This window comes from Chiloscyllium punctatum, chromosome 14, assembly GCF_047496795.1.
Source record: "Chiloscyllium punctatum isolate Juve2018m chromosome 14, sChiPun1.3, whole genome shotgun sequence".
In the NCBI taxonomy this organism is placed as follows: domain Eukaryota; kingdom Metazoa; phylum Chordata; class Chondrichthyes; order Orectolobiformes; family Hemiscylliidae; genus Chiloscyllium; species Chiloscyllium punctatum.
In genome coordinates this window covers 26,056,147-26,200,325 of record NC_092752.1, presented here as the reverse complement: position 1 = coordinate 26,200,325, position 144,179 = coordinate 26,056,147, and the positions used below count along the sequence as shown (strand labels likewise).

At 40.9% G+C, this 144,179-nt stretch overlaps 1 protein-coding gene across 2 annotated transcripts; it reads left to right on the top strand.

The window, feature by feature from the left end:
* Nucleotides 1-75,257: 75,257 nt before the first annotated feature.
* On the top strand, nucleotides 75,258-131,319 carry pcdh10a (protocadherin 10a). 2 transcript variants are annotated; one of them, XM_072584077.1, is made up of 5 exons: nucleotides 75,258-78,233; nucleotides 78,968-79,026; nucleotides 79,123-79,229; nucleotides 91,153-91,277; nucleotides 100,105-100,263. In XM_072584077.1, exons 1-4 carry the CDS (start codon nucleotides 75,759-75,761, stop codon nucleotides 91,245-91,247), a joined length of 2,736 nt encoding a protein of 911 aa, XP_072440178.1. In that variant the 5' UTR covers nucleotides 75,258-75,758; the 3' UTR covers nucleotides 91,248-91,277; nucleotides 100,105-100,263. The 2 variants fall into 2 exon arrangements, with proteins under 2 accessions (XP_072440178.1, XP_072440177.1); XM_072584076.1 differs by lacking the exon at nucleotides 91,153-91,277 and adding an exon at nucleotides 129,653-131,319 and having other exon boundaries at nucleotides 75,316-78,233; nucleotides 100,105-100,404.
* Nucleotides 131,320-144,179: the final 12,860 nt, after the last annotated feature.

The following is a 144,179-nucleotide window of genomic DNA, read 5'->3' as shown; positions in this document are numbered from 1 at the left end:
AGCTCACAGCTAGTCACAAAGATCATAGGACGTCCCAAAGATACCCAGAATGTCTACTTGAAAAAGGTCAGCTTTGATCTCAGTAGCAGGAAAGGTAGTGCACTGCATCACTGAGTGGACAGCCCTGCAAAACAATGGGGTAGCTAGTACTAAAGCAAGGCAAATGATGTAGACAGAACCTCCAGGGCAAGAAGTAAGCTGACAAAGTTGCACAACAGTTCATTGACCATAGACTGACCGAGTGACTGATTTGTGCCTGCATTTTTATTTGTTCCTGTTAATGTTGTTTAAACCTTATTCTTTTACCTTTTTATTCTAACTCTTTTTGACAGATTTTATCTATATTTCTTAAATCATTTCCCTCTTTCTCACCCCCTTTCTTTTTTCTCCCCCCTACTCTAGTGTTTTATGGCAAGCATCCTCCTCGCTGCAAGGGACAATTATTATTGTTCTTAATTTGCTGTAAAGACAATAACTTTGGTCTGTGCACATTGGGAGGATGGCCCTGGTGTAAACAGAGCCACCTAAGCCTTCAAACTCTGAGGGATACCAAGGGGATTTCCTATCATTAGCTTTTTTAAGATAAGGGGCTGAAGAGAAATGATTTTTCACCCAGACAGCATGGGGAATCTGGAACTCACTGCCTGTAAAGATGGTAGAGGCAGAAACCTTCATTATATTTCAGAAGTATTTAGATGCCAAGGCATACAATGCTATGGAATGGGTGCCTGGAAAATGGGATTAGATTAGTTCAGTGTTTTTATTTGACAAGCACAGACTTGATGAGCCAAAGAGCCTTCTTCATTGCTGTAGATCTCTATGACTATATGACTATGACTTTCAAATCACTCCAACCATAAATGCTGCTTCCAAAACAAAGAATCTAGCAAGATCTTAAAACAGGAGATGAAAACAAAAAGGCAAATAATCAAGAAAACAGTGGGATTGAAAGTAATCTAGAAGCAAGACTGATAATGGCCTAAAGTGCTAGGATGTACAGTCATTTTATGAGAGCTTAGAAAGTGGACAGGTCATACATGTCAGGCAAGCTTGGAATTTGTACCTTGCAGTTATTTTAATTCACTTGCATAACTCTTATTCCTTAAAGAGGTTTCTGCAATGTGAAAAAAAAACATTCTTAAGGCTCAAATCCTGCCAACCAGAAAATTGTGCAATGTTAGAATTAGGCCTCAGGGCTGTTTGCCTTATTTCCTGAGTCTCGCTTGCTTGAACTGATGCTGACACAACTGGTAAAGCTAATTGGAAAACTGTCCCTTAAATCTTCATTCTAATCTGTTCAAGGATTTTACGCCTTCATTTCACTTCAAATTAATCTATGGAACAAAGATGACATTGTCACATCAGCCAATCAGTGGCTCTTCTGAATGAGATTGCCACGACTGGAGTGCCAAATTAGGGACAGATTTATGATCCTGGATCTAAGTTAAATATTATAAAATATAACAGACATATATGGATCCATCAACCAATCAGTCTGGTTTAAAATCCATTGCTCCAATGAAGATAAAGGTCCAATATATGGGCTACACTTTTGCAAAGGAAAGACAAAAAAAAGGAATCGATTATATCTGCTGAGTCTTAGTCTTAATTTATTAACAAATTAACACAAATACATAAACATGGTTGATACAGTTACTATAGCTTTTGATAACATTCCTGATGAGGAGCCAAATTATGAATACAATCATTTACTTTTATGTGGAGTTAATTGCAATATTTTGAACTAACAAGCTACTCACAGTGATAATTCCAGATTACATGACATTTCTGGGCAAATTTTGAGATTAGAATCATCTAAAAAAGAGGGTTCTATTTTAAGCAGTAGTTGGGTTTTGTCCTCTCTTCCGCTGCCCAGAAAGAAAGTCAGCTAGTCAAATTGTCTGGAAGAAGCCGACGGCCCAAATCCACTGGACCAGGCCAAGTTGCTAGGCGAAAGTGAGGACTGCACATGCTGGAGATCAGAGTCAAGCTTTGAGTAGTGCTGGAAAAGCACAGCAGGTCAGGCAACACCCAAGGAGCAGGGAAAATCGACGTTCCTGATGAAGGGCTAATTCCCGAAATGTCAATTTTCCTCCTCCTCAGATGCTGCCTGACCTGCTGTGCTTTTCCAGCACCAGGCCAAGTTGCTGGAGAGTGGGACTTCTGCCTCTCGGTAAAAGGCCATCTGTGCTTACAGGATGCCAAACAATCTGGAGGACAAGGAGGGGGTGAAATCTTTGGAGCACAGGGTGCCTGCTGTGTGAGGGGCACATCCCCAAATGAGGCAATACCTTTGTAAGCAATATCATAAAAATGGTCTGCCCACTTCCACTCAGCAACTCATGCTTATGTTTACGTGGAACAAACAGGCAGCAGATTCCAGTTCCTGATCAGCAACGTGTATCATGGGGGATCGATGGGAAAATGGCTGGCTTGCCACCTGAGTAACTTTACATGACCAACGCCCACTTCCACCACAAAATTTGGCCAGTGAGGTCACATTCAATCCAACACGTAGAACAATTTCCTGTGTAGGATGCCATGCCAGCTGAAAAATTTTTTTTTCTTTCAAACCTCATTTTCTAGCTCTCAGACCATTGACCTATAGGTTATGCACGTCCAAAGAATTTTCAAGTGTGAAAGTCCTGTGACCAGGCCAATTAATGTTCTCCAAAGTTTTCAATAATTGTGGGGCTGCTGTGCTCCCTGAGGATGCATTCTTTGATGACTCTTCAGACTTTCTGCATGAAAACCCATCATTCAGAAAATGTTTGCCCTTTGTTTTGAAGACTTAAAAAGCTGCAGCACATTAATTGGTGAGAACTGCCCTACACATTGGTTAAACCTTTCAGACCAAGCTATCCAATAAAGGTCATTCCTCATTCTCTTAAATGCTTTTTGCCTTTTCCTGAAGACCGTTGTTGACCCATTTCATCTTCACATAGTTGGATATTTCTAGATACACTTTAAATTATATCGCATTTCCAAGCATGTATTTATTATACTTCCACATAGAAAATGTATAGAAACACGTGAAAGTTATCAAACATCAGACATGTAATGATTGAAGTGAAGTCAGTCAGGTGAACTTCATCAAATATGAGTTCCCTGATTGGGGCTGTGGACCAATCAGGGAGCCCTGGTTGACAGAGATAAACAGGAGTGACAGGATTCTGTTCACTCAGAGCTGGATCTGAGGGAGCTGGATCAGTGTCAAGGATTCTCCACGTGTAAGTAAATGGTGACGGGATACCAGCCTCTGAGGAAGTATTTCAAGACATTTGCAAACTGAAGGGAAATTTTGGCCCGCAAAATGTTAAGCATGTGAATTCTAATCCCACCTGACCTCCAATTTATACGCTTCCATTTTTAACAGGAATGGAGGAATGGATAAACAATCATTCCTAAAAGATGGGTTGACAATTTAGATACTTCGCATAATGATGTGAGAGCCATGGTTGCAATGGATATATCTCATCCCCAGTAAAGAGGCTTGCCAGACACCTGGGCCATCAAATGTACGAGCATACCCAGGACCTGCAAAGTTTGGCGACTATGTGGAGAAGAGGACTCTTGAGCCAAGATGTACCTGCTTTTTCACATTCTTGTTAGATCCACTTTACCTGCTACACCTCTTTTGGTCAGATAACAATGATCTTTTGCCCAGTTCGAATGAAAATACATCAAACAAAACATTAGTTCTGTTTCTCTCCAGAGATGAATCTCACCTGCTGAGTATTTCTAGCTCTCTTCTGTTTTATTCACAATCTACAGTAATCACTGTATTTTGTTTTGTAGCAAAGTAAGGTACAGTGTGCAATAGGTCTATGTTGTAAAAGAGGATCACCTTAGTCCTGGAGGTAATTACTGCATTGCAGACCTATTACCAGTATGAACAGCATGTAGCAGAAGTACAATTCTAGTTTTAAAAGTATAGGAGCCACCAATGATTCTTAGTAAGTCATAATGCATTCAAATTGATCAAGGCATTTAAAATCTATTCACCATTTCAGTGGTATCCTCACCTGTTACTCTGGTCTGTGAACAGTCCTCATTATTTTAGTGTTCAGATCATTCCCTGGAAAACCACACAGTTATCATGAGCTATGATTATAGAGAACAGTCTAATGATACTGAGTTTGTATGAGAGAAATCTGACTGGAGGTGCACCCACCAGTTTGATTGACGGAAGCAGTAAATTCTAAAAATGGAAAAATTGGCCTTTGAGTGGAAGGTTAGGGCTGGTAAATAATTCAATAATGCCTTGTTAAATTCCAGCTATCCTTTCAACCCATCAATAAAAAGTGGTAGTTCAAGGTAGTTTTCATGTCATTGTCACTAGTCTTTAACTTGGAGCACTATAAAAACCACACTATGATTTTAATAATAAATGTGATAATGCATTCATATAAAATTATTTCAGTCCCCATTTTCACAAAAAGTGAAATAGGTTAATATCATCATTAATATGGCTATAGAGGAATTTTATAATAATGAGTTCTCACATTTTATTTATACTATGATGCTGCACATTATATCCTATTTGGAGCATGGAAGCAACATATGAAATAAGGCCCATGATCTATGGGTGTAGTGGTGTATTTGCTGCAGACAGTGTTGTAGACATCAAAAAGAATTATGTTCTGAACCTATGGACAATGAAGTTAGAGAGTCAGGTTCATTTGTACAGGAAAATTAATGAACCTGCAAGGCTTATTTGTGGCAGAACTAATAGTTGGATAGATCATCTACAAGAATTGGCCATGCTAAATTGCCCATAGTCTTAGGCGCATTAGTCAGAGGGAAATGAGTCTGGGTGGTTTACTCTTCGGAGGGTCAGTGTGGACTTGGTGGGCTGAATGGCCTGTTGATAATCTAATCTAATTTCTGAGGGGAAAGAACAGGCAGTCGAGCAGTTGGTGTGTAGCTGTAAGGTAAAAGGTAGATGTCATAAATGTAAGATAATCACTAATAAATCCATCAAAGAATTCAGGAGAAACATCTTTTTCCAGAGAGTGGTTAAAATCATGAAATTATAACCATGTTGAAGATGCTGAAGCATGTAATACAGTTTCAATGAAGAGTAAGCTTGAAAAGTACATGAGGAAAAAAGATAGAGGCTTGTGCTAACAGATTTACATGAATTAGGGTGGCAGAAGGCTCATGTGAATCAAAAGCCTGAATATACATCAATTGGGCTGAATGGCCTGATAGGTACTGTAACTGTAATAATTCTACTAATGTTGTAGTTAAACAGGATCTGAAAGTATCAAACAGAATTCTGATACTATCTTACATATTATTGAGCTGAACCTTATGCTTTTTAATAGCAAAGTAACAGTTTTGTTGGATTTCATGGACAATTTCACTCCATAAGGCCCACTGAGATCTCTTGCCATATCTTAACAATCTTGTCTTATTCACTATCTGCCCTGCCTCAATGGTGCCACGCTCACTCAATTCTAGCTGCATCCTTTGACATGTCATTCCTTGAACAACTTATCACTGACTGTATATCTGCCAAAAGACCAGCATACCTATGCTATCTTTGAAAGGCCATTTTCATGTGGACAATTGTTGTTAATCTAGCCTTGTCCCTCACTGACAACATAATGACACAAGAACCACAAACCCAAGCTGGCGATGATACAAATCTGCCATGGTTGATAATCTGTCATCCTATTGTCTCTCCTTTGTTGATATTTAGTTAAAAATCACACAACACCAGGTTATAGTCCAACAGGTTTAATTGGAAGCACATTAGCTTTCGGAACGCCATTCCTTCATCAATTGGTTGAAGGAGCAGTGTTCCAAAATCTAGTGTGCTTCCAATTAAACCTGTTGACCATAACCTGGTGTTATGTGATTTTTAACTTTGTACACCCTGGTCCAGCACCGGCATCTCCAAATCATAAGTTGATATTTAATCACCAGGCCATACACTTTACATGTTCTCAGCTACATCTAAATTACTGCTGCTCTGTCAACCACTGCTTACTGTGGACTCACCTCTTGACATTGTCCATAGGGGAACATCATACAGGACAAAAATCAGACTGTTTCAAAGGTGACCTTCTATTTACAAGCAGCAAAAGCAAGCACAAACAAAATGAACAGAAGCTGTAGTCTGCTCACACACAATGTAAGCCATTGACCATGGCTGTTTTACAGTCCTTGCTGGTCTTCTGCACCCAGTTGATGTCTACTGGATGAAAGTGAGGACTGCAGATGCTGGAGATCAGAGTCAAGATTAGAGTGGTGCTGGAAAAGCACAGCATTCACGGAGCAGGAAAATCAATGTTCCAAGCAAAAGCCCTTCATCGGGAATGACGGGCTTTTGTCCAAAACGTTGATTTTCCTGCTCCTCAGACCTGCCTGACCTGCTGTGCTTTTCCAGCACACTCTAATCTTGACTCTGATCTCCAGCATCTGCAATCCTCACTTTCGCCTAGTTGATTTTAACCTTACTGCGAATCGTCTTCCAAGGATGCCTACCTTGAAGAAGTTCTCCTCCTCTCTCCACAAAGATCTCAGTGAGTCTCTCTCTCACTGCAACCTCTAGGCCATCTCCTCTGCCCTGAAGCTTTTCAACCATGTCCTGAAACAGCCATATCTGCTTCCTCAGTGCTTGCCTCTGCAACCAACTGATCCCACATGGCCTCATTCCTGAAGAAGGGCTTTTGCCGGAAACATCAATTTTCCTGCTCCTTGGATGCTGCCTGACCTGCTGTGCTTTTCCAGCACCACTCTAATCTTGACTCTGATGTCTACTGGAATCAGGTAACACTTGGTTCTGTCTGGCTTTTAGCACTTGAAGCACCTGAGCTGTCATTGCAAAAGGAGAGCTTCTGCCTCTTCAATGTCCTTATCCTTTTCCTTGAATCACCCGGTTCCTCAGCATCCATTACATGGCTTCACTGCCTGTTCCAATTGCATAGAACACAGCATGTCATGTTGATGCAGCATGCTCTGCGTCTTATATTTTGGACGTTCAGCCCCACACTGGTCCAAGCAACAGAAATATATCTTCACCAGCTTTTTTGCCTGCCCCACCATGGCCCTAATAGAAGAATAGATGGTATTGCATCTGCAATCTGCATTTAGAGAGTTGCATAAAAGTGTCATGAGCCATGGTTGCAGTGGGAAACCCTTGTCCCCCAGTAACCAGCCTTGGCAGGCATCTGGACCTGCAAATGCTTCAGGTAAATGAGATTGTTCCAGAACCTGATGAAGGAGTATTGCTTTGAAAGCTTGTGATTTCAAATAAACCTTTTGGACTATAATACGGTGTTGTGTAATTTTTGACCTCAGCACGTCGGAGTTGCTGCAGCTGCAGGGTAGTGGATGCATTCCTCCAAGATGTGATAGCGGCAATCTCAGAACAGCTGGATATTAACTGAATGGAACCACTTCCTATTGAAGATTTCCATGGTGTTGTGATAATGCCTTCTCAGTGCCACTTGTGACCTGCCGAGCACCCTATATCTGGGGAAGCCAGCTATATTATCAAATCCTACTGCCCGGCTGCAGCACTGACCTTGTCATCAGGCAAGTTAATGAATCATTGTGATCTTGCAACAATGGCATCGGGGACTTTCTAGATGCACAACTGAGAGTTCCCAAACAGGTCACTTGTTGCTCTCGAGAAGAAGCCAGTTGCACTGAAGTTAAATGCGGCTATCACCTTCAGCCATCTGGCGAGGATAACCTCCCACACTTGTAGGTTTCAGGTCCCAGGATAATTCCATTGGGGTGACTCAAGAAATACAGAGCCTGCATTGATAGTGTGTCTTGTTCACCCCCAGGAAATGGAACTGGAATGAAAAACTCTGGTCCTCCTGTATATTTGAAGGCTGTGCAGCTGCAACCTCTGTCTGAGCTGGGCACTCTTGGTCATTGTGGCAGCCTTCTGCCACTCCTGAGCTTGCCATCAGCCCCAGTGCTGCTTCACATTCTTAGGAAGGGAGCCACAGTAATCGCCATCCCGTTAGCAGGCACCAATAACACAGGTGCATGAGTCTTGCTGGGAATGACGTGTTGGAAAGGTGAGGAGAAAAACAGGTTGAGTGCTTTTGGGAACAGTCAATGCAGGCATGACCTGCAGATGAGGGCTGCACGCACTCCTATATGGAGTGAGACATACTGCACCCTGACAATGACCATATCTCTATCATTCATTCAGCTTCAATTTCGGCATGTCATCACCTTGGTGAACTTGCCATATCAACTGATTGAGCAATGCATTACATCCAAAAAGCATCTTCACCATTTTCCTTCCCACTCATGCCCCATACTAACCTTAAAACTTATCACTGAATTCAATAGAGTCCATCATAACATTTATGAAAGATGATGAAACAACCATTTTAACACCCTACAGCACAAATTATTGGCTGTTTTTGGCCAGTTTACATCCATTTATAAGTTCTTGCTACTTTCTTCTGCATCATTGAGGATGAATAACATGGTGCAAATTGCCTTTGTCCTTAAATTGAACCCATGTACATTCAGTCAGCATGAAATACAAAGGATGTGGGAAAGACCATCACTAGTGAGGAGAGAGGGAGGACCTTTCCCCCTTGATGGAAGGAACAATGATTAGGAGGCATTTATATAAGAGAAGTGGCAGAAGATTTAAAGGGGATGCTAAGAAAATGTTTTCATCCAGAGAGTAGTGGGAACCTGGAACTCGCTGCCTGAAACTGTGACAGAGACAGAATCCCCAGAACATTTAAGAAGTATTTAGGCATGCAGTTGTGATGTCAAGGCATACAAGGCAATGGATCAAGCCAGGAAAATGGGATTAGAATAGTTAAGTGCTTGTTTTTGACTGGCAGAGAGCTGAAGAGCCTTTTTTCTGTGCTGTAAGACCTCTATGATTCTATGAAATAGTGAAGAAAGGGGAATAAGGAACAAAAAAGTAATGTGTAACAGGAGTTTGGTTGGTGGAACACTGGGGCATTCCTTTCAGCTGTGAACAATCAGGCTAAAAGCTGAGAATATCAAGGGGAGTCTGGTCAGGTTAGTGATGCTCAAAAGTTCATTTAGCAGCCACTGACACATATGTTGGAAAAATCTTGAGTTATGAGATTACATCCTAAATAACGTCAATAGAATACAAGAAAACTAAGGAAATGAAACGACCTTCAATATATCAAAGATTTACATCTACAATATTAACTATCCTATCATTTCACTTAATTTTGAATAATTTCAACTTTTTTACTTCTATTCCTAACATCTGTTGAAAATTGAGTACTCACCAATTTTTGTGTCTGTAGATACTATTCTTGCCAGAGTTTGAAGTAACTTAGTTCAGACATTTAAGATAATATAAATTAGAGCTTTCATGGATTCTAAATCTTCTTCTTAAATCTTTCCATGCTGCTCACTGTGAAAGTAATTCACCTAAAACATTAACCTGTCAGTTTTTTTTGCAGGTGCTGGCATACCTGCTGTGTGCCTCTCGCTTTTCCTTCTAATCACTTTTCAGAGTTCTCCCATCTGTGATTTTATTTTCCTTTCTTTCACCTTCTTTACATGTGGACCCATTCTTTCTGTTTCTTTAATGTTCGCCCCACCTCTTCAGCTTCTTGTTGCATATCTGATGGCAAGGGTTTTCCCTTCATGATGGTGATAGTGTACAACAAGCAGCAGACTAGCACAAATCTAGATACCTGCTCCTCCACAGAAGTCAGACACTGGAAATACTGTTTCAGCATGTCAGTAATCTGCATGATCACATTGCATGTGATATCATAGATTTCACTGTATGCGTGCTGAGCATGTGTGCATAGGTTATGTAACAGAGTCACCAGCCATGTCAGCAAATATCCCTTCTTGCAGAATAATTATCCTTTGGATTGCTATGGTGGCTGATACACAGCTGGCACAGTGCATTACTGCAGAATGAACACATCATGACAACTACTACAAAGTCAGGTATTGACCTGAATGATGTGCTGTCTATCATGACACAAAAGTTGGTCATTGAAGGAGTGGAATCCCTTTTAGTTCCAGTATAGGGTAGAGTTCACAAAATGTGCCTTCAATGTGATGTGTGTGCAGTCAATGTAATAGCCTGAATATGGTATGCCTTACTGCTCCATTAAGTTCAGTGATCAGTTATGGCAGAATCCACAGGGCTGCTAATTGTATGCCTGTATAAAGTGGTAGACTCTATTTTTTATGATGAAAACCTGGCCACTATTCGATACTTAGGTCTCTGATTGCCATTTTAAGGTAGAAATGATTAGAGTGTCGCTCAGCCAGGTTCAAAATGCTCAGCATAGTTGACATACTATAGAAATCAGAGCTCGTCAATGTTTTTGAAAATTACTATGCATAACACCTTCACTGTTCTCATTTAAGACTTTGTTTTCATCTTTAATGTTGTTTTTAAATTGGTGCAACAACATCTTGTTTGCTGCTTAGAGTTCTTGCCCATCCTTTTGCATTGTGGACTTAACACCGATTTTTATTCGGTGCAAGTTGACTTTTCATTACTTTTGAAAGAATATTTTTGTCATACATTTATTTATGTTGCCTACTGTCTGATTGAAATTTGAAAACCCAATAGCCATTGAAACATAAATGCACACACTGGGTCTTCCAAAGGCATACACATGAAGGAACTGACAAGTGAGTGATTATTATGTGTTTTCATTTTTATACAATGAAGCTGTCAGCCTTGGTACAGTATAGCATAACAAGAATGAAACAAGAAGTGACCATTGTTGTGAATGTTGCTCTTTGCAAAAGCAAATTAGCAACCTGCTTTTCACAAAGTCCGATTTTCAATGGAACAGAAAATTGGCTGACTATGAAATAAGTTGTCAATTTGCTATCCATCCTTTTATGCTCTGGTCCAAGACCAATTTTATCCCCCATTTATTTCATTGGTTCTGTCCCTTCCATAAATTGCCCATTGTCTGTGATATCATGTGCTTGAGCTGATGCATTTAATCTCCTAAGGACACTGAATATAACCAGGCAAAACGTTTTAAAGTATATCTATGCGGAATTTCTCTTAAGTCTTTTCAGAGCATTTGACAAAATCTGAAGATGCAAATGAAATGTTATAAATGTCCATTACCTGACAGTTGAAGTGATCTTGACTGATTTTTTTGCTCCCATTCACAGTACATTGAGGAAGAAATATCTACCCATTACATCCCAGACATATAAGTAAGAATTTTGAAAATTGATCTATTTCTGATCTATGTTCTTAGATTCTACATTTGAAAATTAGCATGCCAGTGAGTAAAAGCTGTAATTTCTTTTTTTCTGGAACAACTCAGAAAGATTTGTATATCATATCCATAAGACCTTGATTTCCAACCAGAGCCTCGGGGACTCATAATAGAATGCCATCCGAATTATGAGTTCAGCCAATTTGTATCAGTGACTTCAGGATTTAATAAAGCCATCCAGGTTTTATGAATTATTGTAGAGTTTTACAGCTTTGAACTCCCTCAGGTAGACAGGATATGAAAGTTTGTTAACGCTACAAAATGCATTTAAAGAGAGAACATACATTTATGTAGTACCTTTTCGCAACCTCAGAAGCAGCTAAAGAAACTCCAAGGCAGTGAAGTACTCAAGGTTTGCAAGAAGATTTGTAGCTCGGGTGCTCGTTGTTGTGGTTCTGTTCACCGAGATGGGAATTTGTGTTACAGATGTTTCGTCCCCTTTCTAGGTGACACCCTCAGTGCTTGGGAGCCTCCTGTAAAGCGCTTCTGTGATGTTTCCACCGGCATTTATAGTGGTTTGTCTCTGCTGCTTCTGGTTGTCAGTTCCAGCTGTCCACTGCAGTGGCCGGTATATTGGGTCCAGGTCGATGTGTTTGTTGATAGAATCTGTGGATGAGTGCCATGCCTCTAGGGATTCCCTAGCTGTTCTCTGTTTGGCTTGTCCTATAATAGTAGTGTTGTCCCAGTTGCTTGTCATCTGCGTGTGTGGCTACTAAGGATAGCTGGTCGTGTCGTTTCGTGGCTAGTTGGTGTTTATGGATACGGATTGTTAGCTGTCTTCCTGTTTGTCCTATGTAGTGTTTTGTGCAGTCCTTCCATGGGATATTGTACACCGTGTTGGTTTTGCTCATGCTGGGTATCGGGTCCTTTGACCTGGTGAGTTGTTGTCTGTGAGTGGCTGTTGGTTTGTGTGCTGTTATGAGTCCTAGTGGTCATAGTAGTCTGGCTGTCAGTTCAGAAATGTTCTTGATGTATGGTAGTGTGGCTAGTCCTTTGGGTTGTGGCATGTCCTCATTCCATTGTCTTTCCCTTAGGCATCTGTTGATGAAATTGCGGGGGCATCCGTTTTTGGCAAATACATTGTAGAGGTGTTCTTCTTCCTCTTTTTGCAGTTCTGGCGTGCTGCAGTGTGTTGTGGCCCTTTTGAACAGTGTCTTCATGCAACTTCTTTTGTGTGTGTTGGTGTGGTTGCTTTCGTAGTTCAGGACTTGGTCTGTGTGTGTGGCTTTCCTGTATACCTTTGTGGTGAATTCTCCGTTCGGTGTTCTCTGTACCATTACGTCCAGGAATGGGAGCTGGTTGTCCTTTTCTTCCTCTCTAGTGAATCAGATGCCTGTGAGTGTGGCGTTGATGATCCGGTGTGTGTTCTCTATTTCTGTGTTTTTAATTATTACAAAGGTGTCATCTACATATCTGACCCAGAGTTTGGGTTGAATTTGCGGTAAGACTGTTTGTACTAATCTTTGCATTACCGCTTCTGCTATGAGTCCAGAGATGGGTGAGCCCATGGGTGTGCCGTTGATTTGAAGTAAATGTGAAGTGTGTTGTGAGGCACAGGTCCAGTAGTTTGAGTATGCAGTCTTTGTTGATAGGTTCCCCATCTTGTTGTCTGTTTTGTATGTCCAGCAGGTTGGCTATTGTTTCTCTGGCTAGGGTTTTGTTGTTAGAGGTGAACAGTGCCATTACATCGAATGAGACCATAGTTTCTTCCTTGTCTATATGTATATTTCTGATGATGTTCGAGAATTCCTGTGTTGATTGTATAGAGTGTCTGGATCTGCTGATCAGGAGTTTCAGTTTCTGTTTAGCCAGTTTGTGTGATGGTGTCCCTGGTAGCGATACGATGGGTCTGAGTGGGATGTCTGGTTTGTGCACTTTAGGTAGTCCATAGAATCTGGGGTGGTGTTGCTTTCAGGTTTCATTCTCTGTAGAAGAAAGTGAGGACTGCAGATGCTAGGGATCAGAGCTTAAAAATGTGTTGCTGGAAAAGCACAGCAGGTCAGGCAGCGTCAAAGGAGAAGGAGAATCGACACTTCTGTCATAAGCCCTTCTTCAGGAATGAGGAAGAAGGGCTTATGCCCAAAACATCGAGTCTTCTTCTCCTTTGATGCTGCCTGACCTGCTGCGCTTTTCCAGCAACACATTTTTAAGCTTCATTCTCTGTAGGTCAAACCTGGTTATCTGTCCGTTTTTTTGCAGGTTCCTCAGTGTGTTGTTTATAAGACCACAAGATATAAGAGTGGAAGTAAGGCCATTCAGCCCATCGAGAACTCTCTGCCATTCAGTCGTGGCTGATGGGTGTTTCAACTCCACTTACCTATTGATGAGCTGTGGGGTGGGGTCAAACTCCCTCTTTTGGTAGGTGTTGGTATCTGCAAGTAGCTGTTGCGCTTTCTGGATGTACTCTGCTTTGTCCAGGATGACCGTCATTCTACCTTTGTCTTATGTTCTTATCATTTCTTAGTGTTTTTAGTGCTTCCCTCTCCTCGGTGTTGGGGTTGTGTGTTTGCCTTTTCCTTGTTGTAAGGGGTATGATACTTTGTCTCACTGTTTGTTGTGTCTCTTCTGTCAGTCCATTATTTCTGAGTGTACATTCTAGTGCTAGAGAGAAGAAAAGGACAACCAGCTCCCATTCCTGGACGTGATGGTACAGAGAACACCGAACGGAGAATTCACCAAAAAGGTATACAGGAAAGCCACACACACAGACCAAGTTCTGAACTACGAAAGCAACCACACCAACACACACAAAAGAAGTTGCATGAAGACACTGTTCAAAAGAGCCACAACACACTGCAGCACACCAGAACTGCAAAAAGAGGAAGAAGAACACCTCTACAATGTATTCGCCAAAAACGGATGCCCCCGCAATTTCATCAACAGATGCTTAAGGGAAAGACAATGGAATGGGGACATGCCACAACCCAAAGGACTAGCCACACTACCATACATCAAGAATATTTCTGAACTGACAGCCAGACTACTACGACCACTAGGACTCATAACAGCACACAAACCAACAGCCACTCTCAGACAACAACTCACCAGGACAAAGGACCCGATACCCAGCATGAGCAAAACCAAAGTAGTGTACAATATCCCATGCAAGGACTGCACAAAACACTACATAGGATAAACAGGAAGACAACTAACGATCCGTATCCATGAACACCAACTAGCCACGAAACGACACGACCAGCTATCCTTAGTAGCCACACACACGGATGACAAGCAACATGAGTTCAACTGGGACAACACTACTATTATAGGACAAGCCAAACAGAGAACAGCCAGGGAATTCCTAGAGGCATGGCACTCATCCAAAGATTCTATCAACAAACACATCGACCTGGACCCAATATACTGGCCACTGCAGTGGACAGCTGGAACTGACAACCGGAAGCGGCAGAGACAAACCACTGTAAATGCTGGGGGAAACATCACGGAAGCGCTTCACAGGAGGCTCCCAAGCACTGAGGATGTTACCTAGACAGGGGACGAAACGTCTGCAACACAAATTCCCAGCTCGGCGAACAGAACCGCAACAGCAGTGAAGTACTGTTGAGGGTTCCTCAAGGTCTCAACGTAGGCAAATGTGGCACCCAATTTACACATAAGTTACAAATATTACACATTATAAACCAAGAATCTGTCTTAGTGAGTGCAGACTGAGGTAGACATTTTGGCTTGAATACCAGAATTCCCCTGCACTTCTTCGAATAATGGCACAGTATCTTTTGTGTCCATCTGGGAGGGCAAAGAGAGCTGATTAAAATCATATCAAAAACATAGTTATAAACCGTGCTACCTTGCTTCCATAGTGCTTTGATGTGCTAGCTCGGATTATGTAAACAAGTGACAGGAATAGGTTTGATCCATTAAAGGCTTGCATTCATTTCTTCCTTCCAACAGTAAAAGAGAGATAGAGAAGCACATATGGAAGTAAAATCATGGAAAGCTGTGAGAGAAACAAGCCTATAGTTGTAGAGAACTTCAACTTTCCTCACATTAACTGGGATCACCTTCATGTGAAAGGATTAGACAGGGTGGATTTTTAAAGTAAATTGCGGAGAGCTTTCTCTGTCAATATGTAGATAGGATATTGCTAGACCTAATCCTGTGGAATGAAGCCAGTCAAGTGTTTGAAATTTCAGTGGGCGAGCATTTTGGGGATAGTGATCATAACTCATAGAAAAGGGATAAGAACACTGCAGGAGTTAAGTGTCCAAATTGGGGGAAGGCCGATTTGAATATCATTAGACAGGATTTGGCAAACAAAAAGTGGGAGGTGCTACTTATTGGTAAATTTACATTTGGAAAGACAGAGTTTTTTAAAAGTAACATAGTGAGAATGCACAGCCAGTGTATCCCTGTAAGAGTGAAGGGCAAGGATAACAGGTCCAGGAAACCCTGGATATCAAGGGATATTGAGAGTTCGGTAAAGATGAAGAAGAAATGTCAGGTGCAGTGCATCAAAAACAGGGGATTGCAGTTCTAAAGTATGAAGAGTGTACAAGATTGCTTAAAAAGGAAATTCTGAGAACAAGGAGGGGCCATGAAATATCAATGTAAAACGGGATCAAGAGAAAACACCAAGGCTCTTTTAAAAGTATATTAAAAGAAAGAAACTTAGCATAGAAGAAGTGGGGCTTAATAGATATCAAAGGGACAATCTGTGTGTGGAAGCAGTAGGTATTAATAAGATCGAATATGTATTCACAGAGGAGAAGAACATTGTAAATGGGGATGTTGAGGCTGTAGGACACGTTAAGATAAACAAGGAAGAGGTATTAACTCTTTTAACATGCATACAGGTGCACAAATCCCCACGACCTGATGAAATGTATACCAGACTTGTATGGGATGCAAGGGATGAGATTGCTGTCTTGGTGAATATATTTAATACCTTGCTGGCCACAGATGAAGTGCTAGATGATGGAACAATAGCTAATGTGGTCCCCAGAAGTGAGCCATGAGACTTGCATTTGGGATATTATCGGCCTGTTCACTTTATTCAAGAAGATCAACAGGGATAGGCCAGGTAATTACAGACCAATTAGTCTGGCATCAGTGGTAGGGAAATTATTAGAAAAAATTCTGAAAGACTGGATTAACGAATACTTAGAAAGGCATAGATAAATTCGGAATACTCAGCATGGATCTGTGACTAGGGGGACCTTGTCTGACTAATTTAATTGAGTTTTTGAAAAGATGTATAGATATATTGATGAGGGCAGTGCACTTGCTGTGGTTTATATTGGCTTCAGACAAGGTCCCACACAGAAGGCTGGTCACAAACATTAGAGCCCAGGGCATCCAAGGCAAGTTGTCAGGCTGGATCCAAAAGTCACTTACAAACAGGAGACAAAGAGTGATGGTGGACATGGTGGAGGGTCATTTTTTGTAAATGGAAACCTATGATCAGTGGTGTACCATTGGGATAAATGTTGGGATTCTTGCTTTTTGTTATTTAAGTGAATGACTTGGATGTGAACGTAGAATATTTAATTTGTAAATTTGAAGATGACACAAAAATTGGTGGTGGTGTTGTTATTGAGGAGAACAGTCTCAGGCTACTGTCTGATTTTGATCAGCTGATTAATTAGACAGAGCAATGGCAAGTGGAAGTTAATCCCAATATGTTAAAAGTGATGCAATTTGTGAGGTGTAATAGGAGAAGGATATACGCAATGAATGGTATGGCCCAAGGGTGCAATGAGTAACAAAGCAACCTTTGTATATATGTCCATAGATCCCTGAAGGTGTCAGCACAGGTAAACAGGGTGGTGAAGAATGCAAATGCAATATTTTCCTTCATTAGGCAGGACATTGAATATAAGAGTTAGGATGTCTTGTTACAACATGTTGAAAAATTGGTTAGGCTTCAGATGTAATACAGGGTGCAATTCTGATTGCCACACTAGTGGAGGGTGCAAGAGGAAATTCAAAAACCTTTCAAGAGTTGATGGACTTAGTTAAGCAATATTATGACCCTAAGCCTCCACTTTTTGAGACACTTTCTTTTTTACTCAGCAAATCAAGAACCAGGTGAATCCGTATCAGGATTTTTGACTAGGTTAAGATGACTGGCAGATGCATATGACCTTGGTTTATCCTGTAATGAGATGCTTAGATACCGGTCAGTATGTGGGATTATGGATGTAACCATGCAAAGGCAGCTATTAGCTGAAGCCCAATTGGACTTCAAATAGGCACTACAACTGGCTTTGTCATTAGAAGATGTGGCAAGTGGAGCATATAAGTTGCAGGATATTCCAATGGAAGTTGCCACCCTTGCCAGTCTGACTGAGCTTGGGGAGCACCACTTGAGTGCAGAACCACTAATGCCATGGCATCATTCATGACATTTCCTAAACAGAGTGACCCTAAGTTGGCCCACAGTAAAACCCAAAAACAAAGCCAAGCCTTGGCCAAATGCTTAAAATTTTCTTCAGGATCTGGGCCAGCAAGTGATTGTAGTTGCTGCCAGTATACGGATTCAAGAGTCCTACTCGACCTAAACTATGGGATAACATAGGTCGGCACACCCTGGAAAGTCCACTTACACCTAGGATTTGGAACAGTTAAATTGCTTACCAAATCAGAACCAACCAAATTAAGTGTCTGGTTAAATGGTCACCCAGTTTTAATGGAGGCCAATACCGGCACGGTCAAATCAGTGATTGCAGAACCAATCTTTAACAAGATTCACTCTGAACTCCAGCTCTTAAGTTTTCACAAGATCTTAGCAAAGCTGAGAATCTATTTTGGGAAACCTTTACAGATTAAGGGTATAACTTCAGTTCCAGTCTCTTATGAAAATCAATTGGTTCACTTAGCACTGATTGGAGTAAAAGACTCCGGTCCAAGCTTGATGGAGTATAATTGGTTGAGAAAGATTCACCTCAATTTACTTAATATTTTTCAATTAGAAAAGGGATGCCTGAATGAAGCCCTAATGAACTACCCAGACGTCTTCCAGGAAAGTCTAGAGACTATCAGAGGAGTCAAGGCCACCTTGCATTTGACCAGGAAGCAATTCCATGACTCTGCAAGGCCCGCAGGCAAATGTAGAGGAAGAAATTAGAGAGCTGGAAAGTGAAGAAATCATCAGAACAGTCCAATTTGCGGGATAGGCATCACTTGTCATTTGGTCAGTTCACCATTGTGGGGATTTTAAACAAACAAAAAATTGCTTTTTGCAACTGGATAAGAATCCAATCCCTCAGATAAAGGAATTATATGCAAAGCTGGTGGGGGTTGGGGTTGGGGAGTGGGGGGAGTGCTATCTTTCATAAAGTTGGACATGAACCAAGCCTATTTGCAATTGCATTTCAATGAGGATTCCCAGAGGTAAGCCATGGGACTTGCATTTGGGATATTATCAGCCTGTTCACTTTTTCAGTGGATGATGGAGAACATTTTTTATGGTCTACCTCAGGCTGCCATTTATTTAAATGACATCCAGAGGTGCTTGGGTCATTTCTTGGGCTGGTAAATTATTACAGAAAGTTCATACACAAGCTGGCCTCCATTCAGGGACTTTTGCAACAAGTCTTTTAAAAAGTTTTAGCCTTGGAAATGATTTCATTGCTAAGCCAAAGCTTTCAGTGAAGTGAAAAAACAGCTCTCAACATCTCCCAAGTGAGGTCTGTAATGCCTCCCCATAAGACATTCGGGTGATATTAGCTCATAGGTAGCTCAATGGAAAGGAAGGCTTGTGGCATATGCATCCTAGACTTTGTCTAATGCAAAGTATAAATACTCCTAGACAGAGAAACAAGGATTGACAGTCATATTTGGAGTCAGGAAGTTCCACCAATACCTATGAAGACCACAAACCCCGACCAGATCAACTTAAAGAGAACAAGGCAGTGCCATCCATAGCTTCAGGTTGAATTAAGTGGTTGGCTCTAATACTCAGTATAATTTGGAACACTGTCTGGCAGGCTAAGTAGCAAATGTGGATGCATAGAACTACTACCCACTGGCAGACACACCACCAATATTGCCCCCAGTGGAAGAATCTGTAATGGTTTTAAATTTTCTGAACACACTTACTGTCAGCTGATGACATCAGACTTTGGACAGAGAAAGATCCAGTCCTGTCAAAAGCGAAACAACTGGTGGTGATGGGAAAATCCGAAGGGCCGTCACAACCAGAATGGAAACCTTTTTTGGATCCAGAGGCACCAGCTCCCAGTAGAGCACAGCATATTATTATTCAGGGCATGACAGGTTGTCCTGAGCAAAGGTTGCCAACAGAGCTAGCTGAACCCCATCAGGATTATCCAGGTCTCCAAAATGAAGATGCTGGTGAGAGGTTAGATCTGATGGCCAGGCTTGGTTGCAGTCATAACTGCACAGGTGAGGTAGTGCCCATAATGCCAATAAGGCCAAACATTAATACGAGCAGTGCCCCAGATCCTGACAAAAGCCAGATAAACCTTCAACTTGGTTGCATGTTGACTATTGTAGACTCCCACTCAAAGTGGTTGGATGTGCATAGAGTTAGTGAGTCAAACTCAATAGAAAAACTGTATCCATCTTTTTCAACACAAACTCCCAGAAGTTTTGGTCTCAGATAATGAACCATTGTTTACCAGCAGGGAATCTGAGTATTTTCTAAAGTCCATTGGGATTCATCAAATAAGGACAACTCCATACCATGCATAATCCAATGGCCGGGCAGAAACAGCAGTTCAAACCAAGCTGGATACCAAGCTGTCCAGTTCTTCTTTGATTATAGGACCATCCCAAAAGCAACTATAGGGGTAGCACCAGTAGAATTGCTATTGAGAGGAAGACTCCACATCAGGTTATATCTGATCCTCCCAGATGTGGGGAAGAGGGTGAAATGGAATGAGGAATGCCAGTATTGAACTAAAGACTCCATTAACCAGTTTACTACTGTGGATGAGGTTCAGCATAAGAACCACAGAGATGGCCATCCACAGGTAGGAGGCATAGTTGATGGAAGGTCAGGATCAGTGACGTATAATGTTCGGGTCTGTGCAATGACTCTGAACAAGCATGTGGACCATTTGAAAGCCGTGAACACACAAACGATATCAGAGCAAAATGTTCCCTACTCCTCAGAGCAGTCAGAAAGGCTGCTGGAACCCGTAGATTCACCCTATCCATCAGGCATTGATGAGACTTCTGAATCTGAGGTGGACATGATGGTTATAGCTGCATTGATGCCTTTGCCAGCAGAAGAAGAAAATGAATTTCTACTGAGGCACTCCTGGCACAAAAGGTGAGGTCCCCTGTGTTATACACCATCTGTATCAGATGGTGAGTCAGACGATTCTGATCCAGTGCTAAAATGCCCCCAGGAGGCTCTCCAAGAATAAAAGACTGGCCTATGTCCTCAGATTCAGCGGGGTAGGGATGTAGTGCTGTTAATGAAGTCAGTCAGGTGGACCTATATAATATAAGTTCCCTTATTGGGGCTGTAAACGCAGTTCCATCAGGGAGCCCTGGCTGACAGATAAAAAGTGGAGCATCAAAGCGTGCTGACTCTGATGAAGTAGTGCCAGAATCAAGGTCTTTCCACATGTAAATAAAGGGCGACTTGGTGATGGAATACTGGCTTCTGTGGAGCTATTTTAAACTGGATAAGCTGGGTTTGGTTTTCTTGGAGCAGAAGCTGAGGGGGAATCTGATTGAAGTGTACAAAATGATTGAGAGGTACAGACAGAGTAGATCATGAGCAGCTCTTCCCCATGGTAACATGTCTCAGAGCAGAGGGCATAAGTTTAAGGTGAGGAGAAAGTGGTTTCTGAGAGAGTGGGCAAAGTAGATACTCTCACAAGAAGCATCTGGATGAATACTTGAAATGCCAAGGCATAGTCAGCTCTGCATCAAGTTCAGGTAAATTGGGTTAGTGTAGTTTGGTGTTTGTTGATCATTATAGACATAGAGATAGGAGGAACTGTTTGAATGCTGTATAGCTTTATGCCCAACCGAGAAAATGCACAAAACATTAACCAACAACAGAAACGAATCAATCATAAATTTCAAAATGTTTATGATCAAAGGATAGATATCAGCAAATCACTGTCACCACTAAAGAGCGAAAGGAAGACAAGAATGCTGTACATTTGCAAAATTGAAAATCATTTTAATTACCACCTTGCTTTCTCTATTGAGTTGAGGTTGAACAAAGAAATTTTTGAAAAAATGCAAAATGTACAAAACACCAGTTAAAAAGATTTATACAATAGCATCTTCTTTAAATTAACTCCATCAACATTTTTGAATGAAGACTTCTATTGTATAAATTAGGTCCTGAAAGGGTTAACAGAAACCACAACATAAGCTCCACCAATAAAGAATGTTGCTGGTAGTAACTAACCAGTTGTCCGAGTGTCCTAACCAGTTCCTGAGGTGTTATCCTTAGTGTTAACAGCATGTAGCTGGAGTGGCAATTTTTATTTAGTCTTAAGTTTCATTCATCCAAAGACAGTTGTACATTTTAAACGTAATGTAACTAGCTATTACGTAATATGGTATAAGACTGATTTATTGTTTTTTTAAAAAAAGCTTTTTCTATCTAAAATGTTTTGTGGGCATCTTTCCCCATATGATATCAGTATTCCAGACTAACAGCTGTTCAAAGGTTTGTCAGTGGCAAATCTACTCAAAGCATCCCAAATGTTCTGGTGGATGGAACGTTACAGTAACCATATCTATCTTTCTGAGATGTCTGAGGCTTGGATTGATGAAACCATGCAAGACCATTCCAAGCAAATAAAAAAAATATCAAGCTTCTACTTTATGAGATCGGCTACTTTCTAACTTATTTCTTTAACTGTTAAATACAACACTGTCTTTCCTTAGATTGTATCAAACCTGTTGTTTGTAAACCTATCCTATCCTTCCAACAATGCAGAATTGCTAAACATTGGGATGATTTTGAATGTGATACTTTAGTAAACATTATTTCGTATAAAACATCAAAAAAGGAAAATTGATAAAGTCTTCAATAATTTCAGCTATTGAAATAAGGGCAGTGGTCTACGCTTCCTGCTATCAATCAACAAGCATCACCTACCATGAATACTACAGCAAAATACTGCACACTCTGGAAGTCTGAAACAAAAAAAAACCCAAAAAATGCTGGAAATATTCAGCAAGTCAGTAGCATATTTGGGGCAAAAGATCATTTTTTTCTCTCCACAGATGTTACCTGACTTGCTGAGTATTTCTAACATTTTCTGTATTTATAAGCAGCTGTCATTTATTGCTTCTGCATTTGATTTTTTAATCACCATGATAATTCATACAGCATGTTACGAAACTGCAACATAGAACGTGCAATGTGCCTACAAGCGATAGCTGAGTGAGAAAAGCTAAGCAAATGCATACCCAATTAATGAATCAGTTGGAAGGATTACAAAATGACCACCTGTGTGAATATGGGAGTACAAGCTAAAGTGACTGAATTCCACATCAAATCAGACACACAAAAAAAGTTTGAATTAACGAGAGAGAGAAAAAGGCAGAAGTATAATGTTAAACGTCATCACTGTAATTTTTAAAAATATCTCCAATCACAATTAAACCTGAAGAAATCAGACTCCATACATATAATAGCTAACTTGCAGTGCAGGGAGGTTGATTGGCAGTAATGAGCACTTATTACATTGTTAAACTGGTACTTATGCTTTAAATGACTTAACTTTTTGTTGTGAGTTCATTTAAACACAGTGTAAGTACGGGACCTTTATGCTGCCCATGCATTTGACTGGGGAGTCAGGTACAAAGATGCTACCTTCATGAAACTAGCAACAGAATGGCCCAATTCCATCAGCAACTTCTTGATTTCCAGGTTTAATTGCTCATCCATCTTTGCCGTTATTGGGGCCAATGTCAAAGTTCTGATTTGAGCAAATAAAGCAGTTTTTTTCCCTGTGCGTAGAGCCTTTCCTGCGCCTCTTGCGGAGGAGGTCGTCGGGGCTGGTTCTGCGCGGCGCGGGCACGGGGGTGGTCCTCTCAGCCTATGCCGACGACGTGCTCCTCACTTTCACCGACCCGGCTGACCTGGGGAGGATGCGCGAGTGCCGGGCCGTGTACTCGGCAGCTTCTTCCGCCAGGATCAACTGGGTCAAATGTTCCGGACTACTGGTCGGTCTGTGGCGGGTGGACTCTCTGCCGGAGGAGTTACGGGGGTTCAGCTGGAGTACCACCCATCTCCTCTACCTGGGGGTCTACCTCAGCCCGGCTGAGGAATCCTGGCCGGCCAACTGGCAGGAGCTGGAGGCCAAAGTCTCGGCTCGCCTAGGCCGCTGGACAGGACTGCTCCGAGTGCTATCTTACAGGAGTCGAGTGCTGGTCATAAACCAGCTGGTGGCCGCCATGCTGTGGTACCGGCTGGTCACTTTGGTCCCTCCTCCTGGCTTTGTCGCTGACATCCAGAGAACGTTGGTCGACTTCTTCTGGGACAAAAAGATGCACTGGGTCGCCGCGCAGGTTCTGAGTCTCCCTATCGAGGAGGGCGGTCAGTCGCTGGCGTGCGTCCGCACCCAGGTCGCGACGTTCCTCCTTCAGACCTTGCGGCGATACCTTTACGTCGAGCCTCCTCCTAGGTGGTGCGCCCTGGCGACGTATTTTTTCCGCCAGGTGCGTAACCTCAACTACGACACGCAGCTCCTGTTCGTCGACCGTGACGGTTTGGAGGTCGCCCTCAAGGTGCTGCCTGTCTTTTACCAGGACCTGATCACTGTCTGGAACATGGTCGAATCGCGTCGCGCCTACCCTCCGGCTGGAGTAGCGGCTGTCGTCAGGGAGCCGTTGCTCAGGAATCCGCACCTCCGTACTCGTGGGTTCGAGTGGCTGTCGGAGGGGAGGGCCGTGGCAGCGAGGGCGACCAGGGTCGGGGACGTGCTGGGTGCCGGGGGCCTGGGCTGGACGCTGCCGCAGGACATAGCTAGCAGGGCAGCGGTAGACGTCCGGTACGTGGCCACCGCCATCCGACGCCTTAAAACGGCGGTGCTCGGACCCGACGTAGTGCACCAGTTGGAGGACGCTCAGGTGTGCGGTGGGATCCCGTCCGCGCTCACCCCGGCCCGGACGGAATTTCACATTGGCCCCAAGGTCCCGTACTTCCCGCGGGAGCCTGTGCCCCACAACCTGAGCCGCCTCCGGAATTTTAATTTTGTTGCTTTTAGGGACATAAAAAGGAGGGCCCTGTATCGACTGCTGCTGCACACCGTCCACCTCTTCTCCCTCATCCACCGTCCGGACACGCCTTGGCGTGCCCATTTGCCACCGGGCGGCGGAGATCCCCAGTGGAGGGCTCTCTACGCGGGAGTCCTCCCCCTTTCTCTCGGGGATCTGGGGTGGAGGGTGTTGCACGCAGCAGTCCCCTGCAACCGCAGATTGCGGTGGTTCACGGACTCCCAGCCCAACTGCTTGTTCTGTGGCGCTGTGGAGTCCGTGGACCATGTATATATTGGGTGTGGGCGTTTGCACTCCCTTTTTGATTTTCTTAAAAACCTTCTCCTCTGTTTCTGGCTGCACTTCAGTCCCACGCTCCTGATCTTCGGGCACCCGGTACGGAGGAGGGAGGGCAGGTCCGAGGACCTCCTCGTGGGTCTGCTCCTGGGCCTGGCCAAACCGGCCATCAACAGGTCCAGGCAGCGGGCCGTGGAGGGGGTCGTTAGGGCCGACTGCCTGCCCCTCTTCCGGGGTTACGTTAGAGCCCGGGTGTCCTTGGAGAAGGAGCATGCGGTGTCCACCAACACCCTGGAGTCGTTCAGGGAGAGGTGGGCGCCGCAGGGAGTGGAGTGCATCATTTCTCCCTCCAACTCTATTTTGATTTAGTCCCTACCCTCCCCTTCACTGTTTTGCTCACACAGCATTGCCCTGTGGGCAGTGCTTGTCACTGGCCACTCGGGTGTCTTTCCTATCTTCCTGGTGGTAGAAATTGAATAAAAAAAATAAAAAAAAAAATAACCAGGAGATTTGATTGCCAAAAGAAAAAAAAAATACTTTGGCCCCGCCCTTTGATGGGAAGGGCAGTGCTTGTCACTGGCCACTCGGGTGTTTTTCATATCTTCCTGGTGGTGGAAATTGAATAAAGATTTGTGCACTTTGTGTCTTTCACTGTGTAAAAAAAAGAAAAGAAAAAAAAGAAAAGAAAAAAGAAAAAAAATGTAAACACAGTGTAAGTACGGGACCTTTATGCTGCCCATGCATTTGACTGGGGAGTCAGGTACAAAGATGCTACCTTCATGAAACTAGCAACAGAATGGCCCAATTCCATCAGCAACTTCTTGATTTCCAGGTTTAATTGCTCATCCATCTTTGCCGTTATTGGGGCCAATGTCAAAGTTCTGATTTGAGCAAATAAAGCAGTTTTTTTCCCTGTGCGTAGAGCCTTTCCTGCGCCTCTTGCGGAGGAGGTCGTCGGGGCTGGTTCTGCGCGGCGCGGGCACGGGGGTGGTCCTCTCAGCCTATGCCGACGACGTGCTCCTCACTTTCACCGACCCGGCTGACCTGGGGAGGATGCGCGAGTGCCGGGCCGTGTACTCGGCAGCTTCTTCCGCCAGGATCAACTGGGTCAAATGTTCCGGACTACTGGTCGGTCTGTGGCGGGTGGACTCTCTGCCGGAGGAGTTACGGGGGTTCAGCTGGAGTACCACCCATCTCCTCTACCTGGGGGTCTACCTCAGCCCGGCTGAGGAATCCTGGCCGGCCAACTGGCAGGAGCTGGAGGCCAAAGTCTCGGCTCGCCTAGGCCGCTGGACAGGACTGCTCCGAGTGCTATCTAACAGGAGTCGAGTGCTGGTCATAAACCAGCTGGTGGCCGCCATGCTGTGGTACTGGCTGGTCACTTTGGTCCCTCCTCCTGGCTTTGTCGCTGACATCCAGAGAACGTTGTTCGACTTCTTCTAGGACAAAAAGATGCACTGGGTCGCCGCACAGGTTTTGAGTCTTCCTATTGAGGTGGGCGGTCAGTTGCTGACGTGCGTCCGCACCCAGGTCGCAACGTTCCGCCTTCAGACCTTGCGGCAATACCTTTACGTCGAGCCTTCTCCTAGGTTGTGCGCCCTGGCGACGTATTTTTTCCGCCAGGTGCGTAACCTCAACTACGACACGCAACTCCTGTTCGTTGACCGTGACAGTTTGGAGGTTGCCCTCAAGACGCTGCCTGTCTTTTACCAGGACCTGATCACTTTCTGGAACATGGTCGAATCGCGCCACGCCTACCTTCCAGCTGGAGTAGCGGCTGTCGTCAGGGAGCCATTGCTCAGGAATCCGTACCTCCGTACTCGCGGGTTCGAGTGGCTGTCGGAGGGGAGAGCCATGGCGGCGAGGGCGACCAAGGTCGGGGATGTGCTGGGTGCCGGGGGCCTGGGCTGGATGCTGCCGCAGGACATAGCGAGCAGGGCAGCGTTAGACGTCCAGTACGTGGCCACCGCCATCCAACGCCTTAAAACGGCGGTGCTCGGACCCAACGTAGTGCACCAGTTGGAGGACGCTCAGGTGTGCGGTGGGATCCCGTCTGCACTCACCCCAGCCCGGACGGAATTTCACATTGGCCCCAAGGTCCCGTACTTCCCGCGGGAGCCTGTGCCCCACAACCTGAGCCGCCTCTGGAATTTTAATTTTGTTCCCTTCCGGGGGTAAAAAGGCGGGCCTTGTATAGACTGCTGCTGCACACAGTCCACCTCTTCTCCCTCATCCACCGTCCGGACACGCCTTGGCGTTCTCTCGGGGATCCGGGGTGGAGGGTACTGCACGCAGCAGTCCCCTGCAACCGCAGATTGCGGTGGTTCACGGACTCCCAACCTAACTGCTTGTTCTGTGGCGCCGTGGAGTCCGTGGACCACGTGTATATTGGGTGTGGGCGTTTGCACTCCCTTTTTGATTTTCTTAAAAACCTCCTCCTCTGGTTTTGGTTGCACTTCAGTCCCACGCTCCTGATCTTCGGGCACTCGGTACTGAGGAGGGAGGGCAGGTCTGAAGACCTCCTCGTGGGTCTGCTCCTGGGCCTGGCCAAACTGGCCACCAACATGTCCAGGCAGCGGGCCATGGAGGGGGTCGTTAGGGCCGACTGCCTGCCCCTCTTCCGCGGTTACGTTAGAGCCCGGGTGTCCTTGGAGAAGGAGCACGCGGTGTCCACCAACACCCTGGAGTTGTTCAGGGAAAGATGGGCGCCGCAGGGAGTGGAGTGCATCATTTCCCCCTCCAACTCTATTTTGATTTAGTCCCTACCCTCCCCTTCACTGTTTTGATCACACAGCATCGCCCTTTGATGTAAAGGGCACTGCGTGTCACTGGTCACTCGGGTGTTTTCCTATCTTCCTGGTAGTGGAAATTGAATAAAGATTTGTGCACTTTGTATCTTTCACTGTGTCTCACACCTGCACACCCACACCATGGGTGCGGGGGGAAAAAATAATCTCTACCGCAGTTAGGCGGTAGTGTGGGGGTTAAATTTTTAAAAAATAAAGCAGTTTTTTGCATAACTGATTAACATGTTCAATTTAAAACCTCAGTTATCTTCTCTGGTGCATTCTAGATTCATTTGTGATTGTATTTTACACAAGGCAATGGGGGAAAACAATCTCTGAGGATAGATAAATAAATTCTGTGATGATTACCCTTATTTAAGTTTGGAGACAGGTTTAAGTGGTCTCTTTTTTAGTGTGAAATATTGTTACAGAGATGTTTTGCCAACTATATAAGAAAAAATATCACTAAACAAATGGGCAAGTGTACCCATTTGACAGACTAGATCAATAACTGTCACTTCCCAAGAGAGAGTTCAGGTTTATTTATTTGGTAACTGTGGTATGTGAGTGAATGTGCATTGGAGAACAACTTTTTTTTTAAAAAGCCTATCAGAAGATCTTTATACATCCTTGCTTCCAAACACACTCAAACAAATAGTTTACACAATTCTTTCAGGACTAGGTTTGTCACATCTGCCCCATTCTCCGCAGTCCCCCCACCCCTACAGCAATATAGCCTCTTGGTTCCCATGAACAATGACACAGGAGATCCTCCACAACACTATAGGTTTCCAGTGGTATTGCTCATTGCAAAATGATTAATGATAGCAGCATTGTACAAGGAAACACATTATTACCCTGGAATACCATAAGCATGTGATCCAAGCAAAACATATCCTCCTGTAGGAAAATCCATTGGTGATTCCAGCAAACTTTCCAGGGACAGGAACTATTCCCAAGTTTGCAGCATCGTGTCTCCAAGATGGATTCATCTCATGTACTGATCTCTTTCCAGAGGCTGGAATATGTGGTCACATTGGGAATTGTCAGTTTTCCCTCCTCCAGACAAAGGCAGGCATACTCATACATTCTCTAGTCATTATTTTTAATCAGCATTATTCTTCTTTGCAGATCTAGCCCATAATCAACTCTTTCATGGGCTGGGAAGATGAAAATAAAATCTCCCAGAAAAGTTGATTTCCCACTCCTTATCTATCATTGGTTTTATAAAGCTACATGGAGCCAGCCATATAAAAGCTGGGTTCAAGCTAGAAAAGTGACTTCATTTCCAGCACTTTTGGAACGTGCTTGCCAGAGTTGTGGTGGGGATGTGCTACATGGGTTGAGGAACATCAGCTCACTGTGTTATTTGAGGTGCAGTGCTATTTAAACAGTACTAAGGTCACAAGGTATGGTTGCTTTAAGGAAGCTCAGCCTGAGATTAAACAGAGTTAAAAGCTGTGAGATGAGGGAATTTGCAGTTTGGAAGGTAGTTTCACATATTTGGCTGCAACACAGAAGAAAACAGCATGAAATAACAGCTTATCTTTTATTTTCTATCATACTGATGATATGCAAATTTTGGAAATTTGCAATCTCAAAGCAAAACTTCATATGGCAAAAGGAGCTGCAGATATGTGGGAACAGTGCATCTCTAACTTCTTTCCTATCTTACACACCATCCTGACATGACCTTTATTATCCTTTGGACCAAATATCTATGAACACTGTGGGAACACTCACAGTCTGCAGTCCTTTAAGAAGATAACCTAATACCATATTCTGAAGTGTAAATAGAGACTAGCAATAAATGTTAGTCTTGTTAACACCATGCCCAAAGAATGAAATGTTTAAAAGCACATACAAGGAATTTGGTCAGTAGATCAATTCTCCTTAATTCATCATTAATTCATAAAATCTGCAATTTTAAAATATTACAGGTGCTGTGAGCAGTTTATATGTAACAAGCAGAAATATAGACAATCATGGAAGGCAATTATTTATTAAAACAATTAGTAATTGATGTTGATGTTGTCCTCATGTATTCCTCATTGAATTCAAGCTCAGAAACAATAATTAGTTACATGAATTTGTATTTGCTCAATGTCAGATTGAAACTAAGTTTCATCAAATGTGCACCCACAAAACAAATATGTATTGAAGTATTTTTGGATTGTATTTCTGTTTAATTTGTTTTTTGCTTCATCTGTGCTCCTACTTCAAACATCAACAGATTGTGCTTACAGAGCACCAGGAACATCTCAAATGAAGCAAGGGTGATGTGAGAAAAAAAACTTTTTCACACAGTGAGTTGTTAGGGGATGGAATGCACTGCTTGGAAATATAATGGAGCCAGGTTCAATATGAAGCATTCATGATGGTTACTTGGATAATACTGGTGTGCAAGGATATGGAGGAAATGCAGGAGAATGGCACCAGGTAACAAAACTGATGCATTTTTCTTCTGCACTATAACAATTCAATAATCCTGTGAGCCAGTACTGCACAGAGCAATAATCCAGGTAAAATAATGAAATTTGTGAAGAAGTTATCAACAGTTTAATCAAAAAGGTATACTGTATGGATGACTTTAAAGAAAAGGGAGGGGGACGAGTTTAGGGAAGGAGGTCCTACAAGCAGAATTTAAGGAGTTAGGAGCCAAGTTAAAAAGTAGGACCTCAGAGGTAGTACAGAGGAACCTTGATTATCCGAATATCAATTCTCCGAATATTGGATTATCGGAAGGAGATCTCAAGGCCCTGATAGAAACATTACATCAAAGATGTGTTTCCATCACTGATCGCATCTTTTGTTTACAGTGATTTAAAGTGAACTCCGCTTACTGAAATGCTGCCGAGAACAGTCCGGGACTGATGGGAGCCCAGGCACCGTCTCCAGATGACTGACCACCCGCTCTCTGTCTCCTCACACGTTCCCTGGAGTTCTACAGAGGGGTGTACCCTAAACTCCCCTTCCCTAGATAATCTCTCCAACATTGGCAAAGGTGGAACCTGTCAAAAAGTTAGAACAAAAAGGTGCATGTGCGCGTGATGGAGAGACTCACCCCCAAAAGGCAGCAGCAGCAGCAGTCTTGTTGGTGTCCAGTTCGGCCGCCCAGGAGAGGTCAGGGGTTCGGGGGTGGGTGGGGGGTTAGAGGGGGCAGAGGGCAGGGGGCAGAGGGGGTGGTGTTGGAAGAGGGTGGGGGCAGGCGGGGGTGTGGTATTGTATGGGGTTGGGGCCTGGCGGGGGTGGTGTTGAATGGGGTGGGGGCTGGTGGGTATGAGGGGCAGTGTTAGACAGGGTTGGGGCGCAGGGGCCGTGTTGGGGAAGCAGGCGGGGGCCAGAGCCGGAGGAGATGGTGTCGGATAGAACTGGGGGCAGGCAGGGGCTGGGGGTGGGTCGGGGTGGGGGGCAGTGTTGGATGGGTTGGAGGTGGTCGGGGTATGATGTGCGTCTCCTGAAGGGGAGCGGACTTGACAGAAAACTCCGAGCCCCAGAGGAAAGACATTGAATCAATTAACTGAATAATCAATTATCTGAATGAAATAGTGCCCGTCCACCTCCTTTGGATAATCGACGTTCCTCTGTATTCTCAGGATTGCTACTAGTGCCATGTGCTAGCCAGAGTAGAAATGAAATAATAGGCAGGATGAATGCGTGGTTTGAGAGATTGTGCAGGAGGGAGAGGTTCAGATGTTTGAGACATTGGGACCAGTTCTGGGGGAGGTGAGACTGTTACAAATTGGATGGTCTACACCTGGGCCAGAATGTCCTTGGGAATGCTTTTGCTAACGCTGGTAGGGAGAGTTTAAACTAATGTCAGAGGGATGGGAACCAAATGAGGAGGTTAGTGGACAGTAAGGAGGTAGTAACTAAAGCCTGTAAGTAACTAGACAATGAAGTTATCATGACTAAGGGGATGAGAGGCAGGGAGCAGATGATGAATGCTAAGGAAAAGATGGTCCGAGTGGGACACGATAGCGTCATTTAAGATGTATCAAGACAGATACATGAATGGGCAGGGAGCAGAGGGATACAGATCCTTAGAAAATAGGCAATAGGTTGAGGTAGAGGATGTGTATTGGTGCAGGCTTGGAGGGCCAGAGGGCTTGTTCCTGTACTGTAATTTTCCTTGTTCTTTGTTCCAGAACACTGCACTTGTGAAGCTAAAATCTTAGCAACCAATAATCACATGAAGCGAGATGGGAATGCCCAAGAAAGCAGAGTTGGAAGAACTGAAAGACTGTTTTTGATTTGCAGCCCTGATAGAAAGTCAGTGAAAGCAGACTGGTTGCTCATCACGTCTGCTACCTAATATTTCTTTGCATTGAAATCAATAGACAAGAAAATAGGAGGAGGTGTAAATCAGGCAGCAATCCACAACTGCCAATTCTTCTTATTTACATACTATATTAGGATGGTGGCCTTATTTTTGTATTACACTCAGACTGAGAACAATCTATTCTCCCAATTCTTTGCTATTTACATATTGTGCTGAATGACTTCACCTGATTTTGAAAACAGACTTCATTACTTGTTATAGACAGCAGATGGGAGCAATGTTGATTTTATCTGTTTTTTCCTCCAGCATCCCACCCATTTATAGAGTGAAGAAATCAGAACCATCTTGAAATCTAAGCTGCATTTCAGTGCAACCAGAAAGTTTAGTTGCTAAACAAGTTTTATGTACAGATTGCTGGATTCAGATTGATTCAAGATTGGACAGCTCAGAGGTAACGGGAATGGCAAAAAGATAAATCTTATAGGGAGGGTGGCAGTTTTGTAATCAAAGACAGAAGCAGCCCAGGACAGTAGCATCATTAGTGGAGCACTGATACCTCTCCTTGCTCTACATCAACAATAAACAATCAACATTCTCTTAATCATCTTGGTTATGCAACCAGTAAAACGCTTGGAGGGAGTACAGACCGCGCACTGACCAGTTCTCATCTAAAATGGCAATTGTGGTGCATTGCATATCACAAGATCTGTATTTGCACATTTAAAGAGGTGAGCTGTCTGAAGGAGGCTGGTATTTTGGCTTTCCCCTACAATACTGCCCATTAGCCAATCATTGTGCAGTAAGAACTTCCTGAATTCCAGACAGTGCCGGTGTTGCGAATGGGTTCCAATCTGGAGTCTGTTTGCAACTCATTTTGTATTCTAGTTGGGAAACAATGCAGAATAATATAAAGGAGCCATCCATAAGTACAGGAAATATTCATATGTTTGGTCTTTACAATTACACCCCTTTATGAGATTGTGTTTGTAAATGCAAGCATTTTTAAGTCAGATATTCATAAACTAGGGGCCCCTAAACTGATAGAAGATAGTCCACACCATTATCAGCAAACACCAACAAGCTTTGTTAAGTATAAACTATATATCCAAAGAGATCTTTGGATCCCTGCACATTCAAGTCCCAACTCTATGTATTGTGATATCATCATGACCTAACTCCATACATACATTTAGTAATTAATATTCACATAAAAGTAGATAACACTTTACACATCAGTGGTTAAGCATTCCTATTTTGAAGTTGTTCCTGCTCTAATCATGCCAATTTCAATCAATTAAAATTGTCTCCTGACTTTCCAGTTTAGTGCAATACCTCTATTTATTCTGCGTATCAAACCATAGCTTAAGCCTGTACTTAATTCAGTATTGTTGATTTAAAGTTTTAATTTTTTGCTTGATATAATGTACAGGTATAAAACATATTACTCAGTAGCAGCACTGTGTACTATCTACAAACGCACCTCAGAAGTGCCCCAAAGATCCTTAGACAACACCTTCCAATCCCACAGCGTTTCCATTTAGATGGACAAGGGCAGCAGATACGAGGGAATACCACCACCTGCAAGTTTCCCTCCAAGCCATTCACCATCCTGACCTGGAAATATATCATCATTCCTTCACTGTCTCTGGGTCAAATACTATCAGGTTCAATCATAAAAGCATTAATTTTGTCGCATTCCCAGGTGCTGTGAGTCTTCATTGTGATGTTTCCCTTTTGAAACACCACTTACATTTGGATCCACCTCAGCAACACTGCTCTGCTCACACTGCAACCTTTAGCCTAGACTTTTCCAAATAACTTGTAGATGGGCTCTTGTTCTCCATGAACTTCTCCTTATATAAATATCTGTTGCATTTAAATGTCCCATATGTTCATTATCCCTTGTCGTCACTGATCTATATTGCCTCCATTTTCAACAGATTCAATTCAATTGCCTCATTCTTTTTTTTAATTCCTCTACTTCCTTATCTCACTATATGTCTGAAACCTCCCAGAGGATTACACAACCCCTTCCTGTTACTCATTTCATTCCAAATATTTATCTCCCTTTTCTTCAGCTGCCTTAGCATTACCCAGTGCAGTTTATTATATAAAACTCTTTCAACTTCTGTTTCTCCTTCTACAAATCAAACCTTTTTCAAAGCTTATTTTCTTGCCAACCAATCAGGTTGATGTCCAATCCCTTATCCCTCATATCTATTTACTTTTTAACTCTGTGTATTTGTTTGTTTTGCACTCCAAACTCACACAGAGAACTCTGAAGTATTTTTAAGGTTGCAAAATCTCTAGAATATTTACAATGAGGATGTTAACAATACCGGTATGAACTATGATAGTTGCACAGCAAAGACCTGAGGGGAGCAAGATTTACAAAAGTGTGTTTAGGGGAATTATTTTTTTCATCATTATGCTTTCAGGACAATGTGGAAGGACACATTTCTGAATCTCACTTTCTGAAATGAGGTGAGTCAGATTGATCAAATGTCAGTCAAGGAACATTTAGGGAACTGTAGTCAATTTATCATAAGATTTTGATTCCCAATGGAAAAGAGAGGATTCATAAGTTCACAGAATTCCTTTGAACAATGAGCAATCCAAAAAAAATACTAAATTAGAAGAGGTTAAATTTCAGTGGGGCAAAACAGACCTGCCCAGGTAAATTGGAATCAAAGTTTGGCAGGGAAAATCTAACAAAACAATGGGTTGCCCTTTGAAAGACAATAGTGCAACTGAGTTACTTTCTCAGGAAGAACAAGATAGGGTAACCAAAGCTAGCTCTCCCTGGCTGATGAAAGCAATAGGCTATAAGACGAAGCAGTAAAACACTGACGATACTCAATCGAACAAAACTGAAAATAAAAGTTTCAGGAGAAAATGGTAAATGAAAATCAGAGAGGAAAAGAGAGTGTATGAGAAATACTGACTTCTAAAATAAATGGGAATTCAAAATGAGTGAAACAACAATAAATTGAGAAGTGAGTAAAATTTCTGACCAAAAGAAAGATCTGGACATAGAGATGGATGATAAGTCAAAGGGACAAAGCTCACATTTTTCACCTGTCTTTATCATGGCTGAAAATACTGACAAAGCTCTAGTAAAAGTGAAGAAATTGTAGATTTTTTAACAATGAATAAAGAGAGAAATAAGTTAGGAAAGTGACAGAGTTTCTCTTGAAGAGACCCAGCATGACCAGGACAATGTGGAAGGACGCATTTCTGAATCTCACTTTCTGAAATGAGGTGAGTCAGATTGATCTAATGTCAGTCAAGGAACATTTAGGGAACTGCAGTCAATTTATCATAAGATTTTGATTCCCAATGGAAAAGAGAGGATTTATAAGTTCACAGAATTCCTTTGAACAATGAGCAATCTAAAAAAAATACTAAATTAGAAGAGGGCAAATTTCAGTGGGGCAAAACAGACCTGCCCAGTTGGGCTGAATGATCTCATTCAGTGCTGTACCATTTTCTGATTCTATAATATTGTTTTCATTGCAATTATGGAGAAGGTATGCATTACAACTCAAAATGATAGTACTTAATAAAGGCAAACCGGTAAGCGGGAATTTACTTTAACATCCCTGCAAAGATAGTTATTGGAAGGATGTCTCACAATTGATGAAGATAAAAGAAAAAGCCATCAGCCCTCTGGTCCTCTGATGGGAAAACAGTTAAGTGCACCACGTGGTGTGTTACAAAGCAGTGCAGAGTATTATTAAGCAAAAGCTTCCCACATTCAATTCCCGCTTTGTGCTGAACTAGCTGATCACAGCAATGTAGGCTGTTGCAATTTGACTTCACTGCTACTAGATTATGGAGGAGAAAATTGACTAAGGGTACTGCTTGTGATCACTACCTTTTCAAATTTGCTGAAAGGAAAAACAGGTAAACTGTGGTGGAGTACCAGATCAGTCTCAGCTGTAAGACTTGTTTCTTTAGTGTTAGGCTTACAACTGAACAAAGAAAAAGACAGACTTGGATTTATGTGACTTATTTCATGACCTGAAGCCACTCTAAAGCACTTTGCTGTCAATGATGTACAGTCACTGTTGAAATGTGGAAGTCATGGCAACCAATTTGCAGGTCCTACAATCAACATTAAGTTAATAACCAGATTATCTATGTTAGGCATATTGATTGAGTTATAAATAATAGTCAGAATTCCAATGCAAATCCCCTGTAATTTTGATAATTAGAGACAGAGATCTATACAAAAGGGTAGTCAGCCAATACAACACAGGGATATTAGCCTGTACTTTGCATTCAATTCACTAGACTGAGCTTTTGGCCTATAGCTTTTCTGACCCAGAGGCAAGAATGCTGCCACTGAGCCACAATTTGCATATAAATTAAGTCACTGGAGGAATTTCATTGCCTGTGACAACATATCAGCACTTTCAAGACAGGAAGGAAGCTTTTTCCTTTAAAGGTGACGAATTTGTTGAGAAATTAACTGTAAAGGCTGCTTCATCTGATAGGGGGCGACAGATTTAAGTTCATACAGTTAACAAGGAGGCTGCTGAGTTCCAGTCTGTCTTTCAGTGAGCATTTCTAACAATCTATACAAAACTCAAAGGGTGGCATGATCATTAGTAAATATTAGAAGTTGTATTTATGTATACATACATGTGATATATACACAAAATGCAAGCACTTTTCTGATAAAAATGTTCTGTCAGGGCAATGTGGAAGACTTTGGCAGCACACTTCCATGGAAAGCATTGTAAAAATGATCTCAGGCTCTGTTGACTCCAGGTTGCAATGCAAACAGGAAAATAAAAACACATATTAACCTAAATTCTGACCTACCTTAAACATGACAGGTTTATTTTTTTCCCGTGAACTAACAGCATTACTTAACATGCGTGTACATAAGGGTGAGGTCAGCAACAATTAAATTAAATCTTATTACAAATTTCAATAAGTTACATTGACTATTGCATCAGGCTCCATTTGGATCATAGTACACCAATAGCATCTCAGTAAATCCAATATAATTCAACTCATCTAATTAATATCTCTGACAATTTACAGCAAAAAGTCTGTGTGTAGCATATTAATGAATATAGAGGTATCTTGAATTTAATACTGATGAAATGTGCTAGTGTTGATGTGTGGGACAACAACACTTCCTTGAATGATGTTACACTGGTATATTTTAACAAATGTGCAGATTGAACTGGATGCAAGTTCAAACTTTCTGAGGAGAAAATATCTTATCTGTTTGGACCAGCACAAATCAAAGCAAGTTCTGCACAAAACTGTTAACAGCAAAGTGTTGCAAATGACTTTTTAATTCAAGAAAAAGGAACAGTTGCACCCAGGAGGATGAACAAGCAACGAACAACAGACTTCAAAATCTGTATACATCAAGAAGCTGAAGGACTGAAATAGGAATGAATAGAAAAAAGGCAAAGACAAAAATGGGAAAACTATGATGTTTTTCATTTCAAAATCAGGTTCATGCTAATTAAATTCTCACTTTTGCTCTCAGGAATTTGCTTATTTGTGTAGTTACTCTTCTTATCTACTTGCCAATAATTTGTTGAAAGAAATAGAAATTGTAAGTTAAAATTGATTTTTCTGTACAATGTTTATAATGAAGGACACATTTTTGCCTTGCAAAAATTATCACACAATCATACAGCACAGACACAGACCTTTCGGGTTCAACCTGTTAACCAGGTATCCTAAAGTGAACTAATCCCATTTGCCTGTGTTTAGCCCATATCCTTCCAAATCTCATCCAAAATGCCTTTCAAGTATTGCAATTGTACCTACCTCGACCACTTTCTCTGGCAGTTTGTTCCATGCATGCACCACCCTCTGTGTGAAAAATTGTCCTTCAGGTTCTTTTTAAATCTTTCCGCTTTCACCTTGAACCAAGCCTTCTAATTTTGGACTCCCCTATCCTGGTGAAAAGTCCTTAGTTAGTCACCTCCTCTATGCCCCTCATGATTTTATAAACCTGAGAGTTACCCCTTAGCCTCGGATGCCCCAAGGATAAAAGTCCCAGACTATCAAGCCTCTCCTTATAACTCAAATCTTCTAGTCATGGCAACATCCTTGTAAATCTTTCCTGCACGCTTTCCTGTTTAACAACATCTTTCCTATAGCAGGGTGACTAGAACTGTGTGCACTATTCCAAAAGTGGCCTCACCAATGTCGAATGCAGCCACAAAATGACATCCCAACTCCTTTTTTTCAATGCTCTGACCATTGAAAGTAAGTGTGCTAAATGCTTTCTTCACCACCCTGTCTACCTGCATCACCACTTTCAAGGAACTGTGTCCCTGCATCTCTAGATCTTTTTGTTTGACAACCTTCCCCAGGGACCTATCATTAATTGTATAAGACCTGGCCTGGTTTGTCTTACCAAAATGCAACATCTCTAATGTATCTAAATTAAACTCCATCTGCCGCTCCTCGGACCTCTGACCCAGCTTATCAAGATCTCATTGTACTCTTAAATAACCTCTTCACTGTCCATTATACCACAAACTTTGGCATCATCCATAAATATACGAATCATGCATCCTATATTTTCACCCAATTTGCTTGTATAAATGATGAACAACAGTGGACCGAGAACCAATCTTTGCTGCACACTGCTGGTCATAAGCCTTCAGGCTGAATACAACCCTCTACCACCAGACTCTGTCTCCTACTATCAAGCCAATTTTGTATCCAGTTGTCCAGCTTTCTCTGGATCCCATGTGAACAACCTTACTGACCAGTCTACCATGCAGAACCACGTTGAAGGTCCATGTCGACAATGCCTTCCAATCTGCCTTCATCTATCTTGTTGGTCACCTCTTCAAATAATTTAATTAAGTTTGTGAGACATGATTTCCCACGCACAAAGCCATGCTGGCTAGCCATAATCAGTCCTTGTTTTACCAAATGCATGTAAATCTTGTCCCTCAAAATAACCCTTTACCACTTATCCACCACTAACATCAGGCTCACCAGTCTAAAGTTCCTTGGCCTCTCCTTGCAGCCTTTATTAAATAATGGCACAACATTATCCATCCTCCAGTCTTCCAGCACCTCAACCTTGGTTGTCAATGATACAAATATCTCAGCAAGAGGCCTTGCAATCTCTTCCCTAGCTTCCCACAATGTTCTGGGATACATCTGATCAGGTCCCAGGGATTTATCTACCTTTATGAGTTTTAAGGTCTCCAGCACCTCTTCTTCTGTAATGTGAACTCATCTCAAAACATTATTATTTATTTGTCCAAGGTGCCTAGCCACCATGTCTTTCTCCATAGTAAATACTGATGTGAAATATTTGTTTAGTATTTCACCATCTCCTGTGATTCCTCAACCTTAATGATTTTTAAGGGGCCTTATTCTCTCTCTAGTTACTCTTTTGCCCTTTATGTACTTGCAGAATCTCTTTGGATTCTCCTTAACCTTATTTGCCAAAGCCTTTTCCCTTTTTGCTTCCCTGATTTCCTGCTTAATTTTACTCCTACTCTCCCGTATTTCTCCAGGGAGTCACTTGATTCCAGCTTTCTGTACCCGACATATGCCTCCCTCATTTTCTTGACCAGAGCTGCAAAATTTCTAGTCATCCATTGTACACTACACCTACTAGCCCAGCCCTTCAAACTAAAATGAACATACTGTCCTGAACTCTCATTATCTCATTTATGAATGACTCCCATTTGCCAGCTGTCCCTTTACCTGCGAACTGCCTTCCCCAAGCAACTTTTGAAAATTTCTGCCTAATATTGTCAAAATTGGCCTTGCTCCAATTTACAATTTAACTTTTAGATCAGGCCTATCCTTTCTCCATAACTATTTAAAAATTAAGAGAATTATGATCACTGGTCCCAAAGTGCCCCCCTCACAAACATTTCAGTGACTTGTCCTACCTTATTTCCTAAGAGGAAGTTGAGTTTTGCTCCTTCTCTGGTAGGGGTATCAAGTTATTGAATAAGAAAAATTTCTTAAACACACTTAACAAATTACTCCCCATCCAAGCTCTTCACACTTGGCAGTCCCAGTGAATGTTTGGAAAATTAAAGTCCCCTACACATTATAACCTTGTTATAATGTCAGATACCTGAGATCTTCCTACATCTTTTCTCCTCAATGTCCCGCTGACATATTGGGTGCCTACAGACAATCCTATCAAAGTGATCACTCCTTTCTTATTTCTCAGACCCACCCATTCAGCCTCACTGGACAACTCTCCAGGAATGATCTCTCCCAGTACAATCATAATGTTTTCCCTAAACAAAAATGCCACTCCCCTCTTCTCTTGCCTCACATTCTATCCTTCCTGTAATGGCTACATCCTGACTTAAGCAGCCAGTCCTGTCCCTCCCTCAGCCATGTTTCTGTCATAGCTATGATATCCCAGTCCCATGTTCTCATCGATGACATGAGTTCAGCTCTGCTACAGTTGGCTCTTTACAATGGACAAAACGAGGTGATTCACATAACTGTGCAGAGAATACAGAAAACAAGCTGGATAAAGGGAGAATTAGAGTCAAAACCGGCAGATTTTCAAAATAATCTTGATTTGGGAGAATGGGTTTCCAGGTTGAATAAATATGGGAGGAGGTATCAAAGATAGTGTGGGTGACCCATTAGGGAACAAAGACCCGAAATTTCATTTGAAAATGTTCAGGAATGAGCACCTAATATATATTAACAAGTAGAGGAATGATTGGAAAATAAGATTCACTGCAGATTTAAAAGCATTTATGCCACTGGCATGTTTAGCAACCATGTCTAATTAATTAGGATGATATATATGTTGAACACGTACTGTTCACAGATTTAACAAACATTGGCCACCAAGTGTTAGATGCTGCAACACTCAAGACTGGCTCCATAGGATAGCTATTTGGAATATGCCAGGTGCATGAAAACTGGTCCCTAGCCAAAATCCTCCAGCAAAAGTCTTCTGAGGAAGATTTTAAAATGAAAGCCCAGCATTAATGCTGTGTCTTTCACAATCTCCCAATGTCCCTAAGCACTTTATAGCCAACTACGTTCTTTTGAAGTACAGTCACAAATTGTAATGTAAACAAAATTGCAGCTATAGAAAGCAAGGACCACAGTGATATAATGCTTACCTGATAATTTGGGTATTTTTAATGAAATCTGTTGAAAGATAAATTTTGATCATGACACTATGAAGAATTCTCTTTTTCTTCTTAAAGTAATACTAATAAAACATTCACATTCATTCAAGTGGGCAGATGTGACCTTGGTTTAACATTACAGCTGAGAGACAGCACCTCCGATAGTAAAGTACGGTACTCTGTCAGCCCAGCATCTGGACTCGATGGAATTGAGCAGCAGTAGGTTGGTGGAGCAACTGGGGAAGAAGCCTTAATTGTTATTTTCATCCATTTGGATCATTTTACTGCCAGTTCTGGCAAATGCATGCTGAACTTGGAACGACTTTCATAATAACTCAAAAGCTGACAAGCTTAAATTATTTCCATGCCCTGTCATTCATGGCCTTCTGCAACACAGGTTGCTGGACACCCATTTACAATGAGAACTGCTTTTTAAAAAAATATTCTGACACCCTTTTGCTGTTTTTCTTCAGTCTGGCTCTCCTTGCTCTGCTACACAGTGTCATTCCTATTGTCCTCAGTGTGCCCCTGAAACTGCAGACAGTACTAATGCTGAGCATGTCACCAGGCTTAGACAATGAGTTGGAAGAGGAAAAACCAGTTGAACTGCCAAGGGAGCCTTTTGTCATCCACCCATAGCTGACTCAGGAGTTATATATGCAAGACAGTTACTGGGGTATGTTAATACAGATCTGCCTCCAGTGTCTATACTTCTGCATGAGCTGTGTTCTACTCTGCTACCAGCATGTTTTTTGCTACTAGATGTTTTCAAGATACTGCCAGCAGTATCTATTAGATAACTCGATTGTCCATACACATGTCCATTAAACAACTCACTCCAGGCCTGTTTGCCTCAGTAGAAGGTTTCCCAATGGTGATAGCAGGCTGCCAAAATGGACCCCTGTGGTGCAAAGGTAGTGTCCCTACCACTGAACTAGGAGACTTCAAGTCTCAGTCCAAAGATGTGCAGGTCAGGTGAATTGGCCATGTTAAATTGCCCATTGTGTTTGGTGCATTAGTCAGAGGGAAATGGGTCTGGGTGGGTTACTGTTTAGAGGGTCGGTGTGGACTGGTTGGGCTGAAGGGCCTGTTTCCACACTATAGGGAATCTTATCTAATCTAATCTTGTTCCATGGGTGTACAACAACATCACTGTAGAGGTTGATTAGGAAAATAGCTACCAGACTAGCAAGTGACAATCTTGCGCCCACATCTATGAACTGGAAGGAATGCCAGTCCTTGACTCATCATGGTCCTGGAGCCCTCTGATGCTGCACCAGGTTAATGCATTGTTTTTCTTCAATGCGTTTGACGCCAAGGCACCCTGGCCATAGTCGTCCAGTTCTGTATCTTTCAGTAGGGCAATTAACCTCTCTGCTGTTGAAAACAATAGGGCAGGTGAGTGCTGTGGACCAGGCTACATCTGGCTATTATCACCATTCAGGACCCACATATTCGACAAGGATCTCATGTCTGCAGCCAAATTGTCCCCGGAATGTGAACCCGGGGTGTTCAAGCAGTAGGGGAGAATGCACTGTTTGCCCACAGGAACAGGAGATGTGGGAGAGCTGGCTTCAGCTGATGCCAAACGAGACAGACTGCCGCAGCAGAAAGCCATTAACCAAGATGTTTAGTTACAATTAGCTCTGTCAATGTCCACTGACTGTGAAGTTGGTCCGCAGAATGGTGCAGGAGAAAATAAACAGGAGATGTCCGGTGGATGCCTCAGTCACTGGGAATACCTGTCAATTGTTGTCACTGTCAGACTGCGGTGTTTTTTTTTATCGGGAGAACCAGAATTGGTTGGCTAAATCCTCCAAATTTGGTAATTTCGTAGTTACGTGCAGTCAGTGACTGCAATCTGCCTGAATTTGACTTAAAGTTATCTGAGTGGCTCCTTCAACTGCTCACTGTCACCTCTGTCTCATTTTACTCCCTTTAACGCTGTAAATGTACCGTGAGCACTGGTCTTCTCCAGCGCCCACTCCCAGGCATTACAGACGGTGCGTAGCAAGCTCAGCACGCTGCAGCGATTTTAAATCTATTGCTTCAGGCGAATGAAAGAGTTGCCCACGATCAATGCATGTGTTTTTAATTCAGTTCGCAGCTAACAGGCAGTTCAGCTCGGGAGTCCTGCTTAACCAAGACGGGCAGAGCGGGCATTTCCAGGTGGTGCTGAAGAAGACTCTGCGTTGTTAGGAAGTTAAATACGGTTTTAAGCTTTTGTTTTTCTTTCAACATTTTTAACCTTGGGGGAGGGGATGAGTTTTCAAAAAAAAACACCTTACCGTATTCGAACATAAACTGTTCGAGTTCTCAAGCCACCAAATCCAGTTACGACACTAGGTGGCAGTATTGATCCATTCCTGATGCAGCAAGTTGGCTTTGGGAAAAGCAATGCTATCCATCATGACTGCAAAGACTCGTGCATCCCCTATACGTGAAGGTATTTGATGCCTATTTTAATCTTCATACGTGCCAGTTTTCCTTCGATTTACATTTTGCTGAATGTAGTGACTCATCCCCTCCCACCGCATAGGCGGTCTTTGCTACCCCCTTTCACAAATCTTTACATTCATTGGCATTTCCAATCAAATGTCCACTTCAAATCGAAGGATCGAGCATAGGTTTTTTGCGTCGCGATCTTCACGGCTCCTCCTTACCGTCCAATGTCATCTGTCCTGGAGAGTCTCCTCAATAAACGCTTCTGTCTCGACACCAGGGCACTCCTGTTGAACCACACCGCCGTGGACATTGTCTGTCGCACGGTTTAGAGCTAACGGGATCAGAAACACAGACCATGCTGGCGAGCACCTGTTGGGAGTCCTGCAAATGCATGATACTTGCATCTTGCTCCTAACTCTTAAGCCCGATTGCGTTTCAATATGAAGGAATGGCTTGCTTGCAGAGCGCAGAGCTGCAAGTAATAAACATGCAGTATAAGTAAGCATTGTGTGCAAGCTATTTTATCATTGCTAGGCAGTCTCACAGCTCTTTAAACATAAGATGTGGCTTTCTGGCGGTTTTTTTATTCGTGTTTGTATGTCATAGATTTAAGAGCAGTACTAACAGAAGTGTTGGGTAGGATCACTATGACTAGAAGTGATATGCGTTTGCCGATGTCTGCCGAAAAGCAGCATAAGGTGCACTTGGATGACAATTGTGGCGAAGCCCCATTGACACTGCAGCTCTCGGTTGTAAATCAGTCGGGATTCAATCAGATCTCGACGAGAACAGGGAGAATCGGGGCGTTCTGCAGAGGAGTCCTCATTTCGTTTTAATATCAATCTGGGTCTTAACATTTAACTTGCCCTGGCATCTGTGGCAATTCCAAAATGTAACGCAAATATCCCCTTTAGAATCAAACTCTTGTGACTGCTGAAAGAATTACAACATCCATCTGTGTCTGGTAAACAAATTACCAAAGAAATTTCATTCTTCCACGATTGAAAATCTGTCTTGATTGGGAATATTGTACTGTCTATGCGAGTGACTAAAAATGGTACTTGCAGGTATATGTTTAAACCAGAATTACGTGTGCAACATGCATTATCTCCTTATGACCTACATCCGATGGCTTCTCTCTGTAATTTACATTATACAGTGCATAGCAAAAAAAATGCTTTTTAAATTCAAAAATAGCAATTATTAAATAAAAAGCAAAACTACCTATTATTTTCTTCCAGATATAATCAAAGGTTGCAGTGCAATTTTTATTTTACTAGTCCTGTCACTAATCTGAGTGATGAATATCACTGAAACAAATATCGAGCAAAAGATACAGTAATAAATTTTACTGTGTTGTAGAGCTGACAGAATATAAAATAGTGCTGGTCTTGATTTTAGTCAGTAGATGTAAAATATTCTGTTATTCATCATAGTAACAAGGGATAGACATTTCTGCACACAAGCAAAAATATAAAGTACATTATTTTTCCTGCAAATCTGAAAGCAAAGCAACAAATGTTGGAAACACAAGGCAGGTTAAGGAGTCTTGCTGGAGATAAATACTGAGTTATGGTGTTAAATCATTGATTTGCTCAATGGAAATGGGAAATTAAAAAACATCATCTGTTTTAAGGAACTGTAAGAGGGAAGTGTGAGGAAAAGAGCAAAAGGAAGATGTGGATGACAGGTGGGATTGATTGACAAAAGGGTTGATGCCACAGAGCCAAAGAAACCAAAGAAATGAAAGATGTGTCCAGAGGAGGTGTGAATGGTACAATAATGGCGGCTGCCATCTGGAAGAGGGAAAAAGGAGACAGTGAGTGAAAATCAATGAGTGCAAAGGAAAACTAACCGAATGGAGGCAGATGTCATGGCCGGAAATGGTTGATCACGATGTTGAGAACCCAGAAGGCCATAAAGTGCCTTGTTGAAAGATGGTGTGCCCTTTCTTAAGCTTCATTAGAAAGCTGTAGTAGATCAGGGAGTTTGGTTTGAGAGAGAGAGGTGCTGAATTAAAATGAGAAGTGACTGGAAGCTCAGGATCATGCTTGACACCTGAATGGAAACATTATGCAAAGTTGTGATCTAATCTGCATTTGGCCATTCCAGTGTACAGCTGAGCACTTTTCATCATACTGTTGTCGCAGCATCAGATACTGTGAACTAAACTGAACAACACACACACAAATCGCTCTTTCATTTTGAAGAAGTACTGGGGGCTTGGACATTTAAGGTGAAAGGATATCGATCCACTTTCATGGTTAGAAACTAAGGGATGGGATTGAGATGGTGGAGATTGAGGAACACACCAAAATGTGTCTGAGGGAACAATCTATCTGGAATGTTAAGGGAGAAAAGGCATGTTTGATTGTGACATAACTTCTTGTACATGCTCTGGAGGTAGATTTGAACTCACAACCTTCTGGTTTCAGGGCCAAGAATGCAAGCAGCTGAACCCCAACTGACTTAAACTGCCCAGCTGAGTGTTTGAAAAGACAATGTTTGGAGGATATGGTTAGGAGTTACCAAAGGCATTTGAGAGTGAGAATGCTAGAGTGGAAGGATGTGCTGGTGCAAAGGTTTTACTGTGAACAGACCACAGTGGAATGAGCCAAAGGCATGCAGAGCTATAAGGAAGGATAATTCTAAATTCCTTCAAAGTCTTTTTTTCCACCTGAACCGAAAACACAAAACGCAAATACTATTTCTTATATGAAAAATATGTGGAATTATCTCTGGATATCAAGGTTATCTGGACTAACTGGATGCTGCAAATAAAATCCATGTATTTAAACTACGTATCCATCATTCCTACATCCTCCAGTGGTGAAACTGGCTCAGGTCAAATCAAATATTGCTCAGTACTTTTCAAGTTGTAAAGTTCTTCTTTACAAACATGATTCAAATCATGATATAAATATACTTTCACTTCCAAAAAGGTATCTGCAAACAACGACTCCTAACCATGACCTAACCATTGTGGGGTTACAGACTGTTATGTGTAATTTTCTTGTGTCACAATTCCCCACAAAGAAGCTTGGGATACTTGCGTATAAAGCACAGGAAGTTTTGAGGATACAGCAGATCATCAGGAAGGCTAATCGAATGTTGGCCCTTTTTGGAAGGGGGTTGGAGTATAAAAGTAGTCTTATTACAATTGTACAGGAGCTGGTGAGAACACTTATGGTCCCCTTATTTAAAGAAGGACATTATTTCATTGCAGGCATTTCAGAGAAGGCTCACCAGGCTGATCCCCAGTATGAAGAGATTGTCTTATGGGCAAAGACTAAACAGGTTGACACGCTACTCACTGGAACTTAAAAGGACGAGAAGTGAAAGAATTCTTAAGGGGCTTGACAGGTTAAATGTTGAGAGGATGTTTCCCTGCATCGGAGAGCATAAGACCAAAGGGTACAGTGTCAGAATAAAGAGGTGTCAATTTAAGACTGATTCTAGGGGGAATTTCTTCCCTCAGAGGACTGTCAGTCTTTGTGACTCGTTGCCACAGAGACCTGTGGGGGCAGACTCCTTTGTATCTTTGAGATTGAGATTGATTCCTTGTCAGTAAGGGAATCAAGGGTTATGAAAGTGAACGGGAGGAATGCAAGAGGGTTCATGATCATTTTCAATGGTAGATAAATCTCAACGGGCCGAACCGCCTATTCCTGTTCCTATTTCTTATGGTTTTATATATTATGAAATGCCATTTTTCAGATGTGCTGCATATACAAAGTGACAAATCGATCAGTTACAGGTTGATGACGACTAGCAGACTGTACATGTCAGTGGAGATCAGATTGAGAGACGGGAAAAAAAATCACACGTGATACGGTTTCTGATGCCCGGTGTTTAATTTGCAAACTGGCTCTTCATTTTAAATATTTGTTACGCCAGAGTGTGTGCCCTCGCCAGAGTTAACGTGCTGCAAATAAAGCGAGCTAAAGTGAGGAGGGAACATTTTCCAAGCAACCTTTGAACACATTAACCGAACCAGCATCTAGTGAGAATATTTCCTAATGGCGTTCCGTCTCTCCTTCGCTTTCAGCCCAGGTTCGGCGAAAATGCACATAAAATGGACACGTGCCGAATGCGCAGTTTCTACCCTGTCAGACTTGCCCCGCTGGATGAGCGTCTGATTTTCGCACAACAATGGTCACCCTCAAAAGGGACAAAAGGGATTCGTGAGAGGTAAACGGACGTGACTTATTATCCGGTCCACCCCTTCCAAGTGAGGCAGTGCGCGCCAATAGGTTATTTGTCGTTTTGCAGAGACGGCGTGCTGTGCATTGCAATGCACATTACAATCCTGCAAAAATAGTACTCACGCACGAAGCGTTCACGCTTCCAAATCACAGTTGATGGGTGTTAAATAATATACGCAGCTCCAGCTGTCTGACGGCAGCTATTATCACATTCAAAACGGGAATAGAATACAATACAGATGGAACACTGGGAGACCCCGACCCAGGGTTCAGAAATCGAGGTGCAAATGCATACAGAATCAATGAGCCCACACTAAGCCAGAATTGCACATACTCAGGTGTGAATGCATGCACATACACATTATGTGTACAAGCACTGGGACACAAACTATTTCCCCCCTACAAACTTGAGAAACTCTTAAGTGGTTGCTCAGTCATTCGAACGTAACATTATGGGTCTGTTAGCTCAGGTGTCTGAGCTAACAGTGTGGCTTCAATTCCAGTGCCAGCTGAGGTTACCCTGATGATCTCTCCTCTGATCTGAGGCATGGTGATCCTCAGGTTAGACCTCTACCAGCCCTCTCTTTACATCAAGACAGTAGCCCTCTGGGACAATGGCCACTTCACCTTGGCCCAGGGATTCTGGAGCTGCACCAGCAACTTCCTCTGCCATTGAGCGTAGAATCAGAGATTCGCCATAGTGTGGAGCAGGCCATTCAGCCCACTGTGTCCACACCACCCCGCTGAAGAGAATCCCTTCCAGACCCAACCCCCTACCCTGTATTTCCCGTGACTAATCCACCTCGCCTGCACATCCCTGGACAGTGTAGCATGGCCAATCTACCTTGGACTGTGGGAGGAAACTGGAGCACCCGAAGGAAACCTACGCAGATACAAGGAGTATGTGCAAGCTCCACACAAAAATGAAATTGAGAATAGGTCCCTGGCACTGTGAGGCAGCAGTGCTAACCACTGTAAAAGGAAATCTCTCTGGCCCAAATAATAAAAATAGTATCACCATCTGGAGGGGAGCCAGAATCAAATGGTGAAGTGGACCATGACCCATGAATTAAAAACCTTGTAGACTTTTATAAAATCATAATAAGGTGAATAGCCAAAATCTTTTCCACAGGGTCAAAGAGGAAGTGATAGAGGCAGATACAATTTACAACATTCAAAAGATATTTGGATAGGTACAAGGATAGGAAAGGTTTAGAAGGATATGTGCCAAATACAGGCCAATGGGACAAGTTCAGTCTAGAAAACCTGGTCAGCATGGTCGAGTTGGTCAAAAGACCTGTTTCTGTGCTGTGTGACTCTATGACTATATGATCAATTGAAATTGAGGAGCTAAATTTAATTCAACAACAAAACAGCTAGATTGGATGAGTTATACTCCTGAGCTGGAGCACGTCCACACTGCCTGTTATTTTTCCTTTTTTCTCTCTCTCTTTTCACATTTTTTCTCTTTTTCTTTTAACTTCCCATCCTTTGGTGGCATTTGCAATATCCGGGGTAAATACCATCATGGACTCCTAGCCTCAATGTGGACTCAAATTCCCAACCTCTGTGTGGACCCAAACTCCCAGCCTCAGTGTAGGACTCAAAGTCCCGGCCTCAGTGTGGACTCAAACTCTCAGTTTTAGTGTGGACTTAATCTCCTGGCCTCAATGTGGACCCAAACTCCAGGTCTCAGCATGGACTCACATTCCCGGTCTTAGTGTGGACTCAAACTCCAGGTCTCAGCATGGACTCACATTCCCGGCCTTAGTGTGGACTCAAATCTCCCAGCCTCAGCGTGGACCCAAACTGCCAGCCTCAGTGTAGGACTCAAAGTCCCGCTCTCAGTATGGACTCAAACTCTCAGTTTTAGTGTGGACTCAATCTCCCAGCCTCAGTGTGGATTCAAATCTCCCAGCCTCAGGATGGACCCAAACTCCCAGTCTCAGTGTAGGACTCATAGTCCCGGCCTCAGTGTGGACTCAAACTCTCAGTTTTAGCGTGGACTCAATTTCCCAACCTCAGAGTGGACGCAAATTCCCAGTCTCAGCATGGAATCAAATTCTTCGCCTCAGATTGGACTCAACCTCCTGGCCTCACAGTTGACTCACTTTCCTGGTGTCAGTGTGGACTCAAACTCTTGAAGTCAACATGGAATTGAACTTTGCATCTGAAGGTAGCATAATAATTAAACAATACTCCACCATCCCAACAGAAAGAAAGCAGTCAAAGCAGAGGGGTAAATCATAAAGGAGTCAAATAAGTTCAAAGCAGAACTTCATAGTAAGTGTTCAATTAGTACTTCAATTTTTTTTACTAAATATTGCATGGACTGCATATCTCTCCAAAGGTATAATGAACAAAAGCAATGGGGTAATTTTAATTCTCAGTAATTGTGTAGTGGCTGACATTGGTCCAGTAGTTATTATACCTTGCCTGATACTATTAAAATCAATGGAAAGTAAAATTGAGTGTGTGTTTAATGGGTGACCAATTTTATTTTCCTAATTTTGGGCCATCACCACAACTTACAATTATCCACAATAATGATGACCTCAAAAAACACAAAGAACTCAAAACAAATAAATCATCATTGATAGATAGTTTCATTCTAGAGATCAGACAGCCCTGAAGAGAATTTTCTAAAGCAATGGAAATCATTAGCAAGGAGTCAATGGAGACTGGAGCAGCATCACAGTGTATTGGATGGAGGCTATTGAAATGTACATATTTCAAAGGGGTATTAGGTCAACCACAGATTCCATTGCATGTACAATAATGGAATTCATATTAGGAATAACATCAAGAATCATCTAGAGAACAGTAGTATAGTAAATTCAGTCAACACAGATTGAGGAAAGAAAGATTCTGTCCAATCAATTCTATCAACTTCTTTGTGAAAGTGAAAATCCAGTTGTACTGTAACAGCCCTATGGTTGAGTGTGCTTTGACTTTCAAAAGGCATTTAATAAAGTTTCAAAGCAGTGATTTGAAAGGCTACTAATTTAACTCAAAATTGTGGAAGTTCATGACACAATATGCATTTGGATATGAAATAGGCTGACATATAGCAAACAATTTCAGACTGTTGTAAATATTTAACAGAATATTTTAAGTTATGTCAAATTTAGGTTTAGCTGCATTATTTTTAATATTCCTGAATGACCTGAATTTAGAAATTGAATTCCATGTGGTCAAACTTTGAAGTGCTACCAAATTAAAAAGAGACACCAGAGTGAAGTGCCAAATTTTGCAGAATGAATTCAGTAGGACATACAAGTCAGAATGGTGAAAGATTAAATTTAATGCAGAAAATACTAAAGTCCTAAAAATATAACATGCAACTTCTTTAGCAAGGTTAAAGCAGCTAAGCATGAGAAAGCACAGAGCAGTAGTCAACAAAAACAATGGGAGCTGAACTAAAAGGCAAAAATAACAAAATACACATCAGAGATGATAGGGATCAAAATTTATAGTGCTTAGTTCATATTTCCCCTTGAATGCTACTTGAATTCTGGTTACCATGAAACAAGAAAGACATTCAAGCTGATCCCTAATGACAGAGTTTAAGTTATGATGAAAGACTGCTAATCGACATCTGTAATATAACTAGTCATAAAATATCTGGTTGTACAAGGCAGCACAGAATTGATATGTGTGAGGTATATTTCTAGAGCTATATAATATTGTAATAAAATAGACAGAGTTAACTTTGATTGTTACCTACAATTAAAGTGTAGCAGTAGAGTAATGCCACATAGATTCAACCCAATAAAAAGTAATTTTAAGATGCATATCAGGGATTATTTTCACATTAAATGTGTGAATGTATTGAATAAACCTCAGCATAGGTAATGGAAGTAAAAAGCTCTGCAGTCATTTACAAAATAATTGGATGGTGCATTTGGGGTGATGTATTAAGATCCCTTACCATATGTTGAAAAGGTCCACTGGAACTCTTGGAAAGTTAGTTGCTTATTTTCAAGTATTTTGAAAGTTAAGAGAAAATGGAAACAACAGGCTTATTCTTCTAATGTCAACCAGAAAGAGAAATTTTGAAAGTGTGTTGATATATAGAACATGTTTGTTACTCTGCACAATGTTGTCAGCATGTTACCTCATATAAGTCTTCCACATCTATAAGTATTGCCATGTCATAAAATAATTTTGTTGAATAAAGGAAGTGTCATGGACATGGAATGCTTAGATGAATAATTAGTACATACAAATGTATCAATCTTATAGAGTCATAAAGTTATAGAGATATACAGCATGAAAAAAGACCCTTCAGTCTAACTCGTCCATGCCAACCAGATATCCAAAACTAATCTAGACCCATTATAAAGACTGTAAACTGATTAAAATTGAGAATTATCAAATATCCAAGGCCTGAACTCTAATTATAGTACACACTGCATGGATGACAACATATTTTGATAAAAGGGAACAAGTGACGGATAACATAATGAAGTTTCATGTGATAAACAAGGTGTTGCAAAAATGGTCAAGATATTCTTTCCATTATTTTGTGTAGTGATTTGAAAATAAGGTATGATTAAGCATTTTTAAATGTCTTTGTAAGAATTCCATACTTCTAGTAAAGACAACAAGGTTGGCATTCAGTATAAATTCAATTGTTTTTCAAATATTTATTAACTAAAACTGGTTCTGATTCAAACATCTTGATGAAAGTTATTTTAAATTATACCATGAACATGAAAAAAGTAGTGTTATGAAAGTCTCATTAACTAGATGTCAGCACATTGGGAAACAACATCCTTAATCTTGTTACTAATGAGCAGACACTGTCAATGAACACCATGGTTATTCACAGTGTTAATGAGCTCCATGAAAATGTCCAGTTTAATGATGCAGTTATACTGCACTGACTGGCTTAAAACTAGTACAATATGGAAACTGCTATGAGACAGAGACACTATGTTTACTTTTGGCTCCACACCATTCTTTAATCACAAAAAGTTGAACTATGCATCTACTTTTTGCATGGCCAGTTTGTTTAAATATATGCTTACAATACAAACATTGGTTATCCTGCATCTCAGACTCGACTGAGAGTCAAAGGAACTCAGTACATGAACACAATTTGCAGTCAAAGCTTGCTGTATATAGTCAAAATAAAACTAGTAGAGTATAGGCAGAAATTGAGGTTCTCTTATGTAACATTGGAATAACAGGTGATAAAGTTCCTGGAAGGTACGATAACACCCGAATAGTTTTATTTTAAATATACCTGCACACATTGCCCTGGCTGGACTTCAACTAATGAAGTGATGCCTACTGGAGCAGGTATTTCAGAACACATATTAATACACAGGTTGTTGTTACATTGATATACACATGAAATTTGTTTTCGTACTGACAAAAGACTGGCGATATAATTATCTTTCAACACAAGTGACCCTGAACACACTGCAGTTGCCCTTTTGATTTGGTATGCATGTTGTAAGCAAAGCGTGATTAAAGTGAATAAAGGTTCGTTTAATGTTATGAAAAAAAGTTTCAAGAGGACAAGTAATGGAAAATTGATGGCGTTCATTTCTTGAATGAGTAGCAGGGGGCATTCGCTCAGAGAAACAAGAAGAGAATGCTGGTAAGCTAGAAAACATCACTCAATATGTCGAAATGTTTATTTCATCAGCAGCAGCCACAGGAGTAGAAATGATCCATTATTTAAAAGAGAAAATAATTCCAACAACTTTTGATTTATATTTGCCGTAGTTATTAGGAGAGTAATCGTGATTAAACAAAGCAATAAGGGATTACTTTTAGTTAAAACGTATTGGTGTCTCCAGCAGGCTGGCGTTCAAGGCCATATTCCCTTGTGTTAGACGATGATAATTCGCTCATTCTGGAGAGTGATTTACTATGGATTTTACGCCACCTCCCAAAGAATTATAGTATTGTGTATCTTCATTGATCTGAACTAAATGAGCTCAACTTTACCTGCCGTCCACTTGTTCGGTGCTTTCCGATATATCCTCTCGCATTGGACTTTCAGATGTCTTGGCCAAACGGAAGAATCAAAACGCCATTGGAAAAGCAAATGGATCAGTTCTTTAAAAAAAAACTGAAATTAAACACTGTGGTTAAATCTCTCCAAGTCCCGATCAATTATACAGCTGCTCATCCATTCAAGTGTAGGTGACACACATCACATGCGGGATATTGTTTATTCTTTTCCTTATTTCAAACTCATGAGGCGGTAGGGAGAAAAATAAATCACATTTTCCACTACAATTCCTGCCTTGAAATTCACCTGGTTAATCGTGCTTAAAAATAACGATAAAATTTTAGCTCAAGAAGATCAATAAAGAAATTCCCAAACAATTTTCATAGTTTATGTCTTTCCTCTCACACTGATACATGTGGAGCACACAGTCAGTCCAGCCTTTCTGATTATTTTCTTCCCAGTGCAGCGTTGTTTTGCTGGAAGTCCTCTCTCGCTGGAGGTCAAATGGGAGACTCGAGCTTATAAAGTGATTTGAATCCTGCACGCACTTCCTCATTCTGAGAGGGGGCCGGAGGCAACCCGTCTGTGTATCTTTTAGCAACTATTGGTGGTGTTCATGATTCAGAGATGCCGGTGTTGGACTGGGGTGTACAAAGTTAACAATCGCACAACACCAGGTTATAGTCCAACAGGTTTAATTGGAAGCACTAGCTTTCGGAGCGCGCCGCTCCTTCATCAGGTTTCAGCGCTCCGAAAGCTAGTGTTTCCAATTAAACCTGTTGGACTATAACCTGGTGTTGTGTGATTTTTAACATTGGTGGTGATGGTTGTTGTGGCGGGTGGGTGGGGGGGAGGTGGGCGGAGGTAGACGTGGCAAAGGCTGGGGTTTAGGGGGTCGGGTGAAAGATTTCACAGAGCTGCTGTACGGATTAAATGTAAACACGAGCATTTTATAGCCAATCGCCTTATTCTTTGAATTGCCCTCCATTGCAGTTTTCATTTGAACAACACTTCCCTTGTGAAACACTTGCTTTGTAACCACAGCACAGTCAATATAAATCAAACGCAATTAATAGATTTCTTTTTGCTCTCTGATGGCTGGCTCGTGAGATCTTGAGTAATTGGATATAACCTCGTAAATCCCATCCCAAATATGCCAACTGTAGGCCACCTGCCTCATCGAGAGCTGAATTTTTATCACGATGTGCAATGCATGGTGAGTTTCCAAGTGGTGACAGATCAACCTGGGTTTCTTACTCTGATACTACCCAGGCTGTCTCCTACGTCCAATATGTGTCCAATTAAACTTGCAGACAGTCAATAGAAGGTCACTGAGCCGGATTTAAAGGTTTCTATCGCAAGCTTCGCGGTTCTGGAGTCACAATGCTTTTTTTTTCAGACATGGAAGCATATTTCAGCTAAGCTTGTTTAGACAATTGCAGAGGAAAATGCAGCTATTCAAGTTGGACCCAAACAGTTGCAGCACTTCTCCACCCCTTCAAAAACATAGTGAAAGAGGTCACTTTCTGTTGATTCTTGAATTGCACTCGAAAACTGGCCAAAATTCTCAGAGCAAATTCAATACTAAGTGCATCCAATTGTTCACTCGATTTAAATATTTATAATTGTACACACACTGTTTTGCTCTAAGTACCAGGTACTAAACATATTTTGAGCAGTACCCACTTCAAAATCAGTTCTAGTCTGCAGTTGGCCTTGTTTACTGCAAAGTATTGAACAGACCAAAGGCTGCCTCTTTAAAATGTAGCCCACACATTTTAGTCCTCATGACATGGACAGTTCATCCACCAATTACTTGACTTTTTAACATTGTTTAAAATAGGGGTAAATAAATAAAAGTTAAAGAAAAATCAATAAATATTTTTCAATATGGTGAGCAACTTTGGGCCCTGTATCTAAGGAAGGATGCACTGGCCTTGGAGGGGGGGGGAAGATTTTCAAGAATGATCCTGGGATCATATTGAGGAACAGTTGAGGAGTCTGGGTCAGGACTCAATGGAATTTAAAAGGATGAGGGAGGATAACATTGAAACATACAAAATACTGAGATGCCTGAGTAGAAGGGACATGGAGAAAACTATTAGAGAATATATAAGACCATAAGACATAGGAGCAGAAATTAGATCATTCAGCCTATCCAGTCTGCTCCACCATGCAATTATGGCTGATACATTTTTCAACCCCACTGTCCCACTTTCTCACCTTTGATCCCCTTCACAATCAAGGATCTATCAATAGCTGTCTTAAATATATTCTATGGCCTAGTCTCCACAACTTTCGTTGGCAATGTATTCCATAGATTCTCCACTGTCTGGCTGAAGAAGTGTCTCCTCATCTCTGTTCTAAATGGTGTTCCCTTGCTCTAAAGCTGTGCCCTCAGGTCCTAGCTTCTCATGCTAATGGAAACTTCTTCCCAATGTCCACTTGTCCAGGCAATTCAGTATTCTGTAAGTTTCAATTAGATCCCCCTGAATCTTTCTAAATTCCATTGAGTATAGACCCAAAGTCCTCACATGTTCTTCATACCTTAGTCCTTTCATTCCTGGGATCATTCCGATGAACTTCCTGTGGACGCGCTCCAGAGCCAGTATATCCTTCCTGAGGTATAGGGCCCAAAATTGCTCACAATACTCTAAATGTCTGACCAGAGCCTTATAAAGCCTCAGTGACCTTATAGAGGTTTACAAAATTATGAGGGGCATGGATAGAATAAATAGACAAAGTCTTTTTCCTGCGGTCGGTGAGTCCAGAACAATAGGGCATAGGTTTAGGGTGAGAGGGGAAAGATATAAAAGACACCTGAGAGGCAACTTTTTCACACAGAGGATGGTACGTGTATTGAATGAGTGCCAGAGGAAGTGGTGGAGGCTGGTACAATTGCAACATTTAAAAAGCATTTGGATGGGTATATGAATAGGAAGGGTTTGGGGGGTATTGGCCGAGTGCTGGCAGATGGGACTAGGTTGGTTTGGGATATCTGATCAGCATGGATGGGTTGGACTGAAGGGTCTGTTTCTGTGCTGTACATCTTTATGACTCTATGACTTTCAAATAAATGTCAACATTGTATTTACCTTCCTAACTATCAACTCAACCTGCAAGTGTACCTGAAGAGAAACCTGGACTATGATTCCTAAGTACTTTTGCACTTCAGATTTCTGAATTTTCTCCCCATTTAAAAAACAGTCTATGCCACTTCCTAGTTGAGAGTGTGGTGCTGGAAAAGCACGGCGGGTCAGGCAGCATCCGAGGAGCAGGAGAATCGACATTTCGGGCAAAGGACCTTCAGCAGAATTCCTTCATCTAGATCACTAATACATAAAATGAAAGGTTGTGGTCCCAACACTGATTTTTGCAGAACACCACTAGTCACTGGCTACACCTTGACACCTTTTTATCTCTACTCTCTGCTTTCTGCCAGACAGCCAATCTTTTATCCATGCTTGTACCTTGCTTGTAATACCATGCACCTTTATCTTACTCAGGAGCCTCCTCTGCAGCACCTTGTCGAAGGAACTAGAGCAGAGGGCAGAGCTTGAGAGTGAAGAGGTGTCCCTTTATAATGAGATGAGGAGAAATTTCTTCAGCCAGAAGAACTCATTGTCACAGAAGGCTGTGGAGGCCAAGTCATTGGGTGTCTTTAAGGCAGAGCAATATTTATGTTTGTGATTACTAAGAGGATTAGGAGTTATTGGGAGAAGACAAGAGAGTGGGGTCAAGGAATACATCAGCCATGATTGAATGGCAGAACAGACTTAGGGTCATAGAACTGTAAAGCACTGGATCCAACTCATCATCCATGCTGACTGGATATCCTGGCCTAACCTAGTCATCCCATTTGCCAGCACTTGGCCCATATCGCTCTAAACCATACCTATTCATGTACCCACCCAGATGCCTTTGAAATGTTGCAATTGTACCAGCTTCCACCACTCCCTCTGGTAGCTCATTCCATACATGCACCATCCTCTGTGTGAAAAAGTTGACCTTAGGTCCGTTTAAATGCTTTTTCTCTCACCCTAAATCTATGCACTCTGGACTCCACACCTCATGAAAAAGACTTTATCTATTTACCCTATCCATGCCCTATTTGATGGGCCAAATGCCCTAATTCTGCCCCCTACATCTTATGACCTATGGGCTTATGAAATCATCCATTTCCATAGTCTCATTGTTTGACTGTAAAGTCACAATGGAGAAAAATGTTGTATGTTCAATCACAAACTAAAGTTGGTCATACGTAGTTAAGGATGTAGGCTTGCTCACTGAGCTGGAAGTTTTGGTTTCAGACGTTTCATCACCATACTAGGTAACATCGTTAGTGAGTCTCTAGATGAAGCACTGGTGGTCTGGCCTGCTTTTTATTAATATGTTTAGGCTTTGGTTAAACACATGAATAAAAAGTGAACCATACCAGGAGTGCATCATCCAGAGGCTCACTGATGATATTACCTAGTATGGTGACAAAACGTCGGAAAATGAACCTTCCAGCTCAACCAGCAAAACTACATCCAGAACCTCAACCTGAGCTACAAATCTTCCCAAACTCGCTAATATATGGTTAAATTAAACACATTTTGGATGTTTTCACTGATATGCGGAGAATAGTTGGAAATCTAGTGAGGCGGAGTAAGCAAAATGTGAACTTTTATTTAATAAATGACTAAGAGCACTTTTACTCAGTCAAAACCAAAGAAAGTCTGAAACAGATTCAATGAAGAGCAAGTGTGGCTTGGAAGGGTCACAGGTGAACTCGCACAAACTGTGGTTCTTACAAAGAACTTGTATTCCCATTCAGAAAAATTCCGATCAAAGCATAAACTGCTCTCCCGCCTAACTTTCCAATTACTCAACGCGCTACTCTGGCAGGGCGGCAATCATCCGTTTTACTGTTGACTTAACAGCAGAGTGCTAAGTTAATCAAAAGTTTGACCGAGCAGCCAAACTGCGTCGTGTGAGACGCAGGCATCAACTTTAAAGTCCCGTCTCTGGCCTGCACTGAATTCATCGGGGAGTGCGCCGAGCCCAGCAGCGTATCTCAAAGAGTGTAACAAAAATACTCTGGACGTTGGAAATCTGAAATCAAACCTAACAGGTTGGAAATGCTCAGCAAGTCTGTGGAGGAAGAAACTGAGTTAACCGTTCAGGTTAATTGTCATTCATCAAAACTTCACAAAGACAGTGAAGAGGGAAGAACGAATAAAGGAGGTCTTTCAAAGGCATCAGTGATGAAAGGACAAAGCGATAATGGTGCCAATTAATAAATGCAGCAATTAGAATCATTAGCAGCAACAGATTTCCGAGAGAGAGAAGCAGTGTACACGATTTGAAATTGGTGAAGACAATGTAGAACCTAGAAGGTTGTGGAGTGTCTCATTAAAGTTGAAATATTGTGCCTCGATTTTATGTTGCAGAACCACAACTTGGGCGTCACCCTTGAGATTGAGAGACATTCAGCTCCCAAATGATGCACGAGGCAGTCAAAGCACGTTCTTGTGTGGGTTATGCCGGCGTGTTCTTTCCTGGAACAGATCACCAGCTGCCATATCTTCAGCGGCGCCACTCCAAGTCAAGCATGACTGACCAAGAGACACTTCTGCTTTTCGCACCTCCAGTGGGCTTTTTGAAAGGATCTTGCAGCGGATAATCAAACAATTTTGACCCCATTATGAATATATCTACCGTGGTCATCACGTACTGAAGTTAGACTTTATCGCAGAGCTTTTAGTTCAGAGTAAAATAGTGCACAGGCTCTCCTTACTTCTAATTTTACTCAATTTCAAAACTTACCCACGTGTTTGATGTGAGATATAACAAATAAGATTTACAATTTCGGCATAGATATCAATTAACCAAACGCTTGGTCGAAGTGGCTGATGTTAAGGAAGAGAGATAGGCAGATGGTCTACTACCTCTAAACTCCAGAAATCAACACCTCCCCATCTGAAGTGTGATGCTGCTGCTCCTTATTCTGTCCTTGGTTTGTTTTGGAAGTGGGTGTTAAGGGAGAGGTACCGAAATGTCTGAACTGGGTACTTACAAATGGCTAACAGATGCAGCCTAAGATCAGAAAAGGCTTTCAGTATATTTTTAAAAACTTGTATTTGTGGCAGGGGAGTGGCCAGGTCTCCCAGTTCAGGGTTTTATTTGTAGTTTTGGGTTAGTTTTAGCTGAGGACCCAAGGAAACAGCTCCATTCTGATCCTCTCTCTTTCTCTATCTCTGACATCTGACTCCTGTAAGAACCTGTGTTTGAATTGACCTTTTTTACCAAGGGGTGTGTTTATAAGATATTGCAGGAAATCAGAACAGCTCTTAGTTAAGCTGCGTTTTCGTGTCGGTTGGGTTTTCAAATAGTTATGTTATTCTAAATTCAGTTTTATTTCACTCCTGTGTAAATAAATTCTGTTTTGTTTAAAACCAAGTGGTTTGACTAGCTGCTGGAATATTCACCTTATATCTGCTTAAAACAACCAGAATAGTTAGGGACTGGGCTACCTTCTTAAAATGTCTTGAGGTGGTCTGGCCTGGTCCATAGCAGAAAGCACAGCTGCCAATGGTGACATGGTGGAAATCGGGGGTACGGAAGAGGCAAAATTGAAGGACAGTAAAGGTAGGCCAGAGGAAGCCCAGAGAACAATGTGAACGGAAGAATGTAAACGTTACCTGACCAACTTGCCTTATCAATTGTGAAGGAGCTCCAGTTGGACTCACTACTAGGAAGCTCAAAACTAAAATGGCTTTTCATGGAATTCGTCGTCTAACTACTGGCTAGGTAAAACCCAATTGTATGGTTAAAAACCCAATGGAGTGGGATTGTGTTGTCCCATAATTCACCAGTCTCCCCTGCACTCTTGGAGCACATGAGAACAATCATCATTTACAGAGCAATGTCCATGCTCTCGCCAATAATGAAATTATAGAGAAAGAATTTCCGTTTGCATAGCACCTTCACGACCTTGCGATGTCCCAAGTTGCTTTATAGCTAATTAAATATTACTGTAGCGTATGCACAGTCATAATTTTGCAAACGCAGCACAAAACCGTATTTTGCACAGTTAGCTGTCACAAATATGCATGTGATCCAGACTTAGACTTTGTGGTCAGCAGCAAAACAGTGACATTCAGACTTTGAAGAATGTTGCTCATAAAGATTAATGGATCTCTCTGACATGGACTTGCCTTTGTGCAGTTTACGTCCTGCTGCAGTCAAGTGGGAACTCCAGGGAAGAAATTCGCCAAACCTCTCATCAATTGTACCAGCAAGTAAAATTTCAAGTCATCACGCCAGCCGCAGATCATTCAAATCAGTGTTGGCCTTCACTGCTAAACCCCTGTCTGTCTCAGGTGCACTAAGTATTTTAGTGAAGGTCTGCGTTGCTGAGGAGGTCGCCAATATTAAAAAAGTAAAACGTGAATGAACGAAGAAAACAATGTTTAAACATAAATCTACGATTTTTAGGATGACAGTCTATCACTTTAGTTTTGTCTGATTATGTTGGGATAAACACCTTGGCACGTTTTGCTGCATTAAAGGCGCTACTTAAATGAAGGTATTGTTGATCTTTAATCGACGCATTATAGAATGACATAAGCTCTAAGACAAAGAATGGGAGCGTTTGGTGGCGGGGAGTCAGGTGAAACACCTCACTGTCTAGGATATAAAAGCTGGCTACTCTATTGTCAATGCTAATAGACGGTGAGCGAATCTGTTAGCTGGGGTTTGACCTTAAACGCTCCTTTGAAAATTAATTTAAACGGCACTTGTGAATAATGACTGGAACATTTGTTAGTTATTATTCGCTTGTCGTCATTCTGCTGCGGCCCAGAGGGAATTTGGCAATGGTTGCAAGTGTGAAACACCATTTCAGAGGACCCGCGTCTGAATCCAGAAGACGAGACCAAGCACTTAACTCCCATGCTATCTTGGTCTCGCAAGAATTGAAACAATGAGATCAGTGTCCTACCATTACAATGAAAATAGTGATGACCAGATCAACTTTTACAGCCATTGGTAGTTGTAAGATCACCTCCTGAGATTCCTCTTATTTGCCAACAGCACAGACGTCTTTCCATGGCCGAGATTATTGTGCTGGGCTATTCAAGGCATTTAGAAGCTGTTACTATAGTCCTATTCTGTCAGAATCCCCATTTTCCGATGTTGCGGTTTCAACTGAATCTCAGTACATTATTCTGCAGCATCAGTCGGAGAAGCGTCAGCAGTAATAACAGTTTGTTATTCTGAATGTAAGGAGGCTGGAACTGGTTTTTTAAAATCAGAAAATGGGGTTGGACTTGGATTACCAGAATGCTCATGGGAACGCTTGATGACATGCCTAATGCCCCCGTGAATGCTCCGCCTGTCATTTGATGCATATCCTCATTGGTTTTCACAGGTTTCTCCGTGAATGTGCAAATTGTCTGTCTTCCCCTCACTGTATCTCCATGGCCTTGTCTCACATTGTCTCTTGAAATTTCTATAGGAACTCTATTTTCCCATCTTGTCCCATCTATCTGTGCAATCACCGCCGTCCCCTTTACTGTAGCATATATCATGGAACGTCCAATTGACTACAGCTCATTCTTAAAAATACTCTTTCTGATCTTCTCATCTTTGCACATCACTCCATCCTCAAAATCTGTTTCAGCAACTCAGATTTTGACTACAGTCGAGGCGGGCGCGAGAGGATGGCATGAGGGGCAGGTATAGTTGTTTGGGCTGTTCTCAACAGTGACTTTAGACCCTATAACGTCTCATGGCAAAGAAACGTCCTGCTGATTATCTCGTACTGCACTCCTGCCTGTCCTCTCCACTATCACCGGATGTACTCTTCCATGCTAAACACCAGTTGAGACGAAGCACTAATTGTGACAATGATAGAGAATGTATTCTGGGCGGGATACTTCAATGCTCATTGCCAAGACTCTCTCTGTAGCACCACAGCCAACTGTCCTGGCCGAATCCTAAATTAAGTAGCTGCTAAACTGGGACAGCAGCAGTTTCTGAGGGAGGTAAAGGGGAAACATGTACTTGAACCTATTCTCATTAGTCTACGAACTCAATAGGTGAAGTTATCCATGATAATAAGAGCCAAATCCATTCCTTGTGGAGACGAAGTGCTACCTTCACGTTGAGGATACCTTCTATCTATTCCAGGAACAGCGATGTATTGAATGGGGTTGATTTCAAACAAAATTTTGCAACTGAAAACTTGGTATCCATGAGGTGCCATAGGTTTTTGCAACAGTGGAGCGGCATTCATCAAAATCTATAAACTCATAGCCTGGCATACGTCTCACTGCCAATTTAATTCACTCCATGTGAGATCAATAAATGGTTGAAGCTGTCAGATATAGCAAAGACTATGGGCCCAGGTGACGTTCCAGCAATACTGATTAACAGTTATGCTCCAGAACTAATTGCATATACAGTCATAGAGATGTACAGCACAGAAACAGATGCTTCAATCCAACTAGTCCATGCCAAACAGATATCCTAAATTAATCTAGTTTCATTTGCCAGCATTTGGCACAAATCCCTCTAAACTCTTCCCATTCTTATTCCTATCTAGATACCTTATAATGTTGTAATTGTACCAGCCTCTGCCACCTCCCCTGGCAGCTCATTCCATACATGCATCATACTCTGTATGAAAACATTGTCCCTTAGGTCCCTTTTCAATTGTTCCCTTCTCACTGTAAACACATGCCCTCTAGTTTTGAACACTCCTACCCTGGGAAAAATAACTTGGCTATTCACTCTATCCATGCTCCTCGTGATTTTATTTGGTCACCCTTAGTATCCCATGCTTCAGGGAAAATGGGCCCAGTCTGTTCAGCCTCTCCATATAGCTTGCATCCTCCAACCCTGGCAACATCCTTGAAAATCTTTTCTTAACTGTTTCAAGTTTTATGACATCTTTTGTATAGCAGGGAGACCAGAATTGAATGTAGTATTCTGAAAGTGGCCTAACCAATGCCCTCTACAGCAACAACATGACCTCCCAACTATTACATTCAGTGTTCTGGCGAATAAACCAAATATATACCCAAAAAAACCCCAAATGCCTTCTTCACTAACCTGTCTACCTGCAATTCCAGTTTCAAGGATCTATGGATATATACCCCAAGGTCTCTTTATTCAGCAACATTCCCCAGGGCCTCACCATTAACCATATTAGTCCTGTCCTGACTTGCCTTAACAAAATGCATCTGCCACTCCACACCCGTCTGATCAAGGTCCCATTGTACTCTGAGATAACATTCTTGGCTATCCACTGGTGTCATCTGCAAACTTACTAACCATACCTCCTATGTTCACACCCAAATCATTTATAATAAATGACAGAAAACAATGGATCCAAAGCTGATTGTTGCTGCACATTGCTGGTCACTGGGAAGCAAGCTTCCAACACGACCCTCTGTCTCCTACCTTCAAGTTAATTTTGTATCCAAATGCCTATCTCTCTCTTTCTCTCTCAATTCGATGTGATCTAACCTTGCCATTGAGTCTACCATGCAAGATTTGTCTAACAGTTTGCTGAAGTCCATATAAACAATATCCACCATTCTGCCTTCATCAATCTTTTGTCATTTTTTAAAAAAAGCTTAATCAAGTTAGTGAGACACGATTTCCCATGCACAAAGATGTTTTGGCGATCCTAGTAAGAATTTGCCTTTCGAAATAGATGTAAATCCTGCCCTTCACAGTGTATTGTTCCAGTACGTGATAACACTGACATTGACCTACCAATATGGGAAATTGCAAGGTATGCCCTGCCCATAAAGAGCAGGATCAAACCAGCTTGGCTATTGCTATCAAGTTGGATGTACTCAACAAAAATGTGCTCATTGATGCCCAATTTGTGTTCCACAAGTCACAATCAGCTCTTGGCCTTTATACAAGCTTGGTCCAAAAGTTGGTCTAAAATCTGAACTCAAAATCTTAACTTCGGGTGACTGCCCTGGACAACATCCTACCAAATGTGGCACCAACATTCTGAGGATTACCATTGACCAGAAATTGGAATAGGCAAACATATAAATACCTTGCCTTTTAAAAAAATCAACGGCACAGCCAGGAATTCTGTGGCATTAACTCGCTTCCTAACTTCTTACATCCTGTCCACTATCTACAAGGCACAAGTCAGGAATGTGGTGCAATATTCTCCATCTGCCAGGGTCAGTGCAGATTTACCATCACTCAAGAAACGCAAACTATCTGGCACAATGCAAACAGTTTGAATGGCACACCAACTATAAAGTTCAACGTTCGCTTGATGCATAATGGCAGCAGTGTACCGTCTACAAGATGCATTGCAACATCTCACCAAGACTCCTTCTAAATCTGCTATCTCTACCACTGAGAAGGACAAGAGCAGCAGATTCATGAAAGCACCATGACCTCCAAGATCCCCTTCCTTGTCACAGAGGGTCTAGAACTGAAACTGTTCCTACACTGTTATTGGGTCAAAATCTTAGAACTTCCTCCATAACAGAGTTGCAGATGTCTTCACACCATTTGGGACTCCAGCAGTCATCTGGATGGATATATGAATAGGAATAGTTTAGAGGGATATGGGCCAAGTACAAGTAAGTGGGATTAGATTAATTTAAGATGGCTGGTTAGCATGGACGGGTTGGACCGAAAAGTTTGTTTCTCAGCTGTACATCTTTATGTCTCTATGGTTCTAAGACTCTCTCTCGAGAGCAATTACGGATTAATAATAAAAGTTGGCCATTAGCCCTGAGTGAAAAGGACTTTGAAGCGAACATCATTTGCCCCGCACTTGTAGAGTGAGGGACTACATATTTAATCAACAGTGCTTTGTAAATGTAAGATGTTGTAATGTTTGGCACAAGCGCCTGTAATTCGGACTTGCTTCCAAGCAGCCACTGCCATCCATCGGTGGCCCGGCGTCAAGAAGGTTCAATCACCACCTCGGTATGATTCCAATTCATTGCCGAATCGTGGCGCAGCTCTCCATCAGCCCCTCTCCCCTAGTCACGGCTCAGATGAAAAAAAAATGTTAAAAACTGAAAGAGCTGCAGAAATTAAAAAAAAACTGAAATTGCTGGAAAAGATCAGCGGGTCTGGCAGCATCTGTGGAGAGAAATCAGAGTTAAGGCTTCGGATCTGACGACCCTTCCTCAGAACTGACAACTTCCTCAGAGCCTTCAACAGTGTTGTTAGTCTGAACACAGCTAATACTGTATAAGGATTAGCAATGGCGAGAGAGGGGTGCCCTCTCGCTGAGTTGATGCTGGGATTGCCGTTTAGGATAAGGTAAAAGCTAAAATAAGTCTGACTGGTGATTCGGCTCAGGATCCAGGCAAAATATGAAAATAACAACCGCCTTGCCGTTAGCTTTTGGGTTAGGGTTGGCGAATATAGTGCGCGGTTTTGACAGAAGTTAGGAATTTAAACTTTACGGAAAGAGGTAAAAGAGTTTTGTCATGGGCTAGGACATTTGGCTTTGGCGGAGAAGCGACGAATCTCCACGGAAATTCACAGCAACCAGGCGGACAGACTTCTGTAGGCTTCTCCTCCTGTCACTTGTCAATAATACCGCTAAGGTATCCTTCCGAATATTGACGCAAAAAGCAAAAATCCCAGCTCTGCCTACTGCATAGAATGCAGAATGCCCAGCCTATCGGGCGCTGAATTTGAGTCAAACGGAAGACATTTCTCCGCGGGGAGACTCATGGTGGCGCTTCGGAGTCAGATAGGAGCCAAAAAGTGGAGCAGTTTCAATTCTGCAAAGCTGGCATTGAAACAGCGATGACAGTGTATTGGAGCCCTTTTCTGAGCCCCACAGGGCAGACCCCTGTGGCATCGATTAACTTTGGAAAGTGTCGGATTGTTTTAAACCCCTCTCCCCCCTCAGTTAAACTGTGACGGCTTGAAACTGAGGCAAGCTGTTTGCAAAAGCAACACCAAAATCTGTGCCGCAATAGCGTGTGTCCAATAACTGTGCACTTCCCACGGACTTAATTGGAGGACGTGTGGCATCCTGTGGGAGATGTTGCTTAACACAGCTTGATTGATTTCTTGGACGCCACCTTGTAAAAATGATATCAGCCGCTTTCCTATCATGCACAGGACAGCGACGGTAATAAATCATCTCAGTTTTGCTGTTTACCACATTTTTAAATACCTAGAGATTTGCGAGAAATTCCAATGGAAGGTATTCTGCTGCACGCCACACTTTACAGATAGTTACACGATTACTCTTTGAAATATTTATCACAGTGCATTTTTTTTTAAGGTCTGAGCTATTTGAAGTACGGCCCGGTTGTTTTTCCATTCGATCATGCTCATAGAATCTGGCTGTCCACACACTCAAGAATCGGGGCTTCAAATTTAACACATTTCAAACAAATGTGATTATATCCGCTGTTGATCATTCCGTTTTATAGAGTCATAGAGATGTACAGCATCGGTCCAACCCGTCCATGACCAGATATCCCAACCCAATCTAGTCCCACCTGCCAGCACCCGGCCCATATCCCTCCAAACCCTTCCTATTCATACACCCATCTAAATACCTCTTAAATGTTGCAATTGTACCAGCCTCCACCAATTCCTCTGACAGCCCACTCCGTACATGTACCACCCTCTGGGTGATAGGGTATGGATCCAAATAGTGCAGGCAGAAAATACCAGAAGTACTCAGCATGACTGGGTAACATCTGCAAAGGCAGAAAAGGAACTAATATTTCTTGACTGTTGTCTTCACAGATGCTGCTCAACCTGCTAAATATATCCAGCATTTTTTTAAAATTTCAGATTGCCAGCATAGGCGACATCTTGCTTTCAAAATGCCATCCTTTTCCTCCCTCAAATTTTCTCATGGCATCATTTTCCATTTCTGTGAAATTTTCGTCAGGTCTACAGTCCTCCGAGAACTCTGTACTCCCCTGATCTACTTTCTTACACTGCTCCGTACTGTCTTACTCGCTATGTCTTCCCCGTCCAGCTGATATTCCCTCTTTTCACTGTTAGTCTTCTTTAAAAGCCAACTGTTGCTCACTTGGCTTAACATCTTCTTGCTTGACTGTGCATCAAATTTGTTTTATAATCTCCTTTTGAAGGCCTGGGGATTATTTAAAGGATTGTGGGTATGGGCTTCACCAGTATTTATTGCCAGTTTTTGTTGCTCATCCCTCCACTCCTCAACTGAGAGACATCCTAGATCATTCCAGAAGCCAGTTAAGAGCCAACCACATTACTAGGAAATTCGAGTCACTTGCAGACCAGACCAGATAACAATAACAGATTACCATCCCTGACGCGACTGGATTTTCACAATAGTTGATGATAGTTGCACAGTCACTTTTGGAGACTAGCTTTATAGAGCTTTATAAAGAAGATTAAATTCATTGAATTTAGTCTATTGTGATCAAAACTTTGCATGAAAATAAACTAACATCATGGTAACAGTAATGCTAGTTTCTTTTTCTATAATGGCGCATGCATTTACCAAGTTTATGTCAAAATATTGTATAAATTTGAGTTCCAAAATCTTAAGGACATATGTGTGTGTCTTTGTGTGAAGAGAACATTTCTCTTTCTTTCATATGGAAATGAGGTGCAGTTCCCTCAGAGTTTCAAAATGGCACTAATTTGTGATTGTTTAACTGTAAATTCCAAGCCATTAATATAATCCACGGTCAGGACGTGTTTTAACTTAATCATTCAACTGTACAAATCTGTAAACAGTAACAGTTCAATGAGTGCTTTCATGACTAGACATTGTTCTTGCTATGTTGCACCAGGAGCTTATAAAAGGCACATTGGAAGCAGTATTGGGAAAAGATGTTATGTTTTGTTTTAATCCTTCAGGGTTGAGAGCATTTCTTCCCCATCCCTAATGCCCTGAAACTGAGAGGGAGGTAAGCATCAAGCGCATCACTCTGGGTTTGGCCAAACAAGCAGGAATGGCAGATTTACCTTCCTAAAGAGGGCACAAGTGAGCCAGGTGCTTGCCCTCACCTCTAGAACATTATGTTCCAGATTTATTTGCTGAATTTGAACTCCATCAGCTGCAGTAGTGGAATTTGAATCCATGTATCAAGAGCATTAGAAAGTTCAATGCAATTAGCACAAATCCACCATCTCTCATCAAAGGGACTCCGAAGAGAATAGTTCTTAGAAGCACTTAATAGAACTATCATGGATTTATCTCAAGAATAGAACACCTTAAGCATATAGTTATACACTGAGATTTTCATCTAGACAGCTAATTGTCATGTTACAAATGGTTTGACATTGATGTTCAAATATGAAATCACTTTTCTTATATTTTAATTTGGTGGCATTCTTAACTGGCACAAGAAGTTTCCCTTTAAGATGAGCTTCTGACAAACGTGTTATGACATGTAGTTTTCTGAAAGCCATCTACTAAAAATGACAAATAATTTGCAAACTCATTGCAGAAAACAACATTTAAGTAATATAAAATAAATCACCTGAGATTCAAGTTTTTTGGCTGCAATTGAACTGCAAATACCAACAGCAGACTAACAGCTGTGAAACGTGATGAGCTGTTGCTCAAATCATTTACATCACTAGCTGTACACATCCATCGAGGTGCAGCCAGGTAATTGACAAAGGAGCTCTGGTTCTTCCGGATGCCAGTTTTTTCTTTATGCAAAGACAGCTAAAGTATTCCTTTCCCAATAACATTAAACATATTGCACATAAATGCTAAAAAAAAAGTGCAATTCCAATCAAAGCAGAAGATAAAATATCACTTTTGCTTCATTGAGCATCTGAGGCCTCTTGGCATTGATCTGAAAACAGTACTGTAATGCTAGATTGTTATAGAATACATTATTTACAGTAATACCAAATGTCAAAATAGATCAACCATGTGCTATATAATTTTGGAATGGAATTGAATAGCATACCCTAATTTAGGTGACATCATAAATCATACAAGGAGATTAATTTAAATAAATTATATCAATCATGGGAATCCTTGAGCTTACAATTTTTCATTTAATTCACTCCCTGTAATTTAATAGTTGGTGTAAATGAGCAATGTATAGTTCTTAATAATTTATTTTTCCTCGTATTTACTTTGTTGCAGAGTTTCATTACTTTAGACTGAAGTTTGTGGGAAAATAAAACAATCTATTACAACACCTATAAATGTATATTTATTTGTAAAACAATATACAATGTAAAAATGCTAAAATGTCTCTACATTTTTTAAAGATGTTAAGGGAGTGATGACTGATATACATAATAAAGTACCAGAAAAGTAATGATGAGTTTAAGACCAACTTAATTGTGTACCATATCTATCAAGCTTAAGCATTGGCAAATAGTACATCAGATCATCTTGATGGCTCAATCGGTCATTTATTATTGTGGTAAGAAAATGATAAACCAAGATTTGTGCAGTACAACTGCCAAGATTAAAATGGAATAGGAGAGGAAGTTAAACAAATCAAGAAGTAGTTATGTGAGGCCAAGCATGAGTTTAAAGTGTCGTAGGCTGAAAAGATACCAAGAGAACAACATATTTCACACATTGCACAGAGTGTGGAAGAAACATGAAAGAAGTGAATCCCAAGATCAATGCAATGTGGGTTGAGCTTATAAAATGACTAATGTCTAGAAAAGTAATGTCTAGCTTCTTTACTGACAGGAGACTATGTGTCAGAACTACTGAAAGAGTTTCATTAAATAGTTTGGAAATTGTGGCTAAATGTGGACTTTGTAAAGTTAAACATCTTTGAAAGAGAAGATAAATCATCTGACACTTGATAATTCGATAAATATGCAATTTAAAAATCTTCTTTACTATTGGCATCAGGGCTTTTAACTGGAAAGGAAAACTAGTAGTACAAGGGACGTGGAGATTTATAGAATGCAATGTAACAGACATTCATGAGTTAATAGGTTTATTTTTCATCAAAATATGGCAAGTATATGATAATCCCCATATGAAAACAAAAATTAATCTGTGCTTGGATGTTTTCTCAAGCTCTTGATTAAAATATTAGATTTAATTGATTAGCTCAGTTAGCTAGCTAATGAGAGAGTGGTTCATCTTAAAGCCAACAGCATGAGTTCAGTCCCTAAACTGACTATGGTGGTTTATGGAGGCCTGCACCATCACCTAAACATGCTCTCAGCCAACTGTTTTTCTCTAATGGAGAATTGCTTCTTACCTCTATCTTTATGGAAGATTGCCATATAGTATTCCAATGGAATGTTGTGGCTCAAAGCAAAATGAGTACTGCTATTTTTCTCTTGCTGATGCAAAGTGATTCTAAGCAAACAACAATATGTAAGTAGCCATAGAATTGAGTATGGTAGCTACAGCATTAATTCTTCACTTTTACTGATGTGGACCTTTTTCTCCTGCATGATATATGATCTAGGAATTACTGGCAACATCAATATGTGCTAGTATTTGTTTGCACTTTCTCATAATAGTTCATAGATCTGTCGACCACATGCTAGATTATGTTGAATAATGCATATTTGGGAAATGGTCACAATGCAGTAAACTAATCAAACAGCTCACATGAAGCCCAAGGAGTCTAGCACCATTGCTTACAAACCTCACTTAGATGATTGCCTTGAAACCATTCCATTGTGTCATAATATTTCATTTTCTTTGGTGACTTTATACTTTTTCAATTCAAATTTCAGACAGTCACTGTCAGTGCTGAAGGTAACTATTTGTTCCTCTATTTTAGTAATTCACAGTGGAGTTCTTGAGAGTTGATGATTTCCACATGTTGATCATAAAATGTACTTTTAAATGATTACTATGAAACTCAAAATTGTATACATTTCTATCATGTGTTAATTTATCACTGGTTATTTATCCTTGATGGTTTGATGCTGTGCCTGTTCTGTGGCCTTTTTATTATTTTACAAATCATAGGACTTCTCACATGGGCAACAACATTTTCACAATTAAACTTACTTTACCCTCTTCATTGTGTCATTGTTTCAAAGGCACAGCTTCTTTGGTTTATTACCTACTCCCTTTTATTCATTTGCCAGTGTATTTTTGTGCTTCAAAGTCCCTCTAAATCACAGTACGCTGATTGCTGCCTTTAGTCCTTCCTCCCAAATTCTTTTTCCCATCTTATATTCACTCTCTCCCTTCAAATTGCTTTTATATCCTGCCCTTCCAAGTACTGAAAAATATCTACACTAAAATTAAGATTGATTCTTTGCCAAACACCCTGTTGTATAAGCATTTTGCCAAATAACCCATGCACAACCCTTATAATAAGGATCCAAATATTTTGTAGACCAAAGATGGATTGTGTTATAGAATATCCCATATTAAGTTACTTTTTTTGTCTCCCACAACAGTCCTACTGTATGTTTGGATTTGGCAACTTAACAATGATCATACCCTATGATCAAGTCGGATCAATTGACTAATGTCTATTTAGAATTGGGAGCAAAATTGTTAATGTTTTATTTCTCCAATTTAGGCTTTGCAAATTGCAGAAACAAAAAGGGAGTGTGCATCTTTTTTCACCTGTGCTGAACTAGAGGCCAGCTACCTTCTTGATGGCAGTGTACTGTTTTTCGAATGTTTCATGTTGTGTTTCAGGAATTCTTGGAGATTTAAATGAAAAAAAATACTGGAATTTATTCTAAGACAAACAAATTTAACTTCTAACAGATGATAAATGAACTATTAGTCGGGATTTGCAGTCATGTCTTTGATATCAGGATCCAAGAAAATTGTGCCACCTTGGCACTTGCACACTTTCTCACAAACATCAACTGCACTTCTACCTCCTACCTGATGCCAATCGGCGGGATCAGACTTTTCATGCACGCTGTGAACCAAAATTTGTAATTTGGCAACACATTAACAAGACCTGGAAATTCTGGCTGCAAGATATGACAGAATTTCTTCAAATGCATGCCTCTCCATAGATGGACTCTGCGTGAAATTAACGAAGTAGTGAGAACAGATCACTTATCAGAACTAGGGGACCGTTAATAATCGTCAATCGGCCATCATTTCTGCTCAACTAACGAAGGGGGAATCCTTACAATTCTTGCCGTGATGCTTTTGCAATGTTCTAGTGGCAATGCCCACCACTACACTTGCCAACCTCAGCTGGAAGATGCTGAAAAGAGCCGTCTGAATATGAACACTGGTCCTGACAACACTCTTCCTCTTGTGCATTATTTTGATTCTGAACACGCCAGTTGTAGAATGCAGCGAACGCACAAAGGAGGGAAGCTTCAAGCTTGGCACCACCAGGATCTGTAATCAGTAGCAAAATTTCGTCGATTCTGGTCACAAATGGAGTCTGAATCGCGGCCGTCAGTGCGACAATGAACATTTCTGTTTTGGGTAGTTTTGGCTCGCTATTAAAATCATCATGAAAAGTCAATCCAAATTAGGCACGGGATACATCTATGTGTCTTTCCAGTGTCCCGCAGTTCACACATGCACACACACAAAAAGAGTACGTGCTATTACTGAACTGGCAGATAGGAGGCATGAATACCCAGCAGATCGCGGCACAGCCAGACATTCCACCGTGTGTCTGTCCCTGCCCCAGTGAGGACATGCTGATTCCAGCACTATCTTCTCCAATGAACGATTTCAACTAATTCTATAAAAGATAGTTGACAAGAACTCATTATGGGAGGGGTTTTGATGTACTCGGAGAATAAAGGTCAATTAGTAAATATTCATTCAAAAAGAATGTCAGCTACAGAGCCATTGTAGTTGCTTTATGTATATATACAGATGCAAAAAAAGGGAAGATTAATACTCTGATCAAGAAATTCAGACTCTATTTCCGACTGCGCCTGTAAAAGGAGCCAGGAGGCACGTATCGATTAGACGTGTACATTAATATTCTGATAGACCATAATCTACTTTTTATTGATCAAACCATTCTTTTATAAACTGTCCGAGCTCTTTGCATCTCATATGGGAGACTGAAATGAATTGAGATTCTCTGAGTCCAAGGAGCCCTCATCTCTTTCCCCTCACCAGCTACCCACCTCCCCCACCCCCAACCCCCCGAAACCACCCCTACCTCTCCAAGCCGTTACTAGACGCCGGATTAAATATCTACAAAAAATCGGTCTCTACCCGCAGCCGAAATAAGGGGAATGTCCATGTCACGAAAGAAAAAAAAATCAAGGCAGATCACACAGACAGCATCATCATTTGATTTTATTTATGAATTTCCATTTGTCATATGAACCGTGGCGTGCAGATAAAAAAAATGTTACCCTGGCCCTCGCTCAATAAAGAAACTGCGGCGATTGAATAGATCCTCAAGGCGACCCGCTCTTGGGCAGAGCCGGCATCGTTCCGGACACGCCAAAGTCTCCTCTGCTGTCGCCCGGGTGAGCTTTGAGTATTGCACACTGAAACCCCAGCGCCCAGCTCAATTCCGGGTATTCCGGCTCTGCAGTTGACGCTGGAGCTGTTTCAGCGAGAGGTGTTTTTACAAAAAAAGGAAACAAAAACATTCATTCTCCCGGAGCGCAAATCCGGTGCCAAGTGGAGTGCCGAGTGCTTTCGGAATATCCTCCCTTCGTCTCTCTCGGAGCGAAAGATCTCATTGCGGGGAATGTTGGTGTCAATATTAAACCCTCTGCTCCCTCAGTCATAACATTCCAGCTCATTAGCCAGTCGACGCGCCGCACAAAACTGTGAAGATGAATCTCATCCACCCCCTTCCATCGCAAGCACAATGAGAAAAAAAAATCTTACAACTGTAAGCGGCACCCAGAGATTTACCGGTGTTAACACCGACTGTAGCCCCGTTAACGAAGCCCCATTCCTCATTCATTGATAGGTACGTCTCACCCGGCCGGAAACCCCGAGGAACTCAGTGGCACTCCGCAAGATATCAGTCGGGGTGCGTTGGAGCAATAAAGGGGGAAAAATCTTTAGATTGCGTTTGGATACATGTCTGGCGTTACGCAAAAATGTTGCAATTAAAGTGATGGGGCGCTTTCTGATGGGGCACGGCGATATTTTGATAGTGTGTGTGTTAAATCGCGACCTGGGGAGGGATTCTTCATGGGATATATGTTACACATGCAAACAAAAATCCCGGCGCCACATCTCCGGTAAAAGTGTGCAACGTGTCACTGTTGCAGTTTGCTTCAATGGTGTATTGATTAATCCTGAATACTTGCAGGATTTTGAGTGGCTCCCCCCACCCCCGTACAGCTGCAGAAAAAAAATCGCCCCCACAACGGTCAGTGCAGAAAAAAAAGTGCAGTTAGCGCAGAGACGGGGGTTAGAATCGGAGCAGCAAGCGCTTTGATCTGATCTGACTGGTATGGGCACCTGTATGAGTGCAGCCCACTGCAACTCTGGGCAAACCGACAGACTGGCACCTCCTTTGCCCGGCGGTGGTGGCGTTTGTGGGGTGGGGGGGGGGCGGTGGGGGAAGGAGGAGGTGGAGAGGAGACGGAGGAGGAGGGAATGGGGTGACCCCGCCCACTCCACCACCCATTGGGCGGCAGGCACCTGACGCACGGCCCGTCGCCAGCCAATCGCAGCCAGCCGCTGAGCGTCTCCGGTAGCCATTGGCTGGTGCCCAGAGGGCGCTATGCAAAAGCAGAGAGCGCTGAGGCCGGGGAGCTGCAATCTGTCAGGAGAGAGAGAGAGGAGAAAGAGCACGAATTGAACCACTGCAACCCGGGGCGGGGGGGGGGTGGGGAGGACACACGGGCAGCTAGAGAACTGAAACAGGGTTGTGAGGGAAGGAGAGAAACAAGGGAGAAAGGACAGAAAGGGAGGGGGGGAGGGCAGGGGAGAAAAAAAGACCCAGTGAGATTCAGATTGGCGAGGGGAACTTCACAAAGTGTTTGATGAGAAACTCTGGACTCGATCGCCGTGTTTACGCCGAAGAGATGACCGGCCGCTATGTCAAAGGATTTGATAAGAAGCCAACCCGCCCTCGGGAATCTCTTCATCCAGGCCACTGCTGAATAGAGTGAGATCGAGAGGAGCAGCTCAGGAAGAGGAGACAGAAGTTTAGCTTTCCGATGCGATGCGCCTTCTTGGCTTTTTTGCGAGCGGCAAGAACAAAATGAGAGAGAGAAACCAAAGGTGGACAGCGCGCCAGGTCAATCACTAGGAGGGATTTTAAAAAATAATCTATATATTTAATCGCCGAAAGAAGATCCAAGAATCAAAGAAGTTGAAGAGGCGGCAGGGCGGGCTGTGGACATGTTAGTGTGGTGTCTCTTGGTTTGCATCTGGTGGGACTCGGTCGCCTCTCAGATCCGCTACTCGGTGCCCGAGGAGCAGGAGCATGGCACCTTCGTGGGCAACATCGCCGAGGACTTGGGTCTGGACGTGACCAAGTTGGCGGCGCGCCGCTTCCAGACGGTGGCCAGCTCCCGGTCCCCTCACCTGGAGGTGAACCTGGAGAACGGCGTCCTGTTCGTCAACGAGAAGATCGACCGGGAGGAGCTGTGCAAGCAGAGCCCGAGCTGCCTGCTGCACCTCGAGGTCTTCCTGGAGAACCCGCTGGAGCTCTTCCGCGTCGAGATCGAGATCGTGGACATCAACGACAACGCCCCCGCCTTCCCGGAGGCCGACCTGACGGTGGAGATCTCCGAGAGCGCGTCGGCCGGCACCCGCCTGCCGCTGGAGAGCGCCTTCGACCCGGACGTGGGCAGCAACTCGCTGCGGACCTACCAGATCACCCCGAACGGCTACTTCGAGCTGGACGTGCAGACCCAAGGGGACGGTAACAAGTTCGCCGAACTGGTGCTGGAGAAGCCGCTGGACCGGGAGCAGCAGGCGCTGCACCGGTATGTGCTGACTGCAGTAGACGGCGGCTTGCCCCAGCGGACCGGGACCGCCCTGCTCACCGTCAGGGTGCTGGACTCCAACGATAATGTGCCGGTGTTCGGCCAGCCGGTGTACACCGTCAGCCTGGAGGAGAACTCGCCTCCCGGCACGCTGCTGCTGCAACTCAACGCCACCGATCGAGACGAGGGGAAGAACGGGGAGGTGGTCTACTCGTTCAGCAGCCACGTCTCGGCCCGGGTCAAGGAGCTGTTCAGCCTGGATCCCCGGACCGGCTGGTTGGAGGTGAAGGGGGACGTGGATTACGAGGAGAACAGTTTGCACCAGCTGTACGTGCAAGCCAAGGACCTGGGCCCCAACGCGGTACCGGCTCACTGCAAGGTGCTCGTGCGGGTCACCGACGTGAACGACAACGCACCGGAGATCAGCTTCAGCACCGTGTCCGAGGCGGTGAGCGAGGCGGCGGCTCCGGGCACCGTGGTGGCTCTGCTCAGCGTCACCGACCGGGACTCGGGGGACAACGGGCAGCTGCACTGCGAGATCCTGGGCCAGGTGCCCTTCCAGCTCAAGTCCTCCTTCAAGAACTACTACACGGTGGTGACGGACGGGCCGCTGGACCGGGAGCACGGCGACTCGTACACCATCACGGTGCTGGCGCGGGACCGCGGCTCGCCCCCGCTGGCCTCCAGCAAGTCCATCAGGGTGCAGGTGGGCGACGAGAACGACAACGCGCCGCGGTTCTCCGAGGCTTCCTACGACGTGTATGTGAGCGAGAATAACGTGCCCGGGGCGTACATCTACGCGGTGAGCGCCGCCGACCCGGACCTGGGCCAGAACGCCTACATCTCCTACTCCATCCTGGAGTGTGACATCCAGGGTATGTCGGTGTTCACCTATGTCTCCATTAACTCAGAGAACGGCTACCTGTACGCGCTGCGCTCCTTCGACTATGAGCAGCTCAAGGAGTTCCGCTTCACCGTGCAAGCCCTGGACTCGGGCAGCCCGGCGCTGGGCTCCAACGCCACCGTCAACATCCTCATCGTGGACCAGAACGACAACGCGCCGTCCATCGTCTCCCCGGTGGCCCGGAACGGCAGCTCCCGGGAGCTGGTGCCCCGCTCCGCCGAGCCCGGTTACCTGGTGGTCCGCCTGGTGGCGGTGGACGCGGACGACGGCGAGAACGCCCGGCTGACCTTCTACATCGCCCGCGGCAACGAGCTCGGCCTCTTCCGCATGGACTGGCGGAGCGGCGAGCTGAAGACCGCCCGGCGCTTCCCCGCCGCCGCCAGCGCCGCCCCGTACGCGCTCCTGATCGAGGTGAGGGACCACGGGCAGCCGCCGCTCTCCGCCACCGCCACCGTCTTGGTGTTGGCGGTGGACAGCGCGGTCGAGCGGCCCGGGGAGAGGGGCAACCGAGCCGGCAGCCCCAAGGACAACGCGCTGGACCTGACCCTCATCCTGATCATCGCGCTGGGCTCGGTCTCCTTCGTCTTCCTGCTGGCCATGATCATGTTGGCCGTCCGCTGTCAGAAGGACAAGAAGCTGAACCTGTCCAGCTGCCTGGCCGGAGAGGGCTGTGCATGCTGCCGCCAGGCCAGGAACCGTAAGAAGAAGCTCAGCAAGTCAGACATCATGCTAGTGCAGACCAGCAACTCCAACGCCGCCCAGGTCTCGGTGGAGGAAGGTGGCTTCGGCCACCACAGCCAGAACTACTGCTACCAGGTCTGCCTGACCCCGGAGTCGGCCAAGACGGACCTCATGTTCCTGAAGCCCTGCAGCCCGTCCAGGAGCACGGACGCTGAGCACAACTCCTGTGGCGCTATCATCGCTGGCTACACGGACCAGCAGCCTGACATCATTTCCAATGGGAGTATATTATCCAACGAGGTAGGTGGTTACACCCGGTCTCAAATCCAACTTTCTCCCACTCTGCTCGTCTCCTCTCACCTTGCAGCCGTAACTCCTTCCCACATCCTCTCCTTTACAAGTCCACCTCGTTGCTGAAATCCTCCGTTTGCACCTCCCTGTGGGGCTGTCTTCACCTGAAATGTTGTCAAAGGCGGTTAAAGTCACACCAGTTGCTTCCCGTGATTTGGAGCCAACACCCAGAGACTTCTCGCCCTGTTTGAAGGGGGAAACGAAAGCCTTCTGGTCTTCTCCCCTGAACGGAAAACGGTCTGACGCTCCGTCCCATGGACCAGAGAGGGTCGAGAGGCACCGACTGTCCTGAAGTTGTTGCTCATTAGCCACTTCAGCTCTGACAGTGGCTCCCACACACCACGTACAGGTCACATTCTCCAACGGTGATTGTTAGGACCAGGAGAATTTATTATCAACATTCCCCAATAAAACCAGTCCTAAAGGGTGTTCCAACACTTGACCTGCAAAATAAAAACCCTTATCCTCGTCCGTTGTAAAATGTTATCCAGTCTTGAGCCCGTGCCAAATGCAGCTCCGAAGTATTTGTCCAGTCATTCACAGGTCCGAGTGTCATATTAGTAACTAAATTTTCTCATCGTGGTTATAGCTTCGAGTTCAACTCGGCCGGATTCTTTCCTCGTGTTAATGTCGGTTCAGGTTGTCAGTTTACGACTATTGATTTGGTGATTCCTGCTTTACAGATTAAACACCAGCGGACGGAACTCAGCTTTCTAGTGGACAGACCCCGTCGAGTTAACAGGTGAGCACCTACTCCACCCGGAACGTCATGCAGTTTTCACTGTTGACCCGTTTGGATTCGGGTACTAACACTGGGCGGTTCTTGTTTCTCTTCCAGTTCGGCTTTCCAGGAGGCGGATATAGTGAGTTCGAAGGACAGTGGCCACGGGGATAGCGAACAAGGGGACAGTGATCACGATGCCACGAACCGAGCTCAGAACTCTGGTGAGTGTGCTTAGGGGCGTCTCGAAAGTGCTCCCCCGGACTCTCTGCAGTGGAGGTGGGAGGGGGGGTTGGAGAGGCACATGCATTTTTGCGCAGTGTAACAGAGAGTAGAACAAGCAGCCCCCGCCAGGCTCGGAGTAGGGGGCTGCATGATTGAATTCGCGCTGTCCCGTCTGTGTTGGAAATTCTCAGTAATCCACCCAACTGCTCGTGTGTGTGAAGGAATGGACATGCCAGCACAGCATGCTGATGTGTGAATATTGAATTAAGAACAACGTGTAGTTAACTCAGCAGCTCAAATTTCACCCCTGGTGTGTATTCCATGCGTATTACGGTTGAGTCACGGACTTTAAAATCATTGTGTGATGTTCTGTTGAGCGAGATGGAGGAAGTGGCGTGTTATTTACTGCTCATCGCGCCGCGCCGAATCCAGTTCCTTTGTAATATATATACTGAGCACAAGCTGTCCGAGAAGAAACTATTCTCAGTCTAATTTCCCCTTTCCCCTTTGGTTTCCTTGGTTGCTTTTATCCAACCCGACTACGACTGCTTATTATGGAAAACACGTTTGATGCTAACGGCCGCTCAATGGCCTCTTTATTTCTTTCCGCCTTTAATGAATGTGCAATCTGAAATGAGTCCTCCAGGACTGGCATTCGTCTCCATCATTCCTGACTTGTTGTTGAACGTGATGGAATTTGGAAAGAAGCGATAGTGGCAGGGTCAGGGAGTTGAGAAGGACACAAAGCAATGGGCCTGTGCCAGATGTCCCCAGTCAGCTCTCACTGGGGGAGGGGATGGTGGGGAGGATTAACTAATTCCCCAGAGCTTCATAAAATTCTTAAACCCATTGCACATTCCCCACACCCGGCGACTGAATCTGAGAGGGTCGTTTCATTTGTGGTTAGCATGTGGTTAGCATGCTGCTCTCTCTCAAAATGTCGGGATATTAAATACACCCATAACACAGAAGATGGCAGTAATGCAAAACTTATCTGGCTCGGTAGAGCCTTTTTGCATTACCTTCCCGAAATGGAAAATTATTAGTCCGGATGACAAAAAAACACTCAAATACATAGGATGGCTTTTTTTTTTGGCCTGTCTGAAATAGCAGTCAAACCAACAACAGATAAGGAAAAGTACAATAGCTGTTCACTTGTTCAATGAACCACAAGTCTGTGTTTACCATTGACTGAGCAATCTTGAAACACTGCCAGTGAAACCGTTGATTATCAAGTAATTCTGGAAATCAGATCAACGTTGGTTTCAACCGGTTTAAGGGACTAGAGAACTGTTTTAACGGGAGAAATTTAGGGTCGTGCAATGTAAAGCTGGTAATCATTTTAATGCTGCGTTTTGAAATGGTTTATCTGTGTCTCTGTATAAACACTTTATATGACTATGCAATGTTAAACAACTTGAGCACACTTACAACACCAAACAGGCAACCAATATAAATGGACCAGAAAATTTCATTGTCCGAGTATATGCAGTACTAGGTAACTAGTTTGACTGCAACAGCTTGGTATCTTTTTTTCTCTGTCAGCCATTGCCCAATATGTTCCCCATAACATTAAGATAATCTGTTACTTTGGCACAAAAGCTCCAACTAATTTAGTGGAATGTGTTTGAAACAATGCATTCCCTCCTGTTGGGTGCTAGTGTGTTTGTCTGGATTAAAATAAATACTTCAACAAAGATCTCTAACAATCCACGTCCCTTAATTACTCTTATTCTTAGAACTGTAATCTGAGATCAGCTCATAGAAACACAGAAGGTGACAACAGCCACCTCGATCATTTTAGGTATGTTTGTTTCTGTTGGAGTTGGTGTTAGCCCTTAACTGAGGGATAACAACTGTTAGAATTTGAAATATACACATGAACAAAGATGGAATTAAGACAGATTAGAATTATGTCAAATCTTGACAATGAAAGATGGGACAAAATGATGGGAAGAATGGTGATGTGGTTTGTGTCCTTAAGAAAGAATGGGGGTGGGGGGAGGTTAGCGAGGCCAGAATGGTTTAAAGACACAATTCCAGGGAATTGGGGCTTCCCAGTTGACAGCTTTGCCAGAATTCTGGACAGAGGAAGGGATGGGAGGGGCAGATAAATGAAAAAAAAAGTGTACCATATGGGTTCTAGTTGCATGAAGGCAAAGAAACCAAAGTCTTTGCAAACCAAAGGGCTTCTAGCTCACTCGAGAGAGATGTCTGGTGGTGGTTTAATCTGAGGGTCACCATGCCTCAAGCAAGGGGAGATAATGGAAGGAGGTTTTTTCATTGCAATCTCAGCCTGTGTGGGAATTGAACCCACATTACTTATGATAGTCTATACTGCAAACCAGGTGACCATTGCACACACTAAACAGGTAGAAATACCATTCCCAAAAGCAGTTTGTAGGAATGCTGGAAACCAAACAAGCCTGTAAAGTAAACTATAATGGGAGAATAAGTCAAATGAATTTTGGTGTTCTTCGCTTAGCTCTCAATAAGTATGGATCTCCATTTAAATCTGTACTACTTACATGTTCTACAATAGAAATCCTCAGGAATAGCTCATATATGAAAGAAACATGCACAAAGTTATAGCCTCTGATGTTGGACTGTCTTATATTGTGTGGAAAAATTGCCATATAAGAATATGGTCCAATTAATATGTGACAAAATGGAAATTTGTGAATTTCCAAAATAATCTCTTTATGGAAAGAAAGAGCAGCTAGATAATCCAAAGCAAACCCTTGACCAGTCAATTGTCTGATGTGTCTTCACAACTTAAGTTGATACACTATCTCCTCTTTAAGAAAGGAAGTACTTAAATGACTCAAACAGTTCAGGAATCCAGGAAATTCACACTTGATTATTTTACACCATTCATCCATAGATTTAAAGAATATTGATGGGGAGAAAGGTAAAATATTGTAGAAAGCACCTACCTCTCTTGTACTGATGGAAAGTTACATTTTGGAAATCCTGAATGCATATCTTTTACCCACCCAAGAGCTCAGATTGTGTTTGATCTTTTGGGAAAGTTTGCATCAAAGTTCAGCAGCTATTAGGGAAGGCAATTGAATGTTGGCCTTTATTTTAAATGGAATAGAGTATGAAAGTGGGGAAGTGTTGCTTAAACTATACAAGGCAGTAATCAGACCACAGCTGGAATATTGTGAACAGTCTTGGAATTCTTATCTGATGAAAGATTTACCGGCATGGGAGGCAGTTCAGTGAAAGTTCACTAGCCTGATACCACAGGTAGGTAAAAACAATGACTGCAGATGCTGAAAACCAAATACTGGATTAGTGGTGCTGGAAGAGCACAGCAGTTCAGGCAGCATCCAACGAGCAGCGAAATCGACGTTTTGGGCAAAAGCCCTTCATCAGGAATCTCCAGGAGTTTTTTTCAGAAAGATCACATGCAGTGTGAGATATCTCAGCATCAGAGGATATGACTTGTGTACATGATATAGAGAGACTGTTGTATGAGGAGAAGATGAGTAGGTTGAGCCTGTATCATTGGAATTTCAAAGAATGAGAGGCAACCTTATTAAAACACACATGATTCTGTAAGGACTTAGCAGGGCAGATGGAGAGAATTTGTTTCCCTTTGTGGGAGGCTCTAGCATCAGTGGGTAATAACTCAGAATAAATGGGGTTTATATTTAAAACATAGATGAAGAGGAATTTATTCTGTTAGAGGGTAGTGTATCTGTGGAATTCTTTACCCCAGAGGGCTCTTGAGGCTGGGTTGTCAAGTATGTTCAAGGCTGTTTAGACAGTTTTGTAATCAGTAAAGGAATCAATGATTATTAGGAAAAAGGCAGGAAAGTGAAGTTGAAGATTATCAGATCAGCCATGATCTCATTGAATGGAGCAAACTTGAAGGACTGAATGATCTACTTCTGCTCCTATATCTCAAGGTCTTACAGACTGAAAGGGTGACTGGGTGGAAGCAGAAGTAAATTCAAAGGTAAACAGCATGAAATATAGCAGAACCCATTATTATCCCAGGTAATACCTTAGAAAATGTATTACTAGCATTTTGTTATCAATATGCATGAAGATGCTAATATTGAACATCCCCCCATGTTTTTCCCTTACTTGAAATTCATGAATAGGCAGTGTAAAAGGCGGCATTGTTTCAATGTAGTTGGAATATAATACCAGCATACTACGGAAAGCATCAAGTGACTCATAATTATGTTTTCTGTGTATCTCATGCATTGACAAGCCACTGAATGCTTTTAAGGATGTTAAAGTAGAAGGTATATTTGATACTTATATTTCGAATGTCACTTACAATGTTTTCCTTCCCCCAGTGTTGTCTTAGTTGTGATATTAACTCCTTGAAATATAGGGGAACATCATATGTTGTAGGAAGCATAATGGAAGAGACAAGCCACAGAGACTCTATGATTTGGGAGGTTGGAAGAGTGAATAGTTGGGAAAAGTTGAGGAAGTTCCGGACTTGTCCCTTCTTTGCTCAGTGTTCTTGGTTGTCTCGAATGTGTTTAGTTTTAATCCGATCCAAAAGTTCAACATGAAAGACGTTCAAAAGCATTTGAATCAAGTAAGGGTTAACCCAACAAGAATAAAATCTGCCCAGATTTGAAAGGAAAGACATGAGGATTGCAAACTTAAATATTGCAAAACAACAGGAGGTTAGTCTCGAGGGATAAACAGAAAGTGACTTACATCAGCTGCGGCCTGAAAAATAAAGGAGGGAAGATTTGCCAGTTTACAAGTTTCGCTTCATTAGGTATGAAAAGCAAGAATTGTTTTGATGTCGAGAACATTAAACCCCTAAGGTGGAATTTCCTGATAATTTAGGGAAATAGTCGGCGATGTTTATTAAATGCGTATGTTTATCGCAACTTGAAAATACACAAAGCCCACTTTACAGCAGGGAGCAAGAATGAGATCGAAGGAACAAGCCACGGAACCGACAGCCGAACGTGCTGCCCATTCAAAGCTGTACAGCTCAGAGGCATCCCCACAAGTCCTATTGACTTCTGTCTTGGTTGAACAGAGCAGTCCCCAAAGACCTTCGCCCCGCTGCGATTGGGTTTCAGAACAAAAGAAGTGTTTGTTGATTTTAGCAAACAGTGGGCGTTTGTCAGGAGCGATCTCGGAGCAAACAGAGCTACACCGCGGCGATCCAGTAGCAGTAGGCTTTTGCAGTATAAACATTAGGCAACTTGAAAGAATTTTAGGACATGTCCTCCTACTTTCAGTATCAGACCGCTGTTAAAAATGTAGTATACTATTTGAATAACTCAGTCGCAAAGTCAGAATCAAACGGCTGGAGATCCCCCAATCGCAGCCGCGAAGACTCTACACGTGCTCTTTATAGTTGGCTTTTTTTATTTTAGGGTAAAAAGACACGATGCTGGCGATCCTGTTCCCAGTTCACGTCCGCAGTCTGCAGCAGCTCACTGATCAGTCATTTGCTTTCAGACTTCTGCATAGCAATTACCGGTGTGGGACTAAGACGGAAACCTTGTATTTGCATTGCAGGAGCTTCTTTAATTTAACCCGTTTATACATAAAAACAATTTTGAAGAGAGATGAGTGCATGATAAACGAGCATCGCCTCCCTCCCCCGCCGCCTTGTTGAACTGTCCACTCCCACTTGTAGCTCCTCAAATTTGCTGCCTGGCGCGGCGCCGATCAGATGAAAAGAGTCGTGACGTTGTGAGCACCCTGAGGGTCAGAGTTGCACTGCTAACACCAGCTTTCATACTGACTACTGCACTGTGCGGCTACCCAAGCATCCCCTCCCTCACCGAGCTGTTCCCATAGTAGCACGCCATGTTGACTAAATAAATGTTTATCTCCTAAATTGGTTACAGTGGTACAATACAAATTTGGTTTGAGTGTTTTGCTGTCGCTTTGTTTGTGTATCTTATGGTGGCACCCGTTTTCTTGTTCCGGGCCTAACTGTTGAACCACTTGTCGGACATCCCCTCCAATCAGATTGAAGGGGCAGGTGACATGAAAAAGCCAAAGGAGAGGTGCTATCTTCTTAATTGCACCTGATGCAACTTCAGGTTTTATTGTCTTTTGGGTTGCAGCTCCACTGTTCCTGGCAAGAGTTTGGTTACCAACAAAGCTCGTGTCAATCGAGTTTTTCGTTGTCAGTGCAAAACCCACTGGACTGCCAACTGCATGTAAGAAAGCACTTTCGTGTTTGCATAGACAAGCGTTGCCAATAAAACATGCAATAACAAGCGCACGTCAATAGCATCTGCCTCCGTGTCAAACAGAAGCGTGGAGTGTTTCTCCATACAAATTAAATCAATTAACCACACCGTCCCTCAGATTGAGAATACTTAAAACGGTCGTGTTCCCATTCTATTTGTAACAGCTGACAATAGTAATAATAGTGGTCAGCTTTTGCCCTACCACTCAGGTTTGATGTTTTGATGAGTTGACTGAAGCAAATGACTTTGAGTGGACAGAATGCCTGAAGTGAAAAGCAAATCATACAGTGATGTCAAGTATTTGCCTCAAGAACCCAAAGGAGGAGTAAACTCTAATCACTTGTGATTTATTTTTCCATAAACCATCTAATCCCATTGTGTGCCCCATCTGCAGTGCATGTTGACTGATTTTATGAGTTTATTTAAGACTTTTTTCAGAACTATATAATAGCTTTATTCTAGGGGGAATCACCTGTCACAGAGAGCGGTTGCCTTTCATATGTGGAATTAAACTGTAATACATTCAGGCAGGACAGAGGTTTCTGATGTAATTGCAGGAGGTGATAGCCAGACCAGCAAACAGTTGTGAGCAAGTTGTTTTCTAATAGTTTTCAAGAAGTTGATCTTGTGTAAAATATTCAATAAGAAATCAGTGCATTGAGACTGGTACATAAAATTCTACTCAGCATTATTTGCCACATCATAAACTTCTAGTTTCATAATTTGATTGATCCCTGTTGTTATCAATAGTCATTATGAATGTGTGATCTGAAGATAATTGGCAAGTGTTGGCTAACTTTGTTAAGAATATGGTATTTCATACATTGAAATGTTTTCTTAATTTTAATAAATGAAACCATTGTGATTTCAATTGATTTTAAAAGTCCATGTTTTGTTGCTGGAGTGTAGATTTATATGCCTATTTATTTCTCATTAATACACTCTAGCTACTGGTTTACTTGAATACACGTTCCTTAAATAAAAGCAGGTCTCAATAGTTTTAATAGCCCAGGGAGTTCAGTAATAATTAAACCAGGTTTTGTAGAATTATTTCCATGCCAACACTGCAACTGCCATTTTAACCTCTTTTGTCCTCTTTGCTTTGTTTCTGTTTTAACTCTCTTTGATCATTGTTTCCTTGTTCCCCTGCCTTAATTTTTCTTTTCTGAAGTGGAGGCACTTGGTTACATATGGCAAGCTTAGTGAACAAATATGCTTTGAAACAAGCAAGCTGTTCTAGTGGCAGTGTACAGTGAGCCCTGCCTGCTTGCTAAGACAAATTGTACCACAATCTCATTCATTATTGCTAAATTGATAATATCATACCAGTCCATTCCATGTAGCTAAATAAATGTTCTAATCGCCCAATCCATCTTGCTGAGCTAATGATGCCAGACTGAATCTCGCTTTGAATTTGATTGGTATACTGATTGGAGACAAAAATCTTTTCTTATTAAAGATATGAACGCACAATGCAAGATAAGAAAATGGGAGTGCTTTTGACAATCATAATTTTGGTTGCATTTTTGTCAAATTTTGTCAAACAGTAATTTAAAATCTTGGTGATTCGTCAGGTGAACATGAGGACTTCAGATGCTGGAGATCAGAGCTGAAAAAGTGCAGCAGGTCAGGCAGCATCCAAGGAGCAGGAGAATTAATGTTTCGGGCATGAGCCCTTCTTCAGGAAGAAGAAGGGCTCATGCCCGAAACATAGATTCTCCTGCTCCTTGGATGCTGCCCGATTTGTCAGGTGAATAAATTATATCCATGCGTATGAGGTAGTCGAAGTTATAAGTTTTAGTTATAGAAAGGAGGATGCAATGGATGAAATCCACTGCAATAGCAATAGTGATGATACACATTTTCCTTCAAGCCCTGGATTTAGTTGAGTTTTGAATGTGTTTTGCTTAAATGTTACAGTTCAGCCAATCATGAATCCACTGCATGCTGTTATTTTAAGCTTCATTTCTTGGATCAGGTAGGATCTACCTTACACTGTGAGAAACAAAAAAGGAATACTATTTATAGAATATGTCTGCTACTCTCCTATTGAACGATTAGACATCAGATATGGATTCATAACATTAGATTGCCACATGCACAGTACAGCATATTTTTTTGCCATAAACAAACAAAGAAGTCATTGACATACTGCCCACTTCTATTGAAGTAAAAACACAGGAGGATGTGCAGTGTGGCTAAATACAGGATTGTAGGGAATGCTTTTCCTCTGCACATGTGCGTGATTTTTAAGAGGACAGCTGCCCCTTAAGGCAAATCCAAATTAGGCAAAGTTATGGCATTGCTAAAATGACATGCAGAATACTTCTAATTGGGTCATTTTAGGTAACTATTTCTCCAACAGCAGAATTATTCTCCAAAAACCTCCTAGAGTTGAATCATTATTAATGTATCAGTAATTTTTTAAATGCTTAGAGATACCTTCTTAATTGGGTTGTTGTGGGTTTGGCATGATCGACTCCACACAAAAGAAACACTGGATGATGAGTTTTGTGTAAAACCCTTACCATTTCATAATTATATTTTATGAAAGCTACATGGTTACACTTTCAACCCCTTCCTTGAAGCATATACAACAGCTATTTACAAAGCCAATTTCCCTTCTGTCACACAGATATGTGACCCTTATGTCTCTCCTTGATAAACAACATATAAGTCACATCAAAAGTGTTAAATTTATCTTTGAGAGGGCACAGACTAACAACAAAAGCTCTTATATTTGTGCAGAAATGCCTGCTGTCATCTCTTGTCTTTTTCACCTTGTGCTCATCAGCCATATGGTGGCGAGGTTCAGTTTTCATGTCTTAATTTCGATGTCAATGCTTTTTCTCAGTGTCATCACAGTTTTTTGGTGACAGGCGTGTGATATCTGAAACAAGCTTGTAAGAGGAGTAAGTATTTTACCTGTTTCTGTCGGCACAGAGTTTATTTTTTATTGTGCTTGATAAATCTCCTCAGTGGAGGTCCCAGAGGAGAGAAGAGGCAGGTTGTAAATAGAGAGCGAGGTTTAATTACATGGCTGTAGGCACTTCAGTAGCATGAGCACTGGTAGGTTGGTGACAGAGCTATTTGAGCTAGTATGAAATTATATTACATACATCTGTTCATTTCCTATGCTTGTACTAACTCGCAATTTGACGATAAAGTGGATCAGTTTTATGAACATCCGAGATGTGAGCATTTTTGATTTAAGGCAAAACATTTTTAGGTAAGTGAATCTTCTTAGGAAATTTCATTTCAGAAAATGGAGACTCCCTGTTCAATTTAACTTTTTGTGGGGGGGGTGTGCAAATATCTCTAAATAACAAGTGCTGATAAGGAACGGGAAGATTGCTTTTGAGGACATACTTACTGCCTTCACATTTTTAAACCTCAAATATCTTCATTGTTATACTCATTTCATCTTCCACTAGTGGTTAAAATGCTACAGGGCATTTAGCAAGCTGAATTTCCATCAGACTTTAATTTCTACCACTAATGTAAAACATAGAACAGTATATTCAAAATGAGAAACTAATCCAGTCTTCATTCAATATAAATTCTTGCTGGAGATACAGTCATATAAAGGTTCCAATTCCATGTCTGAAACTGTTCAGAAAGTTATGAGTACTGTGTGTACATTACAGTTATATTCATCTGCATATCACCAGCAGACCCAAGGTGCTTTAGAAAAGTTCCATCAAACCTGCAAAGCAATAATGTCTTTCATACCCTCACAGTTGTCAGAAGGAACTAAGCTTCTGCTGTTTGCCACTGAGCGAGTCAACTGGGTTTAGTCCTTTTGAATTAGTTTGTGTTCATGAGGTCAGGAAACCTCTGAAATCATTCAAAGAAAAGTTTTTGGGATTAACAAATTATTCAAATTAAGCATCAGATGGGCCAAGTAGATCAATGACAGTAGGGGATCATTTAAACTATAGCGATCATACCATTACAAGATTAATGAAACCAAGGAAAACAATACTAGTCAATCCAGAGTGAGAGTAATCAACTGACAGAGAACTGGCATCAAGTGGGCAAGAATAAATCCGGACTAGGAGGACTGGAACCAAAGGCTCATGGAAAACAAAGAAACTGAAGTGTCAGTGCTCTAGCAGCCCATGTCCAAATACTGTAAAAAAAAATCCAAGTAGCAAATGATATTCACGCCAATTGGAAATACGACTTGGAAACATTTCGCCATTCCTTCAGTATTACTGAAATCCTGGAATTGCCTCCTTAACGGAACTGCGAGTCAACCTGCAACATATGGACTGCCACAGTTCAAGAAGACAGTTCTCAAGGGACAACTAGGTGTAGGCAATATTTGCTGGCCAAGTCAGTGATGCCCATGTTTCAAAAGTGAATTAAAAAACATATATCAGAATATGACCATTCCCAAAAAGAGAGAATTTAATCATTGCCTCTTGACATTCTATAACAGTCCATTGTGAAAGTCAACATTCATTTCGGTTACCATTGACCCGAAACAGAACTGGACTAGTCATATAAATACAGTGTCTACATGAGTCAGTCAGAGGCAAGGAAAACTGCTGTGAATAACTCACCTCCTGACTCCCCAAAGCTGTCAACCATCTAAGTGTCATATTACTATTCTGTCTTGTTCTATGTTTTATGGTAAACAGTAGGATCCCGGGAAGCAGCAAAGATCACAGGGACCTTGGTGTTAAAGGTAGATAAAGTAGTTAAGAAGGCTCATGGGATGGTTGGAGAGCTTGATCTATAGGCAAAGGCTGTAGCTGTTTTCCTTGGAGTGTCAGAGGCAGAGCGGTAACCTTATAGGGGTTTATAAAATCATGAGGGGCATTGATGGGGTAAATAGGTAAGGTCTTTTCCCTAGGGTGGGTGAGTCCAGAGCTAGAGGGCATAGATTTAGGGTGAGAGGGGTAAGATTTAAAAGGGACCTAAGGGGCAACTTTTTCATGCAGAGAGTGATGCGTGTATGGAATGAGATGCCAGAGGAAGTTGTGAGGCTGGTAGAATTACAATATTTAAAAGGCATCTGGATGGGTATATGGACGGGAAGGATTTAGAGGGATATGGGCCAAATGCCGGCAAATGGGACTAGATTGGGATATTTGGTTCATATGGAAGAGTTGGACCTAAGGGTCTGTTTGCATGCTGTACTTCTCTATGACTCGAAGTGGATTTTTGTTTTGCTATTGTACTTTTTTTTATCATTTTATAAATGGAGAGTTCCGACTTAATAACATGAAGTGAGTGAGAATGGTATTTCCAACAATGCAGGAAATTTCTTAATTGGGTCTTGGGTCTCTCGATTCTTATACCTCTCTTTGTGTAATCAGCATATCAATACATATTTACAGTAGAACTGCTCATCCTTCCAAAAGATACGGCAATTCCTCTTGTAAGGTTCCACCAACAATGCCATCAGCAGGGACCTTTTAAATTTAAATGTAAAAACAAATTAGAATTGTGCAAACGTCATTGGAAAAAATAATCAGTTTCATTTATAATCTTTTCAATTGTCGTTTTGAAAGTACTTTGACAGTGAACTTCACGACTGACATTTTCTTTTGTATGTCAGTGTTCCATTGTCATGCACATTAAAATTTGACCTTAATGGACATTGATTAGTGAATTCCACTGTGATTTTGACTTGTAAAGTGTTCCCACTAATAAGGTGCCCCCAGTTATTTAAAATGTTCTTTCCATTTTTTCCTGTCTTCTCCCCTTGCAGGCCGTTCACCGAGGTGCATCCTCCTCCAGCTGGGGGAGAGCAGGACGGTCCAGGATTCAGACTTCTCTACGACTGCCGTCAATGCAGCTCTGTGAGCGGCTGGCAGGAGGTGCGATTTGAGCAGGGTGCGTTGGACAATGACACTTCTCTCTCTTTCCCCTCCCTCCATACTCCCTCCCCGGGAATGGAACTTCTTGCTTCCATATAGCACTTCTTCTAGGGGTCTGGTCGGGAACTGATGAAGTTCAACCAACTGAGGCATCTGAATTTGAGTGGTAGGGAGGCCTGGGACTGGAATATGTGTATTTCTGGCTGGGAATGAAGCATCAAACTTTCTGAGCTGCTCACTTGTCCTTGGTGTTTTTAAAGGACGAATCACCCTAATTAAAATGAAAGATTGCTTACCCTTTAGAGTGAAGCCCTCTTAAGGTCAAAATTTAAATGGGAAGAAAATTTCAAAAGGACCTATTAACCTGAGATTGCAGAGTATGTTCTGTTGTGGCAATCCTATTGCCAGCACCTAAAATGAAGCTTTAAAAGAACATTGTCACCTTACAATTTTGCTTTGTCAACATAACAACATCAAACATTATTAATAGTGAGGTGGTGAACTAAGTTGCCAACAATTGTATCTTACTTTTTTTTTTATGTTTATGGTATTACTGTTAACTATCTCATCACTGTCCATTGATTGACCTATACTGTTGTGTTGTATAGACCACAGTTGTCATATGATATCTGTGCTTGTGAGTTTCAACTGGAAGTACCAGAAACTATTGAAGCATGGGAGAAACACTGCTGTTGAGCTTGATCATAACCTCAACTAAGTTCCAAACATAACTCACAATAATGTTAGAGTATTTGGAAGATACAGGCAAACTGGCTATTTATTTTAGTTCAGCTTCCTCAGGCCAACTGTGCCAGTTGAAACTGTGGCTCAGTTTTGTATCAAGCAGCAAATTTAGCAAGTTGGTAAACAGGGACTTTTTTTTTGGTCGTTTAGTCTTCATCCAATTAAGCCAAGTTGGTACTTGGGAATTGAATACTCTGAAATCAAGGTCAATACAGTTAGATGTGAACTAAAAGTTCCACTGTTGCACATTAACAGTACGCTAAAGTGCTGATAATATTTAGATTGTACATCTTGTGAGATCTGCCATTTTGCTGAACGTTTTTGAGTAAGTGTTCCAAGATTTAGCAAGATTTATTATTTGAAATCTTCAATGACAACCAAAACAAACCTTGATTTATCAAGGTGGAAAAAAACCTTTGATAAAGTTAAATAGAAGTTGCAATTAGTTACAGCATGAATATTGAACAATTGAAAACACATCACAGGAATGAATCAACTCCTGTTTTAGTAGCTTTCAAACTTGGACAATTCCTTTGGAGTATTAAAGTAAAATATCAGTGCCATACAATCTCTGTAATTAGAAGCTGTTAACTACAGTATTATAAAATGTTTTTAAAGGATGCTGCAGACATCCATTAGGAGGTAAAACTATGATCATCAAACAATGAATGTACTGAAATCCCTCTTCAATACATTTCTAGAATATAGCCTAATGCTCAAATCTGCAATACTTAAAACAAAATGAAAATGATAGCCAATGCGCACTTTACCATTCATATTTAGCTAAGAAAATCATCATCGACAAAGTGAAAATATTATGTTACAGTGTAGATCCTTCATGGAATGTAAGGATCATATTTTCTGTCATTTACATTGAGTTAGTTTTTGATGGTGAATTTATGTAATTTCTGCAATAATGTATCAAATGGTGAAAGCTATCTATTTTTAAATATAGACAGTTCTAACTTGAGAAGAAGGTCCATTTATTTGGAAGGTTAGTGTATGCAATTCTCTTGGATTGAATTTGTGATAAATGAAAATACTTGATTAAAGACTTCCAATGTAAAGAATTTGAAAGGGATGGGAAACATTCACTTGAATCTATAAAATATGAATGATCTTACCAGTGCACAGTTCCTTTCCTACATAAAATTTTTATGTTTGTATTTACAGTAGAAGTTGGATATATAATCTTTTTATGATGTTTTACAAAGTACTTACAACCCAGAAGATCTCTGTCAGTGATTATGCTCCTTACAAACATATTCCCATCCTTCTTAATTTAACCCCATAGACAAATTATTTTCTTTCTTCCCTAACAGCACAGGAGACTAATCAGCAAGTCAAGTCTGAGCTGGACTTCTGAAGGACCAATTCATCTATTGTAACATCCCTGCCTTTGCTTCATAGTCTGACTCATTTTACTTTTCAAATAATGACCCAGTTCCCTTTTAAAACTCCCAATTGACCCTGTATGCACTACACTTAAAAGCAGCGCATTACATTTAGCCATGTGTTGCATGGAAAACATTTCTCTTGCATCGCCATTGCTTCTTTTTGCCCAATAACTTGAACTTGTGCCTCTGTTTGTCAATCCTTCCCCAGTGGGAACAGTTACCTCCTTTCTACTCTGCCCAGAACCCTTAACATTTGAAATACCTCTGGTACGTCTCTGCTCATCCACCTTTTCTCTAAGGAGAGCTATCTTAACCTCTACAAACTTCCTATGTAACTGAAGTTTCTAATCTCTTTAGCCATTCTTGTGATCTTTTCTGCACCATCATTATGCCTTCCTGTTGTTTCTGAGAAGTGGTGCCCAAAAGTGAAGGAAATATTCCAACTAGTATTCTTTATAGTTTTGACATGATGTCCTTTTTTTCATTCTTTGTGTTCCTATTGGGGAAAGCTGAGAATGTTGTAGGCTTTAATAACCACTTCTACACCTATACTGTCAATGATCTATGTATAAGTACACTCAGGTCCCTCTGTTTATGTGCTCCTTAAGAATGTACTCTTTAGTTTTATATTGTCTCTGCTACTTATCCACCCATTCCACCATTCTGTCTTTTGGAATTCTCCGCCAGTATTATCATGTTTCACAATACTTCAAAGTTTCGTATCATCTCCACATTTTCAAGTTGTGCCCTGACATCAATGTCTAGGTCAGTAATATTTATCAAAAAAAACAGATGTCTCATACAAATCCATGGGAAACTCTGCAATAAACCCCCCCTGCAATTTGAATAACACACATTCATTACTACTGTTCATTTCCTGTTACTCAACTAAGTTTGGTACCCATGTTGCCACCACCCCTTTTATTCATTGAGCTCCAAGCTTGCTTATAAGTCTGTTGTGTGGCAATTTATTAAATGCCTTTTTTTAGTCCATTCATGACACCTCAATAGGATTAACCTTATCAGTCCTCCCTGATAGCTCAACAAAAACTCAAGCAAATTAGTTAACAATTACTTGCTCTTAATAAATCCATGCTGTCTTTTCTCAATTCACTTGCATTTGCTCAACTAACTATTCATTTTGTCCTGCATGATCAGTTCTGAAAGCTTTCCCATCACTGAGGTTAAGGTGATTGATCTGCAGTTGCTGGGTTTATTTTCATGCCCAGCTTTGAACAAATGACATTTGCAAACTCTTCCTGTAATCCCTCTGTGATACAGTATACTCTGTACACAAGGGAAGGATACGATGAATAATGTACTCTGGGAGGACAAGGGGGAATATATACACCGGACAGATTGGGAAACATAGGCTCGATATATGAGGTACACTAGCAGAGGAAGGAAATATAGCAGGTTCATCAGAGGAGGGGAGAGATATTCCAGTTACACTAGGGAAAAGGCATTGATGTAACAGACATACATGGGAGGGGCCATTACAGTGGGGAATGGAAATTTATATATTAGGTACAACAGGGAAAGATATGTAATAGGCAATCTACACTGAGATATGGTGAGTTATAGCAGGTACACCAGAGAGTTTGTGGTAATATACAAGGAATATTTAACTTTGGGTAAAATGTTTCTGTGCTATTCATCTGAACTTGTGGTGATTCAGATTCTAATCACCTCTGAATAAAGTAGTTTCTCGTGAATTCCTCCTTGGATTGACTTGTGAATATCTTACATTTCTGACCCCTTAACAATTAGTATCAAAGACCTCGATCAGGCCTTTTTTCTTTGTACAGAGAAGATCCTGAAGCTGTTCAGTCTTTCCTGATGGGAATAACCTCTTGGTCTGAAATCATTCTTATCATTCCATTTCTTATCCTGTGAAGACTGCAGCACAGTGAAAGTGTATGATTAAAACATGGCTAATTTTCACAGTCAGTTTTCATTAATAATAGATTATATATTTATGGGAATGTGTAGTAAGAGAATAACTGAATTGGGTACTGAATGATGTCCTATATCACCAGCATCTAATCGTGCTCCATCTGGGAAACTACACTTAATCTTTCTTTACTGTGTACAAGTGAAATTAACTGGTATTAATAGTAAATTGCAGAGAGAAAAAATTAATTAGGGTTAGATGTTTTTAGTCTACATTATAGAAAGGATATGGTAAGTGTTGAGTTAGTACAAAATACCCTATAGACGCTAGGCCTCCACAGAAGGAAGTAATTGTAGGATTACATGGTTAAAGATTAAGGATAAAGGTAATTGTTGGCATGCATACTTTTAAGAAAAGAACATGACATTTGATCCTGACGGCATGGCATTAAAGCATTCCAAGCATTTATTCTTGATTTGCTTTCTAATCTCCTGCTGTATACTTTTGTCGAAGACTTTTCTTTGGATCTTGGAAGGAAGACATTTCAGTGAAAAGGATGAAAACAGTAATCTCAATCTAGACCATGTCCACAAGCTACCAATTATTTGAATATAGTTGATATGTTTGCAAACTAATCACTTAGTTCTTCACACAGTCCGAAGCAAAAGAACATTTCATACAAACTTTGTTAGAGATGTTCACCTAATATTCAGCAATTATGCTCACTTCTGTACTGACATGTGGATATACTCTGTAAAGACCCCTTCTGTCTGCCTGATGTTTTAAGAGTATTTCTGCTGCACTTATGAATTGCAATAGTACACGTATGTAACTTGAAGTGTTAATTTAAACCAAGGACTTTGTGTAAAGAAAATAGCAATGATGAAATTAAGAATTTGTCAAATCAAAACAAATTTGTCAAATAAATTTAGGTGTTCCACTATGACTGAGAAGGTGCTGCTTTAAGGTAATGAGCCACTGCTAATTGTCATTTTATATCTTCTGCCCAAGTAGGCTTTGGGAGAATCTTATATTCCCTCATGCCTGGGGTATGTTACATGGCCTAGATTAACCTAATGATAAGGTAGGAGGGGGAAAATGCATATTTAAAGTACACAAGGAAAATTGTGTTCAATACAAAGGGATAAGAATGTATCTTTTCAAACCATCCATAAATATATTCCTCCCATGCAACAAAATTGTTTGACATACCTCATGGATGTTTAACAACAGTCCATCCTGAAGTTTGAGGGTAATCTTGCACTTTATTATCTTTCCTGTCTGTCAAGTCAAACCTGTTAAATTAATAAAGTTTGGTGTTACTTTTAAAGTTTACTGTGCTGTGTTCTGAAAGGTTTATTTCAAAGAAATAAATGCTGAAAAATTTGAAGAAAATTGAAATGGACATCGAAGGTTACAGTCTCTCATAGGAGTACTTCTTGTCTAAAGTCAAAACTCTTGGAGTTGGAACTTTTTTAGTAATTTATATGTAAGAGCATAATTTGATGTATCATTCATTCATATAGATCCAGACTGATCCAAGTTTAATGCATTGTTCTTTTGCATTAGTTGCTCTCACCCATGGTCAGGGTGGGGATATTTCAAAGTACTTAATTGCCTAGAATTATACAAGTGGATGGCTGCATACATACATCCAATATGGTACTAAGCCATACATTGATTTACTATTGGAGCTTCAGACCTTAATGTAAAATGTATTAATCTTCATAATTTAACTTTTATAGCATTTGACAGCATGAGTTAGCTGTTTTGAGCTGAACTAGTTGTGTAGGTGATACAATTTAGGTTAGTAGTCCTGGGTGATGAAGAGTTGAAATATCATGAAAATATATATATGTGAACATTTGGAGAGGACAGGATGGATAGAGTAGAGTAATTATTTATTTATCATTTCTACCATATACAACTGTTTCAGTGAAAACGAGACAGCATTCCTTCAGGACCGAGGGTGATTGTTGAATAAAATATTAATTTCTCATGGAGGTTGAGCACTTCTGTGAGCTAAAGAGGAGCTGCTGGCACCCGTTGAGACAGATTTTGTCATGAACAACAATGTTAGCAAAGGTGAGGAGGAATTGGTCTAGGGGATTGTCCAGTTAGGTCAGTTCCAAGAGAACTTCCAATACCTGGAAGATGATATTCCAATAAGAATTATGATCTTTAAAAATTATGATAAAAAAAATGAAGGGAGACCATACTTATGGTGAAACTTCTTATTAGATACTGAAAATATCCCCGGTTTAATTTGTACTATCTGCTGGTAGCTCACTCAAGTAATTGTTTTTCAGTTATGAATTAGACATTATTTGTAGCCTATTTGACAATCAATTAAGCTCAGTCCTGACTTCACCTAGTCTCAGCAAACACATACGCATAACATAGACACATTTTTCAAGTAGCTGGGTGGTTGAATCATAATTGAAATGGAAGATGTAGTTGTTTGTTCAGCTTTGTAGAGCATGATGCTGAGGTCAGTTGTAGTATTGCTATACTGGTTAAGGTGAACTCATCTGGCAATTGGAGCAGGCATATTTTTAGTTTCTAAGCACAGCTTCTTGTTCTTTTTACCAACTGAGCCACTATAGAACTCAGAAACTGTAAGTAATTTTGATATTTATGTTTTCTTCTTCACACATCTGTGAGACAGCAGGGGATATTTTCCTGAATTTATGATGGAATATAAGTGAAGGTTTTTTACGATCATCAAAATTTGACTTCAAGTCATGTAATCAGTTATTATCTGGTTGAGTATTGTGGCATTTCGGTTAAAATGATCATCGTCCCAATTTTCATTCCAATCTGATAGATTATGACAACTTGGATTGGATATTCCCTGTGCAAAGAGATCAAATCTCATTGATATTGATTGAAAGAGTGCTTCAGCATAATTTTTGTTTGATTAAAAAAATGCCCGTGTGTTCAATTGGAGGAAAGAAAATGCATAATGTTAAAGATCTCAGGCAGAAAACTCAGCATTTTTGAAAAATGTAGAGCTATCATTGCAGGGTTTTTCAAAATTATTGTCACAAATTTATTCTGTAACCCTTGATTTTCTTATCTTCAGGCAGCAAACTTAAATTGTGACAATCGTCTTCATGCCATTATTACCTAGTTGTTCATCTGAATAAAATTTCCTGCATGGTTACTACCAAAAATTTCAGTGTACTGGAGGAATTAAGAGAAAGGAACTTCAACACAGTAACTTTGCATTCCAAATATCCTCTTATTTTTGTTCCACAATTACATAATACCCTTCATATCCACAACATTAAAAAAAGTTCAATTCTGCTTAGTATTAACTCTTTGCCAGTTGAATATTTGAAATAATGTATCCATGAAACAAATTTGGACAATCTGAAAAAAGTTCATCTTGGGTGGGAATTTACAGTGCAAGATAATTGTTCAATTCAGAATCTCATTATTGTTGGTATTATTATACAGTCAAACAAGCATTACATTTCAAGGAAAATTAGTGTAAATTTAGCAATAAATTCAGTTGCCCTGAATTATGAATTAATGTGCTGCTTTATTGAGTATCGTTGAGTAACGCAGAAAACATTGCAAAGTTTGAGGCTACAGAAGATGAAATTTAACTTCGGCATTGGATCAAATCTGGCATTAGAGGAGTGACTGGCTATTTCATACTGCAATAGAATTGGAAATTAGGCAGGGTGTACAACAGGAACCAATCTGCTATGTCAGTTTGGTCTCAGCAAAGAATAAATCCCAGCCTTATCATGTAATAACCTGCTTGAAAATTGCTAAAATTCCTATATTCATTTCACAGAGGGTGCAAAGCTTTAAGATGCAGCTTACCTAAGATCACAGGATTACTTTTGCACTCTTCTGAAAAAAAGAATTTAGTTACCTAAATAGAAGACAGTCTGCCTATCATTTAAAGTGGAATTGTTCTTACAACTGACATTAACTATCCTGGCAAGCAGCATATCTAACATTCTGACCATGCAGAACACAATGCAATAAATCAGTGTCCAAAGTGACTTTAGAATCTGTTGCACACCATATCTTGTAACAGATAACTTAATGAGGCATTTTTACTGGTGCATGACATAGTTCTGAGAGTGTGGTGCTGGAAAAGCAAGCAGATCAGGCAGCATCTGTGGAGCAGGAGAGTCTACGTTTCGGGTAAAAGCCCTTCATCAAATTGTGTTAATGTGCAATCCTTATCTGTAATTAGAACTATATCATTGTCTGTATTGTAAGTAGTGCCTGCAGCATAGTCACTCTGGATATGATAGTTGTCATTCTTTATATATAATATGAAAAGGAGTGTAAAAGCATTCTTTCATCAGCATGACAAGTGAGTAGGACACAAACTTGATCTTTCTATTTGTCTGCATTAACATTTCCTTTAAAAAGTGTATGTTTAATTTCACAGTAGGTAAATCTATAAGTGCTATTGTCCAGAGAGAAGGCTCATTTGAATTTTAATGTGTCCTTGGCACTTCCTGTCTCAGAGTAGCGCTGAATTTGGAAGATCTTTGTTCATTATTTCATGGGGTGAAAGCTGGAGGATAAATCACTCTGTGGTCAATTGATGTTTGGTGTTTATCTCAGTGTACAGAACAGAATTAAAGTAAAATTGTGAAAATTTGTACTGAAGGAGTTTCGTGGGTGGGAGCAAATATATTGGAGACTCCAGTGAAATATTGATACATAACCAACGACCTCTTAGAACTTTCTTTCCAAATATTGAAGTGGCATCCTGCAGTCCTCAGTAGAAGGTTAATGTCCCTAATACTGTTTGTTTTGACTTACATTTGTAGGAGCTGACCTCTTTTCCAATTGCACAGAAGAGTGTAAAGCACTGGGACACTCAGATCGTTGTTGGATGCCCACATTTGTACCCACAGATGGCCGTCAAGGACCTGATTACCGCAGCAATCTGCATGTTCCTGGCATGGACTCTGTGCCTGACACCGAGGTCTATGAAGCTCCAGAGCAGACAGGAGAGAAATCCTTCTCTACATTTGGAAAAGAAAAGTCACATCCATCTAATTTAGAAAAGAAAGAATATGATGCACTTCTGCCCAACACACGTGCGCCTTACAAGCCGCCATATTTAAGTGAGTATTTATCAAATCAAAATATTTTTGATTATGAACTTTTCTTGTGCTTTGAATGAAATCATTTCCTTTTGTGAAATTGAAGTCAGATTAATAATTTTATATACATCTGTAGAGTAACCTGGCTGTGAAAATTCTATTATTTTCAACAGGCTGACTTGTTTTAGTGAAGTGTAATATGGGGTTAATTATGAAACTGAACCAGATACTTGAATCCACCTGGATTTCAATAGTTGAGTTGATGCCAAATTGTTAAATGTATTGAAAGTTGAAATAGACATTTCCATGCACTTGACTCAACTCTGGATCGATTTAAAGCATACACAAGAGATACAAAGGTTCTTTGGGCACTTCTCAAATCAGATTTGATGTAACATTGGAATTGTCCTCTGTGTTGTCAAATCTAAATAAACTGTGACTCTCTTCTCCAGAGAAGTTGTCATAGCTATGTCTTAGAATCAGGCTAAGTCACTGCTTTGGAGTTGTATTGCGACTTTACTGATTTTTTTTCATGTTTTGTCTTTGTTTATGCTGGTCAGGAAGAGATCAATGCAAGGACATAAGATATTTTCTCACCTGTTTCATGTAGCTTGTGTTCATCTGTATTTAATGGCTTTTAAGAATGAACAATTCCACTTTAAAGTGGAAATATTCAAGCTATTTGTATTTATCATGAATTTTACAAGCTTTCCATGAATAGGTTGTTTATTATTGTTGTTTTACAGTCTCACATAGAACTTGTTCCACTGCAATGAAACTGGCAGTACTAAGTTATGCTGCTAGTGTCACACTGTTCCGTAATCAGTTTCAGACAGTACATTGTAAGTGCACACTTGAGTAATCTGTTGATTGTTGTCGAAATTACGTTGAAATAGTTAAGTTTAACTCAGAGCTGAGGGTCCTCTGCGATTTTTGTCAATGTGAGAAATTGAAATTTGGACTTGGGGATCTCTCTGTTTGTAAAGGCACTATGTAACTGAACTGTATGAACAAGTAATGTCCCAGATTTAGTTTCTGGTCTGTCCAGATAGAGATGATCTCTCTCGAGTAGTCAGTGAGGTACAATGAGGTATCGCACCCTTAAGAGAAATAAATCAGGGCTTTCACAGCAAATCATTTTCGAGCAATTTCTGGCAGAGAAATGCTTATGTAGTTTGGACTACCCTGAGTTGGTACATTCCATGATCAAATCACCATATTACCTCTGAGGGGCCAGACAGGAATAATGAAAACTTAGGCAAGTTATCACAAGGTATCCACACAACCATTCTAATCAAGAAATCAATGCCAGCAGGAAATGGGAAGGAGAAATAATCTGAATTGAAAAAGACAGAACTGCAAGACAGGTCGATGGACCAATAGGGAACAGTTTTCCCATTAAAAGATGAAAGTTCACTTTATAATGCTTGCAACTATCAAGTGAAGTTGAAGTGAAGTTAAAGTTGTATGAACTTTTCACATGGAGATGATTTTGTGCTCATGTTAGCTGTGCTTAGTTGATAGTCTTCTGAATCAAAATGTTATGACTTCAAATTCCACTCCAAGACTTAATTGCAAAGGTAATAATGGCACTCAAATCCAGTACTGTTGGAATACTGCACTGTCTGAGGTGCTGCCTTTCTGATGCGATGTTAAACAGAAACAGTGGTAACACTTTTCGGAGCTTTATATTGAAAACCAACAAGGAAGTCATCCCTGCATCTTGTTCAATATTTAGCTCTCAATGTGCAGCTCAAAAAAAATCCTTGTCATGTTGGTGTTTGTGGGGCCTTGTGTACAAATTGGCAATCATACATTGCACTAATAACTCTTTGAAAGTACTTAGTTGACTGTAAAGCACTTTGAAATTTCCTGTGGGTATGAATGGCATTACATAATTGTTAGTTTTTCTAGTTTTCAGATCTATGTTTATGCCAAGTTTAGCTTCAGTTATATTGCATATTTTCTGTTGCAGGAGAGCCCAACCCATTAATGCCTTTTAATGTTGCACATCATCCTTCATAATTGTACTTTGAAAAAGGAAGGAGTTAGAATTTCATCTTAACTGCTCCTGCTTTAGAGTCTTGTGTCCCATGAGCATGTATAATGACGAGTAAAGAAAAAAGTCAAATTTGAATTTATTCCATTGGTAGAGCTTAGACAATGAAGCATCACCTTCAATAAAATCATTGCTCTATTTTGATGGAATTAGATTGTCAATTTGTATTATTTGGTCAGCAAACAAAACAGGGCATGCCACAGTTTTTCCCAGTAATAGTACTGCTTATAGACAATTTACATGCTTGCCATTTGCTGTTTTGAAAAAAGTGTATTTGCTCTACTATCTTCCTAATTAGCATATAATGTGCATTTTAAATGTGTGTATGCAGTGTTAAAAATGTTGAAGGGTGACATGTGATTTTAATTTTGAAAATCTCCAGTTTACTTCTGCCCTGTCTCCATTGCTGCATCATATATGTTTGCACTTCCCTATGCATTCAGCTCCTTCTTTACTAATGAGCCTTCAATTTGGCATTCCTCTTAGACCTGTGAGATCTCTGATTTTGCAAATGTTTTCTTCTACGGAGTTAATTGCATTAAACTGGCTGTTGTGTTGAAGTGTCTCGAAATTGTACATATTGCAAAGCATTTCCACAATATATATTTAACAATTCCATTTTAAATTAATTTTGAGTCTAACACCGACTGTACCTCAATGCTGAGTCTTGTTTCTATCATATAGGGCTTTTTAAATTCGGTAATACAGTTGCTAGTCATTTGTTAAATCCATTTATCACCGGCACCTCACGGTAACTAGGTTCAGAAGTGCAACTGTTTTTGTCCTTATCTAAGCCTCCATACTAAAGAGGCTAGTATTTATCTGTTATTATAAGGGAGAAAAAAATACCATTGTCATGGTCCAAAAATATAAATGATTGCCCTAAAGTGAAAAAATACAAAAACTTTTACAAGTGCAAATTGTATTTATATGGCATTTTTAATCTAGTAAATCATTCTAAGGCAGTATATACAGTGTTATCAAATAAAATATGACATTGAGCCATATAAAGAAATGCTGGGTCAGATGACCAAATGCTTAGTTAAAAAGTTAGGTTTTAAGAACTGTCCTAAATTAGGCAAGAAGGCTACAGAAGTGAGGCGAGGAAGTGCCAGAGCTGAGGGTCAAGGTAGTTCAATGTGTCACCATCAGTGATGAAGTAATAAATATCCAAGGATGGTGATAAACTTGAGGAACACAGGTAACTCACAAGTCCCCAGGGTCAGATGGATCTATCCCAGATTGCTGTGAGAGGCATGGAAAGAAATAGCTGGGGCATTAGCAGATATCTTCACATCCTCTTTGGCCACAGGTGAGGTCCCAGAGGACTGGAGATTAGCCAATGTTGTTCCCTTGTAAAAGAAAGAAAGCAGGGATAATGCAATGAATTATTGGCCCATGAGCCTGACGTCTGTGGTAGGGAAACTCTTGGAGAAGATACTAAGGAACAAGACTTATGCACATTTGTAAGAAAATTGACTAGTTAGTAACAGGCAGCATGGTTTTGTACAGGGAAAGTCATGTCTCAGCAACTTGATTGAATTTTTTGAAGATGTGATAACGATAATTGGTGAGGGAAGGGCTGTGGATGCAGTTTATATATATTTTAGTAAGGCATTTGATAAAGTCCCACATGGCAGATTGGTACAAAGATGAAAATCACATGGAATTCGGGGTGGACTGGGTAGGTGCCTACAAAATTGTCTAGGTCATAGAAGACAGAGGGTAGCGGTGGAAGGGTGTTTTTCAGAATGGAGACTGGTAACTAGTAGTGTTCCACAGGGATCAATCTTAGCTCTTCTGTTATTTGTAGTATATCTAAATGATCTGGAGGAAAATGTGGGTGGTCTGATTAGTAAACTTGCAGATGACATGAAGATTGGTGGAGTTGCTGATAGTGTCATAGATTGTGAAAGGATACAACAGGATATAGATAGGTTGGCGACTTGGACACAGAAATGGCAGTTGGAGTTTAATCCAGACAAATGTGAGATGGTGCATTTTGGAGAGTCAAATTAAGTTGTGAATTATATTGTAAATGGCAGAATCCTTCAGAACATTAACATACAGAAGGATCTGGGCATGCAGATCCACAGTTCCCTAAAAGTGGCAACACAGGTGGCCAAGGTGATTAAGGAGGCATACGACATGCTTCCCTTCATCGGTCAGGGGATAGAGTACAAGAGTTGGAAAATTATGTTGCAGCTACATAAAACCCTTGTTATGGAGTATTGTGTGCAGTTTAGTACACTACCAGAAGGATGTGGAAGCTTTGGCGAGAGTGCAGAGAAGGTTCACCAGGATGTTTCCTGGTCTTGAGAGCATTGGCTATGCAGAAAGCTTAAAATGACCAGGATTGTTTTCACTAGAAAGATGGCAGCTGAGAGGGCGCCTGATAGAGGTCTACAAAATTATGACAAGCATTGATAGAGTGGATAGTCAGAGGCTTTTGTCCCAGGGTTGAAGTTTCAATTACAAGAGGGTGCAGGTTCAAGGTGAGAGGGGGAATATTTAAGGGAGATGTGTAAGGGAAGTTTTTCACACAGGAACGTGGAACACATTGCTAGAAGAGTTGGAGGAAACAGACACATTGGCAACATTTATGAGGCATCTAGATGGTTACAAGACAAGGGAGGGAATAAAGGGATACGGACCGAATGAAGGGAAATGGTTTGTTTCTTCAGTTTTGTTAGGGCATGATGATCAGCACAGACTTGGAGGGCTGAAGGGCCTGTTCCTGTGCTGTACTTCTTTTTTGTTGTTTTGTTTGGGGTAGGAGAAGATTAAAAGATAAGGAGGGGTGAGGCCATGAACATACTTGAAAACAAGACTGCAAGTTTTGAAATCAAGTAATTGCTTCACTGGGATTCAGTATAGATTGACAAGACGTGATTGAGTTAGGCTTAGGTGAACCCTATTTAGGGTGATTTAAGATGTGAGCATCACAGTCTAGCATTAATCTTCTATGTATATTGAACAAAGAACCAGTTTCAATCAAAATGCTTATTGTTGAAACATGTGTATTAATTAAAATTTGCGTATATTGGAGAAATGATTGCGCAATACAATAGTCATTGGTCTTTTCTTCCTGGCATCCAAAACTAGAGGGCATAGGTATAAGGGACAGGGGGAATATTTAAATAGGGATTTAAGGGACAATGTTTTCACATAGAGGGTGGTGCATGTATGGAATGAGAGAAAATGGTGGAGACTGATACAATTACAACATTTAAAAGGCATGTGGATGAGTATATGAACAGGAAGGGTTTCGAGGAATATCGGCTAAATGCTGGAAAATGGGACTCGATTAATTCAGGTTATGTGAATTGAACTGAAGGGTCTGTTTTCATGCTGTATATCTCTATGACTCAATGATCTATTTGGTTTGCAACTGAAATGAGAGTGATAAGATGAACGTTTCTTATGTTTGCTGCCTCTTTGTTTCTGTTTCATTTGGGTATTATGTCCACACACAAAAAAACCCCTAATCTGGAACCAATTTAGCAGCCACTTTCATAGAAGCCTCCTACAGGATGTTTGTTGTGGGTAACTAAAATAAAAACGCTGGCATCTCTCTGAGATTAAAGTTGAGAGACACTATTAAGGCAGGTAAAGCCTATCCTGCATTGCTTCTGATTGTGCCATCCCTGCCCTGAAGCGTATTGAAACTATTCAAGTGAAATGGAAAGTAGTCCTTTTCTCAGAATTGGTATCTTTCACAGAGTTCAAACTGAATTTAACATTGCACTTTCAGTACCACATCTAATGTACAAATATGGAAGAACAAAAAAAAGCAGAAGGGTGGTATAATGAAAATGGATAAATTTAATAAACGTTGATGTTAAAACTTTAGATATTAGCAATAGCTGAAGATATATTGACTACATATTATAGTTGATGACATGCACATATCTAGGAATGTAGACAGTAGTATTGTATTGTTAATTTCACTTATGGGAAAGGAAAGTTGACTTCTTCGGTCACTATTAAACTGGATGTGCAACTTCCTCACTGATAATAGAGCATTTGCGCATGACTACCACAGGATCTTTTTCCATTCTTAATTCTGATCAATTACCTGGGGAAATGATATCAAATGCGACAGACATTTTGCTGATGACACCACCCTTCACAGAGTCATTAATTTGCCATCAGTAAACAAGAGGAGATTGAACAATTGTAGGCAGATATCGGGGAAAAAAAGCTGAACAGTGGCTGACAAATAGTCTGTTATCGTCAGTGAGGAGAAAACTAAATCGATGAATGTGTTAAGAATTATATCCTCTGTAAAGTGCCAAGTGTTCTTCGATTACAGGCATCTGGATCTGCAATGTGGGTAATTAAGTCTGAATAAAATGGAGCAGATGAAGATGTTAAGCTGATTGCAGAATTAAAATTTCCAAGCAAATGGGATACTTGTAAAAACACCAGGATCGTGCAGTTTTGAAACCAGTGTTTGAATAGATTAATTGCCATAGTAAGGTAGTGATAGAGTATTTTACATCTGTCAATATGAAAATAAAATGCGTTCTTTGTTCTTGAGCACCAACTGCACCGAAGCCATTAAATTCAATAGATCAGAAGACTTATCCCAACTCCTTATCAATGTTTTTATCTTTAAAAAATATGGAATATATATGTGGGCTGCAGTCATATATTCATGATTACAAAAATCACTTGTGCTTAAGCCTGAGACATATTTATTTGAGAAACACAGCAAATAAAATATAGCTTTCCCAATCAATTCAAACCAAACTTTACTCATTGTTTTAAGCAACATTCAATATTGCCAAAAAAGACAGATTTTATCAAAGCTTTTAATCTTGCACTCATCAGGTCAATTTGCAAGAAACAAGAGAACAACATTTTCAATACTGTATGAGAAGAATATTCTGGTTATCTGATTGGTAGAGGTGTTGTCATGGAGAATGCATCAGTGAGAAGATAACTAACAGTTAACTGCCAGTTTTGTTTAAATTTAAAACAGGCTGATTGATTCTAATTTGTCATGGCATTGCTCTGAGGAATGAACCATGGAATAGCTATCACTAGGAACAGGTGTAGTGTGTGTACATGTATTTTTCTGTCTGCAAAGTGCAGGTCCCTGTATCCCAATATATGTAGATTATAATATGCACAAGTGTACCACAATAATGTGAACTCAACTGACAATCTTAAATTAGCTGACAGCAAAATTGTGAATGCAGTCAGGGTTAATTGAAAAAAATGTCATCCAATAGTAGGATCATACCTAATGTTGAATAATATGTTTAGAATTCTGCCTGGTTAGATATAGTTAGTATGTTGCCTGGTTGCAAGCTGCCAATAGGACATGCCATCAGATACAAACTGGCCAACTTTGGGATATATGATCTACATACCTAGCATCACACTGGCACTGAAATTCATTTGTGTGATAGGCCCTATCATGTTTTGACTTGACAGCAACAACCTGTTAATGGAGAACATCATTTGTACATTTACTATGCTGTAGCAGCGTGAGACAACTAGCTTTCCCTGCAGCTCAAATCTTTCAGACACTTTCACCCTACAGATTAATCTGATGTAGATTGGGCAAATTTTAGAGCCAAAGGTGATTAGGTCTTCGGCCCTTCCTTGAGTTTGTAAGGCATTTGTCAGTAGGAGTGTAGGAAGACAGAAACAGATGTCAGCCATTCAGCCTCTTAAGTCTGTTCTGCCCATCACTTAGACAAGGTTGATTAAACACCTAGCTCCACTTTTGTCTTTTTGTACAAAATCCCTTGATAGCCTTGCCTAATAAAAAAAAAGTGTCAATCTTAGCATCCACAGCCATTTCATGGTAAGTATTCCATATATGCATCGCATGTGCTGTGAAACCATCTTTCTGACTTCACTGCTAAATGGCCAGCTCTAATTTTAAGGTGCACAAATGAATAATGTGGTTTCAGTGACATTCTGATGCCAGAGATGTAGGTCAAACACTCTGAACAACTGACAGACTGCATCAAAGAACATTTAACTATCTGTAATACATTGCATGCTGACTATGCATGCCTATAAAACACAAAGTTATGGCTGAATTGTCCTTTTTTCTGGCAGAGTTTTCTCAGATGACATAGCACCCAGTCTGACATAATCAGTGACAATTTTGCTCAGACAACCATTCACTCTTCACCTTGCAGGTTTTGCAACCAGCCTCTTTAGCAGCTATTTAGTGGAATCATATGACAGGCGAATGTGAGGACTGCAGATGCTGGTGATCAGAGTCAAGCTTAGAGTGGTGCTGGAAAAGCACAGCAGGTCAGGAAGCATCCAAAGAGCAGGAAAATCAATGTTTTGGGCAAAAGCCCTTCATCAGGAATCATATGGGAGGCATGGCAGAAGTACCCGATGCTTTGAACCTATAATGCATCATAGCTAAACACAACATCACTGTACCTCAGATGCTGCAAACCGGTAGCTTCCCTTCATACTGTGATCCTGAACTGTTATCCCCAAGAAAATAGCTGAGAAAGGCAAGTTATCTCTCAGTTTGCTGGATTTGGAAGTGCTGGTGAACCGTAATAGAAAGGAAGGCACTGCTTCTTAGTTGGGTAGTATTGTGGCTCACTAGTTACCACTGCTGCCCCACATCTCCAGGGACTTGGGTTTGATTCCAGCCTTGGGTGACTGTGGGGAGTTTGCGTATTCTTCCCGTGTCTGTATGTGTTCTTTTGGGTGCAGGGTAGGTGGATTTGCCATGCTAAATTGCCCATAGTGTCCAGGGATGTGCAGTCTTGGTGAATTAACCATGTGAAATGCAGAATTACAGGAATGGGGTGGGGGAGGTGCCTGGATGATCTGACCCTCAGAGGATTGGTGTGAACTTGATGGGCCAAATTGCTTGCTTCCACATTGTAGAGATTCAATGATTCTATGATATCCTGGTGACTGGCAAAGGAGGCTACACCACTAAAGGATGGCATGGTGGCACAGTGGTTAGCATTGCTGCCTCACAGCGCCAGAGACCCGTGTTCAATTCCCGCCTCAGGCGACTGACTGTGTGGAGTTTGCACATTCTCCCCATGTCTGTGTGGGTTTCCTCTGGTTTCCTCCCACAGTCCAAAAATGTTCAGGTTAGGTGAATTGGCCATGCTTAATTGCCCATAGTGTTAGGTGAAGGGATAAATGCAGGGGAATGGGTCTGGGTGGGTGGCGGGTCGGTGTGGACTTGTTGGGCCGAAGGGCCTATTTCCACGCTGTAAATAATCTAATCTAGACTGAGCCAGTCTGTAATGAGATGGTGGACCTGGTTAGTGCAATGTTTTGAGTGAAATGCAATACACAGTAGTGAAAGAAGAGGATGAATGATCTCCTGCACTCTGTAAATATAACTTCAATCATCTTTTCTCTACTACCTCATCCTCACAGGATCACCATTCACTTTAAATTTGTCACAGAACATGCCTCTCACAGAAGCTCATGGACGACAACTCTAGTTAGTGTATGTGTTGTGAAAACAAAAACACTTACATCCAACTCATCCTCCCAAACAAACGACCGTCTTGATCTCTGTGTTCCTACTCAACTACTGGGAACTAGAATACGTTATCATCTCTCCTGATCAACATTAATTACTCTTCCATCCACTGTCATCATGCTCAGTCCCTCTGTTTGTCCCGTTGCAGGAAAACTGGCTCACCTGCCAAGTTGAGGTCTCCATAGCACCCTGACTCATCTACCTTGAATCCCTGGACTGCTTGTTTTTGTCCTGTTAACACTTTGTGTACCAATCCAAGGACACAAATCCCCAGACTCTGGCAGGCCCAAATACCTGACTGGCTATGGAAAGGTTCTGAATTGAAATGGGATGAGTCCCTTGATGACCAGTTCCCCTTGACCTCACTGAGCACTGGTCCACTTTGACTTTTACACATGACATTTGGTTGAAGCGCACGCAGCACATTTTCTGTATTAGCTGCTGTTGGTGCGGCATTATCATAACACAGTGCCAGATGAATGTCCACCCCTTTGACCATTCAGTGCTCAGTGACAACTTGCCACCTCTTCTTATGCATTAAAAGGTAATTCAAACCACAGAGGCTGGCAGTCTCCAAGTGAGCACTTAGAACTGAAGCTTAGAGCCATAAGATATATTGCATGAGGTGTGTGTGTATGTGTGTGTGTGTGTGTGTGTGTGTGTGTGTGTGCATGTGCGTGTGAGAATAATGTCTATGGAGCATGCAGGGATGTTGTGATGTAAACAGAATCAAGTTGCTGATGGCAGATCATTGCTCTGGCTTTAATGTCAAGATTTGGTGCTGCCTAGTTTATCATGGAACGAATAGAGAATTCGAAGCTGCATATAAATTAGATGAGTTAGGCTAATAATGAAGTGCAATTGCATGAATTAGAGTAGTCATGCTCTCTAGGAAGATTCTGAACTCACTCTTTAAATCTTATAGGAAAAAATAGGAAGTCTTTCCTCAATGTCATGATTCTAACGTTTTTGCTTAAACTGTGTTTTCTTACATTTCTCACCATTGCCTACACTGATCAAGAGAGTGGAAAATTTCAACCATAATGTCGAACATTAGTTGTTATTCTGCTATTGGATAACATTTTCTCACTAATCCAGACTGCACGAACAGTTACACCAGAAACCAATTCAAGATTATGAGCCACACTTGCAGAGTGATTTATTTGAACTTACTCAAAGCATATTTATTCACACAAAATAAATATCCTGTTGTTTTTAGACAGAAATTCAAAATTGTCCAGATATTGCACCTTTACATATGAAGAAAAGGATCATGGAGGGTTATGTTCCATGTCTACTTCATTAGCCCAAACATTTAGAGTTGCCTTACCTGGTTTGAATTTACTCACTTATTTAAGACAGTTAACACTGCTTGTGCATGTCCATGTCGATTATAGTCCAACCAGTCAGCACTCACCTCTCATACCATATGACTTATTGGTTCCTGTCTAAATTGTTTTTCTTGTGTTTCAGTTCTGTTGAGTGTTTTCACATCTGTTTCCAGAAGTGATTTTGCTTGGAGAAATTGGACATAGCACAGTCGGTTGCAAATTTGTTGATTAGTAATACAGCAAATACTTATTAGAGGTGTGGAAATAAGGAAATAAAAGAGTGTTTTCCAACCACAGCTTCCATCCTTAAAGTGGCTATAGGTAAAAGTAAATATATTTTCATCAGGATCCCTTTTTGTTCCTAAATAATTATGATTCCTCCGACTTTCCTCTCTCCCTTCTCCCTCTTCTTCTTTCCTTCAGGTCAGTGGAGTAAGGCTTTAATATTGGTAAATTATATAATTATTCACTTTGGCAACCAAATGCTAGCATGAAGAACTCCAGTGACAGAAATAACATAGCTTAAGTCAAGATTGTTTTGCTTAATGCCAATAAACACAACAAAGTGCAGTAATGTAAAACTTTCAAATTCCATGCCTTTCGTTTCTGAGCAAGGGCGAGTTCAGTCTTCGATATCTTTGTGCACTGGATATAATCCTCCTAGGGGTTAAGTTGAGACTTACAGTCAGAGTCAATGAGATGTAGAGCATGAAAACAGACCCTTTCGTCCAACTCGTCCATGACAATAAGATAACCTAAAGTAATCTAGTCCCATTTTCCAGCACTAGGCCCACATCCCTCTTATCCCTTCCTATTCATACAAACATCCAGGTACGTTTTAAATGTTGTAATTATACCGGCCTTCTCCACTTCATCTGGCAACTCATTCCATACACACACCACCCTCTGCGCAAAAAAGTTGCCCCTTCGGTCCCTTTCAAATTTTCCCCTCTCACCCAAAACCCTCTAGTTCTGTACTCTCCCAAACCATGGTAAAGACTTTGTCTATTTACCCTATCCATGCCCTTCATGATGTTATAGACTTCTATAAAGTTACCCCTCAGCCTCCAACCTCCCCAGGGAAGACAGACTATTCAGCTTCTCCCTGTAGCTCAAACCCCATCAAACCTGGCAACATCATTGTAGATATTTTCTGAGCCCTTTCATATTTCACAACATCATTCTGATTGGTGGGAGACCAGAATTGCACACAATATTCCAAAAGTTGCCTAACCAATCTCCTGTACAGCTGCAACATGACCTCACAACTCTGATACCCAATGTTCTGACCAGCAAAGCAAAGCATACCAAATGCCTTCTTCACTATCCTATCGAGGTGTGACTTCACTTTGAAGGAACTATGAACCTGCACTCCAAGTTCTCTATGTTCAGCAATACTCCCCAGGACCTTACCATTAAATGCATAAGTGCTGCCCTGATTGCCTTTCCAAAATGCACCATTTCACATTTATCTAAATTAAACTCCATCTGCCACTCCTCAGTCCATTGGCCCATATGATCAAGATCCAGTTGTACTCTGAGGTAATCTTCTTCGCTGTCCACCACACCTCTGCAAACTTACTAACTATAACTCTGATATTCACATCCAAATCAGTTATACAAATGATAAAAAAGCAGTGGACCCAGCACTGATCCTTGTGGCAAACCACTGCTCGTAGGCCTCCTTTATGAAAGGCAGCACTCCGCCACCACCCCCTGTCTTCTATCTTTGAGACAGTTCTGTAACCATCTGGCTAGTTCTCCCTGTATTCTATTTGAACCTGGCTAACCAGTCTAGCATGAGGAACCTTGTCGAACGCCTTACTCAAGTCCCTATAGATCATGTTCACCACTCTGCCGTCATCAATCTTCTTTGTTACTTCTTCAAAAAGCTCAATCAAGTTAGGGAGCCATGATTTCCCACACACAAAGTCATACTGACTATCCCTAATCAGTTCTTGCCTTTCCAAAGGCATGTAAATCATGTCCCTCACAATTTCCTCCAACAACCTGCCCATCACTGATGTCAGTCTGACCAGCTATAGTTCGCTGGTTTTTCCTTCCCACGTTTCTTAAATAGTAGCACCACATTACCCAAATTCAGGTCTTGCGGCACCTCACCTGTGACTATCGATGATGCAAATATCTCAGCAAGGGACCCAGCAATCGCTTCCCTAGCTTCACACAGAGTTCTAGAGTACACCTGATCAGGTCAAGGGGATTTATCCATTTTTATGTGTTTTAAGATGTCCGGCACCTCCTCCTCTGTAATGTGGACATTTTTCAAGATGCCATCATCTATTTCCCCAAATTCTTTACCTTCCATACCTTTCTCCACAGTAAACAGTGATGCAACATACTCGTTTAGTATCTCCCCCATCACCTGTGGTTCCACATATAGGCTGCCTTGCTGATCTTTGAGGGGCCCTATTCTCTCCCTCGTTATTCTTTTGTCCTTAATGTATTTATAAAATCCCATTGGATTCTCATTAACCTTATTTGCCAAAGCTATCTCATGTCCCCTTTTTGCCCTCCTGACTTCCCCCTTAAGTATACTACTACTGTCTTTATACTCTCCAAAGGGTTCACTCGATCTCTGCTGTCTATACCTGATGTATGCTTCCTTCTTTTTCTTGACCAAAGCCCCAATTTCTTTAGTCATTTAGTATCCCCTACACCTGCTAGACTTGTGTTTCACCCTAACAGGAATATACTATCTTTGAACTCTTGTTATCTAATTTCTGAAGGTTTCCCTTTTTCTAGCCATCCCTTTACCTGTGAACATCCACCCCAATCAACATTTGAAAGTTCTTGCCTAATACCGTCAAAATTGGCCTTCCTGCAATTTAGAACATTAACTTGTAGATCCAGTCTATTCTTTTCCATCACTATTTTAAATCTAATTAAATTATGGTTACTGGCCCAAAGTGCTCCCCCACTGACACCTCAGTCACCCGCCCTGCCTTATTTCCCAAGAGTAGGTTAAATTTTGGACCTTCTCTAGTAGGTACATCCACATATTGAATTAGAAAATTTTCTTATACACAACTAACAAATTCCTCTCCATTTAAACCCTTAACAGTACGACAATCCCAGTCTAAGTTTGGAAAGTTAAAATCCCCTACCATAACCACCTTATTATTTTTACAGGTAACTGAGATCTCCTTACAAATTTGTTTCTCAACTTTCCACTGAGCATTGGGAGGTCAATGGTACAATCCCAATAAGGTGATCATCCCTTGCGTATTTCTCAGTTTTAACCAAATAACTCCCCTGGATGTTTTCCCAGAAATATCCTCCCTAAGTACAGCCATAGTGTTATTCCTTACCAAAAATGCCATTCCCCCGCCTGACTTGCCCCCCTTTCTGTCATTCCGACAGCATTTGTATCCCAGAAAATTAAGCTGCCAGTCCTGTCCATTCCTGAGTCACATCTCTGTAATTGCTATGAAATCCTAGCCCCATGATCCTAACCATGTCCTGAGCTTATCTTCCTTCTCTGATAAGCCTCTTGCATTGAGACAAATGCAGTTTTCAGTCCTACCTTGTTCACTGCTTTGTTCCTATCTGCCCTGATTGTTTGACTTGCTCCTTCTCCCAACTGACTGATCTTTTTCCTCACGATTACCCAGGTTGGCAGCTAATTTGAAGTTAACCTCCTTCAAAGAAAAGATAAATCAACTGAAAGGTAATTTTTAAAGTCTGCCATCAGAGGTGAAGTAACAGTTAAATGAGTCATGAATTCCATTTCCAAACTCCTTCTTAAACGTTGTGACCCTGTATTCCTTTGGACTGTAATCAGTGCTGGTGTGGACAGAAAGGGAAAATTCAGACTTCAGTGGAAACAAAAATTGGGAACTACGTATAATAGACAATTGAATCATTATCACCCACTTCACTATCCCATCCATAATCAAAGTACCTCCACAATGTGTAAGAAAAGTGTGGAATAAGCATTCAATGCTTAATCCTGTTCACTCCGAAGATCAATGAAATACAAGCAGTGCACTTCTTTGGGAATTTTTATGAGCAGGTAGGGTGAGTTTGGGCATATGCAAGGTGATAAACCCCTACAAATGTTATATTGGATCAGATATCCTTCTACCTCCTTCTGGAAGGTACCTGGGTGTATTTCCAGGTAAGTGGGAACCTCCTTTGGAGCTGCCTGGAAAGGTATTAGAACTTACAAATATTTATTAGCTACAGTTTTAAGTGATCATTCTGGTATTAAACAAACAATACGTCACTTTCTTGAATTGTCAGCAACTTGCGAAGGTCAGCAAGCCACCAAATGAATAGTGGGGATTACTACTTCAAGAAAGCTGATGGTCTTGAATTTGGAGATGCTGGTGTTGGACTGGGGTGTACAAAGTTAAAAATCACACAACACCAGGTTATAGTCCAACAGATTTAATTGGAAGCACACTAGCTTTCGAAGCATCGCTCCTTCATCAGGTGGTAGTGGAGGGCTCAATCCTAACACAGAATTTATAGCAAAAATTTACAGTGTGATGTAACTGAAATTATACATTGAAAAATTGATTGTCTGTTAAGTCTTTCATCTGTTTGAATACCATGATAGTTTCACTTCTTCCATGTGTAAATCACAAAACCTTTTTTAAAAAAGTTGCATTCTCAGGTTAGCTGTTAACAATGGTGATAGCTAGACAATATGTTGAAGGTGTTGGCCCCCTGTGTTCTCTGTCTATGCCATGATGTTTAGATTGATTCTAATCTAAAAAGTGAGATAACGGAGTTTTACATGAATGCATGCAGTTTTTGAGCAAAGTACAATGTAACCCTGAAAGTACAAATTCACCCTACAAGATATATGTGTGCATGTGGGTCTTTGTCTGTGTGTGTGTGTGTATCGGTCTGGGTTGGGGGTTGTGAGTGTGAGAAAGTGTATGTGTGTGTGTAGTGAGTGCAGAGTGTCTTAAGTCTGTGAGGGGGTGCATGTGTGAGTGTGGGAGTGTGTATGTCTGTAAGGGTGTGTGTGAGTGTCTGTGTGTGTGTCTGTGTATATGTGTGTCCGTGTGTATGTGTGTAAAGGAGTGCCTGTGTGTATGTGTAAGAGTGCGTGTATGTCTCGGAGTGTCTGTGTGTGTATATAATGCAATGGTGATCACCTGTAGTGTGACATGAACCCAAGGTCCCGGTTGAGGCCCTCCCTATGGGTACCGAACTTAGCTATCAGCCTCTGCTCGGCCACTTTTCGCTGCTGCCTATCCTGAAGTCCACCTTGGAGGATGGTCACTCGAAGGTCCAAGGTCGAATGTCCTGGACCACTGAAGTGTTCCCCAACTGGGAGGGAACACTCCTGTCTGTTGATTGTTGTGCGGTGCCCATTCATCTGTTGTCGTAGCCTTTGCTCGATTTCCCCAATGTACCATGCCTCAGGGCATCTTTGCCTGCAACGTATAAGATAGACAACGTTGTCTGAGTCACATGAGTACCTGCCATATACAAGGTGGGAGGTGTCCCCATGCGTAGTGGTGGTATCTCTGTCCACACTCTGACACGTCTTGCAGTGCCTACCATCTCAGGTTTGTGTGGAGTTGTCCTGAAAGCCGGGCAGCTTGCTATGAACAATGATCTGTTTGAGGTTTGGCGGTTGTTTAAAGGAAAGTAGTGGAGGTGTGGGAAAGGTCTTGATGAGGTGCTCATCCTCATTGACAATGTGTTGCAGGTCACGAAGAACATGGCATAGTTTTTCAGCTCCTGGGAAATACTGAATAACGAAGGGTACCCTGTTTGTTCCAGCACATGTCTGTCTCTTGAGGAGGTCATTACGGTCTTGGAAGTTTTCTAACAATGAAAACAAAGAGTCCTAGCCATGGGAAGGTGTGTGAATAGTTGTCACAGCATTTCTTATCAGATTGTACTCATGCTGCTTGACAAGTTGTTTCTAAATTCCTGGAAGTCAGCTCATCTGCCTGGGACTATGCTCATCTTCAGCTGTACTTCTTAGCTGCCTTCACCATGGTTGGGAACAATCTTTATCGCTATGCAAATCCGACACAGAGTCATAGATTCATAGAGCTGTCCAGCACAGAAACAGACCCTTCGATCCAACTCATTCATGCCGACCAGATATCCTAATCTAATCAAATTTGCCAGCATTTGGCCCATATCTCTCTAAGCTTTTCCTATTCATATACCCATCTGGATACCTTTTAAATGTTGTAACTGTACCAGTCTTCACTACTTCCTCTAGCAACTCATTCCATGCTTGCATCACTTTCTGTGTGAAAATGTTGCCCCCAGCTTGCTTTTAAATCTTTCCCCTCTCTCCTCAAGCCAATGCCATCTAGTTTTGGACTCCCCACTCCAGGGAAATGACATTGTGTATTTATCCTATCCATGCCCGTCTTGATTTTTAAAACCTCTAGAAGGTTACCCTTCAGCCTCTGACACTCCAGTGAACATAGCTCCAGCCTATTCAACCTCTCCCTATTGCTCAAACCCTCCAACCCTGGCAACATCATGGTCAATCTTTTCTGAACCCTTTAAAATTTCACAACATCTTCCCTATAGCATGCAGGTCAGAATTGAATGCAGTATTCAAAAAGGGGCCTAACCGATGTCCTATACAACCGCAATATGACTTCCCAAATCTTATACTCAATAACTAACAACACTAACAGTACCTTCAACAGCCTAAGCAATTCTAGCAGCAACACTGGTTGCATTCTCAGCCATATACTGCTCCACAGAGTTTGTGGGGAGAATGGAGAGGTGAATGGGGCTGGCGGATGGTTGCTGAGCTGTGGCTGTGAGGAGTGAAAACTACAAATGAAGTGTCCACATGCAAATGATCAGTTCTATTGACATATTAGAATGCCAGGACTTCAGAAATCTTGTGCTGCCATGGCAGGTCACTGCTGACTTCTAGAACAAGGCAAGTTCCCAGTGACCATGTGGTTATACATTGTCAGTGGCTGTCAAGATAGCTATCACTCGAAAAAATCAAACCAACACCATTCTCCACCCACACAGCCTCTTCAGATCTTTATCTCTTAACAAAATTGTGTGCGTTCTACTCCACATGCAAATGATCAGTTCTATTGACATATTAGAATGCCAGGACTTCAGAAATCTTGTGCTGCCATGGCAGGTCACTGCTGACTTCTAGAACAAGGCAAGTTCCCAGTGACCATGTGGTTATACATTGTCAGTGGCTGTCAAGATAGCTATCACTCGAAAAAATCAAACCAACACCATTCTCCACCCACACAGCCTCTTCAGATCTTTATCTCTTAACAAAATTGTGTGCGTTCTACTCCAGCAAGGAGGCAAAAAAGGCAGCTATGCAGGGTAGAAATAGCTTGTGTGGTGAGGAGGAATAGTTGTGGAAGGTGACTGTGCAGCATGGGTGTGAGAGGGCAATAGGATAACATTGAGTGTTGGTTGTCTTGATGATTATGAGTTGCGTGGACACAAAAATGCAGCTGCAAGTGTGTTTTATTGCAGAATGTTATGTAAGACAATACTAGCAATATCTTCAGGGCGGGTTTGGCATTTGAAATTGTTATGCTACTCATTTTCCCCACCTTCCTGAGGCCTTGGATACTTTGCAGGAATTGACTTCATGACAGACCCTCCTGTTGCTGACCTCCTTGGCCTCTTCCATGCATTCCTGTTTAATTAGAAAGATGACCATTTCCTCACCGCCTTAGAAGTGATCACCTCCAGCAGTTGGATCTCCAAGTAAGAATGAGGGAATTGGAGGTCACAGGCAACTTTGCAGATGTACTATCAATTCTAGTGGCTTCCATCATGTCAAATACTTCTGTTCTGCTCAGCCACTGTACCCCATCCATGAGAATTCCTTTCTTTGGCAAATTCAATGCATTATCCCACCCAACCTTGCTAATTGCTGAGGTAACCTGATGCAGTATATTAATAATGTGGCTCAGCTAACCAGTCATGGCCAAATTTGTTGCAGCTCTCAAAGAATTCCCAACCCACCACAGGTCAAGCTGTTTTGGCTGGGACCAAGAGTTGAAAATACTGTCCGTATTCCCCTGGGGATGGCAACCAAAACTTGTAATTTCTCTTAGCTCTAGATGGTAAATCAAATCAAATTTAATATATAAATCCATTCTTACAATTTGTACTATTCAATTCTGACCTCTTCCTTTTCAAATGAGTCATTAATAACAAAGGGACCATTATGTTCTACAACATTGTGAATCATCTATGCCTATACATATGCTGATAATTTCCAATTCAATTTGTTAGCCAGATGTCTGTCTTACTCTTTTGAAGAGTTATTCAATGCAGCCATAACTGTTTTTTCCAGGTATTTATTCCAAATGTCTGGTGTTGATGCTGAAAACTAATCTTAAAATCTCATTTCATTTGAAGCTTGCTAATATTGAGCACGTTTTCTGGTGTGACCACAATTTACTGCATATAACTTGCTCAAGTCTACACAACTTTTATTTTGTATAAATTTAGACTGAATTACATTATTTCCTCAATGTTCTTTTCTCTGTCCGAAACAAATTTAACAATCTGCCTTGTTGTTTATTGAACTTTCCAAGGTATCATTGTTTCCTTGATGATACATCCAAAACAACATACAGTGTATCGTATCTGCTCTACCAGCTTTTGTTTGGAGTATTTTGCTGTATTATCGCTTAATTCCTGAAGAAGGGCTCATGCCCAAAACGTCGACTCTCCTGCTGATTGGATGCTGCCTGACCTGCTACGTTTTTCCAGCAACACATTTTCAGCTCTAAGAAGTCACTGTTACACTGTGGCAGTGGGAAACCAGGAATGATGCTTAACAAGCAGAGGCTATTGCCTTTAACAAGTTGTAATATATTACATGATAGCAATCAAATCCAGGTGGCATTGGAACTGTGACATGGTTACTAAGACTGTGAGGAGACCTAGGATAGCAAGTCTGTCCTCTTTGAGGACATAAACCATTCTTCCTTTGCCCATGCAAATCCTTATGATCAGATTAGATGGATCTTAGTGCCATCTCCAACATTAACCCTTTCAGAGCTATTAACTCATTCAACAGTGTAGTCTTAGCAAGGACTTATATGGAATTTGGCATATACATCTGGAAGGCTGAGGGGTGACCTTATAGAGGTTTACAAAATTATGAGGGGCATGGATAGGATAAATTGACAAAGTCTTTTCCCTGGGGTCGGGGAGTCCAGGACTAGAGGGTATAGGTTTAGGGTGAGAGGGGAAAGATATAAAAGAGAGGTAAGGGGCAACTTTTTCATGCAGAGGATGGTACGTGTATGGGAATGAGCTGCCAGAGGATGTGGTGGAGGCTGGTACAATTGCAACATTTAAGAGGCATTTGGATGAGTAAATGAATAGGAAGGGTTTGGAGGGATATGGGCCAGGTGCTGGCAGGTGGGACTAGATTGGGTTGGGATATCTGGTCAGCATGGACAGGTTGGACCGAAGGGTGTGTTTCCATGCTGTACATCTCTATGACTCTATGACTGAATTAATACTGATCAACAATAACATCACATTGTTTGGATGCGGGTGTCTTCATTATCGTTGTAATTAAAACATACCTGTTATTTCTGAGCTGATCTGTTGAATTCCTTTGAATGATGTGTGAGATGCTGTTTGTGATAACTCTTAGTCATAGAGTCGTAGAGATGTACAGCACGTAAACAGACCCATTGGTCCAACTTGTCCATGCCGATCAGATATTTAACCTAATCTACTCTCATTTACCAACACTTGGCCCATATCTCTCTAAACCCTTCCTATTCATATGCCCATCCATAACTCATAACTCTTGTGCAATTCTTTGGAGCATTTTACAACTTTAAAGGTGCTATCTAAATCGATTTTGTTACCATTAATTTCCCACAAAGTTAAAACTGCATACTATTCTCCTTGTTATTAATTAATTGTATTAATGGAAGGATATATGTCCGTGGAAGTCCAAAAAATTCTAATCTCCAGTAAGACCTTCTTCCAGTTATCATTAACTGCTACTACTTTGTATTGGGACAGAGTGTATGGAAACAGATTTTTTACAGTGACGGGGGAATGAGAATGAGGTGACTCCAGCACAAGATAAAACGTAAGGGGTTAGGACCGAGAGGAGGAGAAATCATTTACACAGAGGGCTGTGAGTATGTAAAATGTATAACCAAAATTAATGACTAAAACAGAGACCTATCAAGATCAGGTTAGTGAATTTGGAAGTAAAAAGGATAAAGGAATATGGGAACAGAGCAAACAGGTGGAATTTTTTTTATTCGATTTATTATTGTGACATGTACTGGGTGAAAAGTATTGTTTTCCATGCTATCCAGACAAGTCATACTTTACATAAGAACATCAGAGTAATAGAACAGAATGCAGAATATGGTGTTACAACTACAGAGAGGGTATAGAGAAAGATAGCTCTAATATATGAGAAGTCCGTTCATAAGTCTGATAACAGCAGGGAAAATGTTGTTCTTAAATCTGCAAGTACGCGTTTTCAAATGTTTGTATCTGCTGCCCGATGGACGAGAGTAAAACTTGGGTGGAAGGGGTCTTTGATTCTGTTAGCTGTTTTCCCAAGGCAGTGGGAAGGAGAAAAGCAGCAAGACAAACTTGTGCTGACCAATCTTTTTATGTTGCATAATGTTAAAGTAATTCCACGTAAAACAAATATTCAATGCAGCAAACTCATTTGCCCTGAGCTCACCTGTTTAAAAGCCTAACCTAGAGAACCATTATATCACTTTTTAAAAATCCACTTGAATTATTTTTGGCTTGTAGCCATTGTCCACTAGATTTTGGAGGCCTAGTTTATTAGCTTGAAGTCCAAACTAACTGCATCTTCTGGCCAATGCAATCTTAAGATGCACATTGATAACAATCCTTAAAACACTTTGCATTATGAATATAAGCTGGATTCTAGCCATGATCTGTAAACATTGGCTGCATCTCCACTCTTTTCGTTCAGGTTTGCATATAAAATGTTAAAATGTTTGAATACAGTGGAGACATAATTAAAAATACAAACTAAAGCATATGATCTACATAATTAAAAGAGCGATTAAGGAAAGAATAGAAAGAATTACAAAAAATTGTTGATGCTTGCACCAAGTACATGCATAATGATATGAGAATCAGAATTATAAGTTACTGAAAGGGCAAAAGAGACCTGGAACCATTCTTTTAATTCCTGTAGCAACCAGAGGAAAATTAACAAGTAAGTTAAAACCTAATGGAACTGTTTATGAGAATGATTATAATATGATAAGCATACAATTTGGGATGAACAACCCATCCTGGCTTTGCCAGTGTTGTACACATACAAAAACAAATAGGAAAGAAAGAAATATTTTGTTTCTGGATATATTAAGCACACATTGGGTTGGGATATTAAGCACACATTGTATGTCATGCTTTAGGACTTGATCTGAAGCAAAAATCCCAAAGAGACTGAAAGGGAATATTTTTTACTTTAGATGATGACAATGAAAATCAGGAACTGTCTGTAAGAATTGTCTGAACTGATATTGTGCATTTAACACTATTGACAAATGTTAAGGGACTTGCATTGAGTTGAAAGCACAATATACTCTCTTGGATGAATGGACTACATTTCAGATTCGTGTTGAAGGTAATACTGAGCAAGTGGAATGTAAGGGCAAGGTTAACAGACTGAAAGCAGACAATTCTATTCCAACATTTTAAGAAGATGACAACATTCATGCTTAGCAACTGAGCATCCATTAGCCTGCAATCTATAATCAGTATAAAAACACAAATGAAATCAATAATTAGGAACAAATGTAAGTGTGCTTGTATGAAAATTGCCTAATAAATACTAGCCAATATGGCTCCCAAGGGAGTTGTGTTCCTAACCAATCTTCCAGAAACTTTCAGGAGGCCAACATATCCAGCAATGATGATGAAATACATATGACAAACTGCACTTCTGTTTCCTAATGGCTTTTGTGATGAAATACTACATGAGAGACTGGATTAACAATTATCTGGAACAAGATATAGATACAGATCAGTAACTGGTCGAGGCAGAGAAAGCAGAGTTGTAGGAGATCAGTATTGAAGTGGATACCATGGGATCTGTGTTGGGATTACTTCCATTTCTGTAATACAGAAACAATCTATGTAAGCACTGACTATTCAAGACAGTAAAACTTGAAGATAACATCAAATGAAAAGAATTCGGGCACTCAGAGTGGACAGTTAAGATCTTAAAAAGATTTTTAAAAAGTTCTACAAGTCGGAATTGCCCCTCATAGCATATATTGAAGAAACATGAGCTCACGATGTAAAGCCTACAATTTTCAAATCAGTATGTTTGCAGTTATTATTTTTTGGGAAATTATGTGCAATGTGTGACTGATTTCCAAGCATGTGTAGCCAGCAAGCAGGACGCCCCACACAATGTGCTGACATTTAAAATGATCTCAGATGTGCATCTGGCTGATTAGTGGCAAATGATGTTCTATAGAGTCAAATGCTATGTATTAGGAGAATTATGCAGTTCACCAGGTGAGGAAAGCTTGCCTGCAAAGAAATAAAATCAATCTTGGTGCAATATTTAATTTGTTTCTCACCAAGTCCAAACTGATGTAACAATAAGCAAAGAAAGCAGAATAAAGGAGTCTATTACCAAATCAAGAAGATTCTTGTAGGGGCTATATTCCACTGTCAAGGCTGCATCTGCAGTGAAATATTACAGTTCTTGTTGGTGCAATGTAAGATAACCAGTGAGACGCGAACGATATTGTGCAGAAGGAAAAAGCTAATCTTTTGGTATTAGATGGATGACTTCCCATAGGATATATAACACTGAAACAGACTATTTAGCTCAACCAGTTAATGCAGGTGGTTATTCCACTCAGGCCTCCTCCCATCTTTTCACACTTCAATCTTTCATTGTAACCATCAATCTATTTCCTTCTTACTCAGATGCTTCACCAGCTTCCTGTTAAATGCATCTATATAACGTACTTCAATCACTCCTTGCGGTAGTGACTTCTATGTCCTCAAATGTTTTAAGCAAGAAGTTGCTTTTGAATTCTGTGTTAGTTGTCTTATATTGGTCATCTCCAGTAATCACTTTCTCCAAAAGAGGCAGCATGCTCTTTATGTACACTCAATCATAATCTAAGTCACCCCTTATTCTTTTATCAGGAGAGTAGAAACCCAATATGTTGATTCTTTCCTGATATGTATGCCCATACATTTTTGATATTAACTTTTAAGTCTTCTTTTTGCCCTTTTTTCAGTACCTCATTATCCTTTTTTTTATGATATGGTGAGCTGAACAGCATTTAATATTCAAAATCTGGTCTAACAAAGCTGTGAGAAATATTCAGAGTAACCAAGGTAATTTTGAAAAAGAGACATCCACAGTTACCTTGTAAAGCTATTTAAGACACCTAATGGAGTAGAGACTGTAAACATGAAACAATATCTTTCGATAAACTGTGATAACAGGACAAGAGGACATTAATTCAAGGTTGTGAGGACAGGTTTAGGACAGATGTCAGGAAGTATTTCTTTACACCAGAGGGTTGTTAGGATGATACCAACTAAATGTTGAGCAAAGTGTAGTGTTAGCATTCTGGAAGAATGAAATTAAATTCATTTATGTATGTCACTCTGAACACATTCCTAAAAGGAGAATTAGTTGAAAGTGAAAGGAAACTTGTAAAAGGAATACAGAAATAGTGGGAAAAAGTAGTATTAGAGAAACAAAAAGAAAGGAACTGCAGATGTTGGAAATCAGAAACAAAATCAGAAATTGCCGGAAGACCTCAGCAGGTCTGGCAGTTTCTGTGACAACGTTTTGGGTAGAGTGACCTTTTCTTCAGAACAGCAGTAGAGAAGCCTTGTGTATGTAGCATTGGGAGAGATGGAGTGAATTATGTCCTCTGTTGTGTGTTTTCTATCATTCTAAATGCATTCACTGAAATGTACCTTTCTGAACTGGTGGATATATTCTTGTCTGAATGTTGCATGATATTTAGAATCCTTTGTTCCCAGTCTTGTTCTCAGTGTTACAATATTTCTCCTTCCTTGTTTACTTTTATCAGCTATGATCTCTTCTTCATTATGTGCTCTTCCCATTCTCTTCTCCAGTGTCTGGCATCTATTTCCTGTTTCTCTCTCACCCTGCCAAACTGAATTAAGATGGTGCACTCTGCAATAAAAATAGATTGATTGCACTCAGCATGATTGATTTCAAACTTTGTTTGCTCTATCATTCACATTTGAAAAATGCTTCCTCTGTGTTAAAAAAAAATCAGGCAATCTTTTTCCACTTGTGTACCAAAACACAGTGCAATTAAGTAACCATGTTGAAAGATTTCATAGCTTCACTTGCACATAATCATATCAGGATAGAAATTATACCTTTTTATCAAACACCGAGAGGTTTCAAAAACACATTCCATTAAGGAAGAATCCCTTTGGAATTATTGTTTTTGTTTAGGTACACTAATGTAATGCACTGTTCTGTACATAAAACAGTTATTTCCACGCTGGTATTTCCTGCAACTGCTAAATGTGATTTGGACCTTTATCTAGAGAGAATTGATGTATAAATCCATAATCTGCCTTTCCCTGATTTAGCATGCAGTTACTCCAAGTTATAAATCTCACAATTTAGGAAGCATGATGGCTCAGTGGTTAGCAATGCTGCTTCACAGCGCCAGGGACCTGGGATTGATTGCCATCCTCGAGTGACTGTCTGCATGGAGTTTGCACATTTTCCTTGTGTCTGTGTGGGTTATCTCTGGGTGTTCCAGCTTTCTCCCACAGTCCAAAGATGTGCAGGTTAGTTGGATTGGCCAGGGGAAATGCAAGGATATTGTGGGTCAGAGTGGGGTGCTCTTCGAGGGTTCGCTGTGGACTTGATGGGCTGAATGGCCTGCCCCCAAACTGAAGGGTTCCTGATGAAGGGCTTATGCTTGAAATGTGGACTCTCCTGCTCCTTGGATGCTGCTTGACTGACTGTGCTTTTCCAGCACCACACTCTTCGACGCTGATCTCCGGCATCTGCAGTCCTCACTTTCTCCTCACATGTAGCTAGATCAAGTAAGGATTGCATATTTTCTGCCCTAAAGGACATTGGTGAAGAATGTTTTTATCTGTCAACCATGGTTATATGATTTCTCTCAGATGAGCTTTTAATTCCAGATTTTTACATTGAATCCAAATTTCATCATCTACAAATTGAGAGTTTATGGTTCAGGCACTTATGGTCCTGATTATATCATAAATAAAGCCAAATCTCTAATAAATAAAGCCAAATCTCTAATGCACCCATTTTTATAATTTTGCTTTCTAAATTAATAGGTCCCCATTAGGTTTGCTCACGTCATAATTCAGAGAGGGCTAACAGTTGTCTTAAATTGTAACTATTAAATTGTAACCACATAAGTTAACAATTCATTTACCAGCTAGCATTTATAATTGAACAGAATAAGCACGGAAATATATTTTGTCAAGAAGTTATATTACTAAAACTAGGGTTTCACTAAATTGCCAATGAATATAACTAATCAGCAAATCCAAACAGAAAGCCTAATTAATCAGTCACTCTAAAAAAAAATCATTTGAGAGCAAAGCAGTAAATATTAACAAACGTTATACTTTACACAAAAGTAACTATACCTGTGAAATATTTTGAGAACTCCAGGTTAAAATTAGTACTGGCAATAGTCTGGCAATATTTAATAGGAGTACTGTAACGGTTAATGTTTGATCTTGATTCTATATTGAAGTAGCTCATCTCAGCCGAGCAATACTACAGTCTATTCTAGAAGCCCAGATTAGGAAGATAAATTGGTGGTCTCACTTACAATCATTATCTGATTGCTACTGTCAAATCGCCTTAAGGGAAGGATCCCATTTAGCAAAGGAAATCCTTCATGGTTGAGTGACCTTTGACAGTCACCACTGAGTTCCGAACATTCATAGTGATCGCTTAGGCATAGCATTGAAGGATGTTCTGCAGAGAGGGCTTATGAAAGAAAAATTTCCTTAACCTGCCTCTGGGAAATATCAGACATTCAGGCTGGTTAGAGTGCACACCTGTAAAGAAACCTCTTGAATTTTCCATTCTTAAAATGAAATAAAAATGATGCACATTCCTTAAGAAAACTAGGCCAGTTTTAGTTCTGTGCAACATTGTAACACCAGGGTTGGCAAGATGATAGTTCATTTTCCATCTCCTAATTTTTCTTCCCACTGATGTCAATAGAAATATCAAAAGTCACATGATGCCCAGGTTATAGTTGAATAGGTTTATTTGAAATCATAAGCTTTCGGAGTCCTGTTCCTTCATCTGACAAAGGAGTAACGCTCTGAAAGTTTATAATTTCAAATAAACCAGCTGTCTATAACCTGATGTTGTGTGACTCCTGACCTTGTCCACCCCAGTCCAACAGTGGCACCTCCATACCACTGGAAATACTAATTGGGAGAAAGATAAAATGGGCTAATAACACATCACCACCAATCTTACACTATTAAAATCACAACCAATCCCTAACATCCAGTGTGCTCTATTTTACATTATTTACTGCATCTTGGTGATACTTGTAACTCTCCTTTCCCTTCAGGGAAAAATGATAAAAACTAGAAAAGAAAAATTGGTGAGAAAAATGAAAAATGTTTTCATTCATTTGAAATTTATATTGTAGAAGTGTATGGGAAATGATTAGATACAATGGAATGAATGAAGATTGTTTTACATCTTGACATTTTATGCGAGTGAACAAGAGCATTTTGATGCATTGGAATTCTGTTCAGTCAGAAAACCTGGCACAAACTGCAAATGTTTGTGTAAATTTTCACATTTATGTCTCAGTGTATTCAATGTAGTGTATTCAAATATTCAGCATGCTTCAAATTCTCCTTTCAATATATATGCTGGCATTTTTGTAGTTTATAATAACCCTGCTACTCTAAAGAAATCTGAACGTAATGAGATCATGATATATGACACTTAGTTACATACTTTAAAGAACATTTTCTTGCCCCAATATTGAACAAAATTAAATCCTAACAAGCTTAAAATATTTATGTTGATTTAAAAGAACAAGCTGTAATGGAATTGATAGAAATGGAAGAATGCTATTCAGATCAATTCAACCTAATTTCAACATGGAAAATTAAATTAGTTTTGAAATTATCCATATTAGTAAAGAGTACCTTGTAACTTGATACTAAAAGAAAAATAAGGACTTGTTAAAATGCACTTAAATTAAGCTGGTGGTTGTGTTGTAGTAAATTCTTTTTTCAGATTCACCAAGCATATCACAGAATGTTTTTTGTTTGCTCTGATTGTTATGAGCTAATGTCATGCCTTTCTGTAATGTATTCTTTGTATTTTACTGGAATTGGTAGACTGATAAAGGATAACAAAGCAATCTACTAACACAGTGCCACTTGTTATATATTCATAAGTCACAGCATAATTTCCAAAATTTCATTTCTGCCAAGATTTGAATTCCCTAATCGAGGCCAGAGTTTTTAAGAGACACCTTCTTTCAGTGAAGGACACTTGCAGGACATCTTAACTCACACTGCTTTTGAGCTCAAGGGAGATCTGAGAAAAGGCCAGGGAACAGGTCCTCTTCAATTGAGAAAATGCTAGGTAGCGTAGAGGAATAATGAAAACAATGATAATAATAATCAATAAATACAAACAAGATTGGAGAAACTCAGTAAGTCAGGCAGCATCAGTGGAGAGAGAAGAACAGAGTTAATATGTCTTTTCTCGTTTTTCATTCAATCCTATGTTCTTTGAAAATAACAGAAATAATTTATATGATAATTTTTAGATCATATATTTAAACAGAGCTCCTCATGTGAAAGTAAACATCTTTAGGCCGCTATCAGGATACATTTGGAGTGTGGTAAACTTTAGAAACTGTTTTTTTTTGGAGGCTTTTAATGTTGTGGAGCCAGTGAAATTCCAAAAAACTTGCCTTGAATGGTGCTGTGGCGACAGGCACTCCACAGCTGTCATTGGTCATGACGGGATGAAATATGGTTGACAGGGTGAGGGAGATTCTTGTGAAATTTGAAGATAAGCACGTTGAAGTTGATTCAGTCAGGCACATGCAGCTTGACAAGAAAAGCAGTGATGGTTATATGGACATTTGTGCAGGAAAAGGCACTGACTGCTAATGTTACCTTAGCTGAAGCTTAGGCAAGTTTGAAATGAAGAGACTCTGAGAAGGTGAAAGCACAGATTAGAAATGCTGCAGTGACTGAGGGGAAACAGTAAGACATTAAATCATTAAGGGTGATATACATATTGGCAGTGACAGAAATGAAATATTGATATTTATCAGCTCTATCACTAACCTGTTGCTATCTGTCTGTTTCCCTCCACAGCACGGAAGAGAATTTGCTAGTCCCTTCTGTTGTTGCAGCATGATTTTGCACAAGCCAACGACTTAAAAGAAAAAGAAACAGCTTTCCAGTCCGTCATCCTGGCCATCGAGTTGTGCATAATGTAGTCGATTCCTATGTTATTGGAGACAATCGTGCTAATAGTGGAATCAAATGCTCTCAGCAGGTCTGAGAATGATGCGATTTGGAGACTCTTTGGATGTGACTGGTCTGGTCACTTTCATGACCAGTGTGTGCCTGTTTACAGCACTCAAAAACTTTTACTGAGCTCCTAACTCTTTCTTTAATTACTGACCGCCACAGATCGGCACCAAAAGAAGCCAACTGTACAGAAACCAATCAGATGTGCATTACAAATGCAATATCACTGTTTTAGATGTGACTGTTTTTTCTATTTTTTTTGTGACGAGTGTTCCCAAATAGCGACAAGTTTTCAAGACTGTGACTGTGTCCTTCACGCACACTCCTAGGTCTTTTTAGTGATGATCCACAATTATCAGAGCTCCTCAGTTCAACAACGTTCTGTAGTTTATACACAGTGTTATTTGCAAATGTGTTTACTGTACTCTTTCAGAAATTCTAAATAAAAAAGTGTACTGCTTTTTTTATGAAGTGATGGTATTCGGTAAGGGGACAATTTAGCAACTCTCAATATCAATAATTCTATTTATCAATAATCCCATCCTTCATTTCCACAACTGATTAAAGCCACACCAAAAGAGAAATTTAGAAAGCTGATCCATGATAACACTTAAAGTTAAAAGTAAATTTAAACACAAAAGATTTTTCTCTTTGCTAGACGACAAATCATTTTGAACTACTTTTTTGGGTACTTTCTCATGAGTAATTGTTCTAGGTTCCACAAGGAACCAACAATTCCACTGGTAGATAGCAGAAAAGATCATTTTCCTTTATCTCATGCATATAATCTATGGATCTTTCTCTTGTGATGTCTTTTTTCACTTTCACTCGAGGAGAAGAATCCTTTTAGGAATAAAGTTACCCCCAGCAAACCCACTTCCTGTAAATATGATATAAGTTTTTAGAACTTCCTGGTATGTCTGAAATACAATGAGTGAGAAGTAGGAGTATATTTAAGAGCCATAACATATTGATATGATCTCTTAGATATTCAGCAATCTATAGAACTATGTTCCCAAGGTTAATCACATCATTTGAACCCCAAGAGCATTTCACATCTTTGAATGGAGATTCTTCTGTTAGTCCGCTCTTTTATAATATACAGGATCACTTTTTCTTTTGGTTTTTGGTCAGATAAACTATTTAAACCAACCCTTATTTTAAGCTACCAAATTTAACTTTTTTAGATTAAAAGAAACATCAGATTAAGCTGAAAATTTGGGGAAACTTGACTTTTTTAAAGATAAGATATTATGAACAAATGGATGTTGTATTTTTCTCACATTGTTGAAACAGTTTATTGTCAATAAAAACTGTAATACATTATTCTATCCACACTGTAGTAGTTTATACGTGCTTAAAATAGTCAGCAAAACTTTGAAACATGAAATAAATATAATGCTACACAGCAGTCATTTGGGTTAATTCAACAAGCAGTACAGAATAATGATGCAATTGTTTACAATCATGGATTTAAAGTGCTATTCATTAAAAGTTCTGTGAACACCTTTTATGTCTCTGTAATAATGTTAGTCTAATGCTGCAGTCTTTGCGTTAAGTATAGTTTGCTGTTGAAATGACTATTAATGTCTTTGCAACTTTGTGTTGCCAACCATAGAGATATATTGTTTCCTTCATTGGCTGAAGTTCATTGTTTCAACAAACTGGTATTCGAAGAACTGAAATTATTACCATAACAGTGAGGTCTAAAGATTTGTCATTGGTTTGTAGCTTCTGGTAAAGAACGAACCAATTTCAGATCGTAGGTATTTACTCTCTTACCTTTAGGACATCAAAAGGAATACAACATCATTAGAAAAAAATGATTCTCAAAAGGATGCAAGAGAAGAAGAGTACATGGGGGGTGGGTTACATTCCTTTGTCAGGAATACAACATACAGTCTATGTAATCATATCTTATATTTCTGTAATTATTGGTGGGACTATGTTAAGGATTATATAATATTGGTCTGGCTATTAAGAATATATAATTTTGGAGTGACTACATGAAGATGTTTTAATGGTTATGTGAAGATTGTACAATGTGTACGATTAATGGCTAAAGATTAGATGAAGTTGTACTCTGGATGATGTTGCTGTATTCGAGACTAGATGATCTTGGGATAACTATGTTTAAGTTTGCATGATGCCGGATTGACTGGGTTACAAATTATTTGTGCTATATGACTAGCATTACATAATGAAGATGTGCTGCGTAAAGTATTGCAAGAAGTTGAAGTATTTAGAACAATTGCTAAGGACTTTAATGTTGAGGAGCACAGTTTGTAATGTGGAATCAGAAACTTAACACCCACATAAGTTTCGGGTCCAGATATGCAACTGAACTGAGGCATGTTTGCAAATTGATTTTCAAATGCAAGTAGACTAATTGGGCAGGAGACTATGTGAGCATTCAGTTAGAGGTACCAAGTACCTCCAGTAGATGGGAGCTGCCTGCCAGGCATTAGCGACAATGGCAGATAGCAGCTATGTTCGGGTTGTGCTGCTTTGCAAAGAAGATTACAAAGTTCCCCAGAAGTGGAACACAGTTGTTTGTGACCATGGTTGAGACAGGTAGGTATAGTGTTCATAATGGTCACACAGATTACATTTAAAAGTTTGTGTCGTAAGTAATATGATCCATTTGGTGAACTCAGCAGCTGTGCATTCATGTGGCTAGAATAAATTGGGCTCACTAGGAAACTTCTTCTCAAATCATTCTGTTGATGACAGCAAATCAAGGGGCTATTAAGTAGAAGTGAGTGTCTTCCCCACTGCCTGCTCCCACACACAACATTCCTGATGAAGGGCCTTTGCCCAAAACATTAATTTTCCTGCTCCCTTGGATGCTGCCTGACCTGCTGTGCTTTTCCAGCACCACTCTAATTTTGATTCTAATCTCCAGCATCTGCAGTACCCACTTCTGCCCACACACAACCGCCTATTGAAAAGTTTAGGCTGTTTCAGAGGCATTAGGATCTGACTGGATCTCTGTGACTGAACTTCAAAGCTCTGCCATACCTGTTGCCAACTCTTTGAAAATTCCAGCTGGGATTACCATCATTGAAATTCTGAAAGAATAACATTTATCTTCCTAAATTCTTTCAGGTTTTCTCTCACCTTTGATCATTTTAGTTTAAAGCCATTACATGTTTTGAGTTTTTACTCTTACTTTACTGTTAGAAACTTTCATGGTGAAGAGAATAATTATTGATTCTTCTAAAATGTTTCTTTCAGCTACAGTCTTTGACATTTGATGATCAAACTTAAGTGAATCAAATCTTCTATTTAAGAGATTAATATTTGGCAATTAAACAAAAAGCCTAAAATGTCAATTAGATTGCAGAGGTTTTTACAGAGAATTGAATGCTAATTGATCAAACTGGTGCAAAACTTCAAGCACAGATTGCATCTGGCACAAACCAGGGTTTTACAATCTTTTTTACTGATTGGAAATAATCTTACGAGTTTCCATTCTCACCCATACCATTGCATAGCTCCAGTAATATTTCTGTTGGATTCTCCTTAAAAGAGAATTGCATCTGAACCTATAATTAAGGACGAATAGGCCATTAACCTGGAGCAAGAATTTTCTTGTGAATTGCAAGTCACTGGTCAATTGCACTGCTTCGTTGTTGATGTTTTTAATCAATCTGCTCAGGCATGTTAAGGTCACATGTCTGGGGAAGGTGGGACTTGCGGTCTTCTGACCCAGAGATGGAATCACTACCACTGCACCACAAGACCCTCACTACTTCACTGTTAGCTTTGCAAAAATTGTATCTTGTTCTTAAGCGGCCTGTGATTTTCATGAGATTGCCAAATTCATACATGAATTACTCATTATACTCACAATGAAAAGTTAAATCTATTGGGAGTCTTGTAGCATAGTGGGACCACAAGACCTGAGCTTGGGGAGATGGTGGCATTGTGCTAATGTCACTGGGCTAGTAATCCACTTCAGACTCATGATCTGGGAACATCAGTTTGAATCCTACTGTGGCAGATGGTGAAATTTGAATTCAATAAAAAGCTAGTCTAATGGTGACCATCTAACCACTGTTGATTGTTGTAAATATTTGCATGGTTCACTAATGTCCCTGAGCGAAGAGCATCTACCATCCTTACTGGACTGGCCCACATGTGAATTCATACCCACAGCAATGAGATTGACTCTAAACTGCTTTACAGGCAATTTGGGTTGGGCAATAAATACTGATCTAGCCAGATTACTTACATCACACGAATGAATAAAAAAGAAGTCCCAGCTGATCTGGAGATGTGTCATATTTGAACAAGTTTATTAAAGATGTATAGAAAACTAGTTCTAGTTCTAGTTCTAATTATGGTAAACAAAGCTGTTTCAGTACAGCTTCAACATGGGCATTTACCCAACAATGTGGAAAACTTTCCAGGTATGTTCTGTACACAAAAATCAGGACAAATCCAATCCAAAAATTATTATCCCATTAGTCTATTCTTGATTATTAAGCTTATTAATAAAGTGATGGAAGTTGTCTTCAACCGTGCTATCTAGAAACGTGTACTCAACAATAACCTGTTCACTGGTGCTCAGTTCCGATCCCCCCCCCCCCCCCTCCCCCAAGGCTACTTGGTTCCTAACCTCATTAAAGGCCTTGGTTCAAACATGGAGGATACAGCTGAATTCTATTAGTGAGGTGGGAGTCACAGTCCTTGACACCTTGCATTTAATCGAGTGTGGCATCAAGGAACTCTAGCAAAATTGGATTCAATGGGAATGGGGAAAACACTCCACTGATTGGAGTTATATCCGGTATATAAGAAAATGGTTGTTGGAGGTCAGTTCATCACAGATCCGAAATGTCTCCGCAGGAGTTTCTCAGGGAAGTGTCCTAAGTGTCCCTTTTGCAGCTGCTTCATGAATGAATTCTCACCACCATAAGGTCAGAAGTGAGATTACGCACCAATGTTTGCACAATGTAGTTTCTCAGACACTGAAGATGTCCATGTTCAAATCCAAACATACCTGAACAATATGCAAGCTTTGGCGGAAAAAATGACAAGTAATGTTTGTGCCAGACAAATGCCAGGCAATGAGCACCTCCAATAAAATACAATCTAGCCCCTGCTTCTTGTAACATGTTACCATCACTGAATACCTAGTTATCAACATCCTGGGGTTACCATGAAGAGAAATTCAACTGGACTCACCATATAAAATCAATAACTATAAGAGGAAATTAGAGGCTAGGAATATTGCAGTGAATAACTCACTTGTCCACCATCTGCAAGGCACAAGTCAGGAGTGTTATGGAAAACTCTCAACTTGCCTGTTTGAGTGCAACTCCAACAATGCTTGAAACTTGACACCATCCAGGACAAAGTTTAATTGATAGCATAACCACAGTCACTCCACCACCGGTGCTCAGTAGCATCTGTGTACATTATCTACAGGATGCACTGCAGAAATTCATTGAAGATTTTATGACCTCCCAAAGACACAACCACTTCCATCCAGAAGATCAAGGGTAGCAGATACTTGGGAATACCACTACCTGCAAGTTCCCCTCCAGTCCACTCAACATTCCAACTTGGAAATATATTGTTGTTCCTTCACTGTTGCTAGGGCAAGAACTTGGAATTCCCTCCCTAACAGCTTTGTGGGTCTACCTAGGACATATGGAATACAGGTTCAAGAAGACAGCTCATAAGTACCTTCTCAAAGGCAAATAGAGAGAGGCAACAAATGCTGGCCAGCCAATGATGCCCACATCCTTTGGGTGAATTAATAGGGCACCATTATAATAATATGACAATTGTTCATCAAACATAGAGAATCCTGGAGAACTTCAGCAGGTCTGGCAGCATCTGTGGAGCGAGAAAAACAGTTAAAGCTTTGTATCTAGTATGATTTCTTTAGACTCTTCTCCAGTTCTTTGTTCTTGTTTCACAGAAGCTGCCAGACCTGTTGAGTTTCTCTAGCATTCCCTGTGTGTGCTTAAGATTTCCAGCATCTGCAGTGTTTTGCTTTTATTTGATAATTGTAAATAATTGCCATCAATATCTCTTTCCCAGAAAATATACAATTATAAGTGTGAGATCTCATTTTTTCATATTTTGAATGGTTCTTCGAGATTTTATAACTGTAGCATTTTTTTAAAGAAGTTTTCTTAATTTTTCTTCATGAGCCTTTTTACTTTTTAAATTTTTTTCACTATTTTTAATTATTTCTTGCTGTTCCATTTTTTACATTGAATTCCCCACTCTTATTCACCTGCCTTCCTGTGAACATTGAAATCTAGAAATTCATTAGGTATTATCTAAATTATGTCACTTTCAGAAGGACATTTGATTCTTAGTGTGCAATGAAAGGTGACCTCATGGAATCAATGGTTGAAACAAAGAATGATTCTTAAGGAGCTTGGCAGAGGAGAGGATGTTTCCAATCATCGGAGACTCTTGAACTGGAGGGCATAGTCTCAGAATAAAGGGGTGCTAATTTAAGACAGAGATGAAGAGGATATTTCTTCTCTTGGAGGTCTATGAGACTTTGGAACTCCTTGGTACAGGGAGCTGTGTGTCAGATTCCTCAGGTAAAGTTAAGGCTGAAATAGATACCTTCTTGATAGTAGAGGAATTGAGGATTATGGGGAAAGGACAGGAACTTGGATGTAAGGAATTTGGAACAATCATGATCCTATTAAATGACAGAGCAGGCTCGAGGGGCCAAATGGCCTACTCCTGTTCCTATTTCTTATGATCTTATAAGAACCAATGAGAATGTGGACATACCAGCTTGGTAGTAAACAATGATTGAGTTAAATGTCATTGTGATAGGTCGAAGCAGTTTGGTTATGCACACTGTTTCATGTAACTTTGTTATATGTATTCTGTGAAAGTTCAACAGAGTTTCTCAAAACAGTGCTCAGTTTGAAAGTAGTCTAGATTTGCCATAATAATTGATCATCGATTGAAAGACTGCTATTACATTAAAATTGTCCTTTACATTCCATAACTGTGACTTACAACTTCATGTCACCTAATTTGATTGTGTTCACTCAGTTATTAGACCTCATGAAATGTTAATCCCAATTCTGGCTTACAATTTTACACTACTCCTTCAGATTGGCATGAATTGAGTGCCCAAACACAAGTGATTTATGTACTCGATGAGTTTAAAGTGCCTTTGAAATTATTTAAACTTCAATTGTAAAATTGTGCAGTCTTTCATCTTTTGCATTTAAAATTTACAACTTTTATTTTGCTTTTTGGAATTGCTACTACAACTTAGAGTGTCACACTTGTCACGGTGATTTGGATCACATAATGAGAGAGAATGGGAGTTGCAAAATTCTAGCATTGACATGAAGTTATAGTAGAATCAGCAGGCAGTGAATGTATTCTAGTGAAATATCTTTTTCCCTATACAATAATTCTTCTCCACATGTATTGTTGGAACCATTCAAGTCCCAGTTTGCTCCTGGCAAGTTTAGTACTGGTTTAGTTTTATTTCTGATATGCACAAATTTGATTTATAAGCAATTTTATTTCTCTCAGCATGCTGTACAAAATAGGATTCCACAAGCAACAAAGCAATTTGCATTTTCAAAATGTTAAATCCTAACATACAAGGGTTTAGTTTATTCATACTTCTTTTTACCTCCTTTAATTACTGAGACTAAGAGGTAACTCTTAAAAGCATATATCAATGTAGGCCCATTTCATGTTCATAAATCGACATACATCAATGTTCATAGATTTCTCCCATAAGAACTTGAGGATTGCTTTCTTGTCTCCAGAGAAATAGAAATCCGATTTACACCTTTCTCCAGATTCTTCATTTATCTTAGTCAGAATGTTATGAGCTTACTTCTTAAAACTACCTACAATCATTGATTGTAGCTATTCCTTTCAGTTGTTAATCATTATTTGTTGTCTTATTATTCTGAAAACTGTCCTGCAACATTTTGCTCCATTGTTACATTAATTTGACTATTGCTGGAAATAAACTTTGGTCTAAAAGAAGATTTTGCCAACAACCATTCAGTTTGAGAGTTATTTCCCAACAGCAAGGAAATATGCTGGCAACTTGTTGTCCTGGACATTGCCCTGTTTTCCATTCTCATTTTCTGAGAAGAGCCAGATTTAGGTTATTTTCAGCTCCAGTACCAAACGCAAATTCATGGTCTTAATTTTACAGTCAGCATGCCATTGACCACGAAGAGAGTTCCCTGCACAAATCTACTGAGTTCTCTGGCAACATTTTCCTCTATTATAAATACTGATTTCATTTTAGTGACAGCTATAGGGAAGGAATAGAGAAGCAACTGTGAATTCTGAGCTGCTAATTAGATTGATGAATTCCCATCGAGTGCAATGAAGAAAGTTAAAAGCACTGATAATCTTTCATTTTATAGCCATTTTAAAAACAGCTTGATAAATATTAGGATTTACCAGTGGAATTGAAATAGAATCTGCAGGATTATTTAGATAAAGATAAATTACTTTATTTCAAATGTGCAGATTTAAAAAAAATTATGGAATGGAAGGAATGACACTTCAGATTTATAAAATTAGTTTACAGAGCCAGAAAAGCTATTGAATAGTAATTTTACTGTACACTGATTTAAATTCAGGTACACCCCTTTCAACATTCCATAACATTTTCAATGGTATATATCATCACTGAAACTATACAATGTGAACACAGACTATTTGGCCCATTGGGGCCAGAGAGCATCCCACTCAGATCCTGTAATCCTATGGGAAATTTATTATGGCCAATCTGCTTAACCTGCATATGTTTCAACAGTGGGAGGAAACCGGAGGATTTGGACAAAACCCATGCAGATAGGAGGAGAACATACAAATTCCACACAGACAGTCATCAAAGTGTGGAATTGAACCCATGTCCCTGGTACTGTGAAACAGCAGAGCTAAGCACTGAGTCACTCTGCTGTGTGTAAAAGTGGAATTTCACACTAAATCATGAACTTTCTCCTAATGGCTTCTATAAAGAAAGCAATAGTGCACTCAATGGAGGAACCAGAATTTCCTGACAGCTAACTTCCACATTTGTCAATTACATAATTCTCATGCAGACACCAGCAGTCGGTGTCAATTTCACAAATTAGTGAATATTCACTGCTTCATTGTCATCACAATTGCTAGATCCGGGCCATTATCTTTATCCCAGCTTGATTATCAGCATTAAAAGGTTTCCCAATGGAAATCTCTCTGTCTGAAGTGTTTGCAAGAAGAATAGAATTGATAAAGAATGTGTGTCTGGTTAGCTGACATGAAATGATTTTGGTGCCCATTCACTGGCATCAGCAAATTCTCACATGTTTTCGCAATAATTGATCTTTTGTTCTTCTGTAACACCATTACTAGTATTAGTGGATTGTCCAATGGGAAATCCCTGTATGTAGTGCTGAGAAAATAAGTAGTCCAATTATTGGTACCCCAAACTAAATTTTGCATGCACAGGTGTCAACCTCATCACTTTTGCACATGCTAAATGCAGTCAGAAATGTCTATTCATGATATTAGCAATTCTGTTATGACCTAGGAAGAAACAACAGAATGGTTACCTTCCTTTTCCACCTTTTGGTTGTTGCCAATATCTTGTTTTGTTTTTAATATGCTTGACAATCTAGTGAGCATTTAACTAGTTAAATGATATAGTTCTAAAAGATACACACAAACAAGTGTTTGTGTAATTTTTAAAAGCATAGCAAGCTATGTTTACTGTCTTTAACACCAAATCGAACAAATAATTTAAAGAACTCCCAACTTACGCTCACACATACAGCCAAGAGACTCCTGCAATCATGCAGAAGTAGATGACAAGAAGGAAGTGAGGACTGCAGATGCTGGAGATCAGAGCTGAAAGTGTGTTGCTGGAAAAGCGCAGCAGGTCAGGCAGCATCCAAGGAGCAGGAGAATCAACGTTTTGGGCATGAGCACTTCTTCAGGAATGTGGAAAGTGCACTAAGCAGGCTAAGATAAAAGGTAGGGAGGAGGGACTTGGGGGAGGGGCATTGGGAATGCGATAGGTGGAAGGAGGTTAAGGTGAGGGTGATAGGCCGGAGTGGGGGTGGGGATGGAGAGGTCAGGAAGAAGATTGCAGGTTAGAAAGGTGGTGCTGAGTTCGAGGGTTGGGACTGAGACAAGGTGGGGGGGAGGGGAAATGAGGAAACTGGAGAAATCTGAGTTCATCCCTTGTGGTTGGAGGGTTCCTAGGCAGAAGATGAGGCGCTCTTCCTCCAATCGTTGTGTTGCTATGGTCTAGCGATGGAGGAGTCCAAGGACCTGCATGTCCTTGGTGGAGTGGGAGTGGGAGGGGGAGTTGAAGTGTTGAGCCACGGGGTGGTTGGGTTGGTTGGTCCGGGTGTCCCAGAGGTGTTCTTTGAAACGTTCCGCAAGTAGGCGGCCTGTATCCCCAATATAGAGGAGGCCACATCGGGTGCAGCGGATGCAGTAGGCTCATGCCCAAAGCATTGATTCTCCTGCTCTTTGGATACTGCCTGACCTGCTGCGCTTTTCCAGCAACACATTTTCAGTAGATGACAAGAAGGGAGAGCAGATTTAATTGTTTCAGAATGTTCAAAAGAGACCAATCATATATAGATCCTATTGTTGATGCATTTGATAATTTCAGGCTGTGTTCAGTGATATTTCCCAGATTCAGTGCAGAGTCAATTTAAAGTCTTGATAGATGATCTCTGTCTTTTCTTCTAATGTTAGTAGCTGCTTGGTTTATATTGAAGAGACTGTATGCAATGTTAGGCTGGTCAGGGCATTTACTCAGAGAAAGGTTGGAGAGAAAATGAGAGATAAATCCTCAGTGCTTTCCCTCCTCTTACCTACCCAACAGTGTCTGACTCTGACTCTGGAAAAGCAATAATTAAAACAGAAAATCGCAGGAAAACCTCAGCAGGTCTGGCAGCATCTGAAAAGAGAACGTCCTTTTGTGTCTGAACTGAAAAAACATTTTTGTTTCTAATGTAAAAGATCAGTTTCTTATCACATTAAATCTAATCACAAATAAGGCAGACAGCCAGTTATCAAATATGGTCATAGCAAGCTGAGAATCCTTTTTTTCTAGTTCATTGTTTACAGCGATTACGTGATCAGTCAAAGCTTCCCATCAGCTGGGTTCTTTGACAAAAGTGATAGAGCTAAGTCCACATCCACTTGAACAAACAAATGATGTGAGTGTCTGTAAGGGATGAACCATTTGCACTCACTTAAGCAGATTTCCAGAAGAACCATTTCCAGACAGCAAAACAGCATTCTGGTGGCTTGCAATTGAAAGGTGAAATTGTGCAGATGTTCAGCTATTTTGAAAATTGCTGTTTAGGTCGCTTAAGCATACTGTTGTTTGTTTTTTTAAAATTTATCTTGTGGCATAGCATACTTAACGAATTAAGTTATGTTAACATCGTAGTATTTTTCTGACATTACATAGAAAAGTGTAACACCTTGTTATCACATTGTACTGGATTATTCTTCTCAAGCATCTATACAATATTTCACAAGGTACCCCATCATTATTGGCAATCCTGAAGATCATAAGCCAGTGTAGCCTAAATGGCTGTATTCCCCAAGATGCTACCAATTGTATGAATAGACATATTACCTCCACCTGCGGATAGCTTGGAGTCTGCTTTCTTGTGGTTTATTACATCAGAACCAGCAGTAATGTTACAATCCCCATGAGAATCCATAAACCAAATGACCCCACCCCCACCAAAATGAAGAAAACAACAAACAAGGTTTCACCTTCTGCAACTTTTATTTTGACACAAATCAGAATCATCGTAAATTAGATAGAAGTTATCATCAGGACCATTATTGGCCCAAACTGTAAATTCCAATGAGAATAGCAGATACAATAAAACGTATATGGCAGAGGCATTAGGCAGTCCATTGTACCTGCATGATTTGATTTTCATCAAAGGTCTTGGATCTTCCTCAAGCAGAATTGTAGTCCCTTTCCTTCATGGAATTAATCTACTATTCCACAGGCAGGAGCTCCCACATGAATGCACAATGTTGTATTTCCTCCTGGAAGTTTTTCAGTTCTAGTTGGTTGTGGTGGTGTGGATCTAATTGTCATCATCTTCATACAGTATGACCAATTCTGGACATTGGCAGTGGAAGAAAAGAGCTTTATGAAATCATGAAGGGCATGTTTGGGTGAATAGCCAAGGTCTTTTTCCTAGTGTGGGAGTAGATATGTTTAAGGTGAGAGGGGAAAGATTTAAAAAGGACCTGAGAGGTAACATTTTCATGGAGGATGTGTCAGCGTGGGTGATTTGACCGAACAGCCTGTTTGTATGACTCCAAATCCTGAGTGTATTTTCTCATCCTTGATGAATCCAGCTCTCTCTTTCATTAACTGTCTATGCCTCCATTATTTTACTTTCTTCCTGTGGCCCTGTTAACAGGTCATATCAGCCAGTATTTCTTATTATCCTAAAATTATAATAACTCTCTTTGCAACTGATACATTTAAAAACTAAAGGGGATAGTATGGGCTATCCCATGCAAAGATTGTGACTGTGGTTCTGGTTAATCTATGTTGCCAAGAATAAATAGAGCTGAGACTTGCAAAGATTCTGGAAAGACGTCGACTATTGTGTGAAAAATTGAATCAGTAGAACCCTGTTTATATAGAAGCTGCTGCCTGTGGGGAATAAGCTAATTCCTTGAAGGTAAGAAATTGGAATTCTGCCTGAGAGGTACCTGAATGTGGAAGAATTATATAGCTGCCATCAGAGCTGTACAGTTGGAGTGGACTGCCATATGTGATTTATGAGACCTTCATGCTTTGCATCTGATATTCGATGTGAAAGCTGTAGTTTGCAACGTTAATTCTGCTATGTTAATTCTGATTTGGGCTTAAGTGAAAATTTTTTTGCAAATGAAATATTGTTTCGTAATCTTAATTTTGGACTGTTTAGTAAATATATTTCTTCTAGTTTATGGGCTCCCACAGGAATTATAGAAGTATTATTAATGACCTTATCTCACACAGTAAACTCATTTCAAAAGTATGCTTTTTCAAGACTTAAACGTGTAAGTTTCTCCTATCTTGGCAGATGATCCAAAAATCTGGAGTTTCCTTTTCATTTTTTTCAGGACTTAAGTGATTCTCTTGTGTGCCCCTTGAGTTCAATGTTTGTTCTGACCAGAGCATTATATTGTTTTATTGTAACATCACCTAACTTGTACTCCACTGCTTTTACTTGGTATCTGTGTTGACTTGCACTGATAGAATGTGCTGAATATCAAATTGAAAAGACATCTGTGTTATGTAACTTAATCCTTGCTTATTGTATCCATTTCAATATCTCATCCTGATTTTTTCTACCAACATCTGCATTAAATGTCAGTTCACATTTTTTGATTTGTTATTCTCACTTATCTTCTGTGCTACCCTATTCAAGTTGACATAGAACATAGAATGTCACAGCACAGTACAGGCCCTTCAACCCTTGATATTGTGCTGACCTATGAAATTAATCTGATGTCCATCCAACCTACACCGTTCCATTATTATCCACAGTTATGTCCCATTCAAATGCTCTTGACGTTGGCAAGTCTACTACTGTTACAGGCAGGCTGTTCCACGCCCTGGCTACTCTCTGAATAAAGAAACTACCCTGATATCTGTCCTAAATCTATCACTCCTCAATTTAAAGCTATACCCATCGTGTTAGCCTTCACCATCCAAGAAAAAAAGCTTTCACTGTCCACCCTATCTAACCCTCTGATTATCTTATATGTCTCTATTAAGTCACCTTCCAACTTTCTTCTCTCCAACGAAAACAACCTCAGTTCCCTCAGCCTTTCCTTGTAAGACCTTCCTTCCATACCAGGCAACATTCTCGTAAATGTCTTCTGAATCCTTTCCAAAGCTTCCACATCCTTCCCATAATGCGGTGACCAGAACTGTATGCAATATTCCAGGTGCGGCCTTACCAGTGTTTTGTACGGTTGAAGCATGACCTCGTGGCTCCAAAACTCAATCCCCCTACCAATAAATGCCAACACACCATATGCCTTCTTAACAACCCTATCAACCTGGGTGGCAACTTTCAGGGATTTATGGACCTGGACCACCGAGATCTCTTGTTCTTCTACACTGCCAAGAATTTTACTATTAGCCCAGTACTCTGCATTCCTGTTATTTCTTCTGAAGCGACCTACCTCACACTTTTCCGCATTAAACTCCATTTGCCACTTCTCCACCCAGCACTGCATCTTATCTATGTCCCTTTGTAACCCACAGCATTATACTGAATTATCCACAACTCTGCCTACCTTAGTGTTTTTGGCAAATTTACTAACCCATCCTTCTACGTCCACATCCAGA

Coding starts and splice junctions, on each gene's coding strand:
- pcdh10a (XM_072584076.1), top strand. CDS start 75,759: ATGTTAGTGTGGTGTCTCTTGGTTTGCATCTGGTGGGACTCGGTCGCC. Junction 79,027..79,122: donor AGACCCCGTCGAGTTAACAG/GTGAGCACCTAC, acceptor TTTCTCTTCCAG/TTCGGCTTTCCAGGAGGCGG. Junction 79,230..100,104: donor GAACCGAGCTCAGAACTCTG/GTGAGTGTGCTT, acceptor TTACATTTGTAG/GAGCTGACCTCTTTTCCAAT.